Source organism: Anarhichas minor, unplaced genomic scaffold, assembly GCF_050575085.1.
Source record: "Anarhichas minor isolate MPS153535 unplaced genomic scaffold, ASM5057508v1 ptg000080l, whole genome shotgun sequence".
In the NCBI taxonomy this organism is placed as follows: Eukaryota; Metazoa; Chordata; class Actinopteri; order Perciformes; family Anarhichadidae; genus Anarhichas; species Anarhichas minor.
This window is the reverse complement of record NW_027466526.1, coordinates 5704-115163: the sequence shown is the minus strand read 5'-3', so window position 1 is coordinate 115163 and position 109460 is coordinate 5704. Positions and strand designations below refer to the sequence as shown.

The following is a 109460-nucleotide window of genomic DNA, read 5'->3' as shown; positions in this document are numbered from 1 at the left end:
GGAGTTTGCATTGTCTTCCACACTCTGGGTTTCCTCCCACTATTCAAAGATATGCAGCTCAGGGAAACTCTGAACTGCGGTTATGAATGACTGCAAATTAAATGTTTTAAATTTTGTTTCCCTCTGACTCTGTATAATTTGCTACATAAAAAATCCAACCACACAAGACTAGAAGGATTAGGAGGAAGAAGCATTTTGTTTATACAAAGATTGTGATCAGACAAAGGCTTCCTGTAGATAACAAAGGTGATCGAGACAAATCTGGCAACATCCAAAGTGTTACCTAACCCATGTCAGGTAACAGAAGAGATTATCTGTCAGAGAGAGACAGGAAGAGAGAGAGCAGGCCCAGCACTCCCTTTTCCACTTAAATAAAACTATGCTATCTCTGACTGGATCTGTTTGGAGAGATTTGGCTCTTTAGCCTTGAGGCTACACTCTGAAGGTTCATCTGAAGTTAGGGGGTTATTATCTTTCCATCGGGATGCACCTACAACAATCCCAGGACCTTTAGTTGTTTCCTTGCAGCTATTAGAATCACTAAGCTGGAGGCGACTTGCTGCCGCAGTAATAAGGACTATTGTGGAGCACAACAAACAGGCAATTATCTCGAAATCCATGTATTTACCTTATTTATTGTAAAAGCTTCTTAAATTCATGACGAAATTACCTCCAAAGCATCAATTTCAAAACTTTTTGTTGTTGTTTGTGTATAAACTCTTTGATTTTGTATCTGGAACTTGACCTAAATGGGAAGCAGTTAGTGGGACAGAGAGAGAGAGAGAGAGAGAGGCAGGGAGGAAAGATATAGCTTGGGACCACTGTTGTTATATTATGTACAACAGTACCCTCTGCTGACTATATAGAGAACTAATACCAATACACGTTCCGGCAAACCTGTGGCATTAAGGGATGTACGATGTTACATTATGGTCTATGTGCACTGTGTAGTCTAAGTCTAGCCCAAGGGTATTAAATAAATATTCAACGAGGTCCAGTTAGAGAGAATTTCCTCATGCAAAGGTTCAGAACAGCACAATAATGTCTAACTTGCACATGATTTAGTCCTATATGTCTGACTGTCAAATCAAATAAAGAAATATCTTAACAATATTCATCGTCAGTTTTCAAATTGAACTGAATGAATTATAAATAATATAATTAATAAATGTTCTCTCATTTCAATTACAATAAGGGCTGGAATTAAAAATGACTTTGCATTGCATGACAGAAAGCTTTTGATTTTGAAAAACGTCTTAAAACAAAGTACTTCATTTCAGAAAAATGAATTGAACTGAATTGTCCTGCAGCATTCAATTCAGTTCATTCAGGTGTTAAGTGATGTCACCCAGAAAATCCTTGATATTATATTCTTCTCATCTCCTAAAAAGAGGAATGTGTGTGCAGGGACTTCATCTGTTGTTATTGAAACCACTTGTTTCAGCCTGATTCCCTGTTATCATCACTGTTGGACAGTTGTCACAGCCAGGCTCAGAGACTGAGACAAAACAGGGAGACAAATGCGCAAAGGAATTCTGATCATATTGGGCTCTTAGGTTGATTTTTATGTGTCTTCATTTCAGATGTGAGTGGGTACGTTTGCTCAAAAGTGTTGTGCTTTGTCTCATAGTGTGGCTTCACATTGCCAATTTTAATAATCGTGACGGTCTCTGAATGTATGAGACACTGGTTTTAAACTGCCCGTAGGAAGAATGGCTCACGTACTATTCCGACTGTTCGGCCTCTCGTCCAGTCTCTGCCGTCTGTGTGTATCTCACTCAAGCCGCGATGCTTATCGGCATACACACATTTGATTGGCTGCGTAGCATCACGTGATATGATTTACAACACATGTAATTGGTCGGTGTGTTTCCTGGACAGCTGAACGAGTGCCTTAAAAGGTTAAAAAAGCGGCGCCGGTTAAAATAGAAGCGCTCCGTCAAATCTTTTAATTCCCAATTATCTATCGGTTATAGGTCCAGATACAACGGCGTCTGGGTCTGGACCAGGACCGTGGTCCGCCGATTTAGTAACCACAGATGTGAATTCATTCTGTTCCTCATGAGGACGATGTGAATGCTTTGAGATACTTTCTGTCCATTGATGTGAACCAAATGTTGTCGGTAGATTTTGTGGTCAAGAGAGCTGAGATGATTTTCACCGAGAGTTACTTTAATTTTGATGAGTCCTTTTTTCAAATGGATTGTATTTAACACAATGACCACTGTGGTCAGTACATCACAGCTTGGGGCTGATCTGTAATGATATTTGTCTTGAGTTCAGTGGTGAGTTAGAAAAGCTGGAATAATTTAAAATGTATTTGAACAGTTTGACTCCAACTCTCCCTTTTGACATACATTTCAAATAAATTTTTAGATGTTAAATTAATACAAAATGGTGAAAAAACTACCAACAAGTATTCCCACTAAACCCACTGACAGGAACACTCTGATGACTGCAAGCAGTTTTAATCCAAGACCACTGAAAGAAAGTCTTCCATCAAGACAACTACAGATTGTGAAGAACTGCAAGAGACTTTGATATAAAATCAGTGGATCTTAAAAACAAAAACAAGTTCCAAACAAACGAGTTTCCTCCTCGACAGACTGATTGTTCTTACAAGACCAGAGAAAGATTCAGAATCTTTACTGAAACCAGCCAGAAAAAAAAGGTGACAAGTTAATGCAGGTGATACATGTGATGCCTTGATTAACAGTGATGAGATTATCCCATAGGACGCTTTGTTATAAGGCTTTATAGGTATATTATAATTATGATTATGGTTATGATTGTGCTTACAAAGCATTGAAGACATGACTTTCATAAGATATGATGATTTATTATTTTACAGTGATAAACGTAAGCATTTTTAACCAATTAATAATTTGTATCAACTCATTTATCAGAAAGTAAAAAGTAAGTAAATATATTTGCTGGTAAACTGAAGTAAAAAACATAAAAAACTGACTATGATCTCTAATATGAACGTGTCTGTTTTATGTTAACTCTTGTGGACACAAACGACTGATCTGATGACTGCAGAGAATGATGGACATTTATTGAGCAACAGTGAAAAGGTTTACACGTGCACAGTAACAGAGCGAGCTAAATGGCCGTCTCTGCATCCTTCAGACTTCCACTAATCTGGCGGTGGTGGAATTGAGACAGGGAGGGGCGCTCTCAGTTTGGGAGAGGAGCAGCAGGAGTCGGTGGCGAATGTGCAGGATGTGCAGGATGTGGAAGAGGATGGAGCATCTCTGGTACACAGCTCTGGTAGAAGGGATCGTCCTCATCGGTCCCTGCTGTTCCTCTATGGTCTTCACATGGCGATAGGAGAGGAGGCAGCGGTGCAGGTTGATGGGGGAGGCTTCAGGTGGAGCTAGAGTCATCAGGTGGAGGCCGAGGTTGATGGCTGCAGGTGAAGGTTCAGATGGCGGGTGTCTGCGAGGATCTGCAGGTGGAGGCAGCGGTAATGGTTGTTGGTAGAGCCTGTAGGTGGATATTAAGATGGCAGCTGTCAGGTGGAGGTTGCACCTGCAGCTGCAGCTGCACCTGCAGGTTGCTGGCAGAGGCCGTAGGTGGAGGCTTGACCTAAGCTGTCTGCCAGAATACGTAGGTGGAGGCGGCACCTGCAGGTTGCTGGCAGAAGTTGCAGGCAGAGGCTGTAGGTAGAGGTTTGACCTAAACTGTCTGCCAGTAACCTGCAGGTGCCACCTCCACCTGCAGGTTACTGAGAGAGGCTGTAGGTGGAGGCGTGACCTAAGCTGTCTGCCAGTAACCTGCAGGTGCCGCCTCCACCTGCAGGTTGCTGGCAGAGGCTGTAGGTGGAGGCTTGACCTAAGCTGTGTGCCAGAATCTGCAGGTGGAGGCAGCACCTGCATGTTGCTGGCAGAGGCTGTAGGTGGAGGCATGACTTAAGCTGTCTGCCAGTAACCTGCAGGTGGAGGCGGCACCTGCAGGTTACTGAGAGAGGCTGTAGGTGGAGGCGTGACCTAAACTGTCTGCCAGAATCTGCAGGTGGAGGCGGCACCTGCAGGTTGCCGGCAGAGGCGATAGGTGGAGGCGTGACCTAAGCTGTCTGCCAGAATCTGCAGGTGGAGGCGGCACCTGCAGGTTACTGAGAGAGGCTGTAAGTGGAGGCGTGACTTAAGCTGTCTGCCAGAATCTGCAGGTGGAGGCGGCACCTGCAGGTTGCTGGCAGAGGCTGTAGGTGGAGGCGTGATCTAAACTGTCTGCCAGAATCTGCAGGTGGAGGCAGCACCTGCATGTTGCTGGCAGAGGCTGTAGGTGGAGGCATGACTTAAGCTGTCTGCCAGTAACCTGCAGGTGGAGGAGGCACCTGCAGGTTACTGAGAGAGGCTGTAGGTGGAGGCGTGACCTAAACTGTCTGCCAGAATCTGCAGGTGGAGGCGGCACCTGCAGGTTGCCGGCAGAGGCGATAGGTGGAGGCGTGACCTAAGCTGTCTGCCAGAATCTGCAGGTGGAGGCGGCACCTGCAGGTTACTGAGAGAGGCTGTAGGTGGAGGCGTGACTTAAGCTGTCTGCCAGAATCTGCAGGTGGAGGCGGCACCTGCAGGTTGCTGGCAGAGGCTGTAGGTGGAGGCGTGATCTAAACTGTCTGCCAGAATCTGCAGGTGGAGGTGGTACCTGCAGGTTGCTGGCAGAGGCTGTAGGTGGATGCATGACTTAAGCTGTCTGCCAGTAACCTGCAGGTGGAGGCGGCACCTGCAGGTTGCCGGCAGAGGCTGTAGGTGGAGGCTTGACCTAAGCTGTCTGCCAGTAACCTGCAGGTGGAGGCGGCACCTACAGGTTACTGAGAGAGGCTGTAGGTGGAGGCGTGACTTAAGCTGTCTGCCAGAATCTGCAGGTGGAGGCAGCACCTGCATGTTGCTGGCAGAGGCTGTAGGTGGAGGCATGACTTAAGCTGTCTGCCAGTAAGCTGCAGGTGGAGGCGGCACCTACAGGTTACTGAGAGAGGCTGTAGGTGGAGGCGTGACTTAAGCTGTCTGCCAGAATCTGCAGGTGGAGGCGGCACCTGCAGGTTGCTGGCAGAGGCTGTAGGTGGAGGTGGGTTAGTTGTTTCAGAGGCAGCAGGTTAAGATGGATGGTTTGTTTTTAGGCTGATGGTGGAGGTTGTAGGTTGAGGGTGGAGGAAGGTGCTTTAGCTGGTTGTCAGAGGCTGTTTGTTTTCTAGAAGATGATTTCAGGAACTGTTGAGGCTGAAGCTGAATAAAAAGATTGTGGACAAAGACTGCATTTACCGACTCAAACAAAAAGAGGATTCTTCAGCTGTGAAGAAGATTACTTAAACTTAACATAACATAACATAACATAACATAACTAAACTTAACCTAAACTTAACCTAAACTATTATATTTAAACATTTACTACAATAATATTTACAGGTCTGATCATATTTGATCATTATTTTAGCTCATGGGTTCTTCCGAAGTGTCCAGAAAATAAAGAGGAGGATAAACCCCGACCCCGTATGAGACGTCCACATGCACCTGTCCGTCCTTGTCAGCTGTCTCTGTCAACGTGGGACGGTCCAGTCTCTCCCAGAGCTTCTGCTTGATGAGACGTCCCAGTTGTAAGCTGTGCGGATGCAGATGGCCGTTCTTGAACCTGTGACGAGAGGAAGACACAGAGATTAAATCATAACGAGACAAGAGATTCAAAATTTGATACATGGAATAAATTGAGTGAAAAAGTAAAGTGATCGGAAAATGTGATAATCATCAGATCGATTTTTGACACAACACACCTCAGCATATCGTCCACAACTTGGTGGTAGAGTAGCTGGTACTCTTCCTCAGAGCGCTTGTGGATCAGAGGGCCGTCGTCGTGCAGTGGAGTCGAGGAGGGCCGGGGGCCGGGGGCCACACTGGAGGCAACCGGCAGGTCTGCAGGCCGGATGGAGTCCCGAGGCTTTGGAAGAAAACACACAGAGACAGGAGAGTCAAGAGCTGTGGTGCAGGGAGAGGGGACCCGGTTCAACACCTCTGGAGTCTTAGCAGGTTGAGAAGGACGGGCCACGGAGCTTCTCCTCCTCTTCTGGGGTCGGTCTCCAGTAGCAGCAGAGCGCTGGCGCTTGCGGGTCAAAGGCATCACCTGGTGAGCAGCACATGAGAGGATGTCAAACTAAAACCTGTCTAATACTCTCTGGAGGGTTCACACTGAACTATTTGAATATGAGGATCTAAATGTGTCACCTGGTCGTCCCTGCAGCATGGACACTGTCTGCGTGCGGAGACTCTCCTTCCTCTCTGGTTGTCCTGCAGGTGGACGGGAACATCACACTGCAACGACACACATGTTAGAATGAGGCTTCACTAGTACAGTCAAAGAAACATCTGGCATTAAATAAAGTGAATAATAACATTTATTGTCACAAACATAACGAGCCTATCAGTCCATTCAACCCTTGAAAGAGTTCATGGAGGCCACATTAAGTTAGCAGGAGGCCCCAGGGCTACAATGAGCTGCTCCCCCTATTGACCCCTGATCCTCACACTCTGACACAGTGTGGACGGGTTTTCTGTGCTTTATTTTAGCTGGTTTCAGATTTGCGGGTAGCCTCATTAAAAACATGATTACAGGAATATGCAGCATGTTCTCATAAGAACTGGAAGAGTGAAGGAGTTAAAGCCTCCTCAAGGTCAGATAACAAAGCAGGACCCTCCTTATATATAACCTTATACATATAGTATTTCCATACTGTAGGAAAATATAATTATCAGATAATATTTACATTATAAAATATAAAAGTTCAAGTACTTTATAGTTGAGAGCCTACTTTTAAATGGCTATATTTACACATCCAACATCAATGTGTTAGCTTGGAGCTGGTTGATATGAATTTGTGAAAAGAATTATTTGATAAAAGACATATAATAATATGATAAAATATTATAGTAAGTCAGTGATTTTAATGTATTTATAATGACTAGTTAGATGAACTGAGTCGAACTGAGGCTAATGGATCAGGTAGACTACAGTACTGTAGTCTACCTGATCCATTAGCCAAACAGTGTACCTCATTACAGTAAAAACCAGCATCTCCTACAATGTTTATAATGATAATATGAATCATATTAATGATAATGTACATTTCAATTTTTTTGTTTCAGTGGGGGAGAGTTCATGGCAGAGCCGACTGAAGTTTAGCTAGCTTAAAACGTTAGCTTGGCTAACGTTTAGCTAGCTTAAAAGTTATCTTTTAAGCTAGTTTAGCTAGCTAGCTAGCTTAAAACGTTAGCTTAGCTAAACGTCTCGACGCTAAAACACATAAAAACCTCTGAAAGTGTTTAAATCTCACATTTTCCATGATGGAAGTCAGACGTATCTCTTCCGTCAGTCTCTCTGAGTCTAGTTCTTGTCAGGATGTACCAAGTTGTCAGTAGAAGCGACACTTTGCAACAGATCGTTGGGTGAAAGTTGAGAAGACACTTTTCTTGACCGTTTGAGGCTTTGTGTATGTTTATATGATGATGGTATATTAATGAAGCGCTGAGACGTAACCTAGCAACTATGGAATCCTTCACGTCCATTTTGTTTTCACAGTCACGTCTATACATAATTGTTGTATATTTACATATTATGTATGCATATTATTTAAAGTTTCATTACAGTATATTATTATTGCTTTTCTCTCAGTTATCATATCGAGAACCTCTTCATGCAAAGAGCCAAACTGATGACTTTTAAACACAAAGTGGTGATCTGAAATGTAACTCTGAAGCAGTTTATGAAGTTTTGATAATTATTAATAACTTCATCACCACTGTCATACATCTTAAATATCGGGGAACACAATATGGTTAAAAATAAAAGGCGTATTCGTAGGTTTTTGTGTAAATGACTTCACCAACAGATTATTTTCATCACCCTGTTTTTAAATGTTACTCTTTTTAGAGACAGTAGGCCTTGTGGAGTCACACATGAGGAAGCTGGTGAACGCTTTGCCCTCCTACATACAAGACACCACTGACACGCTGCTAAAGAGCAGTGTGTGTCATCACCACCTTGTAAATTTGGATCACAGAACAATATAATATGCAACATGTGTTTCAACATAATAAGTATACCGTCTACAAAACATAATAATTACCTCTACAATTTGTTAATAATTGTATTTAGACATTTTGATTATATAATTATAAATATAATATGATGATGTCTGGTCTTAGTACAAACTATGAAATCTAGTGTAGTTAAAATAAGATGTGGACAGAATCCCAAATAGCCACAGAGTTAGCTGATCAATTTCATGATGTTTGACAGTATTGCTGGTTTAATTTGTTCACCCAGGATAATTTATTTCTGAAGAACATGATTTATCAAACTGAAAGCTCTACTGGTCTTGAGTGATAGAAATGACAGTTTTGATATTTTGTTAACAATTACCACACATATTTGATTCTGTGCGCCTCTTTCAGATGACTCCAAAATCCAAGAGGAAGAGCATCCACAGCAGAATGCTTCGGCCAGTGTCTCGTGCCTTTGGTAAGCAGTTTGTTATATATGTTTTGTTTATATGGCATGATATTTAGCTGTATTAGAATCAAATAGTACATTATCTTTCTGCTTGATAGTATAAAAAGCAGATGGATCAGGTTGGCTGGTTTATATCATTCTGTATTTGGTCTTTCAAATAATTCCTCAATCTTGATGCTACCTGATGACACGTGGAAGGAAGTACTCTTGAATATTCAATGTGTATCTACAATGAACCTTCTAATGACCATCTAATCCACAGAGATGGAGTTTGACCTGGAAGACGTCCCTATCCATGTGGAGGACGCATCAACTCCATCTCAGGTCCTGCCATAACTGGAGCACCGACCGCCAGGAGGGATGGTGGAGCTGCCGTCCGAGGAGGAAAAAAAGCTGCAGCACTTTACCAAACTGCAAACACGACGGAACAAGAAAAAGCATTCCATAAAATCACACATGTGACTGTGTGTTGGACTTTTTTTTTTGCCATGTCCTGATGAAAGGAAATCATATGGGCACCTCCTCTCTCTGTTTTTGTTTTCTGTTTCGTATTTCAGAAGCAGCTGGCTGTGTTTCTGTCAAGTTGTGTGGAAGACTGTTGGTGCACGGAGTGGAGAAAGTGAAGATAACCAGTAACACTGAGTCTTGACTCCTGAGTCTACATGTGTGAGACTGCATGATGTGGCTGTGAGTTGTACTGTATGTATATATGTGCTTTCATACATGTAGGAGTGTACGTGTGTAGATATGAATGTGTAATATACGCACATGTAATATACACACTGTGACACATACACACGCCTATGTGAACTCAGCAAAACGTTGTTTTGGTACTAAGTACACTACTATACTAGGGGTTTGTTTTTAACTTATTTGGAATAAAAAACAGTGGCCGGTGATGTCTTGATCCTTTGTTGTTTTTCTTCTTGTACATTGTGTTCATAAATGTAGAAATTAATTCTTTGTATGTATTAATTTGTTATTACATGTAATCAATTCAATGCTACTTTCATCATTATTCAAAAAAAGGAAATTATGCAAAACAATGGAACATTTTCCCTGAGCTGGAAAAATAAAACACACAAACAAATGACATGTTTGCTCATTGTCAGTGTTGATAGGTTATTTGTTCCATTTTGTCATGGATCAATAAGATCCACTAAGTCATTCTGCTGGTGTTGGACATTTATTTGTGCAAATATTAATATTGATTAAAATAATTTGACAGGCTTTAAAATCTCTGTATTGTCTTTCTTTGCAACTTTTGACTTGCACTGCAACAATACAGCCACCAGATTGCAAATACAATGCTACAGTACAGTCTCTCTCTTCCTCTCTCTCACACACACACACACACACACACACACACACACACACAGAGGAGGAGTGGTTTTTACGAAGTCAGAAGGAAGAAGTCTAAGTTACAAACAACTTTTTATACATTTCCAAAAACATGTTCACACATAACAAGGCATCCTATAATATAATCACATCACTGGTGATCAAACCATGTATCACCTGCTTGTCACCTGTGTGTGCTTTAAATATGATGGCACCATCTTGTGATTGAAATAAGAAATACAACAAGTTGTATCCAAACTAAATAGTAAAAGTTGAACTTAACATATGAGGATTTATCTCAAGTCTCAAATCTTTGTGGACTCACACATGAAGAAACTTCACTGAAACCAGCCAGAAAAAAAGGTGACACGTTAATGCAGGTGATACATGTGATGCCTTGATTACCAGTGATGAGATGATCCTATAGTACGCCTTGTTATAAGGCTTTATGTTACCCGGCAACAAGAGAGCCGATGACATTGCTGCTCTTCTCATCCGATTTCTGGAGGACCACGATTGTCTGGACAAATAGAACAGCGTTTGGTAAGTGAAACTGCTTTTGTTTTCTTTACATCTGCAGTGTGTTAATTTTGCCTATCGTGTCGTTTATGGATAGTGTTCCCTGATGTAAATAATATTTGAATGGCCCTTGCTCTTTAGTGTGAGCGTTGCTGGATTGTTTTGTCACGTTTTGTTGTAAATATATGTGACTGGTTCTTGTGAGTTCGCTCTTGTCATTGTGGTAATTACATAGATTTTGACCATATGCATTGTCCGTTAATTACGAAGCATACCGTCCTGCGTGGGTTTAGGGTCCGGACAATTGAATCTGTTTGGGCTGTTTTCTTTTACAAACAAGAATGATGGTCTGGAGAAATGGGGATTGTGTGGCGATTGCTTAGCCCTGTTTGAATCAGTTGGGAACAGCTGCCTAAACGCTGCGGGGAGAATGTGGCGTGAGTTTGTGCGTGTTGTTTTCCTTACTAAGCTAGTTTAGCATAGCCTCGCAGAACATACGTGCCTCAGCTGTGTTTTGTTTTGCTTCCGGGGTCAGGCGCTGACCCGGAAACTAAACAGACAGACAGACCGGTGTCTCCACCGAAATCTTTATATTTACTTCTGCATTTTCCAAATGCACTAGTATTATTGTTCGGTTTATAAGCCTCGTACCGAACGGTTTAATACGAATACGTGATGTTACACACCTAGAAACAAATAACCGTAGCTGTGGCGCCATCCTGAGGTTATTAGGTGGTAAGACGGCACATACATTATAATGTGTTATGATTGTGCTTATAAAGCATTAAAGACATGAATTTCATATATGAAAGACATTTATTATTTTACAGTGATAAACGTAAGCATTTTTAACCAATAAATAATTTGTATCAACTCATTTATCAGAAAGTAAAAATAAAGTAAAAATATCTGCTGGTAAACTGAAGTAAAAACATAAAAAAAACTGACTATGATCTCTAATATGAACGTGTCTGTTTATGTTAACTCTTGTGGACACAAACGACTGATCTGATGACTGCAGAGAATGATGGACATTTATTGAGCAACAGTGAAAAGGTTTACACGTGCACAGTAACAGAGCGAGCTAACTGGCCGTCTCTGCATCTTTCAGACTTCCACTAATCTGGCGGTGGTGGAACTGAGACAGGGAGGGGCGCTCTCAGTTTGGGAGAGGAGCAGCAGGAGTCGGTGGCGAATGTGCAGGATGTGGAGGAGGACAAAGCATCTCTGGTACACAGCTCTGGTAGAAGGGATCGTCCTCATCGGCTCTCTATCAGCTCCTTGTGGATCTGGATGTGAAGTCCAACAGGGTCTGGAGGAAACCACAAAGAACATGTGTTGTATTGAAATAACACGCATCACCAACCCTCCATTAAAAAAAATCAGATGAGCTGAAGAAGCACAGCTGCACACTGAGACACTACCAAATATCTCACACTGCTGAACATCTGGCTGATCAACTCTACCTTGAGTTGAGGAGGAAGAAGAGCGCTCTCTGGTCCATGAAGTTCAGCATCACAGTCAGTCAATGTGTGGAAATAGCTGTGAGGAGAAGAAGGATGTAAACAGAAAGGCAGCTTTACTTCTTCAGCCCAGACATGTTATTATGACACAGCTATGTTTCTGTTTGTTATCTGAGAGGTGATATTTACGAGTGTGTCTCTGGTCCTTGCTGTTCCTCTATGGTCTTCACATGGCAATAGGAGAGGAGGCAGCAGTGCAGGTTGATGGAGGAGGCTTCAGGTGGAGCTAGAGTCATCTGGTAGCGTCTTCAGGTGGAGGCCGAGGTTGATGGCTGCAGGTGAAGGTTCAGGCGGCAGGTGTCTGCGAGGATCTGCAGGTGGAGGCAGCAGCAGTGATGGTTGTTGGTAGAGCCTGTAATTGGAGAAAACAGATGGATATTCAATTCAATTCAATTAATTGTTGTATAGCCCAAAATCACAAATTACAAATTTGCCTCAGAGGGCTTTACAATATGTACACATTTGACATCCTCTTGTCCCGGAACCCTCACATCGGAACAGGAAAAACTCTCCCAAAAAAAACCTTTAACGGGGTAAAAAAAGGAAGAGGCCTGTGGGAGAGCAACAGAGGAGGGATCCCTCTCCCATGATGGACATAAGTGCAATAGATGTCATAACAGAATTACAACACATTCAATGAAATTACAACACATTGATTATATCAGATAATAGGCAGACAGCTAAAGGAAAAGCCTAAATTCGGCAAATTCAAAAGTAATGTCGCAAAGCCACACAGCTCTCAGAGTACAAGTCCAAAGAGCTCCCAGTGTTACAGATGTGGTGGTATGCCCCACCCTGAAAACGAGTGCCCTGCTAAGGATGCAGAGTGCCGTTCCTGTGGGAATAAAAGGTCACTACCAGCGTGTGTGCCTTGCTGGTAAAGCCGTGCTTGGTCTTGAGGAAGAGGAGGAGAGTTTCTTTCTCAGCTCTGTGACATCTGATGCTGATCCATGGACTGTTGATATAGACGTTAAGGACAAAACTTTCACTTTCAAACTTGACACCGGAGCGGATGTCACTGTTTTAAAACAGTCTGTTTTAAGAGCATTCTTTCCAATGCACAGCAGACTGTGCTCCAGAAGGCAGAGAAGCCTTTACTTGGTCCAGGACGGATTCCTCTAGATGTGTTGGGGTTCACTAGACTGCTGCTGAGGATAGGAGCCAAGCAAACCATGGCAAAGGTCTATGTGGTCAAAAACCTGCGCATGCCATTGTTGCCAGCCATAGTGGCCCTTACTCATTCGTGTTGACAGCATAGACATGGCGACCCTAAAGTCAAGCTACCCCAGGCTATGCAGTGGCCTAGGGGAGGTACAACGTTATGAGATAGAAAGTCGAAATTATCAGATAGAAAGTCAAAGTTATGAGACAGAAAGTTATGAGATAAAAAGTTAAAGATGGATAGAAAGTCTCGAACTTGAAGGATAACAGAATCTATAACTGTAGGATGGTCTTAAAATGCTAAACATTATTAGCCTTGCAGTTCTCTCCTGAACGCTTGGTCACTTGAAAAGAAGGATTTCACATCCTGCTTCGCTCTTCACGTCGTGCTAGCTTTCTCTGGAGTACAGTGTCTTCTAGTGGCTTTAGTGGCAACATCATTGTTCCCACTAGGTCAGTCACTTATAAAACTATTGCTGGAATAAACAAGTGTGCTCACTTTATAACATATTGGCTGTGCATGAAAACAAAATGCATAACAATGTGACAACACATTGGTGGGCATCACACTCACAACATGTTATCTTTGTGCTAATCATCATATGGGCCTTGACAGGTTGCACACTCCAGTCTGACCCATTAAAGTGCTCACTATTCCCACTCCAACGACAGCGATGCCAACAAACAATCCTGCTTTCAGTATACCTTTGGCACAGCGAAACCACTGTGTGGTCCGAGTCTCAGCAGCTGGAGCCGGCAAGAGGCTCTCTTCAGACTTGACATCATTGTCATGCTTAGACCACTTTAGCTCCTGCTCAAGGTTATTAATTTGGGCCGACTTAACATCATTGTCATCCTTAGCTCCCTGCTTAGCTCACTTTAGCTCCTGCTCAAGGTTATTAATTTGGGCCGACTTAACATCATTGTCATCCTTAGCTCCCTGCTGAGCTCTCTTTAGCTGCTGCTCAAGGTCATTGATTTTGGCCGACTTGACATCATTGTCATCAGCTTCCTGCCTAGCTGTATTTAGCTGCTGCGAAAGGCCATAGATTTGGGCCGACTTGACACTATTGTCATGCCTACCCACCTTTAGCTCCTGCTCAAGGACATTGATTTTGGCCGACTTGACATCATTGTCACGCTTAGACCACTTTAGCTCCTGTTCAAGGTCATTGATTTGGGCCGACTTGACATCATTGTCATCCTTAGCTCCCTTTAGCTCCGGTTCAAGGCCATTGATTTGGGCCGACTTGACATCATTGTCATGTTTAGACCACTTTAGAAACTGCCCACGTTTATTCATTTGGGCCGACTTGACATTATTGTCAAGCCTAGCTCCCTGCTGAGCTCTCTTTAGCTGCTGCACAAGCTCATTGATTTGGGCCGACTTGACATCATTGTCAACCTTAGCTCTCTTTAGCTGCTGCACAAGCTCATTGATTTGGGCCGACTTGACATCATTGTCATCCTCAGCTCCCTGCTTAGCTGTCTTTAGCTGCTGCACAAGGCCATTGATTTTGACCGACTCGACATCATTGTCAACCTTAGCTCTCTTTAGCTGCTGCTCAAGGCCATTGATTTTGGCCGACTTGACATCATTGTCAACCTTAGCTCTCTTTAGCTGCTGCTCAAGGTCATTGATTTTGGCCGACTTGACATCATTGTCATCCTTAGCTCCCTGCTTAGCCCTCTTTAGCTGCTGCACAAGGCCATTGATTTTGACCGACTTGACATCATTGTCAACCTTAGCTCCCTGCTTAGCTCTCTTTAGCTGCTGCTGAAGGTCATTGATTTTGGCCGACTTGACATAATTGTCATCCTTAGCTCCCTGCTTAGCTCTCTTTAGCTGCTGCTCAAGGTCATTGATTTTGGCCGACTTGACATCATTGTCATCCTTAGCTCCCTGCTTAGCTCTCTTTAGCTGCTGCTCAAGGTCATTGATTTTGGCCGACTTGACATGATTGTCATCCTTAGCTCCCTGCTTAGCTCTTTTTAGCTGCTGCGCAAGGTCATTGATTTGGGCCGACTTAACATCATTGTCATCCTTAGCTACCTTTAGCTGCTGCGCAAGGTCATTGATTTGGGCCGACTTAACATCATTGTCATCCTTAGCTACCTTTAGCTGCTGCGCAAGGTCATTGATTTGGGCCGACTTAACATCATTGTCATCCTTAGCTACCTTTAGCTGCTGCTCAAGGTTATTAATTCGGACCTGCTGATTCAACATTTGACGCTCCCTAAATTGATTAATTTGTGCCGGATTCATATTTATTTATTCAAATAAGGAAGGAATAAATAGCTGTACTGTGTGTCTTGAAAGTTCTCAATAACTGTGGACAAAGTCTGGGGTAGGTAGGCTTTATAGTTTCTTTGCCTTTGATCTGGACAAATGATTGTGCCTTTCATCTCTTTGTGACGTCATGCCGTTCTAGAGTCTGTTTTGCCTTTCATCTTGAGAATCTTGAGTCATTCTATGCGCCAGCTGTGGCCATTCGGAGACCGGGCGGCCGCTGGCAGACCCGCTGCGGGATGTTTTCCATGCTAAATCCCTTGTGTAGACTAAATTACTATCGCCGGTGATGAGTGATTTATTTATTCATGCTGTGCGTCAGATCGCATTCCTGTAAATTGTGCGATGATATCGTTAGCCAACATGCGTCTTCTGCAACGTCCTTATTCTCTGATTATAGCTTATCCTCTTCACTTGATTCTAGCCGAGGTTTCTAGACCGTCTGGTCCATACATTAGAGCAGAGGTAGCCAACACGGTGCCCGCGGGCACCCTGTCGCCCGCAGGGACCAAGTGAGTCGCCCGCAAGACATGTTCTAAAAATAGCACTAGTCATTATGGAGCTCCGTCTAAAATTGTAGTTGTTGTTCTTTTTTTAATCAAAAACGCTTGCAGAGAGTTAAGAGTTGGGTACCCGGAGGCGCACGGCGGACAGCCGGGACGAGGCTGGCGGACCACACTAGGTTTTCAGGTTCTGAATGGCGGGCGCATCCCGTTGGTGCCAGACGCGAGCTGCGAGCGCACCCCGTCGTCAGGTCCGTAAATCCTCGGAACAGGCCGCGGGGCAACAACTCAGGGGTGGCGGGGGTAGAGGCGAGGCAACACAATCCGACCGAAAAGGCCCAGACTAGAGGTTTGAACGCGGGTAGCCCTTCGTACTACTCAGTACTACTCAGTACCCTTGAAGTAGCTCTCAGTTTCAAAAAGGTTGGTGACCCCTGCATTAGAGGGAGAAGGAGGCGAACTGTTGCTGCGCCTGCACGACTTCATTCGTACACTCACTCTTTCTGTTGTATTGAGGACAAACCGATAAGCCAGAGATGGACTTGCTGCTGCAGGACTAGGGGAAAAACGTCTTGCATTCCGAGGTAAGTCAGGCATCATGATGGACAGACGTATTTTTCTTGAATCAAGTTACCTTTCAAAAACATTAAACGTTATTATATTTCAAGTTAGATCGATTGTTTGTATTATTATCTTCTATTTTCAGGTAGTCGTACTGATCCAGATGACTTTAGAGAATTTATTTTAGAGGCATATCCAAAACTCAGACAAGGGGGAGGATTTGAGTTGCTCAAAATCTCTGGAACAACACGAAGTCGCCAAATGGTGTGTTACATCATTTATTCCAATAAATTGTTGCTCTCTACATATCAACTCATCCAGTATTAATTGGAATAATTTAAAAACTATTTTTAGATTGGAAAATTCTTTCAAATCCCAGTGAAGCAGCAAAGAGATTCAAAGAAGACATTTTAAGCCAGCATGCAACTAGAAAATCATTATATCTTACCATGGATCTTGGAGACAGTGCAGAGGACAGTCCTTTCTTTTTATAAGATGGCTAATGTTGAGTGGGCTTGCCCCTTGACATGCACACTCGAGGGTAAATTGGTTACACACGCAAAACTAAAGGTAAAAAATGATCATCTATTCATTTAACTGATGTCTGTACTGTGTATTTTGCTTTTTCAGGAGATCCAGCAATTGGTGATGACGTGACTCGCCATTTCTTTGCAAGCATCATGTCCAAACTTCAGTATGGTTTTGAGATGACTTTTAAGTGAATATTCACTTTGGCTGACGGCTGGTTGTCAGCTATCAGGCTCTGTGTTTGGTTTGTAGAAAATACCTAAAACCTTAAAAAAACAAACAAATGTGACGCAGCTGCTGTGGCCCTGTAGGTTTCTACAGGATCACCCAAAGTATTCAGTGGCTGATTGATATTTCCTTACTAATTCTGTATGAAAGTTTGAATGTCTATGTCCTTTACATTCTGCACTATCAATGTTCTTTCACTTTTCTCTTTTAATTGAAGTACCAGGAGGAACTCTTCTTTTTGAGGGGGAACAAGATCATCTGATTCCCTCCACTTGGCATTACCTTTTGGAGAGTGACTTCTTTGTTGCTGCTGGCCGAATGCTTGGTCATTCATTCCTCCATAATGGGCCATGCCTTGGAGGACTCAGCCCAGCTATCCTGCATGTGCTCTTTGGTGGATCCCCAGAAGAAGCCATAATAGATATTAAGGACTGTGCTGACCTTGACATCCGTGAAACAATCAAAGTGGTAAAATACATTTTTCCAGTAAGATTTGAATGATAAAAATTCGGGGCAAGGACAATAAAAGTAATACCTGATGTCAGCAATTTTTCTCAGATATTTATAATGCCACAATCACATAATTTACTAATTTAAACCAGCAGGGGGTGCTGAAGCAATATTAAAACCATAAACGTAAGTCCATTTCTTTAAAACATGTGATTATAGTGACGGATGTCATCATGTGAAATGTGTTTTTAGAGCAAACACAGTTTTAACAGGTTCCCAACATGCTGTTTAAAAGGGATACAAAATGACATTATTTGGGATGTGGTTTGAGACCAGTGGGTGTCAACCACGTGAGATTCTGGAGGCTCTTTCCACTTCACAACTTACTCTGGTAAGATTAAAGTCAACAAAGCTCTCAACTGGCTCATTGATTCATTAACAATGGCTGATAACTTGCCCTCTAAATTGCTGTAACATATGTAAATCTCTCTGAAACTCATTTATATCTGTTTTTTATCCTCCATTTCTGTCAATTCCTCACATTCCATCTTACCTCTCCTTATCTCTCCGTTACCATTCTTGCCAATTATATCCACATCTTCACCTCTGCTCCCGGTTTCCTCTCCTCCTACCAGGCAGACCACCTGGTGCGGCGAGGTCGCCCCTTGGTGCAGCAGGAGTCTGTGGATCTGGACGTCCCGGAGGAAAAGATTCCTAAAAGAGCATCGACCGAGATACTGGAGGCTGAGAGGCTGGAGGATCTAGAGACATGCATGGTAGGCGTGGGTGGAACCGTGTGTTTTAACTGTCCGTGATTTATTTCATGTATTATTATCTAGGCACCTCGTGTTTTTCATGCGACTCAAATTACATTTATTAATTAAATGTTCGATTTAGTTGTATGACGCAAACTACAACCTAATACCACCCTCTACTGGAAAAAAATAGACCTTGGCTACTCTACATTTGCCAAAGACAATTGAGGATAGAATTTACTATTAATTTAAAGAATTGTCTCGATGTTCAGTAAATATCAGAACAGAACTTTTTGCAAAATGCTAAAAACCTGTTTTGCTTTTATAGTTGGCATTTCAGGTTGGTTCATTTGTACTCTATGAGGGCAGATATGTGTGTGTGTGGAGACGTACCTGAGTCTTATTGTTTCCTCATCACCTACCACTCTTTCAAATGTAGTCAACCCTTGGAACGGTTGCTTTTCACCACGTTTGTTTTGTTGATTTTTGTGTTGATGTAATAATGTGTGTGAGTTGGGATGTACAGTAAATGCAGGCTGCAGTCAACAGGAAGCTGCATGTTCTTCGGTCTCTGGTCCTGTCTGTTTCTCTGGTGTCTTGCCCCTCTTTTCATCTTATATCCCTCTCTGTCCTATTCACCTCTACTTTTACAAGAACACCAGCTATCTTTCTTTTGTCTTCACTAGGCTTTACTATGTGTTGTCTTTCTTCCTCTTCAATCTTCTTTTCCTCTGTTCTTCCTTCTCTTTCCACCTTTGCTCCATGGAGATTTTGTGCTGCACCAGTGTAAGTAATTCTCGACTGTCCCTCTAAACTCTCTTTTCAATTCACTTTCTGCTCACGCTGCTCTTTTCCTTTTCTGTCTGTCGTTGCTGCGCCGGCTTGCTTCACATTTCTCTGTGCTACAACACAAAGAGCCTCACGTATTTTAATATTTAATCCTGGTGATGTATTTTAAAGATGGTGTAGAAAAGCTACACTACGAGTATCGTAGGACGCATTTATCTATTACTTCCTCACTCACTCTCCAAATTATTTAACATAGTTGAATACTGATATTTGAAAATTAACTTTTTTGTTATGCATCCAGCCACATTGCACTGCTTCTCTCCACTCAATGCACTATGTGCGTCATCACCACCTTGTAAATGTGGATCACAGCACAATATAATATGCAACATCATAATAAGTACCGTCTAAAAAAACATAATAAGTAACTCTATAATTTGTTAATAATTACATGATGATGTCTGGTCTTAGTACAAACTATGAAATCTAGTGTAGTTAAAATAAGATGTGGACAGAATCCCAAATAGCCACAGAGTTAGCTGATCAATTTCATGATGTTTGACAGTACTAAAAGCTCTACTGGTCTTGAGTGATAGAAATGACTTGGACAATTTGTTAACAATTACCAGAAATTTTATTTGATTCTGTGCGCCTCTTTCAGATGACTCCAAAATCCAAGAGGAAGAGCATCCACAGCAGAATGCTTCGGCCAGTGTCTCGTGCCTTTGGTAAGCAGTATATTATATTTTTTTTATTTATATGTCGTGACATTTAGCTGTATTAGAATCAAATAGTACATTATCTTTCTGCTTGATAATATAAAAAGCGGATGGATCAGGGTGGCTGGTTTTAATCATTCTGCCTTTGGTCTTTCAAATAATTCCTCAATCTTGTGCTACCTGATGACACGTGGAAGGAAGTACTCTTGAATATTCAATGTGTATCTACAATGAACCTTCTAATGACCGTCTAATCCACAGAGATGGCGTTTGACCTGGACAAGGCCCTGGAAGACGTCCCTATCCATGTGGACGAAGCATCAACTTCATCTCAAACTCCACCTACTCCATCTCAGGTCCTGCCAAAACTGGAGCACCGACCGCCAGGAGGGATGGTGGAGCTGCCGTCCGAGGAGGAAAAAAAGCTGCAGCACTTCACCAAACTGCGACCACGAAGGAACAAGAAAAAGCACTCCAGCAAAATACCTGTGAGTAAAGCTCAGCTGCTTTGTATGGATTTTTAAAGTTCATTTCCAGACATGGTACCAGATCCTTCAACTTCCTCTTTCAGCAAATCAACAGTGCTCCATCTCAGGATGGGGAGCAGAACGGCCTAATGGGAAGGGTGGACGAGGGTGTGGACGAGTTCTTCTCCACAAAAGTCACCAGGATGGACTCCAAGTGAGGATCATGCTTCATTTAGAGTTTTGTCATGAAGGACTGTCTGAATATGTATTCCAGTATAGATGTATTCAACTATACTTGCTTCTAATATTTATATTTTACTATTATGTATTAATTATTTAATACTTTTTTGTCTCTCGTTCTGTCTCCTCTCAGACGTTCCAAGAGTTCAGAATCTCATGATGGAGAGAAGAAGAAGAGTAAAGGAGGATTCCTCAACCTCATCAAACGTTCCACCAAATCCGAAAAAGCAGATAAATTGGACAAATCAGAAAAAAATCAGACGACCCCCCCCCCCCCCCCCCCCCCCCCCAGTTTCGGGTAAGTCAGAGAAAAACCAGGCGACCAATCCAGCTTCAGGTACATCCTCAGCCACTGTAGCCTCGACGGCGGCTTCCATCCCTGAGGAGCCCTCTTCACCAAAGGCCAGCACCTGAGCCAAAGTCCAGGTACAGATGAATATTTTCTTGTTATAGAACAACAGATTTCACAGTACCTCTGAATGTACCAGTCGGCCCCTGATACCCTAATAATTCCTGTCCCTCCTGCAGAGACGCCTCCAGCCGCTCCCAGCACACAGACTACAGCAGCAGCTCAGACCGCTCGGAGGAGCTGAGGACGCCAGACTCCATGGACGAGCCCTGGGAGTGTTCGGACGGCAGGGGCAGCCCTCAGGGAGGCCGGCGGTACCAAGGGTTGCAAATGATGGGCAGCGGCCTCCTCGCAGAGATGAAGGCCAAGCAGGAGAGGAGAGCACACAAGGTGAGGCGGTGTGATTTCAAAAAGCAAAAGATACAAGAATAAGGGAAAAGTAAGGTACTGATGGGAGACGCCACCATGTGGCAAATGTCTTGTGCCTGATTTTAATTTCATAGGACAAGATGAATATGCCCCCCATAATCAAACACAGAATATCCTTATCCTGCAACATCTGTTTTGGGTCGTAACTTGCAAGGCAGTTACAAAGTGAGGTTGTAGTTGCAAAATGTAGTTGATAAAAAAACTCAACTCAAGGTTGAATTACCTGCTTCTTTTGGAGCTGTCTTCAACATGGAAGAGATGATAGTGGTGCTCTTCCTTTCACTTTTGCAAACCATCGCAAAAACAAACACGGCACAAAAGAAAGTCAACAAGAAAGAGAGTGACACTAATAAACTGCAATAAAAAGGAGAAACCCTACTGTAATATGATCAAATTAAGTTAATGAAAGAATTCAAGCTCAGTTTTGCAAGAGATTCAAAAGTGATTATCTTTGAACTCAAGTTAAGCCTTCCACCTGTAGAAAAAAAGGGATGTTTTAGTAATGCTCCATTTATTTATTTAATAATAAAAAAATGAAATAGTCTATTTTAAGCCAATTCTGTAAAATGAATGTCAAAATAACATGACAGTAAAAGATAAACTTCAAAAGTAAAGTGGTATGGCAGTGAGATATAGAGGGATGCTTCTTTAAATATTTTAGTTTTGGGGACAAAGTGCTCTAAGTGTTCAGTGCTGAAGACAAGCGAGAAAAGTGTGTGTGTGTGTGTGTGTGTGTGTGTGTGTGTGTGTGTGTGTGTGTGTGTGTGTGTGTGTGTGTGTGTGTGTGTGTGTGTGTGTGTGTGTGTGTGTGTGTGTGTGTGTGTGTGTGTGTGTGTGTGTGTGTGTGTGTATACAGGTGTAATGGAGAGACCTATTCAGGAGACTACTTAATACAGAGCTTGGGTGTGTGGGCATTTTCTAACACAAAGGCGCCACCTCCTGTTTGAATGTTGCTTTGCTTTACACGTACAGTCAACAATAAAAGCTTGAAACTCCAAATATACTGTATATAAAACTGACTGCAAAGTGTAAAATATACCAGACTCAAAAAGATGGTCACTACTGGGACTGAAATTCAGCCCAGGACTTTGAGAAGGAGAGGGCTTTTTTTAATGCAAGGGATTTTTTGGGGGGGGGGGGCATTATTGCAGAGTAAAGATAATCTGATGATACTAAAGACCTTCAAGAGACTTTAAGATGTCTTGCTGACACTTGCCTGTTCAGTTTGTATAATCACTTCACCACTGCACTGAATCAAAACAAGAACGTTCTACACTCGTGAATATCGTAATACAATATTTTGTCCTTGTGTCTCCTCTAGTCTTCCAGCCCCGACAGACCTGACAGCAATGCAACAGGTGAGAGTTTTTTTCTGTTGAGATAAACATAGGAAGAAAACAAAACTTTTAACTCAACAGTTAGTGACTCAAGCAGACCTGCAGCTGGTTTTAGTGGATTATTAGTGGATCACGTTCCTGTTTTAGTGTCTGGTTTCATACCCATATGGTACATGAAAATCATTGTGTGCATGATTTTAATTTATTTTTATGCATGTGCCAGCAGCCAAGCCCCAGCCCATCGTCTCAGAAAGCCGCTCTCCCAGTGGCTCAATTAATAAATCAGATCCTCCGACTGGTTCTCCAGAGAAGACCCCTCCTCGTGGCGAGACGAAGCCTGACAAGGCACCTCCTCGTGGCGAGACGAAGCCTGACAAGGCCTCTCGTCTCAGGGCTACGTCCTCCTCGAGTTCTCCTGGGGGGCCAGTAAGTCCCAAACCACCGGTGCCACAGGGAGCGAAGCCTGCCCTGGCTGCCCGACCCTCCATCCCACATAAGCCAAGGACCAGCAGCACCAGCAGGAGCATAGGTACAAGCATTGGATCTGATTACCACACTGTTTATGTCCACATTACTGAGAGGATTGTTGCTGCAGTGGTTCAGTTGTTAATCTTCCTGTCAGATTGTTTGACGGATGAGACCATATTTGTTATAAGCTGATAATATGTTTTTCCTGACAGATGAGAGCTCAGATTCCCCAAACAGTGGTGGCGTGTCTCCTAAAGCCACAGTTCTTCCTCCAACGCTGAAGAGGACGGTGTCAGAGAAAGACAAAGAGGGCCAGAACAGTCTGCAGTCAGGAGGCTCTACGAACAAAACCACTCAGGATGGTGGGTCACAAAATCTGTCTGTCAAAATCTCTGAGTATCTTTTTTTTTTCTCCTTCACCTGAAACCTGTCCTTTGGCCAGAGCAGATTTCCCCTTGAATCTAGAGGAATTATCTAGGGCCTAGACAGACTGATAGATGTTTGATGTCACTGTCAGGTTGTGACAGCAGTATTATGTAACAGGCAGCCCGGCAACTTGGTGATTTATGACTGTCTATGCTCCTTTCCCTCTGATGTTTTTATACATTATGTCCTCTCCTTTGGTCTCCCTTTCTTCTCTCTGCTCTTCCTCCCTTCATTTTCTTTACTCAACGTTATCAGTGACGCCCTCTGGGCCCTGTCAGAGGCACACACATCTGATTCATGTTGATGAGCTTAATTCCTGCTCTTAAGCAAAGGACAACTTCTTTTGAAAGCACTGGCTGCTTAGTTTTTTGTTTTTTTTGTATCATCAATAGAACTTTAATAAAATCAGCGTTTTAACCATATGCATATTGAATAATTCCAGAGACTTAAAAGCTAGAGGATGTAGTTTCTGTTTGCTCAGTGCAGAAAGTGCAATGTCAAAACATCTGCGCCATCAGATGGATTCTTGGACAACAACACATTTTTTAACCAGAAAAAAACCTTTGCTCCTACTTATTAGAGATTTAATGATGCTGGAACAATAAATGTAGGACATGAAAGCATTCAGGGCTTTATAAGAAACGTTTAAAAAAAAAAAGACTTGCACATTGTCCTCCCTTGTCTGAAAGCACTGTACATATATGACCATATGCGTCAGATGCAGATCATTACAGAGTCAATCGAGAGCCATTAGGTGGCGGTATACACAAGGGAATGTTTAGTTCCTTTTGCATGTTGAAGAAGACGATCAAGAATAGTGAAGTGGCAGTGTGGAGCAGAATCCCTTTTAAGTACTCTATCCCAGCATGCTTTGGGCAGAGAGTAGGGAAATATTCTTAAACGATTATCAGTCAATCGAAGGGATAACAATCTGTATATCCTTAATAAAGGTTTACAACTTGTGCTGTATATCTAAGAATCCATTGTTTCTGCTACAGTTGTAATCGTGCACTCCTTTGCACATTTACTAAGACGTTTTTGGCAGCAGATTGCTCGCAAAGATAAGGGTGAATTGTTGCGCTTTACATCACTTATTGCTGTAAAGCCTCGGTTATCCTCCAAAACGGACACTAAGAGCTGCGTATGCGTAGTTGTTCTGTCTGTGCTCGATGCCTGCGTTCTACACATGCACAGAAGACTGCTCCACTACCTCTTGTAACGTACAACAACGTACGATGCGGTCGTCACCCTCTGATGAAGAAACTGTAGCAGTATACGTAATATCAGATATATTTAAACAAAATGTGTAGTTTCAACAATTTCCCTCTCTTCCTCACCTTTCTTTTCTCTTCCCCTATCTTCCCCTTATTCTAAGCATTGTCAACACTTGCTGTCATTTTCATCTTCTCCCTCTCTTGTTTTTTAGTGAGGGCGGGGTTTGTGTCGGACTCTGTTCAGCGACCCAGCCGTCTCCGTACCAACTCTGAGGATCATGGCTCCTTCAAGACCAAGGACCAATCTCCAAACCCAGACAAGGACAAGGCAGCGGGCAAAAAGTCCTCAGACTCTGGGGAGGAGGCAGACAAAGACTTTATTTTAATATGAGTAAGAGAAATTCACAGCAAAAACCTGTTGACAAGTCTCACATGTTTTCCTTTTAGAAAAGCAACTAAAGGAGGACTATAATCAATAATCATTAATTGATATGTTTTCATTTATATTAGCGGTTGTACCTGTAGGTTTTGTCTGACCGCAAAGTACAAATCCTCTTTGGTTTGCAGGAAGACCTGCTGTAGTGTCATGCAATACACCGTTTCAAATTCAAGTTTGGTTGTCTATGACAAGATAAAACTAATGATATTAACACTTGGGGTAATATCCTCTGTAATCTTTTTTTAGTCACAACTTGTCACCTAGTAAACCAAACTGTGCTAAGTCTCCTAAGAGCTTCCTCCTCACAGACGGCCTTTTCTCCTTTTTTCATTCCTACTCTCTGCCGTCAGGTGAAAATCTCATGTCTCTCAAAAAATAACCTTTTCAGGGTTTGAGGAAACGGTTCCTGAAGTTTTCAAGCATCTTCAGCCAATGACTACTGAATCTTGAATGACGTTTGTAAACCACAAAAAAAAAAGATGCTTCCAGGAACCAGCAGACTTTTTGTGCAAAAGACAGAGAGAGAGAGAGAGACTGTGAAAATATGAGTGGACATTAAAAAAAAATTCTCTTTCCTTGTCTAATAGCTCTTCTCCCAGGGACCAAACACATGTAACAATAATATCAGGATCACTGTACTGTACTTGATCTCAAACATACAACCAGACCAGGACCCAATGGCATTCGTTTCCTTCTATATATTTGTATAGATTTTTCTATATGCTATTATCAGTATGTGCAAGTTACTTTTCTCCGGACTTCAGAGGTGACTGAATCCATTATGCAATTCATCTTTTTTTTTTTCAGGAAAATACAGGTTCAGCTGAGAATCTCAGCCCACCATAAATCAGAAATACACATTTGATGTAGCTTATCTAACAGCAAAACCACAAGTCCCTTAGAGGAGACTACATCAAACATCCCGTCTGAACTCTTGTTTGTCTCTGTGTGGGAGAGTTGGAGTAACCATATGAAGTGTTGCTTTGAGAGGACTGTGGTGCACTATAACATCACTGATCACCAATCCATACGGCTTCAGCACTGTTAACTAACACTGTTCTGTGTTTAGACACTGTGAGAAAAAAAAAAAAAAACATTTACTGTATCATGATACCTTTAAACTGCGGATGTCTTTTTTCTGCTGTTTGTGGGGGAAAGGAGTATGTGTCTGTCATTAAAGAGCAATACAGAGGCCCATCATAAACATGTCTGTGGTGCTTTATGGTAAAGAAAAAGAAAACAGCATTATGTCTAGCTGGAACTTGTCAAAACAAATGAGAATATAGATCATTGCTAAACTCTGTCACACATACTCTGAATTGCTCTTAAAGACAGATTAATTCCTCACTTCTGGTAGCACTACCTGGTGTGCCGATGGTCCAATGAAAGCTTACTCAAAAACAGGATGTTATAATGTTATGTATGTAATGTTGTGTATAATAATCTGCTTGAAGGTAACATGGAAACCACTGACATTTGCTTTCAATTTCAGAAGCTATTTTGTCTTATCTTTGTGTGAAAGCGGCACACTGAGGGAACTCCAGCCTTCAAACACTTCAGACTTGACCTTCAGGGATTTCAAATTCAGTTCACTTTCAATTTATTCTGTCCAAAGACAAGTTTTGAACTTTAAATGATAAGGAGTTGGCATTTGTTAGAAAACGATTGAGAAAACAGTGCCTGAAGGAAAAGTGCACAGAGGGTAGCTGGATTTTGACCACAGGGACCTGTAGGCTAGTCTGTATGTAGCGTTTTCAGGACCTGAACGCTACACAACAACAACGACGACGACGACACACATTGGTCTCAGGCCTCATCTTTGTCTTTTAACAGCGAGAAATGCCCTTTTCACACTGCTACACAGTCAGCATACAGATTCTAAAATCATGTTCAAAATCATTCATCTGATTAATTGGTTACGGTTAAAAAAATTCAGATTGTGTGTCAACTAATACCTCTACAGATTGTACCCTTAGCGTTGGATTTTTTGCTTTGAATTATAAACATGCAGTTTCACTAATATTAGAAAAAGCGGTTGGGACAGACATTTAGCCTTTGCATTAAATTATACTGCATTCATCTCATATTGGGGTTACTATAATTACCAGTTAACTTACAAATACCATCGACATCCAAGTTGTAATAATAACTCTGAAAAATTGTTCTGAAAGTTTTCCTTAAAAAACAAACAAACATGGACGCCTCACGTCAGTCAAGGGAAATAACCCAAATTGAAAGGATAGAATGCTATATTGTCAAAGCATATTGTTTAAACCCTTATCCAATCAACTTTGCAGTCATACAAAGGGATGACAGAAACACTTGTCGCACGTCATAAACATGATAATCTGTCTCATTTCTGTTGAATAAATACCTGAATGTGAGATCCAACTAATGCTTCATTATATCAATGATATATATCATTATATCTAGTTGTTGTGTGCCAAACTGTGCTCCAACATTAAACATTAAATGTACACCAGACCTCACTCTTTATGCCCAGTGTGAAAAGGGCACAACTTGTATTTTGTTGTACCATGCAAGAGTTATTTTAGTCACAGCCAAAAGTCTTACTGGTGCACCTTTTCCTGTGACGTCTATGGATGTCTCTTTGAAGGATTATGATGAGATTTTGGTTTTTTTGTCACTAATCATGGCTCGGAAATAACACTGTTCCTTCTGTATGTAGTTAATCTAGTGTCTGATGTCAACAACTGCTTTGATTTACAGTCAAAGTCCCAAAACTGAAACATTACTTTTAGTTTGAAATATGCCATATCCTGATGGAAGGAAATCATATGGACACCTCCTCTCTCTGTTTTTGTTTTCTGTTTCGTATTTCAGAAGCAGCTGGCTGTGTTTCTGTCAAGTTGTGTGAAAGACTGTTGGTGCACGGAGTGGAGAAAGTGAAGATAACCAGTAACACTGAGTCTTGACTCCTGAGTCTACATGTGTGAGACTGCATGATGTGGCTGTGAGTTGTACTGTATGTATATATGTGCTTTCATACATGTAGGAGTGTACGTGTGTAGATATGAATGTGTAATATACGCACATGTAATATACACACTGTGACACATACACACGCCTATGTGAACTCAGCAAAACCTACGTTGTTTTGGTACTAAGTACACTACTATACTAGGGGTTTGTTTTTAACTTATTTGGAATAAAAAACAGTGGCCGGTGATGTCTTGATCCTTTGTTGTTTTTCTTCTTGTACATTGTGTTCATAAATGTAGAAATTAATTCTTTGTATGTATTAATTTGTTATTACATGTAATCAATTCAATGCTACTTTCATCATTATTCAAAAAAAGGAAATTATGCAAAACAATGGAACATTTTCCCTGAGCTGGAAAAATAAAACACACAAACAAATGACATGTTTGCTCATTGTCAGTGTTGATAGGTTATTTGTTCCATTTTGTCATGGATCAATAAGATCCACTAAGTCATTCTGCTGGTGTTGGACATTTATTTGTGCAAATATTAATATTGATTAAAATAATTTGACAGGCTTTAAAATCTCTGTATTGTCTTTCTTTGCAACTTTTGACTTGCACTGCAACAATACAGCCACCAGATTGCAAATACAATGCTACAGTACAGTCTCTCTCTTCCTCTCTCTCACACACACACACACACACACACACACACACACACACACAGAGGAGGAGTGGTTTTTACGAAGTCAGAAGGAAGAAGTCTAAGTTACAAACAACTTTTTATACATTTCCAAAAACATGTTCACACATAACAAGGCATCCTATAATATAATCACATCACTGGTGATCAAACCATGTATCACCTGCTTGTCACCTGTGTGTGCTTTAAATATGATGGCACCATCTTGTGATTGAAATAAGAAATACAACAAGTTGTATCCAAACTAAATAGTAAAAGTTGAACTTAACATATGAGGATTTATCTCAAGTCTCAAATCTTTGTGGACTCACACATGAAGAAACTTCACTGAAACCAGCCAGAAAAAAAGGTGACACGTTAATGCAGGTGATACATGTGATGCCTTGATTACCAGTGATGAGATGATCCTATAGTACGCCTTGTTATAAGGCTTTATGTTACCCGGCAACAAGAGAGCCGATGACATTGCTGCTCTTCTCATCCGATTTCTGGAGGACCACGATTGTCTGGACAAATAGAACAGCGTTTGGTAAGTGAAACTGCTTTTGTTTTCTTTACATCTGCAGTGTGTTAATTTTGCCTATCGTGTCGTTTATGGATAGTGTTCCCTGATGTAAATAATATTTGAATGGCCCTTGCTCTTTAGTGTGAGCGTTGCTGGATTGTTTTGTCACGTTTTGTTGTAAATATATGTGACTGGTTCTTGTGAGTTCGCTCTTGTCATTGTGGTAATTACATAGATTTTGACCATATGCATTGTCCGTTAATTACGAAGCATACCGTCCTGCGTGGGTTTAGGGTCCGGACAATTGAATCTGTTTGGGCTGTTTTCTTTTACAAACAAGAATGATGGTCTGGAGAAATGGGGATTGTGTGGCGATTGCTTAGCCCTGTTTGAATCAGTTGGGAACAGCTGCCTAAACGCTGCGGGGAGAATGTGGCGTGAGTTTGTGCGTGTTGTTTTCCTTACTAAGCTAGTTTAGCATAGCCTCGCAGAACATACGTGCCTCAGCTGTGTTTTGTTTTGCTTCCGGGGTCAGGCGCTGACCCGGAAACTAAACAGACAGACAGACCGGTGTCTCCACCGAAATCTTTATATTTACTTCTGCATTTTCCAAATGCACTAGTATTATTGTTCGGTTTATAAGCCTCGTACCGAACGGTTTAATACGAATACGTGATGTTACACACCTAGAAACAAATAACCGTAGCTGTGGCGCCATCCTGAGGTTATTAGGTGGTAAGACGGCACATACATTATAATGTGTTATGATTGTGCTTATAAAGCATTAAAGACATGAATTTCATATATGAAAGACATTTATTATTTTACAGTGATAAACGTAAGCATTTTTAACCAATAAATAATTTGTATCAACTCATTTATCAGAAAGTAAAAATAAAGTAAAAATATCTGCTGGTAAACTGAAGTAAAAACATAAAAAAAACTGACTATGATCTCTAATATGAACGTGTCTGTTTATGTTAACTCTTGTGGACACAAACGACTGATCTGATGACTGCAGAGAATGATGGACATTTATTGAGCAACAGTGAAAAGGTTTACACGTGCACAGTAACAGAGCGAGCTAACTGGCCGTCTCTGCATCTTTCAGACTTCCACTAATCTGGCGGTGGTGGAACTGAGACAGGGAGGGGCGCTCTCAGTTTGGGAGAGGAGCAGCAGGAGTCGGTGGCGAATGTGCAGGATGTGGAGGAGGACAAAGCATCTCTGGTACACAGCTCTGGTAGAAGGGATCGTCCTCGTCGGCTCTCTATCAGCTCCTTGTGGATCTGGATGTGAAGTCCAACAGGGTCTGGAGGAAACCACAAAGAACATGTGTTGTATTGAAATAACACGCATCACCAACCCTCCATTAAAAAAAATCAGATGAGCTGAAGAAGCACAGCTGCACACTGAGACACTACCAAATATCTCACACTGCTGAACATCTGGCTGATCAACTCTACCTTGAGTTGAGGAGGAAGAAGAGCGCTCTCTGGTCCATGAAGTTCAGCATCACAGTCAGTCAATGTGTGGAAATAGCTGTGAGGAGAAGAAGGATGTAAACAGAAAGGCAGCTTTACTTCTTCAGCCCAGACATGTTATTATGACACAGCTATGTTCCTGTTTGTTATCTGAGAGGTGATATTTACGAGTGTGTCTCTGGTCCTTGCTGTTCCTCTATGGTCTTCACATGGCAATAGGAGAGGAGGCAGCAGTGCAGGTTGATGGAGGAGGCTTCAGGTGGAGCTAGAGTCATCTGGTAGCGTCTTCAGGTGGAGGCCGAGGTTGATGGCTGCAGGTGAAGGTTCAGGCGGCAGGTGTCTGCGAGGATCTGCAGGTGGAGGCAGCAGCAGTGATGGTTGTTGGTAGAGCCTGTAATTGGAGAAAACAGATGGATATTCAATTCAATTCAATTAATTGTTGTATAGCCCAAAATCACAAATTACAAATTTGCCTCAGAGGGCTTTACAATATGTACACATTTGACATCCTCTTGTCCCGGAACCCTCACATCGGAACAGGAAAAACTCTCCCAAAAAAAACCTTTAACGGGGTAAAAAAAGGAAGAGGCCTGTGGGAGAGCAACAGAGGAGGGATCCCTCTCCCATGATGGACATAAGTGCAATAGATGTCATAACAGAATTACAACACATTCAATGAAATTACAACACATTGATTATATCAGATAATAGGCAGACAGCTAAAGGAAAAGCCTAAATTCGGCAAATTCAAAAGTAATGTCGCAAAGCCACACAGCTCTCAGAGTACAAGTCCAAAGAGCTCCCAGTGTTACAGATGTGGTGGTATGCCCCACCCTGAAAACGAGTGCCCTGCTAAGGATGCAGAGTGCCGTTCCTGTGGGAATAAAAGGTCACTACCAGCGTGTGTGCCTTGCTGGTAAAGCCGTGCTTGGTCTTGAGGAAGAGGAGGAGAGTTTCTTTCTCAGCTCTGTGACATCTGATGCTGATCCATGGACTGTTGATATAGACGTTAAGGACAAAACTTTCACTTTCAAACTTGACACCGGAGCGGATGTCACTGTTTTAAAACAGTCTGTTTTAAGAGCATTCTTTCCAATGCACAGCAGACTGTGCTCCAGAAGGCAGAGAAGCCTTTACTTGGTCCAGGACGGATTCCTCTAGATGTGTTGGGGTTCACTAGACTGCTGCTGAGGATAGGAGCCAAGCAAACCATGGCAAAGGTCTATGTGGTCAAAAACCTGCGCATGCCATTGTTGCCAGCCATAGTGGCCCTTACTCATTCGTGTTGACAGCATAGACATGGCGACCCTAAAGTCAAGCTACCCCAGGCTATGCAGTGGCCTAGGGGAGGTACAACGTTATGAGATAGAAAGTCGAAATTATCAGATAGAAAGTCAAAGTTATGAGACAGAAAGTTATGAGATAAAAAGTTAAAGATGGATAGAAAGTCTCGAACTTGAAGGATAACAGAATCTATAACTGTAGGATGGTCTTAAAATGCTAAACATTATTAGCCTTGCAGTTCTCTCCTGAACGCTTGGTCACTTGAAAAGAAGGATTTCACATCCTGCTTCGCTCTTCACGTCGTGCTAGCTTTCTCTGGAGTACAGTGTCTTCTAGTGGCTTTAGTGGCAACATCATTGTTCCCACTAGGTCAGTCACTTATAAAACTATTGCTGGAATAAACAAGTGTGCTCACTTTATAACATATTGGCTGTGCATGAAAACAAAATGCATAACAATGTGACAACACATTGGTGGGCATCACACTCACAACATGTTATCTTTGTGCTAATCATCATATGGGCCTTGACAGGTTGCACACTCCAGTCTGACCCATTAAAGTGCTCACTATTCCCACTCCAACGACAGCGATGCCAACAAACAATCCTGCTTTCAGTATACCTTTGGCACAGCGAAACCACTGTGTGGTCCGAGTCTCAGCAGCTGGAGCCGGCAAGAGGCTCTCTTCAGACTTGACATCATTGTCATGCTTAGACCACTTTAGCTCCTGCTCAAGGTTATTAATTTGGGCCGACTTAACATCATTGTCATCCTTAGCTCCCTGCTTAGCTCACTTTAGCTCCTGCTCAAGGTTATTAATTTGGGCCGACTTAACATCATTGTCATCCTTAGCTCCCTGCTGAGCTCTCTTTAGCTGCTGCACAAGGTCATTGATTTGGGCCGACTTGACATCATTGTCATTCTTAGCTCCCTGCTTAGCTCACTTTAGCTCCTGCTCAAGGTTATTAATTTGGGCCGACTTAACATCATTGTCATCCTTAGCTCCCTGCTTAGCTCTCTTTAGCTGCTGCTCAAGGTCATTGATTTTGGCCGACTTGACATCATTGTCATCAGCTTCCTGCCTAGCTGTATTTAGCTGCTGCGAAAGGCCATAGATTTGGGCCGACTTGACACTATTGTCATGCCTACCCACCTTTAGCTCCTGCTCAAGGACATTGATTTTGGCCGACTTGACATCATTGTCACGCTTAGACCACTTTAGCTCCTGTTCAAGGTCATTGATTTGGGCCGACTTGACATCATTGTCATCCTTAGCTCCCTTTAGCTCCGGTTCAAGGCCATTGATTTGGGCCGACTTGACATCATTGTCATGTTTAGACCACTTTAGAAACTGCCCACGTTTATTCATTTGGGCCGACTTGACATTATTGTCAAGCCTAGCTCCCTGCTGAGCTCTCTTTAGCTGCTGCACAAGCTCATTGATTTGGGCCGACTTGACATCATTGTCAACCTTAGCTCTCTTTAGCTGCTGCACAAGCTCATTGATTTGGGCCGACTTGACATCATTGTCATCCTCAGCTCCCTGCTTAGCTGTCTTTAGCTGCTGCACAAGGCCATTGATTTTGACCGACTCGACATCATTGTCAACCTTAGCTCTCTTTAGCTGCTGCTCAAGGCCATTGATTTTGGCCGACTTGACATCATTGTCAACCTTAGCTCTCTTTAGCTGCTGCTCAAGGTCATTGATTTTGGCCGACTTGACATCATTGTCATCCTTAGCTCCCTGCTTAGCCCTCTTTAGCTGCTGCACAAGGCCATTGATTTTGACCGACTTGACATCATTGTCAACCTTAGCTCCCTGCTTAGCTCTCTTTAGCTGCTGCTGAAGGTCATTGATTTTGGCCGACTTGACATAATTGTCATCCTTAGCTCCCTGCTTAGCTCTCTTTAGCTGCTGCTCAAGGTCATTGATTTTGGCCGACTTGACATCATTGTCATCCTTAGCTCCCTGCTTAGCTCTCTTTAGCTGCTGCTCAAGGTCATTGATTTTGGCCGACTTGACATTATTGTCATCCTTAGCTCCCTGCTTAGCTCTTTTTAGCTGCTGCGCAAGGTCATTGATTTGGGCCGACTTAACATCATTGTCATCCTTAGCTACCTTTAGCTGCTGCGCAAGGTCATTGATTTGGGCCGACTTAACATCATTGTCATCCTTAGCTACCTTTAGCTCCTGCTCAAGGTCATTGATTTGGGCCGACTTAACATCATTGTCATCCTTAGCTACCTTTAGCTGCTGCTCAAGGTTATTAATTCGGACCTGCTGATTCAACATTTGACGCTCCCTAAATTGATTAATTTGTGCCGGATTCATATTTATTTATTCAAATAAGGAAGGAATAAATAGCTGTACTGTGTGTCTTGAAAGTTCTCAATAACTGTGGACAAAGTCTGGGGTAGGTAGGCTTTATAGTTTCTTTGCCTTTGATCTGGACAAATGATTGTGCCTTTCATCTCTTTGTGACGTCATGCCGTTCTAGAGTCTGTTTTGCCTTTCATCTTGAGAATCTTGAGTCATTCTATGCGCCAGCTGTGGCCATTCGGAGACCGGGCGGCCGCTGGCAGACCCGCTGCGGGATGTTTTCCATGCTAAATCCCTTGTGTAGACTAAATTACTATCGCCGGTGATGAGTGATTTATTTATTCATGCTGTGCGTCAGATCGCATTCCTGTAAATTGTGCGATGATATCGTTAGCCAACATGCGTCTTCTGCAACGTCCTTATTCTCTGATTATAGCTTATCCTCTTCACTTGATTCTAGCCGAGGTTTCTAGACCGTCTGGTCCATACATTAGAGCAGAGGTAGCCAACACGGTGCCCGCGGGCACCCTGTCGCCCGCAGGGACCAAGTGAGTCGCCCGCAAGACATGTTCTAAAAATAGCACTAGTCATTATGGAGCTCCGTCTAAAATTGTAGTTGTTGTTCTTTTTTTAATCAAAAACGCTTGCAGAGAGTTAAGAGTTGGGTACCCGGAGGCGCACGGCGGACAGCCGGGACGAGGCTGGCGGACCACACTAGGTTTTCAGGTTCTGAATGGCGGGCGCATCCCGTTGGTGCCAGACGCGAGCTGCGAGCGCACCCCGTCGTCAGGTCCGTAAATCCTCGGAACAGGCCGCGGGGCAACAACTCAGGGGTGGCGGGGGTAGAGGCGAGGCAACACAATCCGACCGAAAAGGCCCAGACTAGAGGTTTGAACGCGGGTAGCCCTTCGTACTACTCAGTACTACTCAGTACCCTTGAAGTAGCTCTCAGTTTCAAAAAGGTTGGTGACCCCTGCATTAGAGGGAGAAGGAGGCGAACTGTTGCTGCGCCTGCACGACTTCATTCGTACACTCACTCTTTCTGTTGTATTGAGGACAAACCGATAAGCCAGAGATGGACTTGCTGCTGCAGGACTAGGGGAAAAACGTCTTGCATTCCGAGGTAAGTCAGGCATCATGATGGACAGACGTATTTTTCTTGAATCAAGTTACCTTTCAAAAACATTAAACGTTATTATATTTCAAGTTAGATCGATTGTTTGTATTATTATCTTCTATTTTCAGGTAGTCGTACTGATCCAGATGACTTTAGAGAATTTATTTTAGAGGCATATCCAAAACTCAGACAAGGGGGAGGATTTGAGTTGCTCAAAATCTCTGGAACAACACGAAGTCGCCAAATGGTGTGTTACATCATTTATTCCAATAAATTGTTGCTCTCTACATATCAACTCATCCAGTATTAATTGGAATAATTTAAAAACTATTTTTAGATTGGAAAATTCTTTCAAATCCCAGTGAAGCAGCAAAGAGATTCAAAGAAGACATTTTAAGCCAGCATGCAACTAGAAAATCATTATATCTTACCATGGATCTTGGAGACAGTGCAGAGGACAGTCCTTTCTTTTTATAAGATGGCTAATGTTGAGTGGGCTTGCCCCTTGACATGCACACTCGAGGGTAAATTGGTTACACACGCAAAACTAAAGGTAAAAAATGATCATCTATTCATTTAACTGATGTCTGTACTGTGTATTTTGCTTTTTCAGGAGATCCAGCAATTGGTGATGACGTGACTCGCCATTTCTTTGCAAGCATCATGTCCAAACTTCAGTATGGTTTTGAGATGACTTTTAAGTGAATATTCACTTTGGCTGACGGCTGGTTGTCAGCTATCAGGCTCTGTGTTTGGTTTGTAGAAAATACCTAAAACCTTAAAAAAACAAACAAATGTGACGCAGCTGCTGTGGCCCTGTAGGTTTCTACAGGATCACCCAAAGTATTCAGTGGCTGATTGATATTTCCTTACTAATTCTGTATGAAAGTTTGAATGTCTATGTCCTTTACATTCTGCACTATCAATGTTCTTTCACTTTTCTCTTTTAATTGAAGTACCAGGAGGAACTCTTCTTTTTGAGGGGGAACAAGATCATCTGATTCCCTCCACTTGGCATTACCTTTTGGAGAGTGACTTCTTTGTTGCTGCTGGCCGAATGCTTGGTCATTCATTCCTCCATAATGGGCCATGCCTTGGAGGACTCAGCCCAGCTATCCTGCATGTGCTCTTTGGTGGATCCCCAGAAGAAGCCATAATAGATATTAAGGACTGTGCTGACCTTGACATCCGTGAAACAATCAAAGTGGTAAAATACATTTTTCCAGTAAGATTTGAATGATAAAAATTCGGGGCAAGGACAATAAAAGTAATACCTGATGTCAGCAATTTTTCTCAGATATTTATAATGCCACAATCACATAATTTACTAATTTAAACCAGCAGGGGGTGCTGAAGCAATATTAAAACCATAAACGTAAGTCCATTTCTTTAAAACATGTGATTATAGTGACGGATGTCATCATGTGAAATGTGTTTTTAGAGCAAACACAGTTTTAACAGGTTCCCAACATGCTGTTTAAAAGGGATACAAAATGACATTATTTGGGATGTGGTTTGAGACCAGTGGGTGTCAACCACGTGAGATTCTGGAGGCTCTTTCCACTTCACAACTTACTCTGGTAAGATTAAAGTCAACAAAGCTCTCAACTGGCTCATTGATTCATTAACAATGGCTGATAACTTGCCCTCTAAATTGCTGTAACATATGTAAATCTCTCTGAAACTCATTTATATCTGTTTTTTATCCTCCATTTCTGTCAATTCCTCACATTCCATCTTACCTCTCCTTATCTCTCCGTTACCATTCTTGCCAATTATATCCACATCTTCACCTCTGCTCCCGGTTTCCTCTCCTCCTACCAGGCAGACCACCTGGTGCGGCGAGGTCGCCCCTTGGTGCAGCAGGAGTCTGTGGATCTGGACGTCCCGGAGGAAAAGATTCCTAAAAGAGCATCGACCGAGATACTGGAGGCTGAGAGGCTGGAGGATCTAGAGACATGCATGGTAGGCGTGGGTGGAACCGTGTGTTTTAACTGTCCGTGATTTATTTCATGTATTATTATCTAGGCACCTCGTGTTTTTCATGCGACTCAAATTACATTTATTAATTAAATGTTCGATTTAGTTGTATGACGCAAACTACAACCTAATACCACCCTCTACTGGAAAAAAATAGACCTTGGCTACTCTACATTTGCCAAAGACAATTGAGGATAGAATTTACTATTAATTTAAAGAATTGTCTCGATGTTCAGTAAATATCAGAACAGAACTTTTTGCAAAATGCTAAAAACCTGTTTTGCTTTTATAGTTGGCATTTCAGGTTGGTTCATTTGTACTCTATGAGGGCAGATATGTGTGTGTGTGGAGACGTACCTGAGTCTTATTGTTTCCTCATCACCTACCACTCTTTCAAATGTAGTCAACCCTTGGAACGGTTGCTTTTCACCACGTTTGTTTTGTTGATTTTTGTGTTGATGTAATAATGTGTGTGAGTTGGGATGTACAGTAAATGCAGGCTGCAGTCAACAGGAAGCTGCATGTTCTTCGGTCTCTGGTCCTGTCTGTTTCTCTGGTGTCTTGCCCCTCTTTTCATCTTATATCCCTCTCTGTCCTATTCACCTCTACTTTTACAAGAACACCAGCTATCTTTCTTTTGTCTTCACTAGGCTTTACTATGTGTTGTCTTTCTTCCTCTTCAATCTTCTTTTCCTCTGTTCTTCCTTCTCTTTCCACCTTTGCTCCATGGAGATTTTGTGCTGCACCAGTGTAAGTAATTCTCGACTGTCCCTCTAAACTCTCTTTTCAATTCACTTTCTGCTCACGCTGCTCTTTTCCTTTTCTGTCTGTCGTTGCTGCGCCGGCTTGCTTCACATTTCTCTGTGCTACAACACAAAGAGCCTCACGTATTTTAATATTTAATCCTGGTGATGTATTTTAAAGATGGTGTAGAAAAGCTACACTACGAGTATCGTAGGACGCATTTATCTATTACTTCCTCACTCACTCTCCAAATTATTTAACATAGTTGAATACTGATATTTGAAAATTAACTTTTTTGTTATGCATCCAGCCACATTGCACTGTTTCTCTCCACTCAATGCACTATGTGCGTCATCACCACCTTGTAAATGTGGATCACAGCACAATATAATATGCAACATCATAATAAGTACCGTCTAAAAAAACATAATAAGTAACTCTATAATTTGTTAATAATTACATGATGATGTCTGGTCTTAGTACAAACTATGAAATCTAGTGTAGTTAAAATAAGATGTGGACAGAATCCCAAATAGCCACAGAGTTAGCTGATCAATTTCATGATGTTTGACAGTACTAAAAGCTCTACTGGTCTTGAGTGATAGAAATGACTTGGACAATTTGTTAACAATTACCAGAAATTTTATTTGATTCTGTGCGCCTCTTTCAGATGACTCCAAAATCCAAGAGGAAGAGCATCCACAGCAGAATGCTTCGGCCAGTGTCTCGTGCCTTTGGTAAGCAGTATATTATATTTTTTTTATTTATATGTCGTGACATTTAGCTGTATTAGAATCAAATAGTACATTATCTTTCTGCTTGATAATATAAAAAGCGGATGGATCAGGGTGGCTGGTTTTAATCATTCTGCCTTTGGTCTTTCAAATAATTCCTCAATCTTGTGCTACCTGATGACACGTGGAAGGAAGTACTCTTGAATATTCAATGTGTATCTACAATGAACCTTCTAATGACCGTCTAATCCACAGAGATGGCGTTTGACCTGGACAAGGCCCTGGAAGACGTCCCTATCCATGTGGACGAAGCATCAACTTCATCTCAAACTCCACCTACTCCATCTCAGGTCCTGCCAAAACTGGAGCACCGACCGCCAGGAGGGATGGTGGAGCTGCCGTCCGAGGAGGAAAAAAAGCTGCAGCACTTCACCAAACTGCGACCACGAAGGAACAAGAAAAAGCACTCCAGCAAAATACCTGTGAGTAAAGCTCAGCTGCTTTGTATGGATTTTTAAAGTTCATTTCCAGACATGGTACCAGATCCTTCAACTTCCTCTTTCAGCAAATCAACAGTGCTCCATCTCAGGATGGGGAGCAGAACGGCCTAATGGGAAGGGTGGACGAGGGTGTGGACGAGTTCTTCTCCACAAAAGTCACCAGGATGGACTCCAAGTGAGGATCATGCTTCATTTAGAGTTTTGTCATGAAGGACTGTCTGAATATGTATTCCAGTATAGATGTATTCAACTATACTTGCTTCTAATATTTATATTTTACTATTATGTATTAATTATTTAATACTTTTTTGTCTCTCGTTCTGTCTCCTCTCAGACGTTCCAAGAGTTCAGAATCTCATGATGGAGAGAAGAAGAAGAGTAAAGGAGGATTCCTCAACCTCATCAAACGTTCCACCAAATCCGAAAAAGCAGATAAATTGGACAAATCAGAAAAAAATCAGACGACCCCCCCCCCCCCCCCCCCCAGTTTCGGGTAAGTCAGAGAAAAACCAGGCGACCAATCCAGCTTCAGGTACATCCTCAGCCACTGTAGCCTCGACGGCGGCTTCCATCCCTGAGGAGCCCTCTTCACCAAAGGCCAGCACCTGAGCCAAAGTCCAGGTACAGATGAATATTTTCTTGTTATAGAACAACAGATTTCACAGTACCTCTGAATGTACCAGTCGGCCCCTGATACCCTAATAATTCCTGTCCCTCCTGCAGAGACGCCTCCAGCCGCTCCCAGCACACAGACTACAGCAGCAGCTCAGACCGCTCGGAGGAGCTGAGGACGCCAGACTCCATGGACGAGCCCTGGGAGTGTTCGGACGGCAGGGGCAGCCCTCAGGGAGGCCGGCGGTACCAAGGGTTGCAAATGATGGGCAGCGGCCTCCTCGCAGAGATGAAGGCCAAGCAGGAGAGGAGAGCACACAAGGTGAGGCGGTGTGATTTCAAAAAGCAAAAGATACAAGAATAAGGGAAAAGTAAGGTACTGATGGGAGACGCCACCATGTGGCAAATGTCTTGTGCCTGATTTTAATTTCATAGGACAAGATGAATATGCCCCCCATAATCAAACACAGAATATCCTTATCCTGCAACATCTGTTTTGGGTCGTAACTTGCAAGGCAGTTACAAAGTGAGGTTGTAGTTGCAAAATGTAGTTGATAAAAAAACTCAACTCAAGGTTGAATTACCTGCTTCTTTTGGAGCTGTCTTCAACATGGAAGAGATGATAGTGGTGCTCTTCCTTTCACTTTTGCAAACCATCGCAAAAACAAACACGGCACAAAAGAAAGTCAACAAGAAAGAGAGTGACACTAATAAACTGCAATAAAAAGGAGAAACCCTACTGTAATATGATCAAATTAAGTTAATGAAAGAATTCAAGCTCAGTTTTGCAAGAGATTCAAAAGTGATTATCTTTGAACTCAAGTTAAGCCTTCCACCTGTAGAAAAAAAGGGGTGTTTTAGTAATGCTCCATTTATTTATTTAATAATAAAAAAATGAAATAGTCTATTTTAAGCCAATTCTGTAAAATGAATGTCAAAATAACATGACAGTAAAAGATAAACTTCAAAAGTAAAGTGGTATGGCAGTGAGATATAGAGGGATGCTTCTTTAAATATTTTAGTTTTGGGGACAAAGTGCTCTAAGTGTTCAGTGCTGAAGACAAGCGAGAAGTGTGTGTGTGTGTGTGTGTGTGTGTGTGTGTGTGTGTGTGTGTGTGTGTGTGTGTGTGTGTGTGTGTGTGTGTGTGTGTGTGTGTGTGTGTGTGTGTGTGTGTGTGTGTGTGTGTGTGTGTGTGTGTGTGTGTGTGTGTGTGTGTGTGTGTGTGTGTGTGTGTGTGTGTGTGTGTGTGTGTGTGTGTGTGTGTGTGTATACAGGTGTAATGGAGAGACCTATTCAGGAGACTACTTAATACAGAGCTTGGGTGTGTGGGCATTTTCTAACACAAAGGCGCCACCTCCTGTTTGAATGTTGCTTTGCTTTACACGTACAGTCAACAATAAAAGCTTGAAACTCCAAATATACTGTATATAAAACTGACTGCAAAGTGTAAAATATACCAGACTCAAAAAGATGGTCACTACTGGGACTGAAATTCAGCCCAGGACTTTGAGAAGGAGAGGGCTTTTTTTAATGCAAGGGATTTTTTGGGGGGGGGGGGCATTATTGCAGAGTAAAGATAATCTGATGATACTAAAGACCTTCAAGAGACTTTAAGATGTCTTGCTGACACTTGCCTGTTCAGTTTGTATAATCACTTCACCACTGCACTGAATCAAAACAAGAACGTTCTACACTCGTGAATATCGTAATACAATATTTTGTCCTTGTGTCTCCTCTAGTCTTCCAGCCCCGACAGACCTGACAGCAATGCAACAGGTGAGAGTTTTTTTCTGTTGAGATAAACATAGGAAGAAAACAAAACTTTTAACTCAACAGTTAGTGACTCAAGCAGACCTGCAGCTGGTTTTAGTGGATTATTAGTGGATCACGTTCCTGTTTTAGTGTCTGGTTTCATACCCATATGGTACATGAAAATCATTGTGTGCATGATTTTAATTTATTTTTATGCATGTGCCAGCAGCCAAGCCCCAGCCCATCGTCTCAGAAAGCCGCTCTCCCAGTGGCTCAATTAATAAATCAGATCCTCCGACTGGTTCTCCAGAGAAGACCCCTCCTCGTGGCGAGACGAAGCCTGACAAGGCACCTCCTCGTGGCGAGACGAAGCCTGACAAGGCCTCTCGTCTCAGGGCTACGTCCTCCTCGAGTTCTCCTGGGGGGCCAGTAAGTCCCAAACCACCGGTGCCACAGGGAGCGAAGCCTGCCCTGGCTGCCCGACCCTCCATCCCACATAAGCCAAGGACCAGCAGCACCAGCAGGAGCATAGGTACAAGCATTGGATCTGATTACCACACTGTTTATGTCCACATTACTGAGAGGATTGTTGCTGCAGTGGTTCAGTTGTTAATCTTCCTGTCAGATTGTTTGACGGATGAGACCATATTTGTTATAAGCTGATAATATGTTTTTCCTGACAGATGAGAGCTCAGATTCCCCAAACAGTGGTGGCGTGTCTCCTAAAGCCACAGTTCTTCCTCCAACGCTGAAGAGGACGGTGTCAGAGAAAGACAAAGAGGGCCAGAACAGTCTGCAGTCAGGAGGCTCTACGAACAAAACCACTCAGGATGGTGGGTCACAAAATCTGTCTGTCAAAATCTCTGAGTATCTTTTTTTTTTCTCCTTCACCTGAAACCTGTCCTTTGGCCAGAGCAGATTTCCCCTTGAATCTAGAGGAATTATCTAGGGCCTAGACAGACTGATAGATGTTTGATGTCACTGTCAGGTTGTGACAGCAGTATTATGTAACAGGCAGCCCGGCAACTTGGTGATTTATGACTGTCTATGCTCCTTTCCCTCTGATGTTTTTATACATTATGTCCTCTCCTTTGGTCTCCCTTTCTTCTCTCTGCTCTTCCTCCCTTCATTTTCTTTACTCAACGTTATCAGTGACGCCCTCTGGGCCCTGTCAGAGGCACACACATCTGATTCATGTTGATGAGCTTAATTCCTGCTCTTAAGCAAAGGACAACTTCTTTTGAAAGCACTGGCTGCTTAGTTTTTTGTTTTTTTTGTATCATCAATAGAACTTTAATAAAATCAGCGTTTTAACCATATGCATATTGAATAATTCCAGAGACTTAAAAGCTAGAGGATGTAGTTTCTGTTTGCTCAGTGCAGAAAGTGCAATGTCAAAACATCTGCGCCATCAGATGGATTCTTGGACAACAACACATTTTTTAACCAGAAAAAAACCTTTGCTCCTACTTATTAGAGATTTAATGATGCTGGAACAATAAATGTAGGACATGAAAGCATTCAGGGCTTTATAAGAAACGTTTAAAAAAAAAAAGACTTGCACATTGTCCTCCCTTGTCTGAAAGCACTGTACATATATGACCATATGCGTCAGATGCAGATCATTACAGAGTCAATCGAGAGCCATTAGGTGGCGGTATACACAAGGGAATGTTTAGTTCCTTTTGCATGTTGAAGAAGACGATCAAGAATAGTGAAGTGGCAGTGTGGAGCAGAATCCCTTTTAAGTACTCTATCCCAGCATGCTTTGGGCAGAGAGTAGGGAAATATTCTTAAACGATTATCAGTCAATCGAAGGGATAACAATCTGTATATCCTTAATAAAGGTTTACAACTTGTGCTGTATATCTAAGAATCCATTGTTTCTGCTACAGTTGTAATCGTGCACTCCTTTGCACATTTACTAAGACGTTTTTGGCAGCAGATTGCTCGCAAAGATAAGGGTGAATTGTTGCGCTTTACATCACTTATTGCTGTAAAGCCTCGGTTATCCTCCAAAACGGACACTAAGAGCTGCGTATGCGTAGTTGTTCTGTCTGTGCTCGATGCCTGCGTTCTACACATGCACAGAAGACTGCTCCACTACCTCTTGTAACGTACAACAACGTACGATGCGGTCGTCACCCTCTGATGAAGAAACTGTAGCAGTATACGTAATATCAGATATATTTAAACAAAATGTGTAGTTTCAACAATTTCCCTCTCTTCCTCACCTTTCTTTTCTCTTCCCCTATCTTCCCCTTATTCTAAGCATTGTCAACACTTGCTGTCATTTTCATCTTCTCCCTCTCTTGTTTTTTAGTGAGGGCGGGGTTTGTGTCGGACTCTGTTCAGCGACCCAGCCGTCTCCGTACCAACTCTGAGGATCATGGCTCCTTCAAGACCAAGGACCAATCTCCAAACCCAGACAAGGACAAGGCAGCGGGCAAAAAGTCCTCAGACTCTGGGGAGGAGGCAGACAAAGACTTTATTTTAATATGAGTAAGAGAAATTCACAGCAAAAACCTGTTGACAAGTCTCACATGTTTTCCTTTTAGAAAAGCAACTAAAGGAGGACTATAATCAATAATCATTAATTGATATGTTTTCATTTATATTAGCGGTTGTACCTGTAGGTTTTGTCTGACCGCAAAGTACAAATCCTCTTTGGTTTGCAGGAAGACCTGCTGTAGTGTCATGCAATACACCGTTTCAAATTCAAGTTTGGTTGTCTATGACAAGATAAAACTAATGATATTAACACTTGGGGTAATATCCTCTGTAATCTTTTTTTAGTCACAACTTGTCACCTAGTAAACCAAACTGCTAAGTCTCCTAAGAGCTTCCTCCTCACAGACGGCCTTTTCTCCTTTTTTCATTCCTACTCTCTGCCGTCAGGTGAAAATCTCATGTCTCTCAAAAAATAACCTTTTCAGGGTTTGAGGAAACGGTTCCTGAAGTTTTCAAGCATCTTCAGCCAATGACTACTGAATCTTGAATGACGTTTGTAAACCACAAAAAAAAAAGATGCTTCCAGGAACCAGCAGACTTTTTGTGCAAAAGACAGAGAGAGAGAGAGAGACTGTGAAAATATGAGTGGACATTAAAAAAAAATTCTCTTTCCTTGTCTAATAGCTCTTCTCCCAGGGACCAAACACATGTAACAATAATATCAGGATCACTGTACTGTACTTGATCTCAAACATACAACCAGACCAGGACCCAATGGCATTCGTTTCCTTCTATATATTTGTATAGATTTTTCTATATGCTATTATCAGTATGTGCAAGTTACTTTTCTCCGGACTTCAGAGGTGACTGAATCCATTATGCAATTCATCTTTTTTTTTTTCAGGAAAATACAGGTTCAGCTGAGAATCTCAGCCCACCATAAATCAGAAATACACATTTGATGTAGCTTATCTAACAGCAAAACCACAAGTCCCTTAGAGGAGACTACATCAAACATCCCGTCTGAACTCTTGTTTGTCTCTGTGTGGGAGAGTTGGAGTAACCATATGAAGTGTTGCTTTGAGAGGACTGTGGTGCACTATAACATCACTGATCACCAATCCATACGGCTTCAGCACTGTTAACTAACACTGTTCTGTGTTTAGACACTGTGAGAAAAAAAAAAAAAAACATTTACTGTATCATGATACCTTTAAACTGCGGATGTCTTTTTTCTGCTGTTTGTGGGGGAAAGGAGTATGTGTCTGTCATTAAAGAGCAATACAGAGGCCCATCATAAACATGTCTGTGGTGCTTTATGGTAAAGAAAAAGAAAACAGCATTATGTCTAGCTGGAACTTGTCAAAACAAATGAGAATATAGATCATTGCTAAACTCTGTCACACATACTCTGAATTGCTCTTAAAGACAGATTAATTCCTCACTTCTGGTAGCACTACCTGGTGTGCCGATGGTCCAATGAAAGCTTACTCAAAAACAGGATGTTATAATGTTATGTATGTAATGTTGTGTATAATAATCTGCTTGAAGGTAACATGGAAACCACTGACATTTGCTTTCAATTTCAGAAGCTATTTTGTCTTATCTTTGTGTGAAAGCGGCACACTGAGGGAACTCCAGCCTTCAAACACTTCAGACTTGACCTTCAGGGATTTCAAATTCAGTTCACTTTCAATTTATTCTGTCCAAAGACAAGTTTTGAACTTTAAATGATAAGGAGTTGGCATTTGTTAGAAAACGATTGAGAAAACAGTGCCTGAAGGAAAAGTGCACAGAGGGTAGCTGGATTTTGACCACAGGGACCTGTAGGCTAGTCTGTATGTAGCGTTTTCAGGACCTGAACGCTACACAACAACAACGACGACGACGACACACATTGGTCTCAGGCCTCATCTTTGTCTTTTAACAGCGAGAAATGCCCTTTTCACACTGCTACACAGTCAGCATACAGATTCTAAAATCATGTTCAAAATCATTCATCTGATTAATTGGTTACGGTTAAAAAAATTCAGATTGTGTGTCAACTAATACCTCTACAGATTGTACCCTTAGCGTTGGATTTTTTGCTTTGAATTATAAACATGCAGTTTCACTAATATTAGAAAAAGCGGTTGGGACAGACATTTAGCCTTTGCATTAAATTATACTGCATTCATCTCATATTGGGGTTACTATAATTACCAGTTAACTTACAAATACCATCGACATCCAAGTTGTAATAATAACTCTGAAAAATTGTTCTGAAAGTTTTCCTTAAAAAACAAACAAACATGGACGCCTCACGTCAGTCAAGGGAAATAACCCAAATTGAAAGGATAGAATGCTATATTGTCAAAGCATATTGTTTAAACCCTTATCCAATCAACTTTGCAGTCATACAAAGGGATGACAGAAACACTTGTCGCACGTCATAAACATGATAATCTGTCTCATTTCTGTTGAATAAATACCTGAATGTGAGATCCAACTAATGCTTCATTATATCAATGATATATATCATTATATCTAGTTGTTGTGTGCCAAACTGTGCTCCAACATTAAACATTAAATGTACACCAGACCTCACTCTTTATGCCCAGTGTGAAAAGGGCACAACTTGTATTTTGTTGTACCATGCAAGAGTTATTTTAGTCACAGCCAAAAGTCTTACTGGTGCACCTTTTCCTGTGACGTCTATGGATGTCTCTTTGAAGGATTATGATGAGATTTTGGTTTTTTTGTCACTAATCATGGCTCGGAAATAACACTGTTCCTTCTGTATGTAGTTAATCTAGTGTCTGATGTCAACAACTGCTTTGATTTACAGTCAAAGTCCCAAAACTGAAACATTACTTTTAGTTTGAAATATGCCATATCCTGATGGAAGGAAATCATATGGACACCTCCTCTCTCTGTTTTTGTTTTCTGTTTCGTATTTCAGAAGCAGCTGGCTGTGTTTCTGTCAAGTTGTGTGAAAGACTGTTGGTGCACGGAGTGGAGAAAGTGAAGATAACCAGTAACACTGAGTCTTGACTCCTGAGTCTACATGTGTGAGACTGCATGATGTGGCTGTGAGTTGTACTGTATGTATATATGTGCTTTCATACATGTAGGAGTGTACGTGTGTAGATATGAATGTGTAATATACGCACATGTAATATACACACTGTGACACATACACACGCCTATGTGAACTCAGCAAAACCTACGTTGTTTTGGTACTAAGTACACTACTATACTAGGGGTTTGTTTTTAACTTATTTGGAATAAAAAACAGTGGCCGGTGATGTCTTGATCCTTTGTTGTTTTTCTTCTTGTACATTGTGTTCATAAATGTAGAAATTAATTCTTTGTATGTATTAATTTGTTATTACATGTAATCAATTCAATGCTACTTTCATCATTATTCAAAAAAAGGAAATTATGCAAAACAATGGAACATTTTCCCTGAGCTGGAAAAATAAAACACACAAACAAATGACATGTTTGCTCATTGTCAGTGTTGATAGGTTATTTGTTCCATTTTGTCATGGATCAATAAGATCCACTAAGTCATTCTGCTGGTGTTGGACATTTATTTGTGCAAATATTAATATTGATTAAAATAATTTGACAGGCTTTAAAATCTCTGTATTGTCTTTCTTTGCAACTTTTGACTTGCACTGCAACAATACAGCCACCAGATTGCAAATACAATGCTACAGTACAGTCTCTCTCTTCCTCTCTCTCACACACACACACACACACACACACACACACACACACAGAGGAGGAGTGGTTTTTACGAAGTCAGAAGGAAGAAGTCTAAGTTACAAACAACTTTTTATACATTTCCAAAAACATGTTCACACATAACAAGGCATCCTATAATATAATCACATCACTGGTGATCAAACCATGTATCACCTGCTTGTCACCTGTGTGTGCTTTAAATATGATGGCACCATCTTGTGATTGAAATAAGAAATACAACAAGTTGTATCCAAACTAAATAGTAAAAGTTGAACTTAACATATGAGGATTTATCTCAAGTCTCAAATCTTTGTGGACTCACACATGAAGAAACTTCACTGAAACCAGCCAGAAAAAAAGGTGACACGTTAATGCAGGTGATACATGTGATGCCTTGATTACCAGTGATGAGATGATCCTATAGTACGCCTTGTTATAAGGCTTTATGTTACCCGGCAACAAGAGAGCCGATGACATTGCTGCTCTTCTCATCCGATTTCTGGAGGACCACGATTGTCTGGACAAATAGAACAGCGTTTGGTAAGTGAAACTGCTTTTGTTTTCTTTACATCTGCAGTGTGTTAATTTTGCCTATCGTGTCGTTTATGGATAGTGTTCCCTGATGTAAATAATATTTGAATGGCCCTTGCTCTTTAGTGTGAGCGTTGCTGGATTGTTTTGTCACGTTTTGTTGTAAATATATGTGACTGGTTCTTGTGAGTTCGCTCTTGTCATTGTGGTAATTACATAGATTTTGACCATATGCATTGTCCGTTAATTACGAAGCATACCGTCCTGCGTGGGTTTAGGGTCCGGACAATTGAATCTGTTTGGGCTGTTTTCTTTTACAAACAAGAATGATGGTCTGGAGAAATGGGGATTGTGTGGCGATTGCTTAGCCCTGTTTGAATCCGTTGGGAACAGCTGCCTAAACGCTGCGGGGAGAATGTGGCGTGAGTTTGTGCGTGTTGTTTTCCTTACTAAGCTAGTTTAGCATAGCCTCGCAGAACATACGTGCCTCAGCTGTGTTTTGTTTTGCTTCCGGGGTCAGGCGCTGACCCGGAAACTAAACAGACAGACAGACCGGTGTCTCCACCGAAATCTTTATATTTACTTCTGCATTTTCCAAATGCACTAGTATTATTGTTCGGTTTATAAGCCTCGTACCGAACGGTTTAATACGAATACGTGATGTTACACACCTAGAAACAAATAACCGTAGCTGTGGCGCCATCCTGAGGTTATTAGGTGGTAAGACGGCACATACATTATAATGTGTTATGATTGTGCTTATAAAGCATTAAAGACATGAATTTCATATATGAAAGACATTTATTATTTTACAGTGATAAACGTAAGCATTTTTAACCAATAAATAATTTGTATCAACTCATTTATCAGAAAGTAAAAATAAAGTAAAAATATCTGCTGGTAAACTGAAGTAAAAACATAAAAAAAACTGACTATGATCTCTAATATGAACGTGTCTGTTTATGTTAACTCTTGTGGACACAAACGACTGATCTGATGACTGCAGAGAATGATGGACATTTATTGAGCAACAGTGAAAAGGTTTACACGTGCACAGTAACAGAGCGAGCTAACTGGCCGTCTCTGCATCTTTCAGACTTCCACTAATCTGGCGGTGGTGGAACTGAGACAGGGAGGGGCGCTCTCAGTTTGGGAGAGGAGCAGCAGGAGTCGGTGGCGAATGTGCAGGATGTGGAGGAGGACAAAGCATCTCTGGTACACAGCTCTGGTAGAAGGGATCGTCCTCATCGGCTCTCTATCAGCTCCTTGTGGATCTGGATGTGAAGTCCAACAGGGTCTGGAGGAAACCACAAAGAACATGTGTTGTATTGAAATAACACGCATCACCAACCCTCCATTAAAAAAAATCAGATGAGCTGAAGAAGCACAGCTGCACACTGAGACACTACCAAATATCTCACACTGCTGAACATCTGGCTGATCAACTCTACCTTGAGTTGAGGAGGAAGAAGAGCGCTCTCTGGTCCATGAAGTTCAGCATCACAGTCAGTCAATGTGTGGAAATAGCTGTGAGGAGAAGAAGGATGTAAACAGAAAGGCAGCTTTACTTCTTCAGCCCAGACATGTTATTATGACACAGCTATGTTTCTGTTTATCTGAGAGGTGATATTTACGAGTGTGTCTCTGGTCCTTGCTGTTCCTCTATGGTCTTCACATGGCAATAGGAGAGGAGGCAGCAGTGCAGGTTGATGGAGGAGGCTTCAGGTGGAGCTAGAGTCATCTGGTAGCGTCTTCAGGTGGAGGCCGAGGTTGATGGCTGCAGGTGAAGGTTCAGGCGGCAGGTGTCTGCGAGGATCTGCAGGTGGAGGCAGCAGCAGTGATGGTTGTTGGTAGAGCCTGTAATTGGAGAAAACAGATGGATATTCAATTCAATTCAATTAATTGTTGTATAGCCCAAAATCACAAATTACAAATTTGCCTCAGAGGGCTTTACAATATGTACACATTTGACATCCTCTTGTCCCGGAACCCTCACATCGGAACAGGAAAAACTCTCCCAAAAAAAACCTTTAACGGGGTAAAAAAAGGAAGAGGCCTGTGGGAGAGCAACAGAGGAGGGATCCCTCTCCCATGATGGACATAAGTGCAATAGATGTCATAACAGAATTACAACACATTCAATGAAATTACAACACATTGATTATATCAGATAATAGGCAGACAGCTAAAGGAAAAGCCTAAATTCGGCAAATTCAAAAGTAATGTCGCAAAGCCACACAGCTCTCAGAGTACAAGTCCAAAGAGCTCCCAGTGTTACAGATGTGGTGGTATGCCCCACCCTGAAAACGAGTGCCCTGCTAAGGATGCAGAGTGCCGTTCCTGTGGGAATAAAAGGTCACTACCAGCGTGTGTGCCTTGCTGGTAAAGCCGTGCTTGGTCTTGAGGAAGAGGAGGAGAGTTTCTTTCTCAGCTCTGTGACATCTGATGCTGATCCATGGACTGTTGATATAGACGTTAAGGACAAAACTTTCACTTTCAAACTTGACACCGGAGCGGATGTCACTGTTTTAAAACAGTCTGTTTTAAGAGCATTCTTTCCAATGCACAGCAGACTGTGCTCCAGAAGGCAGAGAAGCCTTTACTTGGTCCAGGACGGATTCCTCTAGATGTGTTGGGGTTCACTAGACTGCTGCTGAGGATAGGAGCCAAGCAAACCATGGCAAAGGTCTATGTGGTCAAAAACCTGCGCATGCCATTGTTGCCAGCCATAGTGGCCCTTACTCATTCGTGTTGACAGCATAGACATGGCGACCCTAAAGTCAAGCTACCCCAGGCTATGCAGTGGCCTAGGGGAGGTACAACGTTATGAGATAGAAAGTCGAAATTATCAGATAGAAAGTCAAAGTTATGAGACAGAAAGTTATGAGATAAAAAGTTAAAGATGGATAGAAAGTCTCGAACTTGAAGGATAACAGAATCTATAACTGTAGGATGGTCTTAAAATGCTAAACATTATTAGCCTTGCAGTTCTCTCCTGAACGCTTGGTCACTTGAAAAGAAGGATTTCACATCCTGCTTCGCTCTTCACGTCGTGCTAGCTTTCTCTGGAGTACAGTGTCTTCTAGTGGCTTTAGTGGCAACATCATTGTTCCCACTAGGTCAGTCACTTATAAAACTATTGCTGGAATAAACAAGTGTGCTCACTTTATAACATATTGGCTGTGCATGAAAACAAAATGCATAACAATGTGACAACACATTGGTGGGCATCACACTCACAACATGTTATCTTTGTGCTAATCATCATATGGGCCTTGACAGGTTGCACACTCCAGTCTGACCCATTAAAGTGCTCACTATTCCCACTCCAACGACAGCGATGCCAACAAACAATCCTGCTTTCAGTATACCTTTGGCACAGCGAAACCACTGTGTGGTCCGAGTCTCAGCAGCTGGAGCCGGCAAGAGGCTCTCTTCAGACTTGACATCATTGTCATGCTTAGACCACTTTAGCTCCTGCTCAAGGTTATTAATTTGGGCCGACTTAACATCATTGTCATCCTTAGCTCCCTGCTTAGCTCACTTTAGCTCCTGCTCAAGGTTATTAATTTGGGCCGACTTAACATCATTGTCATCCTTAGCTCCCTGCTTAGCTCTCTTTAGCTGCTGCTCAAGGTCATTGATTTTGGCCGACTTGACATCATTGTCATCAGCTTCCTGCCTAGCTGTATTTAGCTGCTGCGAAAGGCCATAGATTTGGGCCGACTTGACACTATTGTCATGCCTACCCACCTTTAGCTCCTGCTCAAGGACATTGATTTTGGCCGACTTGACATCATTGTCACACTTAGACCACTTTAGCTCCTGTTCAAGGTCATTGATTTGGGCCGACTTGACATCATTGTCATCCTTAGCTCCCTTTAGCTCCGGTTCAAGGCCATTGATTTGGGCCGACTTGACATCATTGTCATGTTTAGACCACTTTAGAAACTGCCCACGTTTATTCATTTGGGCCGACTTGACATTATTGTCAAGCCTAGCTCCCTGCTGAGCTCTCTTTAGCTGCTGCACAAGCTCATTGATTTGGGCCGACTTGACATCATTGTCAACCTTAGCTCTCTTTAGCTGCTGCACAAGCTCATTGATTTGGGCCGACTTGACATCATTGTCATCCTCAGCTCCCTGCTTAGCTGTCTTTAGCTGCTGCACAAGGCCATTGATTTTGACCGACTCGACATCATTGTCAACCTTAGCTCTCTTTAGCTGCTGCTCAAGGCCATTGATTTTGGCCGACTTGACATCATTGTCAACCTTAGCTCTCTTTAGCTGCTGCTCAAGGTCATTGATTTTGGCCGACTTGACATCATTGTCATCCTTAGCTCCCTGCTTAGCCCTCTTTAGCTGCTGCACAAGGCCATTGATTTTGACCGACTTGACATCATTGTCAACCTTAGCTCCCTGCTTAGCTCTCTTTAGCTGCTGCTGAAGGTCATTGATTTTGGCCGACTTGACATAATTGTCATCCTTAGCTCCCTGCTTAGCTCTCTTTAGCTGCTGCTCAAGGTCATTGATTTTGGCCGACTTGACATCATTGTCATCCTTAGCTCCCTGCTTAGCTCTCTTTAGCTGCTGCTCAAGGTCATTGATTTTGGCCGACTTGACATTATTGTCATCCTTAGCTCCCTGCTTAGCTCTTTTTAGCTGCTGCGCAAGGTCATTGATTTGGGCCGACTTAACATCATTGTCATCCTTAGCTACCTTTAGCTGCTGCTCAAGGTTATTAATTCGGACCTGCTGATTCAACATTTGACGCTCCCTAAATTGATTAATTTGTGCCGGATTCATATTTATTTATTCAAATAAGGAAGGAATAAATAGCTGTACTGTGTGTCTTGAAAGTTCTCAATAACTGTGGACAAAGTCTGGGGTAGGTAGGCTTTATAGTTTCTTTGCCTTTGATCTGGACAAATGATTGTGCCTTTCATCTCTTTGTGACGTCATGCCGTTCTAGAGTCTGTTTTGCCTTTCATCTTGAGAATCTTGAGTCATTCTATGCGCCAGCTGTGGCCATTCGGAGACCGGGCGGCCGCTGGCAGACCCGCTGCGGGATGTTTTCCATGCTAAATCCCTTGTGTAGACTAAATTACTATCGCCGGTGATGAGTGATTTATTTATTCATGCTGTGCGTCAGATCGCATTCCTGTAAATTGTGCGATGATATCGTTAGCCAACATGCGTCTTCTGCAACGTCCTTATTCTCTGATTATAGCTTATCCTCTTCACTTGATTCTAGCCGAGGTTTCTAGACCGTCTGGTCCATACATTAGAGCAGAGGTAGCCAACACGGTGCCCGCGGGCACCCTGTCGCCCGCAGGGACCAAGTGAGTCGCCCGCAAGACATGTTCTAAAAATAGCACTAGTCATTATGGAGCTCCGTCTAAAATTGTAGTTGTTGTTCTTTTTTTAATCAAAAACGCTTGCAGAGAGTTAAGAGTTGGGTACCCGGAGGCGCACGGCGGACAGCCGGGACGAGGCTGGCGGACCACACTAGGTTTTCAGGTTCTGAATGGCGGGCGCATCCCGTTGGTGCCAGACGCGAGCTGCGAGCGCACCCCGTCGTCAGGTCCGTAAATCCTCGGAACAGGCCGCGGGGCAACAACTCAGGGGTGGCGGGGGTAGAGGCGAGGCAACACAATCCGACCGAAAAGGCCCAGACTAGAGGTTTGAACGCGGGTAGCCCTTCGTACTACTCAGTACTACTCAGTACCCTTGAAGTAGCTCTCAGTTTCAAAAAGGTTGGTGACCCCTGCATTAGAGGGAGAAGGAGGCGAACTGTTGCTGCGCCTGCACGACTTCATTCGTACACTCACTCTTTCTGTTGTATTGAGGACAAACCGATAAGCCAGAGATGGACTTGCTGCTGCAGGACTAGGGGAAAAACGTCTTGCATTCCGAGGTAAGTCAGGCATCATGATGGACAGACGTATTTTTCTTGAATCAAGTTACCTTTCAAAAACATTAAACGTTATTATATTTCAAGTTAGATCGATTGTTTGTATTATTATCTTCTATTTTCAGGTAGTCGTACTGATCCAGATGACTTTAGAGAATTTATTTTAGAGGCATATCCAAAACTCAGACAAGGGGGAGGATTTGAGTTGCTCAAAATCTCTGGAACAACACGAAGTCGCCAAATGGTGTGTTACATCATTTATTCCAATAAATTGTTGCTCTCTACATATCAACTCATCCAGTATTAATTGGAATAATTTAAAAACTATTTTTAGATTGGAAAATTCTTTCAAATCCCAGTGAAGCAGCAAAGAGATTCAAAGAAGACATTTTAAGCCAGCATGCAACTAGAAAATCATTATATCTTACCATGGATCTTGGAGACAGTGCAGAGGACAGTCCTTTCTTTTTATAAGATGGCTAATGTTGAGTGGGCTTGCCCCTTGACATGCACACTCGAGGGTAAATTGGTTACACACGCAAAACTAAAGGTAAAAAATGATCATCTATTCATTTAACTGATGTCTGTACTGTGTATTTTGCTTTTTCAGGAGATCCAGCAATTGGTGATGACGTGACTCGCCATTTCTTTGCAAGCATCATGTCCAAACTTCAGTATGGTTTTGAGATGACTTTTAAGTGAATATTCACTTTGGCTGACGGCTGGTTGTCAGCTATCAGGCTCTGTGTTTGGTTTGTAGAAAATACCTAAAACCTTAAAAAAACAAACAAATGTGACGCAGCTGCTGTGGCCCTGTAGGTTTCTACAGGATCACCCAAAGTATTCAGTGGCTGATTGATATTTCCTTACTAATTCTGTATGAAAGTTTGAATGTCTATGTCCTTTACATTCTGCACTATCAATGTTCTTTCACTTTTCTCTTTTAATTGAAGTACCAGGAGGAACTCTTCTTTTTGAGGGGGAACAAGATCATCTGATTCCCTCCACTTGGCATTACCTTTTGGAGAGTGACTTCTTTGTTGCTGCTGGCCGAATGCTTGGTCATTCATTCCTCCATAATGGGCCATGCCTTGGAGGACTCAGCCCAGCTATCCTGCATGTGCTCTTTGGTGGATCCCCAGAAGAAGCCATAATAGATATTAAGGACTGTGCTGACCTTGACATCCGTGAAACAATCAAAGTGGTAAAATACATTTTTCCAGTAAGATTTGAATGATAAAAATTCGGGGCAAGGACAATAAAAGTAATACCTGATGTCAGCAATTTTTCTCAGATATTTATAATGCCACAATCACATAATTTACTAATTTAAACCAGCAGGGGGTGCTGAAGCAATATTAAAACCATAAACGTAAGTCCATTTCTTTAAAACATGTGATTATAGTGACGGATGTCATCATGTGAAATGTGTTTTTAGAGCAAACACAGTTTTAACAGGTTCCCAACATGCTGTTTAAAAGGGATACAAAATGACATTATTTGGGATGTGGTTTGAGACCAGTGGGTGTCAACCACGTGAGATTCTGGAGGCTCTTTCCACTTCACAACTTACTCTGGTAAGATTAAAGTCAACAAAGCTCTCAACTGGCTCATTGATTCATTAACAATGGCTGATAACTTGCCCTCTAAATTGCTGTAACATATGTAAATCTCTCTGAAACTCATTTATATCTGTTTTTTATCCTCCATTTCTGTCAATTCCTCACATTCCATCTTACCTCTCCTTATCTCTCCGTTACCATTCTTGCCAATTATATCCACATCTTCACCTCTGCTCCCGGTTTCCTCTCCTCCTACCAGGCAGACCACCTGGTGCGGCGAGGTCGCCCCTTGGTGCAGCAGGAGTCTGTGGATCTGGACGTCCCGGAGGAAAAGATTCCTAAAAGAGCATCGACCGAGATACTGGAGGCTGAGAGGCTGGAGGATCTAGAGACATGCATGGTAGGCGTGGGTGGAACCGTGTGTTTTAACTGTCCGTGATTTATTTCATGTATTATTATCTAGGCACCTCGTGTTTTTCATGCGACTCAAATTACATTTATTAATTAAATGTTCGATTTAGTTGTATGACGCAAACTACAACCTAATACCACCCTCTACTGGAAAAAAATAGACCTTGGCTACTCTACATTTGCCAAAGACAATTGAGGATAGAATTTACTATTAATTTAAAGAATTGTCTCGATGTTCAGTAAATATCAGAACAGAACTTTTTGCAAAATGCTAAAAACCTGTTTTGCTTTTATAGTTGGCATTTCAGGTTGGTTCATTTGTACTCTATGAGGGCAGATATGTGTGTGTGTGGAGACGTACCTGAGTCTTATTGTTTCCTCATCACCTACCACTCTTTCAAATGTAGTCAACCCTTGGAACGGTTGCTTTTCACCACGTTTGTTTTGTTGATTTTTGTGTTGATGTAATAATGTGTGTGAGTTGGGATGTACAGTAAATGCAGGCTGCAGTCAACAGGAAGCTGCATGTTCTTCGGTCTCTGGTCCTGTCTGTTTCTCTGGTGTCTTGCCCCTCTTTTCATCTTATATCCCTCTCTGTCCTATTCACCTCTACTTTTACAAGAACACCAGCTATCTTTCTTTTGTCTTCACTAGGCTTTACTATGTGTTGTCTTTCTTCCTCTTCAATCTTCTTTTCCTCTGTTCTTCCTTCTCTTTCCACCTTTGCTCCATGGAGATTTTGTGCTGCACCAGTGTAAGTAATTCTCGACTGTCCCTCTAAACTCTCTTTTCAATTCACTTTCTGCTCACGCTGCTCTTTTCCTTTTCTGTCTGTCGTTGCTGCGCCGGCTTGCTTCACATTTCTCTGTGCTACAACACAAAGAGCCTCACGTATTTTAATATTTAATCCTGGTGATGTATTTTAAAGATGGTGTAGAAAAGCTACACTACGAGTATCGTAGGACGCATTTATCTATTACTTCCTCACTCACTCTCCAAATTATTTAACATAGTTGAATACTGATATTTGAAAATTAACTTTTTTGTTATGCATCCAGCCACATTGCACTGTTTCTCTCCACTCAATGCACTATGTGCGTCATCACCACCTTGTAAATGTGGATCACAGCACAATATAATATGCAACATCATAATAAGTACCGTCTAAAAAAACATAATAAGTAACTCTATAATTTGTTAATAATTACATGATGATGTCTGGTCTTAGTACAAACTATGAAATCTAGTGTAGTTAAAATAAGATGTGGACAGAATCCCAAATAGCCACAGAGTTAGCTGATCAATTTCATGATGTTTGACAGTACTAAAAGCTCTACTGGTCTTGAGTGATAGAAATGACTTGGACAATTTGTTAACAATTACCAGAAATTTTATTTGATTCTGTGCGCCTCTTTCAGATGACTCCAAAATCCAAGAGGAAGAGCATCCACAGCAGAATGCTTCGGCCAGTGTCTCGTGCCTTTGGTAAGCAGTATATTATATTTTTTTTATTTATATGTCGTGACATTTAGCTGTATTAGAATCAAATAGTACATTATCTTTCTGCTTGATAATATAAAAAGCGGATGGATCAGGGTGGCTGGTTTTAATCATTCTGCCTTTGGTCTTTCAAATAATTCCTCAATCTTGTGCTACCTGATGACACGTGGAAGGAAGTACTCTTGAATATTCAATGTGTATCTACAATGAACCTTCTAATGACCGTCTAATCCACAGAGATGGCGTTTGACCTGGACAAGGCCCTGGAAGACGTCCCTATCCATGTGGACGAAGCATCAACTTCATCTCAAACTCCACCTACTCCATCTCAGGTCCTGCCAAAACTGGAGCACCGACCGCCAGGAGGGATGGTGGAGCTGCCGTCCGAGGAGGAAAAAAAGCTGCAGCACTTCACCAAACTGCGACCACGAAGGAACAAGAAAAAGCACTCCAGCAAAATACCTGTGAGTAAAGCTCAGCTGCTTTGTATGGATTTTTAAAGTTCATTTCCAGACATGGTACCAGATCCTTCAACTTCCTCTTTCAGCAAATCAACAGTGCTCCATCTCAGGATGGGGAGCAGAACGGCCTAATGGGAAGGGTGGACGAGGGTGTGGACGAGTTCTTCTCCACAAAAGTCACCAGGATGGACTCCAAGTGAGGATCATGCTTCATTTAGAGTTTTGTCATGAAGGACTGTCTGAATATGTATTCCAGTATAGATGTATTCAACTATACTTGCTTCTAATATTTATATTTTACTATTATGTATTAATTATTTAATACTTTTTTGTCTCTCGTTCTGTCTCCTCTCAGACGTTCCAAGAGTTCAGAATCTCATGATGGAGAGAAGAAGAAGAGTAAAGGAGGATTCCTCAACCTCATCAAACGTTCCACCAAATCCGAAAAAGCAGATAAATTGGACAAATCAGAAAAAAATCAGACGACCCCCCCCCCCCCCCCCCCCAGTTTCGGGTAAGTCAGAGAAAAACCAGGCGACCAATCCAGCTTCAGGTACATCCTCAGCCACTGTAGCCTCGACGGCGGCTTCCATCCCTGAGGAGCCCTCTTCACCAAAGGCCAGCACCTGAGCCAAAGTCCAGGTACAGATGAATATTTTCTTGTTATAGAACAACAGATTTCACAGTACCTCTGAATGTACCAGTCGGCCCCTGATACCCTAATAATTCCTGTCCCTCCTGCAGAGACGCCTCCAGCCGCTCCCAGCACACAGACTACAGCAGCAGCTCAGACCGCTCGGAGGAGCTGAGGACGCCAGACTCCATGGACGAGCCCTGGGAGTGTTCGGACGGCAGGGGCAGCCCTCAGGGAGGCCGGCGGTACCAAGGGTTGCAAATGATGGGCAGCGGCCTCCTCGCAGAGATGAAGGCCAAGCAGGAGAGGAGAGCACACAAGGTGAGGCGGTGTGATTTCAAAAAGCAAAAGATACAAGAATAAGGGAAAAGTAAGGTACTGATGGGAGACGCCACCATGTGGCAAATGTCTTGTGCCTGATTTTAATTTCATAGGACAAGATGAATATGCCCCCCATAATCAAACACAGAATATCCTTATCCTGCAACATCTGTTTTGGGTCGTAACTTGCAAGGCAGTTACAAAGTGAGGTTGTAGTTGCAAAATGTAGTTGATAAAAAAACTCAACTCAAGGTTGAATTACCTGCTTCTTTTGGAGCTGTCTTCAACATGGAAGAGATGATAGTGGTGCTCTTCCTTTCACTTTTGCAAACCATCGCAAAAACAAACACGGCACAAAAGAAAGTCAACAAGAAAGAGAGTGACACTAATAAACTGCAATAAAAAGGAGAAACCCTACTGTAATATGATCAAATTAAGTTAATGAAAGAATTCAAGCTCAGTTTTGCAAGAGATTCAAAAGTGATTATCTTTGAACTCAAGTTAAGCCTTCCACCTGTAGAAAAAAAGGGGTGTTTTAGTAATGCTCCATTTATTTATTTAATAATAAAAAAATGAAATAGTCTATTTTAAGCCAATTCTGTAAAATGAATGTCAAAATAACATGACAGTAAAAGATAAACTTCAAAAGTAAAGTGGTATGGCAGTGAGATATAGAGGGATGCTTCTTTAAATATTTTAGTTTTGGGGACAAAGTGCTCTAAGTGTTCAGTGCTGAAGACAAGCGAGAAGTGTGTGTGTGTGTGTGTGTGTGTGTGTGTGTGTGTGTGTGTGTGTGTGTGTGTGTGTGTGTGTGTGTGTGTGTGTGTGTGTGTGTGTGTGTGTGTGTGTGTGTGTGTGTGTGTGTGTGTGTGTGTGTGTGTGTATACAGGTGTAATGGAGAGACCTATTCAGGAGACTACTTAATACAGAGCTTGGGTGTGTGGGCATTTTCTAACACAAAGGCGCCACCTCCTGTTTGAATGTTGCTTTGCTTTACACGTACAGTCAACAATAAAAGCTTGAAACTCCAAATATACTGTATATAAAACTGACTGCAAAGTGTAAAATATACCAGACTCAAAAAGATGGTCACTACTGGGACTGAAATTCAGCCCAGGACTTTGAGAAGGAGAGGGCTTTTTTTAATGCAAGGGATTTTTTGGGGGGGGGGGGCATTATTGCAGAGTAAAGATAATCTGATGATACTAAAGACCTTCAAGAGACTTTAAGATGTCTTGCTGACACTTGCCTGTTCAGTTTGTATAATCACTTCACCACTGCACTGAATCAAAACAAGAACGTTCTACACTCGTGAATATCGTAATACAATATTTTGTCCTTGTGTCTCCTCTAGTCTTCCAGCCCCGACAGACCTGACAGCAATGCAACAGGTGAGAGTTTTTTTCTGTTGAGATAAACATAGGAAGAAAACAAAACTTTTAACTCAACAGTTAGTGACTCAAGCAGACCTGCAGCTGGTTTTAGTGGATTATTAGTGGATCACGTTCCTGTTTTAGTGTCTGGTTTCATACCCATATGGTACATGAAAATCATTGTGTGCATGATTTTAATTTATTTTTATGCATGTGCCAGCAGCCAAGCCCCAGCCCATCGTCTCAGAAAGCCGCTCTCCCAGTGGCTCAATTAATAAATCAGATCCTCCGACTGGTTCTCCAGAGAAGACCCCTCCTCGTGGCGAGACGAAGCCTGACAAGGCACCTCCTCGTGGCGAGACGAAGCCTGACAAGGCCTCTCGTCTCAGGGCTACGTCCTCCTCGAGTTCTCCTGGGGGGCCAGTAAGTCCCAAACCACCGGTGCCACAGGGAGCGAAGCCTGCCCTGGCTGCCCGACCCTCCATCCCACATAAGCCAAGGACCAGCAGCACCAGCAGGAGCATAGGTACAAGCATTGGATCTGATTACCACACTGTTTATGTCCACATTACTGAGAGGATTGTTGCTGCAGTGGTTCAGTTGTTAATCTTCCTGTCAGATTGTTTGACGGATGAGACCATATTTGTTATAAGCTGATAATATGTTTTTCCTGACAGATGAGAGCTCAGATTCCCCAAACAGTGGTGGCGTGTCTCCTAAAGCCACAGTTCTTCCTCCAACGCTGAAGAGGACGGTGTCAGAGAAAGACAAAGAGGGCCAGAACAGTCTGCAGTCAGGAGGCTCTACGAACAAAACCACTCAGGATGGTGGGTCACAAAATCTGTCTGTCAAAATCTCTGAGTATCTTTTTTTTTTCTCCTTCACCTGAAACCTGTCCTTTGGCCAGAGCAGATTTCCCCTTGAATCTAGAGGAATTATCTAGGGCCTAGACAGACTGATAGATGTTTGATGTCACTGTCAGGTTGTGACAGCAGTATTATGTAACAGGCAGCCCGGCAACTTGGTGATTTATGACTGTCTATGCTCCTTTCCCTCTGATGTTTTTATACATTATGTCCTCTCCTTTGGTCTCCCTTTCTTCTCTCTGCTCTTCCTCCCTTCATTTTCTTTACTCAACGTTATCAGTGACGCCCTCTGGGCCCTGTCAGAGGCACACACATCTGATTCATGTTGATGAGCTTAATTCCTGCTCTTAAGCAAAGGACAACTTCTTTTGAAAGCACTGGCTGCTTAGTTTTTTGTTTTTTTTGTATCATCAATAGAACTTTAATAAAATCAGCGTTTTAACCATATGCATATTGAATAATTCCAGAGACTTAAAAGCTAGAGGATGTAGTTTCTGTTTGCTCAGTGCAGAAAGTGCAATGTCAAAACATCTGCGCCATCAGATGGATTCTTGGACAACAACACATTTTTTAACCAGAAAAAAACCTTTGCTCCTACTTATTAGAGATTTAATGATGCTGGAACAATAAATGTAGGACATGAAAGCATTCAGGGCTTTATAAGAAACGTTTAAAAAAAAAAAGACTTGCACATTGTCCTCCCTTGTCTGAAAGCACTGTACATATATGACCATATGCGTCAGATGCAGATCATTACAGAGTCAATCGAGAGCCATTAGGTGGCGGTATACACAAGGGAATGTTTAGTTCCTTTTGCATGTTGAAGAAGACGATCAAGAATAGTGAAGTGGCAGTGTGGAGCAGAATCCCTTTTAAGTACTCTATCCCAGCATGCTTTGGGCAGAGAGTAGGGAAATATTCTTAAACGATTATCAGTCAATCGAAGGGATAACAATCTGTATATCCTTAATAAAGGTTTACAACTTGTGCTGTATATCTAAGAATCCATTGTTTCTGCTACAGTTGTAATCGTGCACTCCTTTGCACATTTACTAAGACGTTTTTGGCAGCAGATTGCTCGCAAAGATAAGGGTGAATTGTTGCGCTTTACATCACTTATTGCTGTAAAGCCTCGGTTATCCTCCAAAACGGACACTAAGAGCTGCGTATGCGTAGTTGTTCTGTCTGTGCTCGATGCCTGCGTTCTACACATGCACAGAAGACTGCTCCACTACCTCTTGTAACGTACAACAACGTACGATGCGGTCGTCACCCTCTGATGAAGAAACTGTAGCAGTATACGTAATATCAGATATATTTAAACAAAATGTGTAGTTTCAACAATTTCCCTCTCTTCCTCACCTTTCTTTTCTCTTCCCCTATCTTCCCCTTATTCTAAGCATTGTCAACACTTGCTGTCATTTTCATCTTCTCCCTCTCTTGTTTTTTAGTGAGGGCGGGGTTTGTGTCGGACTCTGTTCAGCGACCCAGCCGTCTCCGTACCAACTCTGAGGATCATGGCTCCTTCAAGACCAAGGACCAATCTCCAAACCCAGACAAGGACAAGGCAGCGGGCAAAAAGTCCTCAGACTCTGGGGAGGAGGCAGACAAAGACTTTATTTTAATATGAGTAAGAGAAATTCACAGCAAAAACCTGTTGACAAGTCTCACATGTTTTCCTTTTAGAAAAGCAACTAAAGGAGGACTATAATCAATAATCATTAATTGATATGTTTTCATTTATATTAGCGGTTGTACCTGTAGGTTTTGTCTGACCGCAAAGTACAAATCCTCTTTGGTTTGCAGGAAGACCTGCTGTAGTGTCATGCAATACACCGTTTCAAATTCAAGTTTGGTTGTCTATGACAAGATAAAACTAATGATATTAACACTTGGGGTAATATCCTCTGTAATCTTTTTTTAGTCACAACTTGTCACCTAGTAAACCAAACTGTGCTAAGTCTCCTAAGAGCTTCCTCCTCACAGACGGCCTTTTCTCCTTTTTTCATTCCTACTCTCTGCCGTCAGGTGAAAATCTCATGTCTCTCAAAAAATAACCTTTTCAGGGTTTGAGGAAACGGTTCCTGAAGTTTTCAAGCATCTTCAGCCAATGACTACTGAATCTTGAATGACGTTTGTAAACCACAAAAAAAAAAGATGCTTCCAGGAACCAGCAGACTTTTTGTGCAAAAGACAGAGAGAGAGAGAGAGACTGTGAAAATATGAGTGGACATTAAAAAAAAATTCTCTTTCCTTGTCTAATAGCTCTTCTCCCAGGGACCAAACACATGTAACAATAATATCAGGATCACTGTACTGTACTTGATCTCAAACATACAACCAGACCAGGACCCAATGGCATTCGTTTCCTTCTATATATTTGTATAGATTTTTCTATATGCTATTATCAGTATGTGCAAGTTACTTTTCTCCGGACTTCAGAGGTGACTGAATCCATTATGCAATTCATCTTTTTTTTTTTCAGGAAAATACAGGTTCAGCTGAGAATCTCAGCCCACCATAAATCAGAAATACACATTTGATGTAGCTTATCTAACAGCAAAACCACAAGTCCCTTAGAGGAGACTACATCAAACATCCCGTCTGAACTCTTGTTTGTCTCTGTGTGGGAGAGTTGGAGTAACCATATGAAGTGTTGCTTTGAGAGGACTGTGGTGCACTATAACATCACTGATCACCAATCCATACGGCTTCAGCACTGTTAACTAACACTGTTCTGTGTTTAGACACTGTGAGAAAAAAAAAAAAAAACATTTACTGTATCATGATACCTTTAAACTGCGGATGTCTTTTTTCTGCTGTTTGTGGGGGAAAGGAGTATGTGTCTGTCATTAAAGAGCAATACAGAGGCCCATCATAAACATGTCTGTGGTGCTTTATGGTAAAGAAAAAGAAAACAGCATTATGTCTAGCTGGAACTTGTCAAAACAAATGAGAATATAGATCATTGCTAAACTCTGTCACACATACTCTGAATTGCTCTTAAAGACAGATTAATTCCTCACTTCTGGTAGCACTACCTGGTGTGCCGATGGTCCAATGAAAGCTTACTCAAAAACAGGATGTTATAATGTTATGTATGTAATGTTGTGTATAATAATCTGCTTGAAGGTAACATGGAAACCACTGACATTTGCTTTCAATTTCAGAAGCTATTTTGTCTTATCTTTGTGTGAAAGCGGCACACTGAGGGAACTCCAGCCTTCAAACACTTCAGACTTGACCTTCAGGGATTTCAAATTCAGTTCACTTTCAATTTATTCTGTCCAAAGACAAGTTTTGAACTTTAAATGATAAGGAGTTGGCATTTGTTAGAAAACGATTGAGAAAACAGTGCCTGAAGGAAAAGTGCACAGAGGGTAGCTGGATTTTGACCACAGGGACCTGTAGGCTAGTCTGTATGTAGCGTTTTCAGGACCTGAACGCTACACAACAACAACGACGACGACGACACACATTGGTCTCAGGCCTCATCTTTGTCTTTTAACAGCGAGAAATGCCCTTTTCACACTGCTACACAGTCAGCATACAGATTCTAAAATCATGTTCAAAATCATTCATCTGATTAATTGGTTACGGTTAAAAAAATTCAGATTGTGTGTCAACTAATACCTCTACAGATTGTACCCTTAGCGTTGGATTTTTTGCTTTGAATTATAAACATGCAGTTTCACTAATATTAGAAAAAGCGGTTGGGACAGACATTTAGCCTTTGCATTAAATTATACTGCATTCATCTCATATTGGGGTTACTATAATTACCAGTTAACTTACAAATACCATCGACATCCAAGTTGTAATAATAACTCTGAAAAATTGTTCTGAAAGTTTTCCTTAAAAAACAAACAAACATGGACGCCTCACGTCAGTCAAGGGAAATAACCCAAATTGAAAGGATAGAATGCTATATTGTCAAAGCATATTGTTTAAACCCTTATCCAATCAACTTTGCAGTCATACAAAGGGATGACAGAAACACTTGTCGCACGTCATAAACATGATAATCTGTCTCATTTCTGTTGAATAAATACCTGAATGTGAGATCCAACTAATGCTTCATTATATCAATGATATATATCATTATATCTAGTTGTTGTGTGCCAAACTGTGCTCCAACATTAAACATTAAATGTACACCAGACCTCACTCTTTATGCCCAGTGTGAAAAGGGCACAACTTGTATTTTGTTGTACCATGCAAGAGTTATTTTAGTCACAGCCAAAAGTCTTACTGGTGCACCTTTTCCTGTGACGTCTATGGATGTCTCTTTGAAGGATTATGATGAGATTTTGGTTTTTTTGTCACTAATCATGGCTCGGAAATAACACTGTTCCTTCTGTATGTAGTTAATCTAGTGTCTGATGTCAACAACTGCTTTGATTTACAGTCAAAGTCCCAAAACTGAAACATTACTTTTAGTTTGAAATATGCCATATCCTGATGGAAGGAAATCATATGGACACCTCCTCTCTCTGTTTTTGTTTTCTGTTTCGTATTTCAGAAGCAGCTGGCTGTGTTTCTGTCAAGTTGTGTGAAAGACTGTTGGTGCACGGAGTGGAGAAAGTGAAGATAACCAGTAACACTGAGTCTTGACTCCTGAGTCTACATGTGTGAGACTGCATGATGTGGCTGTGAGTTGTACTGTATGTATATATGTGCTTTCATACATGTAGGAGTGTACGTGTGTAGATATGAATGTGTAATATACGCACATGTAATATACACACTGTGACACATACACACGCCTATGTGAACTCAGCAAAACCTACGTTGTTTTGGTACTAAGTACACTACTATACTAGGGGTTTGTTTTTAACTTATTTGGAATAAAAAACAGTGGCCGGTGATGTCTTGATCCTTTGTTGTTTTTCTTCTTGTACATTGTGTTCATAAATGTAGAAATTAATTCTTTGTATGTATTAATTTGTTATTACATGTAATCAATTCAATGCTACTTTCATCATTATTCAAAAAAAGGAAATTATGCAAAACAATGGAACATTTTCCCTGAGCTGGAAAAATAAAACACACAAACAAATGACATGTTTGCTCATTGTCAGTGTTGATAGGTTATTTGTTCCATTTTGTCATGGATCAATAAGATCCACTAAGTCATTCTGCTGGTGTTGGACATTTATTTGTGCAAATATTAATATTGATTAAAATAATTTGACAGGCTTTAAAATCTCTGTATTGTCTTTCTTTGCAACTTTTGACTTGCACTGCAACAATACAGCCACCAGATTGCAAATACAATGCTACAGTACAGTCTCTCTCTTCCTCTCTCTCACACACACACACACACACACACACACACACACACACAGAGGAGGAGTGGTTTTTACGAAGTCAGAAGGAAGAAGTCTAAGTTACAAACAACTTTTTATACATTTCCAAAAACATGTTCACACATAACAAGGCATCCTATAATATAATCACATCACTGGTGATCAAACCATGTATCACCTGCTTGTCACCTGTGTGTGCTTTAAATATGATGGCACCATCTTGTGATTGAAATAAGAAATACAACAAGTTGTATCCAAACTAAATAGTAAAAGTTGAACTTAACATATGAGGATTTATCTCAAGTCTCAAATCTTTGTGGACTCACACATGAAGAAACTTCACTGAAACCAGCCAGAAAAAAAGGTGACACGTTAATGCAGGTGATACATGTGATGCCTTGATTACCAGTGATGAGATGATCCTATAGTACGCCTTGTTATAAGGCTTTATGTTACCCGGCAACAAGAGAGCCGATGACATTGCTGCTCTTCTCATCCGATTTCTGGAGGACCACGATTGTCTGGACAAATAGAACAGCGTTTGGTAAGTGAAACTGCTTTTGTTTTCTTTACATCTGCAGTGTGTTAATTTTGCCTATCGTGTCGTTTATGGATAGTGTTCCCTGATGTAAATAATATTTGAATGGCCCTTGCTCTTTAGTGTGAGCGTTGCTGGATTGTTTTGTCACGTTTTGTTGTAAATATATGTGACTGGTTCTTGTGAGTTCGCTCTTGTCATTGTGGTAATTACATAGATTTTGACCATATGCATTGTCCGTTAATTACGAAGCATACCGTCCTGCGTGGGTTTAGGGTCCGGACAATTGAATCTGTTTGGGCTGTTTTCTTTTACAAACAAGAATGATGGTCTGGAGAAATGGGGATTGTGTGGCGATTGCTTAGCCCTGTTTGAATCAGTTGGGAACAGCTGCCTAAACGCTGCGGGGAGAATGTGGCGTGAGTTTGTGCGTGTTGTTTTCCTTACTAAGCTAGTTTAGCATAGCCTCGCAGAACATACGTGCCTCAGCTGTGTTTTGTTTTGCTTCCGGGGTCAGGCGCTGACCCGGAAACTAAACAGACAGACAGACCGGTGTCTCCACCGAAATCTTTATATTTACTTCTGCATTTTCCAAATGCACTAGTATTATTGTTCGGTTTATAAGCCTCGTACCGAACGGTTTAATACGAATACGTGATGTTACACACCTAGAAACAAATAACCGTAGCTGTGGCGCCATCCTGAGGTTATTAGGTGGTAAGACGGCACATACATTATAATGTGTTATGATTGTGCTTATAAAGCATTAAAGACATGAATTTCATATATGAAAGACATTTATTATTTTACAGTGATAAACGTAAGCATTTTTAACCAATAAATAATTTGTATCAACTCATTTATCAGAAAGTAAAAATAAAGTAAAAATATCTGCTGGTAAACTGAAGTAAAAACATAAAAAAAACTGACTATGATCTCTAATATGAACGTGTCTGTTTATGTTAACTCTTGTGGACACAAACGACTGATCTGATGACTGCAGAGAATGATGGACATTTATTGAGCAACAGTGAAAAGGTTTACACGTGCACAGTAACAGAGCGAGCTAACTGGCCGTCTCTGCATCTTTCAGACTTCCACTAATCTGGCGGTGGTGGAACTGAGACAGGGAGGGGCGCTCTCAGTTTGGGAGAGGAGCAGCAGGAGTCGGTGGCGAATGTGCAGGATGTGGAGGAGGACAAAGCATCTCTGGTACACAGCTCTGGTAGAAGGGATCGTCCTCATCGGCTCTCTATCAGCTCCTTGTGGATCTGGATGTGAAGTCCAACAGGGTCTGGAGGAAACCACAAAGAACATGTGTTGTATTGAAATAACACGCATCACCAACCCTCCATTAAAAAAAATCAGATGAGCTGAAGAAGCACAGCTGCACACTGAGACACTACCAAATATCTCACACTGCTGAACATCTGGCTGATCAACTCTACCTTGAGTTGAGGAGGAAGAAGAGCGCTCTCTGGTCCATGAAGTTCAGCATCACAGTCAGTCAATGTGTGGAAATAGCTGTGAGGAGAAGAAGGATGTAAACAGAAAGGCAGCTTTACTTCTTCAGCCCAGACATGTTATTATGACACAGCTATGTTTCTGTTTGTTATCTGAGAGGTGATATTTACGAGTGTGTCTCTGGTCCTTGCTGTTCCTCTATGGTCTTCACATGGCAATAGGAGAGGAGGCAGCAGTGCAGGTTGATGGAGGAGGCTTCAGGTGGAGCTAGAGTCATCTGGTAGCGTCTTCAGGTGGAGGCCGAGGTTGATGGCTGCAGGTGAAGGTTCAGGCGGCAGGTGTCTGCGAGGATCTGCAGGTGGAGGCAGCAGCAGTGATGGTTGTTGGTAGAGCCTGTAATTGGAGAAAACAGATGGATATTCAATTCAATTCAATTAATTGTTGTATAGCCCAAAATCACAAATTACAAATTTGCCTCAGAGGGCTTTACAATATGTACACATTTGACATCCTCTTGTCCCGGAACCCTCACATCGGAACAGGAAAAACTCTCCCAAAAAAAACCTTTAACGGGGTAAAAAAAGGAAGAGGCCTGTGGGAGAGCAACAGAGGAGGGATCCCTCTCCCATGATGGACATAAGTGCAATAGATGTCATAACAGAATTACAACACATTCAATGAAATTACAACACATTGATTATATCAGATAATAGGCAGACAGCTAAAGGAAAAGCCTAAATTCGGCAAATTCAAAAGTAATGTCGCAAAGCCACACAGCTCTCAGAGTACAAGTCCAAAGAGCTCCCAGTGTTACAGATGTGGTGGTATGCCCCACCCTGAAAACGAGTGCCCTGCTAAGGATGCAGAGTGCCGTTCCTGTGGGAATAAAAGGTCACTACCAGCGTGTGTGCCTTGCTGGTAAAGCCGTGCTTGGTCTTGAGGAAGAGGAGGAGAGTTTCTTTCTCAGCTCTGTGACATCTGATGCTGATCCATGGACTGTTGATATAGACGTTAAGGACAAAACTTTCACTTTCAAACTTGACACCGGAGCGGATGTCACTGTTTTAAAACAGTCTGTTTTAAGAGCATTCTTTCCAATGCACAGCAGACTGTGCTCCAGAAGGCAGAGAAGCCTTTACTTGGTCCAGGACGGATTCCTCTAGATGTGTTGGGGTTCACTAGACTGCTGCTGAGGATAGGAGCCAAGCAAACCATGGCAAAGGTCTATGTGGTCAAAAACCTGCGCATGCCATTGTTGCCAGCCATAGTGGCCCTTACTCATTCGTGTTGACAGCATAGACATGGCGACCCTAAAGTCAAGCTACCCCAGGCTATGCAGTGGCCTAGGGGAGGTACAACGTTATGAGATAGAAAGTCGAAATTATCAGATAGAAAGTCAAAGTTATGAGACAGAAAGTTATGAGATAAAAAGTTAAAGATGGATAGAAAGTCTCGAACTTGAAGGATAACAGAATCTATAACTGTAGGATGGTCTTAAAATGCTAAACATTATTAGCCTTGCAGTTCTCTCCTGAACGCTTGGTCACTTGAAAAGAAGGATTTCACATCCTGCTTCGCTCTTCACGTCGTGCTAGCTTTCTCTGGAGTACAGTGTCTTCTAGTGGCTTTAGTGGCAACATCATTGTTCCCACTAGGTCAGTCACTTATAAAACTATTGCTGGAATAAACAAGTGTGCTCACTTTATAACATATTGGCTGTGCATGAAAACAAAATGCATAACAATGTGACAACACATTGGTGGGCATCACACTCACAACATGTTATCTTTGTGCTAATCATCATATGGGCCTTGACAGGTTGCACACTCCAGTCTGACCCATTAAAGTGCTCACTATTCCCACTCCAACGACAGCGATGCCAACAAACAATCCTGCTTTCAGTATACCTTTGGCACAGCGAAACCACTGTGTGGTCCGAGTCTCAGCAGCTGGAGCCGGCAAGAGGCTCTCTTCAGACTTGACATCATTGTCATGCTTAGACCACTTTAGCTCCTGCTCAAGGTTATTAATTTGGGCCGACTTAACATCATTGTCATCCTTAGCTCCCTGCTTAGCTCACTTTAGCTCCTGCTCAAGGTTATTAATTTGGGCCGACTTAACATCATTGTCATCCTTAGCTCCCTGCTGAGCTCTCTTTAGCTGCTGCACAAGGTCATTGATTTGGGCCGACTTGACATCATTGTCATTCTTAGCTCCCTGCTTAGCTCACTTTAGCTCCTGCTCAAGGTTATTAATTTGGGCCGACTTAACATCATTGTCATCCTTAGCTCCCTGCTTAGCTCACTTTAGCTCCTGCTCAAGGTTATTAATTTGGGCCGACTTAACATCATTGTCATCCTTAGCTCCCTGCTTAGCTCTCTTTAGCTGCTGCTCAAGGTCATTGATTTTGGCCGACTTGACATCATTGTCATCAGCTTCCTGCCTAGCTGTATTTAGCTGCTGCGAAAGGCCATAGATTTGGGCCGACTTGACACTATTGTCATGCCTACCCACCTTTAGCTCCTGCTCAAGGACATTGATTTTGGCCGACTTGACATCATTGTCACACTTAGACCACTTTAGCTCCTGTTCAAGGTCATTGATTTGGGCCGACTTGACATCATTGTCATCCTTAGCTCCCTTTAGCTCCGGTTCAAGGCCATTGATTTGGGCCGACTTGACATCATTGTCATGTTTAGACCACTTTAGAAACTGCCCACGTTTATTCATTTGGGCCGACTTGACATTATTGTCAAGCCTAGCTCCCTGCTGAGCTCTCTTTAGCTGCTGCACAAGCTCATTGATTTGGGCCGACTTGACATCATTGTCAACCTTAGCTCTCTTTAGCTGCTGCACAAGCTCATTGATTTGGGCCGACTTGACATCATTGTCATCCTCAGCTCCCTGCTTAGCTGTCTTTAGCTGCTGCACAAGGCCATTGATTTTGACCGACTCGACATCATTGTCAACCTTAGCTCTCTTTAGCTGCTGCTCAAGGCCATTGATTTTGGCCGACTTGACATCATTGTCAACCTTAGCTCTCTTTAGCTGCTGCTCAAGGTCATTGATTTTGGCCGACTTGACATCATTGTCATCCTTAGCTCCCTGCTTAGCCCTCTTTAGCTGCTGCACAAGGCCATTGATTTTGACCGACTTGACATCATTGTCAACCTTAGCTCCCTGCTTAGCTCTCTTTAGCTGCTGCTGAAGGTCATTGATTTTGGCCGACTTGACATAATTGTCATCCTTAGCTCCCTGCTTAGCTCTCTTTAGCTGCTGCTCAAGGTCATTGATTTTGGCCGACTTGACATCATTGTCATCCTTAGCTCCCTGCTTAGCTCTCTTTAGCTGCTGCTCAAGGTCATTGATTTTGGCCGACTTGACATTATTGTCATCCTTAGCTCCCTGCTTAGCTCTTTTTAGCTGCTGCGCAAGGTCATTGATTTGGGCCGACTTAACATCATTGTCATCCTTAGCTACCTTTAGCTGCTGCGCAAGGTCATTGATTTGGGCCGACTTAACATCATTGTCATCCTTAGCTACCTTTAGCTGCTGCTCAAGGTTATTAATTCGGACCTGCTGATTCAACATTTGACGCTCCCTAAATTGATTAATTTGTGCCGGATTCATATTTATTTATTCAAATAAGGAAGGAATAAATAGCTGTACTGTGTGTCTTGAAAGTTCTCAATAACTGTGGACAAAGTCTGGGGTAGGTAGGCTTTATAGTTTCTTTGCCTTTGATCTGGACAAATGATTGTGCCTTTCATCTCTTTGTGACGTCATGCCGTTCTAGAGTCTGTTTTGCCTTTCATCTTGAGAATCTTGAGTCATTCTATGCGCCAGCTGTGGCCATTCGGAGACCGGGCGGCCGCTGGCAGACCCGCTGCGGGATGTTTTCCATGCTAAATCCCTTGTGTAGACTAAATTACTATCGCCGGTGATGAGTGATTTATTTATTCATGCTGTGCGTCAGATCGCATTCCTGTAAATTGTGCGATGATATCGTTAGCCAACATGCGTCTTCTGCAACGTCCTTATTCTCTGATTATAGCTTATCCTCTTCACTTGATTCTAGCCGAGGTTTCTAGACCGTCTGGTCCATACATTAGAGCAGAGGTAGCCAACACGGTGCCCGCGGGCACCCTGTCGCCCGCAGGGACCAAGTGAGTCGCCCGCAAGACATGTTCTAAAAATAGCACTAGTCATTATGGAGCTCCGTCTAAAATTGTAGTTGTTGTTCTTTTTTTAATCAAAAACGCTTGCAGAGAGTTAAGAGTTGGGTACCCGGAGGCGCACGGCGGACAGCCGGGACGAGGCTGGCGGACCACACTAGGTTTTCAGGTTCTGAATGGCGGGCGCATCCCGTTGGTGCCAGACGCGAGCTGCGAGCGCACCCCGTCGTCAGGTCCGTAAATCCTCGGAACAGGCCGCGGGGCAACAACTCAGGGGTGGCGGGGGTAGAGGCGAGGCAACACAATCCGACCGAAAAGGCCCAGACTAGAGGTTTGAACGCGGGTAGCCCTTCGTACTACTCAGTACTACTCAGTACCCTTGAAGTAGCTCTCAGTTTCAAAAAGGTTGGTGACCCCTGCATTAGAGGGAGAAGGAGGCGAACTGTTGCTGCGCCTGCACGACTTCATTCGTACACTCACTCTTTCTGTTGTATTGAGGACAAACCGATAAGCCAGAGATGGACTTGCTGCTGCAGGACTAGGGGAAAAACGTCTTGCATTCCGAGGTAAGTCAGGCATCATGATGGACAGACGTATTTTTCTTGAATCAAGTTACCTTTCAAAAACATTAAACGTTATTATATTTCAAGTTAGATCGATTGTTTGTATTATTATCTTCTATTTTCAGGTAGTCGTACTGATCCAGATGACTTTAGAGAATTTATTTTAGAGGCATATCCAAAACTCAGACAAGGGGGAGGATTTGAGTTGCTCAAAATCTCTGGAACAACACGAAGTCGCCAAATGGTGTGTTACATCATTTATTCCAATAAATTGTTGCTCTCTACATATCAACTCATCCAGTATTAATTGGAATAATTTAAAAACTATTTTTAGATTGGAAAATTCTTTCAAATCCCAGTGAAGCAGCAAAGAGATTCAAAGAAGACATTTTAAGCCAGCATGCAACTAGAAAATCATTATATCTTACCATGGATCTTGGAGACAGTGCAGAGGACAGTCCTTTCTTTTTATAAGATGGCTAATGTTGAGTGGGCTTGCCCCTTGACATGCACACTCGAGGGTAAATTGGTTACACACGCAAAACTAAAGGTAAAAAATTATCATCTATTCATTTAACTGATGTCTGTACTGTGTATTTTGCTTTTTCAGGAGATCCAGCAATTGGTGATGACGTGACTCGCCATTTCTTTGCAAGCATCATGTCCAAACTTCAGTATGGTTTTGAGATGACTTTTAAGTGAATATTCACTTTGGCTGACGGCTGGTTGTCAGCTATCAGGCTCTGTGTTTGGTTTGTAGAAAATACCTAAAACCTTAAAAAAACAAACAAATGTGACGCAGCTGCTGTGGCCCTGTAGGTTTCTACAGGATCACCCAAAGTATTCAGTGGCTGATTGATATTTCCTTACTAATTCTGTATGAAAGTTTGAATGTCTATGTCCTTTACATTCTGCACTATCAATGTTCTTTCACTTTTCTCTTTTAATTGAAGTACCAGGAGGAACTCTTCTTTTTGAGGGGGAACAAGATCATCTGATTCCCTCCACTTGGCATTACCTTTTGGAGAGTGACTTCTTTGTTGCTGCTGGCCGAATGCTTGGTCATTCATTCCTCCATAATGGGCCATGCCTTGGAGGACTCAGCCCAGCTATCCTGCATGTGCTCTTTGGTGGATCCCCAGAAGAAGCCATAATAGATATTAAGGACTGTGCTGACCTTGACATCCGTGAAACAATCAAAGTGGTAAAATACATTTTTCCAGTAAGATTTGAATGATAAAAATTCGGGGCAAGGACAATAAAAGTAATACCTGATGTCAGCAATTTTTCTCAGATATTTATAATGCCACAATCACATAATTTACTAATTTAAACCAGCAGGGGGTGCTGAAGCAATATTAAAACCATAAACGTAAGTCCATTTCTTTAAAACATGTGATTATAGTGACGGATGTCATCATGTGAAATGTGTTTTTAGAGCAAACACAGTTTTAACAGGTTCCCAACATGCTGTTTAAAAGGGATACAAAATGACATTATTTGGGATGTGGTTTGAGACCAGTGGGTGTCAACCACGTGAGATTCTGGAGGCTCTTTCCACTTCACAACTTACTCTGGTAAGATTAAAGTCAACAAAGCTCTCAACTGGCTCATTGATTCATTAACAATGGCTGATAACTTGCCCTCTAAATTGCTGTAACATATGTAAATCTCTCTGAAACTCATTTATATCTGTTTTTTATCCTCCATTTCTGTCAATTCCTCACATTCCATCTTACCTCTCCTTATCTCTCCGTTACCATTCTTGCCAATTATATCCACATCTTCACCTCTGCTCCCGGTTTCCTCTCCTCCTACCAGGCAGACCACCTGGTGCGGCGAGGTCGCCCCTTGGTGCAGCAGGAGTCTGTGGATCTGGACGTCCCGGAGGAAAAGATTCCTAAAAGAGCATCGACCGAGATACTGGAGGCTGAGAGGCTGGAGGATCTAGAGACATGCATGGTAGGCGTGGGTGGAACCGTGTGTTTTAACTGTCCGTGATTTATTTCATGTATTATTATCTAGGCACCTCGTGTTTTTCATGCGACTCAAATTACATTTATTAATTAAATGTTCGATTTAGTTGTATGACGCAAACTACAACCTAATACCACCCTCTACTGGAAAAAAATAGACCTTGGCTACTCTACATTTGCCAAAGACAATTGAGGATAGAATTTACTATTAATTTAAAGAATTGTCTCGATGTTCAGTAAATATCAGAACAGAACTTTTTGCAAAATGCTAAAAACCTGTTTTGCTTTTATAGTTGGCATTTCAGGTTGGTTCATTTGTACTCTATGAGGGCAGATATGTGTGTGTGTGGAGACGTACCTGAGTCTTATTGTTTCCTCATCACCTACCACTCTTTCAAATGTAGTCAACCCTTGGAACGGTTGCTTTTCACCACGTTTGTTTTGTTGATTTTTGTGTTGATGTAATAATGTGTGTGAGTTGGGATGTACAGTAAATGCAGGCTGCAGTCAACAGGAAGCTGCATGTTCTTCGGTCTCTGGTCCTGTCTGTTTCTCTGGTGTCTTGCCCCTCTTTTCATCTTATATCCCTCTCTGTCCTATTCACCTCTACTTTTACAAGAACACCAGCTATCTTTCTTTTGTCTTCACTAGGCTTTACTATGTGTTGTCTTTCTTCCTCTTCAATCTTCTTTTCCTCTGTTCTTCCTTCTCTTTCCACCTTTGCTCCATGGAGATTTTGTGCTGCACCAGTGTAAGTAATTCTCGACTGTCCCTCTAAACTCTCTTTTCAATTCACTTTCTGCTCACGCTGCTCTTTTCCTTTTCTGTCTGTCGTTGCTGCGCCGGCTTGCTTCACATTTCTCTGTGCTACAACACAAAGAGCCTCACGTATTTTAATATTTAATCCTGGTGATGTATTTTAAAGATGGTGTAGAAAAGCTACACTACGAGTATCGTAGGACGCATTTATCTATTACTTCCTCACTCACTCTCCAAATTATTTAACATAGTTGAATACTGATATTTGAAAATTAACTTTTTTGTTATGCATCCAGCCACATTGCACTGTTTCTCTCCACTCAATGCACTATGTGCGTCATCACCACCTTGTAAATGTGGATCACAGCACAATATAATATGCAACATCATAATAAGTACCGTCTAAAAAAACATAATAAGTAACTCTATAATTTGTTAATAATTACATGATGATGTCTGGTCTTAGTACAAACTATGAAATCTAGTGTAGTTAAAATAAGATGTGGACAGAATCCCAAATAGCCACAGAGTTAGCTGATCAATTTCATGATGTTTGACAGTACTAAAAGCTCTACTGGTCTTGAGTGATAGAAATGACTTGGACAATTTGTTAACAATTACCAGAAATTTTATTTGATTCTGTGCGCCTCTTTCAGATGACTCCAAAATCCAAGAGGAAGAGCATCCACAGCAGAATGCTTCGGCCAGTGTCTCGTGCCTTTGGTAAGCAGTATATTATATTTTTTTTATTTATATGTCGTGACATTTAGCTGTATTAGAATCAAATAGTACATTATCTTTCTGCTTGATAATATAAAAAGCGGATGGATCAGGGTGGCTGGTTTTAATCATTCTGCCTTTGGTCTTTCAAATAATTCCTCAATCTTGTGCTACCTGATGACACGTGGAAGGAAGTACTCTTGAATATTCAATGTGTATCTACAATGAACCTTCTAATGACCGTCTAATCCACAGAGATGGCGTTTGACCTGGACAAGGCCCTGGAAGACGTCCCTATCCATGTGGACGAAGCATCAACTTCATCTCAAACTCCACCTACTCCATCTCAGGTCCTGCCAAAACTGGAGCACCGACCGCCAGGAGGGATGGTGGAGCTGCCGTCCGAGGAGGAAAAAAAGCTGCAGCACTTCACCAAACTGCGACCACGAAGGAACAAGAAAAAGCACTCCAGCAAAATACCTGTGAGTAAAGCTCAGCTGCTTTGTATGGATTTTTAAAGTTCATTTCCAGACATGGTACCAGATCCTTCAACTTCCTCTTTCAGCAAATCAACAGTGCTCCATCTCAGGATGGGGAGCAGAACGGCCTAATGGGAAGGGTGGACGAGGGTGTGGACGAGTTCTTCTCCACAAAAGTCACCAGGATGGACTCCAAGTGAGGATCATGCTTCATTTAGAGTTTTGTCATGAAGGACTGTCTGAATATGTATTCCAGTATAGATGTATTCAACTATACTTGCTTCTAATATTTATATTTTACTATTATGTATTAATTATTTAATACTTTTTTGTCTCTCGTTCTGTCTCCTCTCAGACGTTCCAAGAGTTCAGAATCTCATGATGGAGAGAAGAAGAAGAGTAAAGGAGGATTCCTCAACCTCATCAAACGTTCCACCAAATCCGAAAAAGCAGATAAATTGGACAAATCAGAAAAAAATCAGACGACCCCCCCCCCCCCCCCCCCAGTTTCGGGTAAGTCAGAGAAAAACCAGGCGACCAATCCAGCTTCAGGTACATCCTCAGCCACTGTAGCCTCGACGGCGGCTTCCATCCCTGAGGAGCCCTCTTCACCAAAGGCCAGCACCTGAGCCAAAGTCCAGGTACAGATGAATATTTTCTTGTTATAGAACAACAGATTTCACAGTACCTCTGAATGTACCAGTCGGCCCCTGATACCCTAATAATTCCTGTCCCTCCTGCAGAGACGCCTCCAGCCGCTCCCAGCACACAGACTACAGCAGCAGCTCAGACCGCTCGGAGGAGCTGAGGACGCCAGACTCCATGGACGAGCCCTGGGAGTGTTCGGACGGCAGGGGCAGCCCTCAGGGAGGCCGGCGGTACCAAGGGTTGCAAATGATGGGCAGCGGCCTCCTCGCAGAGATGAAGGCCAAGCAGGAGAGGAGAGCACACAAGGTGAGGCGGTGTGATTTCAAAAAGCAAAAGATACAAGAATAAGGGAAAAGTAAGGTACTGATGGGAGACGCCACCATGTGGCAAATGTCTTGTGCCTGATTTTAATTTCATAGGACAAGATGAATATGCCCCCCATAATCAAACACAGAATATCCTTATCCTGCAACATCTGTTTTGGGTCGTAACTTGCAAGGCAGTTACAAAGTGAGGTTGTAGTTGCAAAATGTAGTTGATAAAAAAACTCAACTCAAGGTTGAATTACCTGCTTCTTTTGGAGCTGTCTTCAACATGGAAGAGATGATAGTGGTGCTCTTCCTTTCACTTTTGCAAACCATCGCAAAAACAAACACGGCACAAAAGAAAGTCAACAAGAAAGAGAGTGACACTAATAAACTGCAATAAAAAGGAGAAACCCTACTGTAATATGATCAAATTAAGTTAATGAAAGAATTCAAGCTCAGTTTTGCAAGAGATTCAAAAGTGATTATCTTTGAACTCAAGTTAAGCCTTCCACCTGTAGAAAAAAAGGGGTGTTTTAGTAATGCTCCATTTATTTATTTAATAATAAAAAAATGAAATAGTCTATTTTAAGCCAATTCTGTAAAATGAATGTCAAAATAACATGACAGTAAAAGATAAACTTCAAAAGTAAAGTGGTATGGCAGTGAGATATAGAGGGATGCTTCTTTAAATATTTTAGTTTTGGGGACAAAGTGCTCTAAGTGTTCAGTGCTGAAGACAAGCGAGAAAAGTGTGTGTGTGTGTGTGTGTGTGTGTGTGTGTGTGTGTGTGTGTGTGTGTGTGTGTGTGTGTGTGTGTGTGTGTGTGTGTGTGTGTGTGTGTGTGTGTGTGTGTGTGTGTGTGTGTGTGTGTGTGTGTGTGTGTGTGTGTGTGTGTGTGTGTGTGTGTGTGTGTACAGGTGTAATGGAGAGACCTATTCAGGAGACTACTTAATACAGAGCTTGGGTGTGTGGGCATTTTCTAACACAAAGGCGCCACCTCCTGTTTGAATGTTGCTTTGCTTTACACGTACAGTCAACAATAAAAGCTTGAAACTCCAAATATACTGTATATAAAACTGACTGCAAAGTGTAAAATATACCAGACTCAAAAAGATGGTCACTACTGGGACTGAAATTCAGCCCAGGACTTTGAGAAGAAGAGGGCTTTTTTTAATGCAAGGGATTTTTTGGGGGGGGGGGGCATTATTGCAGAGTAAAGATAATCTGATGATACTAAAGACCTTCAAGAGACTTTAAGATGTCTTGCTGACACTTGCCTGTTCAGTTTGTATAATCACTTCACCACTGCACTGAATCAAAACAAGAACGTTCTACACTCGTGCATATCGTAATACAATATTTTGTCCTTGTGTCTCCTCTAGTCTTCCAGCCCCGACAGACCTGACAGCAATGCAACAGGTGAGAGTTTTTTTCTGTTGAGATAAACATAGGAAGAAAACAAAACTTTTAACTCAACAGTTAGTGACTCAAGCAGACCTGCAGCTGGTTTTAGTGGATTATTAGTGGATCACGTTCCTGTTTTAGTGTCTGGTTTCATACCCATATGGTACATGAAAATCATTGTGTGCATGATTTTAATTTATTTTTATGCATGTGCCAGCAGCCAAGCCCCAGCCCATCGTCTCAGAAAGCCGCTCTCCCAGTGGCTCAATTAATAAATCAGATCCTCCGACTGGTTCTCCAGAGAAGACCCCTCCTCGTGGCGAGACGAAGCCTGACAAGGCCTCTCGTCTCAGGGCTACGTCCTCCTCGAGTTCTCCTGGGGGGCCAGTAAGTCCCAAACCACCGGTGCCACAGGGAGCGAAGCCTGCCCTGGCTGCCCGACCCTCCATCCCACATAAGCCAAGGACCAGCAGCACCAGCAGGAGCATAGGTACAAGCATTGGATCTGATTACCACACTGTTTATGTCCACATTACTGAGAGGATTGTTGCTGCAGTGGTTCAGTTGTTAATCTTCCTGTCAGATTGTTTGACGGATGAGACCATATTTGTTATAAGCTGATAATATGTTTTTCCTGACAGATGAGAGCTCAGATTCCCCAAACAGTGGTGGCGTGTCTCCTAAAGCCACAGTTCTTCCTCCAACGCTGAAGAGGACGGTGTCAGAGAAAGACAAAGAGGGCCAGAACAGTCTGCAGTCAGGAGGCTCTACGAACAAAACCACTCAGGATGGTGGGTCACAAAATCTGTCTGTCAAAATCTCTGAGTATCTTTTTTTTTTCTCCTTCACCTGAAACCTGTCCTTTGGCCAGAGCAGATTTCCCCTTGAATCTAGAGGAATTATCTAGGGCCTAGACAGACTGATAGATGTTTGATGTCACTGTCAGGTTGTGACAGCAGTATTATGTAACAGGCAGCCCGGCAACTTGGTGATTTATGACTGTCTATGCTCCTTTCCCTCTGATGTTTTTATACATTATGTCCTCTCCTTTGGTCTCCCTTTCTTCTCTCTGCTCTTCCTCCCTTCATTTTCTTTACTCAACGTTATCAGTGACGCCCTCTGGGCCCTGTCAGAGGCACACACATCTGATTCATGTTGATGAGCTTAATTCCTGCTCTTAAGCAAAGGACAACTTCTTTTGAAAGCACTGGCTGCTTAGTTTTTTGTTTTTTTTGTATCATCAATAGAACTTTAATAAAATCAGCGTTTTAACCATATGCATATTGAATAATTCCAGAGACTTAAAAGCTAGAGGATGTAGTTTCTGTTTGCTCAGTGCAGAAAGTGCAATGTCAAAACATCTGCGCCATCAGATGGATTCTTGGACAACAACACATTTTTTAACCAGAAAAAAACCTTTGCTCCTACTTATTAGAGATTTAATGATGCTGGAACAATAAATGTAGGACATGAAAGCATTCAGGGCTTTATAAGAAACGTTTAAAAAAAAAAAGACTTGCACATTGTCCTCCCTTGTCTGAAAGCACTGTACATATATGACCATATGCGTCAGATGCAGATCATTACAGAGTCAATCGAGAGCCATTAGGTGGCGGTATACACAAGGGAATGTTTAGTTCCTTTTGCATGTTGAAGAAGACGATCAAGAATAGTGAAGTGGCAGTGTGGAGCAGAATCCCTTTTAAGTACTCTATCCCAGCATGCTTTGGGCAGAGAGTAGGGAAATATTCTTAAACGATTATCAGTCAATCGAAGGGATAACAATCTGTATATCCTTAATAAAGGTTTACAACTTGTGCTGTATATCTAAGAATCCATTGTTTCTGCTACAGTTGTAATCGTGCACTCCTTTGCACATTTACTAAGACGTTTTTGGCAGCAGATTGCTCGCAAAGATAAGGGTGAATTGTTGCGCTTTACATCACTTATTGCTGTAAAGCCTCGGTTATCCTCCAAAACGGACACTAAGAGCTGCGTATGCGTAGTTGTTCTGTCTGTGCTCGATGCCTGCGTTCTACACATGCACAGAAGACTGCTCCACTACCTCTTGTAACGTACAACAACGTACGATGCGGTCGTCACCCTCTGATGAAGAAACTGTAGCAGTATACGTAATATCAGATATATTTAAACAAAATGTGTAGTTTCAACAATTTCCCTCTCTTCCTCACCTTTCTTTTCTCTTCCCCTATCTTCCCCTTATTCTAAGCATTGTCAACACTTGCTGTCATTTTCATCTTCTCCCTCTCTTGTTTTTTAGTGAGGGCGGGGTTTGTGTCGGACTCTGTTCAGCGACCCAGCCGTCTCCGTACCAACTCTGAGGATCATGGCTCCTTCAAGACCAAGGACCAATCTCCAAACCCAGACAAGGACAAGGCAGCGGGCAAAAAGTCCTCAGACTCTGGGGAGGAGGCAGACAAAGACTTTATTTTAATATGAGTAAGAGAAATTCACAGCAAAAACCTGTTGACAAGTCTCACATGTTTTCCTTTTAGAAAAGCAACTAAAGGAGGACTATAATCAATAATCATTAATTGATATGTTTTCATTTATATTAGCGGTTGTACCTGTAGGTTTTGTCTGACCGCAAAGTACAAATCCTCTTTGGTTTGCAGGAAGACCTGCTGTAGTGTCATGCAATACACCGTTTCAAATTCAAGTTTGGTTGTCTATGACAAGATAAAACTAATGATATTAACACTTGGGGTAATATCCTCTGTAATCTTTTTTTAGTCACAACTTGTCACCTAGTAAACCAAACTGTGCTAAGTCTCCTAAGAGCTTCCTCCTCACAGACGGCCTTTTCTCCTTTTTTCATTCCTACTCTCTGCCGTCAGGTGAAAATCTCATGTCTCTCAAAAAATAACCTTTTCAGGGTTTGAGGAAACGGTTCCTGAAGTTTTCAAGCATCTTCAGCCAATGACTACTGAATCTTGAATGACGTTTGTAAACCACAAAAAAAAAAGATGCTTCCAGGAACCAGCAGACTTTTTGTGCAAAAGACAGAGAGAGAGAGAGAGACTGTGAAAATATGAGTGGACATTAAAAAAAAATTCTCTTTCCTTGTCTAATAGCTCTTCTCCCAGGGACCAAACACATGTAACAATAATATCAGGATCACTGTACTGTACTTGATCTCAAACATACAACCAGACCAGGACCCAATGGCATTCGTTTCCTTCTATATATTTGTATAGATTTTTCTATATGCTATTATCAGTATGTGCAAGTTACTTTTCTCCGGACTTCAGAGGTGACTGAATCCATTATGCAATTCATCTTTTTTTTTTTCAGGAAAATACAGGTTCAGCTGAGAATCTCAGCCCACCATAAATCAGAAATACACATTTGATGTAGCTTATCTAACAGCAAAACCACAAGTCCCTTAGAGGAGACTACATCAAACATCCCGTCTGAACTCTTGTTTGTCTCTGTGTGGGAGAGTTGGAGTAACCATATGAAGTGTTGCTTTGAGAGGACTGTGGTGCACTATAACATCACTGATCACCAATCCATACGGCTTCAGCACTGTTAACTAACACTGTTCTGTGTTTAGACACTGTGAGAAAAAAAAAAAAAAACATTTACTGTATCATGATACCTTTAAACTGCGGATGTCTTTTTTCTGCTGTTTGTGGGGGAAAGGAGTATGTGTCTGTCATTAAAGAGCAATACAGAGGCCCATCATAAACATGTCTGTGGTGCTTTATGGTAAAGAAAAAGAAAACAGCATTATGTCTAGCTGGAACTTGTCAAAACAAATGAGAATATAGATCATTGCTAAACTCTGTCACACATACTCTGAATTGCTCTTAAAGACAGATTAATTCCTCACTTCTGGTAGCACTACCTGGTGTGCCGATGGTCCAATGAAAGCTTACTCAAAAACAGGATGTTATAATGTTATGTATGTAATGTTGTGTATAATAATCTGCTTGAAGGTAACATGGAAACCACTGACATTTGCTTTCAATTTCAGAAGCTATTTTGTCTTATCTTTGTGTGAAAGCGGCACACTGAGGGAACTCCAGCCTTCAAACACTTCAGACTTGACCTTCAGGGATTTCAAATTCAGTTCACTTTCAATTTATTCTGTCCAAAGACAAGTTTTGAACTTTAAATGATAAGGAGTTGGCATTTGTTAGAAAACGATTGAGAAAACAGTGCCTGAAGGAAAAGTGCACAGAGGGTAGCTGGATTTTGACCACAGGGACCTGTAGGCTAGTCTGTATGTAGCGTTTTCAGGACCTGAACGCTACACAACAACAACGACGACGACGACACACATTGGTCTCAGGCCTCATCTTTGTCTTTTAACAGCGAGAAATGCCCTTTTCACACTGCTACACAGTCAGCATACAGATTCTAAAATCATGTTCAAAATCATTCATCTGATTAATTGGTTACGGTTAAAAAAATTCAGATTGTGTGTCAACTAATACCTCTACAGATTGTACCCTTAGCGTTGGATTTTTTGCTTTGAATTATAAACATGCAGTTTCACTAATATTAGAAAAAGCGGTTGGGACAGACATTTAGCCTTTGCATTAAATTATACTGCATTCATCTCATATTGGGGTTACTATAATTACCAGTTAACTTACAAATACCATCGACATCCAAGTTGTAATAATAACTCTGAAAAATTGTTCTGAAAGTTTTCCTTAAAAAACAAACAAACATGGACGCCTCACGTCAGTCAAGGGAAATAACCCAAATTGAAAGGATAGAATGCTATATTGTCAAAGCATATTGTTTAAACCCTTATCCAATCAACTTTGCAGTCATACAAAGGGATGACAGAAACACTTGTCGCACGTCATAAACATGATAATCTGTCTCATTTCTGTTGAATAAATACCTGAATGTGAGATCCAACTAATGCTTCATTATATCAATGATATATATCATTATATCTAGTTGTTGTGTGCCAAACTGTGCTCCAACATTAAACATTAAATGTACACCAGACCTCACTCTTTATGCCCAGTGTGAAAAGGGCACAACTTGTATTTTGTTGTACCATGCAAGAGTTATTTTAGTCACAGCCAAAAGTCTTACTGGTGCACCTTTTCCTGTGACGTCTATGGATGTCTCTTTGAAGGATTATGATGAGATTTTGGTTTTTTTGTCACTAATCATGGCTCGGAAATAACACTGTTCCTTCTGTATGTAGTTAATCTAGTGTCTGATGTCAACAACTGCTTTGATTTACAGTCAAAGTCCCAAAACTGAAACATTACTTTTAGTTTGAAATATGCCATATCCTGATGGAAGGAAATCATATGGACACCTCCTCTCTCTGTTTTTGTTTTCTGTTTCGTATTTCAGAAGCAGCTGGCTGTGTTTCTGTCAAGTTGTGTGAAAGACTGTTGGTGCACGGAGTGGAGAAAGTGAAGATAACCAGTAACACTGAGTCTTGACTCCTGAGTCTACATGTGTGAGACTGCATGATGTGGCTGTGAGTTGTACTGTATGTATATATGTGCTTTCATACATGTAGGAGTGTACGTGTGTAGATATGAATGTGTAATATACGCACATGTAATATACACACTGTGACACATACACACGCCTATGTGAACTCAGCAAAACCTACGTTGTTTTGGTACTAAGTACACTACTATACTAGGGGTTTGTTTTTAACTTATTTGGAATAAAAAACAGTGGCCGGTGATGTCTTGATCCTTTGTTGTTTTTCTTCTTGTACATTGTGTTCATAAATGTAGAAATTAATTCTTTGTATGTATTAATTTGTTATTACATGTAATCAATTCAATGCTACTTTCATCATTATTCAAAAAAAGGAAATTATGCAAAACAATGGAACATTTTCCCTGAGCTGGAAAAATAAAACACACAAACAAATGACATGTTTGCTCATTGTCAGTGTTGATAGGTTATTTGTTCCATTTTGTCATGGATCAATAAGATCCACTAAGTCATTCTGCTGGTGTTGGACATTTATTTGTGCAAATATTAATATTGATTAAAATAATTTGACAGGCTTTAAAATCTCTGTATTGTCTTTCTTTGCAACTTTTGACTTGCACTGCAACAATACAGCCACCAGATTGCAAATACAATGCTACAGTACAGTCTCTCTCTTCCTCTCTCTCACACACACACACACACACACACACACACACACACACAGAGGAGGAGTGGTTTTTACGAAGTCAGAAGGAAGAAGTCTAAGTTACAAACAACTTTTTATACATTTCCAAAAACATGTTCACACATAACAAGGCATCCTATAATATAATCACATCACTGGTGATCAAACCATGTATCACCTGCTTGTCACCTGTGTGTGCTTTAAATATGATGGCACCATCTTGTGATTGAAATAAGAAATACAACAAGTTGTATCCAAACTAAATAGTAAAAGTTGAACTTAACATATGAGGATTTATCTCAAGTCTCAAATCTTTGTGGACTCACACATGAAGAAACTTCACTGAAACCAGCCAGAAAAAAAGGTGACACGTTAATGCAGGTGATACATGTGATGCCTTGATTACCAGTGATGAGATGATCCTATAGTACGCCTTGTTATAAGGCTTTATGTTACCCGGCAACAAGAGAGCCGATGACATTGCTGCTCTTCTCATCCGATTTCTGGAGGACCACGATTGTCTGGACAAATAGAACAGCGTTTGGTAAGTGAAACTGCTTTTGTTTTCTTTACATCTGCAGTGTGTTAATTTTGCCTATCGTGTCGTTTATGGATAGTGTTCCCTGATGTAAATAATATTTGAATGGCCCTTGCTCTTTAGTGTGAGCGTTGCTGGATTGTTTTGTCACGTTTTGTTGTAAATATATGTGACTGGTTCTTGTGAGTTCGCTCTTGTCATTGTGGTAATTACATAGATTTTGACCATATGCATTGTCCGTTAATTACGAAGCATACCGTCCTGCGTGGGTTTAGGGTCCGGACAATTGAATCTGTTTGGGCTGTTTTCTTTTACAAACAAGAATGATGGTCTGGAGAAATGGGGATTGTGTGGCGATTGCTTAGCCCTGTTTGAATCAGTTGGGAACAGCTGCCTAAACGCTGCGGGGAGAATGTGGCGTGAGTTTGTGCGTGTTGTTTTCCTTACTAAGCTAGTTTAGCATAGCCTCGCAGAACATACGTGCCTCAGCTGTGTTTTGTTTTGCTTCCGGGGTCAGGCGCTGACCCGGAAACTAAACAGACAGACAGACCGGTGTCTCCACCGAAATCTTTATATTTACTTCTGCATTTTCCAAATGCACTAGTATTATTGTTCGGTTTATAAGCCTCGTACCGAACGGTTTAATACGAATACGTGATGTTACACACCTAGAAACAAATAACCGTAGCTGTGGCGCCATCCTGAGGTTATTAGGTGGTAAGACGGCACATACATTATAATGTGTTATGATTGTGCTTATAAAGCATTAAAGACATGAATTTCATATATGAAAGACATTTATTATTTTACAGTGATAAACGTAAGCATTTTTAACCAATAAATAATTTGTATCAACTCATTTATCAGAAAGTAAAAATAAAGTAAAAATATCTGCTGGTAAACTGAAGTAAAAACATAAAAAAAACTGACTATGATCTCTAATATGAACGTGTCTGTTTATGTTAACTCTTGTGGACACAAACGACTGATCTGATGACTGCAGAGAATGATGGACATTTATTGAGCAACAGTGAAAAGGTTTACACGTGCACAGTAACAGAGCGAGCTAACTGGCCGTCTCTGCATCTTTCAGACTTCCACTAATCTGGCGGTGGTGGAACTGAGACAGGGAGGGGCGCTCTCAGTTTGGGAGAGGAGCAGCAGGAGTCGGTGGCGAATGTGCAGGATGTGGAGGAGGACAAAGCATCTCTGGTACACAGCTCTGGTAGAAGGGATCGTCCTCATCGGCTCTCTATCAGCTCCTTGTGGATCTGGATGTGAAGTCCAACAGGGTCTGGAGGAAACCACAAAGAACATGTGTTGTATTGAAATAACACGCATCACCAACCCTCCATTAAAAAAAATCAGATGAGCTGAAGAAGCACAGCTGCACACTGAGACACTACCAAATATCTCACACTGCTGAACATCTGGCTGATCAACTCTACCTTGAGTTGAGGAGGAAGAAGAGCGCTCTCTGGTCCATGAAGTTCAGCATCACAGTCAGTCAATGTGTGGAAATAGCTGTGAGGAGAAGAAGGATGTAAACAGAAAGGCAGCTTTACTTCTTCAGCCCAGACATGTTATTATGACACAGCTATGTTTCTGTTTGTTATCTGAGAGGTGATATTTACGAGTGTGTCTCTGGTCCTTGCTGTTCCTCTATGGTCTTCACATGGCAATAGGAGAGGAGGCAGCAGTGCAGGTTGATGGAGGAGGCTTCAGGTGGAGCTAGAGTCATCTGGTAGCGTCTTCAGGTGGAGGCCGAGGTTGATGGCTGCAGGTGAAGGTTCAGGCGGCAGGTGTCTGCGAGGATCTGCAGGTGGAGGCAGCAGCAGTGATGGTTGTTGGTAGAGCCTGTAATTGGAGAAAACAGATGGATATTCAATTCAATTCAATTAATTGTTGTATAGCCCAAAATCACAAATTACAAATTTGCCTCAGAGGGCTTTACAATATGTACACATTTGACATCCTCTTGTCCCGGAACCCTCACATCGGAACAGGAAAAACTCTCCCAAAAAAAACCTTTAACGGGGTAAAAAAAGGAAGAGGCCTGTGGGAGAGCAACAGAGGAGGGATCCCTCTCCCATGATGGACATAAGTGCAATAGATGTCATAACAGAATTACAACACATTCAATGAAATTACAACACATTGATTATATCAGATAATAGGCAGACAGCTAAAGGAAAAGCCTAAATTCGGCAAATTCAAAAGTAATGTCGCAAAGCCACACAGCTCTCAGAGTACAAGTCCAAAGAGCTCCCAGTGTTACAGATGTGGTGGTATGCCCCACCCTGAAAACGAGTGCCCTGCTAAGGATGCAGAGTGCCGTTCCTGTGGGAATAAAAGGTCACTACCAGCGTGTGTGCCTTGCTGGTAAAGCCGTGCTTGGTCTTGAGGAAGAGGAGGAGAGTTTCTTTCTCAGCTCTGTGACATCTGATGCTGATCCATGGACTGTTGATATAGACGTTAAGGACAAAACTTTCACTTTCAAACTTGACACCGGAGCGGATGTCACTGTTTTAAAACAGTCTGTTTTAAGAGCATTCTTTCCAATGCACAGCAGACTGTGCTCCAGAAGGCAGAGAAGCCTTTACTTGGTCCAGGACGGATTCCTCTAGATGTGTTGGGGTTCACTAGACTGCTGCTGAGGATAGGAGCCAAGCAAACCATGGCAAAGGTCTATGTGGTCAAAAACCTGCGCATGCCATTGTTGCCAGCCATAGTGGCCCTTACTCATTCGTGTTGACAGCATAGACATGGCGACCCTAAAGTCAAGCTACCCCAGGCTATGCAGTGGCCTAGGGGAGGTACAACGTTATGAGATAGAAAGTCGAAATTATCAGATAGAAAGTCAAAGTTATGAGACAGAAAGTTATGAGATAAAAAGTTAAAGATGGATAGAAAGTCTCGAACTTGAAGGATAACAGAATCTATAACTGTAGGATGGTCTTAAAATGCTAAACATTATTAGCCTTGCAGTTCTCTCCTGAACGCTTGGTCACTTGAAAAGAAGGATTTCACATCCTGCTTCGCTCTTCACGTCGTGCTAGCTTTCTCTGGAGTACAGTGTCTTCTAGTGGCTTTAGTGGCAACATCATTGTTCCCACTAGGTCAGTCACTTATAAAACTATTGCTGGAATAAACAAGTGTGCTCACTTTATAACATATTGGCTGTGCATGAAAACAAAATGCATAACAATGTGACAACACATTGGTGGGCATCACACTCACAACATGTTATCTTTGTGCTAATCATCATATGGGCCTTGACAGGTTGCACACTCCAGTCTGACCCATTAAAGTGCTCACTATTCCCACTCCAACGACAGCGATGCCAACAAACAATCCTGCTTTCAGTATACCTTTGGCACAGCGAAACCACTGTGTGGTCCGAGTCTCAGCAGCTGGAGCCGGCAAGAGGCTCTCTTCAGACTTGACATCATTGTCATGCTTAGACCACTTTAGCTCCTGCTCAAGGTTATTAATTTGGGCCGACTTAACATCATTGTCATCCTTAGCTCCCTGCTTAGCTCACTTTAGCTCCTGCTCAAGGTTATTAATTTGGGCCGACTTAACATCATTGTCATCCTTAGCTCCCTGCTGAGCTCTCTTTAGCTGCTGCACAAGGTCATTGATTTGGGCCGACTTGACATCATTGTCATTCTTAGCTCCCTGCTTAGCTCACTTTAGCTCCTGCTCAAGGTTATTAATTTGGGCCGACTTAACATCATTGTCATCCTTAGCTCCCTGCTTAGCTCTCTTTAGCTGCTGCTCAAGGTCATTGATTTTGGCCGACTTGACATCATTGTCATCAGCTTCCTGCCTAGCTGTATTTAGCTGCTGCGAAAGGCCATAGATTTGGGCCGACTTGACACTATTGTCATGCCTACCCACCTTTAGCTCCTGCTCAAGGACATTGATTTTGGCCGACTTGACATCATTGTCACGCTTAGACCACTTTAGCTCCTGTTCAAGGTCATTGATTTGGGCCGACTTGACATCATTGTCATCCTTAGCTCCCTTTAGCTCCGGTTCAAGGCCATTGATTTGGGCCGACTTGACATCATTGTCATGTTTAGACCACTTTAGAAACTGCCCACGTTTATTCATTTGGGCCGACTTGACATTATTGTCAAGCCTAGCTCCCTGCTGAGCTCTCTTTAGCTGCTGCACAAGCTCATTGATTTGGGCCGACTTGACATCATTGTCAACCTTAGCTCTCTTTAGCTGCTGCACAAGCTCATTGATTTTGACCGACTTGACATCATTGTCATCCTCAGCTCCCTGCTTAGCTGTCTTTAGCTGCTGCACAAGGCCATTGATTTTGACCGACTCGACATCATTGTCAACCTTAGCTCTCTTTAGCTGCTGCTCAAGGCCATTGATTTTGGCCGACTTGACATCATTGTCAACCTTAGCTCTCTTTAGCTGCTGCTCAAGGTCATTGATTTTGGCCGACTTGACATCATTGTCATCCTTAGCTCCCTGCTTAGCCCTCTTTAGCTGCTGCACAAGGCCATTGATTTTGACCGACTTGACATCATTGTCAACCTTAGCTCCCTGCTTAGCTCTCTTTAGCTGCTGCTGAAGGTCATTGATTTTGGCCGACTTGACATAATTGTCATCCTTAGCTCCCTGCTTAGCTCTCTTTAGCTGCTGCTCAAGGTCATTGATTTTGGCCGACTTGACATCATTGTCATCCTTAGCTCCCTGCTTAGCTCTCTTTAGCTGCTGCTCAAGGTCATTGATTTTGGCCGACTTGACATTATTGTCATCCTTAGCTCCCTGCTTAGCTCTTTTTAGCTGCTGCGCAAGGTCATTGATTTGGGCCGACTTAACATCATTGTCATCCTTAGCTACCTTTAGCTGCTGCGCAAGGTCATTGATTTGGGCCGACTTAACATCATTGTCATCCTCAGCTACCTTTAGCTGCTGCTCAAGGTTATTAATTCGGACCTGCTGATTCAACATTTGACGCTCCCTAAATTGATTAATTTGTGCCGGATTCATATTTATTTATTCAAATAAGGAAGGAATAAATAGCTGTACTGTGTGTCTTGAAAGTTCTCAATAACTGTGGACAAAGTCTGGGGTAGGTAGGCTTTATAGTTTCTTTGCCTTTGATCTGGACAAATGATTGTGCCTTTCATCTCTTTGTGACGTCATGCCGTTCTAGAGTCTGTTTTGCCTTTCATCTTGAGAATCTTGAGTCATTCTATGCGCCAGCTGTGGCCATTCGGAGACCGGGCGGCCGCTGGCAGACCCGCTGCGGGATGTTTTCCATGCTAAATCCCTTGTGTAGACTAAATTACTATCGCCGGTGATGAGTGATTTATTTATTCATGCTGTGCGTCAGATCGCATTCCTGTAAATTGTGCGATGATATCGTTAGCCAACATGCGTCTTCTGCAACGTCCTTATTCTCTGATTATAGCTTATCCTCTTCACTTGATTCTAGCCGAGGTTTCTAGACCGTCTGGTCCATACATTAGAGCAGAGGTAGCCAACACGGTGCCCGCGGGCACCCTGTCGCCCGCAGGGACCAAGTGAGTCGCCCGCAAGACATGTTCTAAAAATAGCACTAGTCATTATGGAGCTCCGTCTAAAATTGTAGTTGTTGTTCTTTTTTTAATCAAAAACGCTTGCAGAGAGTTAAGAGTTGGGTACCCGGAGGCGCACGGCGGACAGCCGGGACGAGGCTGGCGGACCACACTAGGTTTTCAGGTTCTGAATGGCGGGCGCATCCCGTTGGTGCCAGACGCGAGCTGCGAGCGCACCCCGTCGTCAGGTCCGTAAATCCTCGGAACAGGCCGCGGGGCAACAACTCAGGGGTGGCGGGGGTAGAGGCGAGGCAACACAATCCGACCGAAAAGGCCCAGACTAGAGGTTTGAACGCGGGTAGCCCTTCGTACTACTCAGTACTACTCAGTACCCTTGAAGTAGCTCTCAGTTTCAAAAAGGTTGGTGACCCCTGCATTAGAGGGAGAAGGAGGCGAACTGTTGCTGCGCCTGCACGACTTCATTCGTACACTCACTCTTTCTGTTGTATTGAGGACAAACCGATAAGCCAGAGATGGACTTGCTGCTGCAGGACTAGGGGAAAAACGTCTTGCATTCCGAGGTAAGTCAGGCATCATGATGGACAGACGTATTTTTCTTGAATCAAGTTACCTTTCAAAAACATTAAACGTTATTATATTTCAAGTTAGATCGATTGTTTGTATTATTATCTTCTATTTTCAGGTAGTCGTACTGATCCAGATGACTTTAGAGAATTTATTTTAGAGGCATATCCAAAACTCAGACAAGGGGGAGGATTTGAGTTGCTCAAAATCTCTGGAACAACACGAAGTCGCCAAATGGTGTGTTACATCATTTATTCCAATAAATTGTTGCTCTCTACATATCAACTCATCCAGTATTAATTGGAATAATTTAAAAACTATTTTTAGATTGGAAAATTCTTTCAAATCCCAGTGAAGCAGCAAAGAGATTCAAAGAAGACATTTTAAGCCAGCATGCAACTAGAAAATCATTATATCTTACCATGGATCTTGGAGACAGTGCAGAGGACAGTCCTTTCTTTTTATAAGATGGCTAATGTTGAGTGGGCTTGCCCCTTGACATGCACACTCGAGGGTAAATTGGTTACACACGCAAAACTAAAGGTAAAAAATTATCATCTATTCATTTAACTGATGTCTGTACTGTGTATTTTGCTTTTTCAGGAGATCCAGCAATTGGTGATGACGTGACTCGCCATTTCTTTGCAAGCAGTGAATATTCACTTTGGCTGACGGCTGGTTGTCAGCTATCAGGCTCTGTGTTTGGTTTGTAGAAAATACCTAAAACCTTAAAAAAACAAACAAATGTGACGCAGCTGCTGTGGCCCTGTAGGTTTCTACAGGATCACCCAAAGTATTCAGTGGCTGATTGATATTTCCTTACTAATTCTGTATGAAAGTTTGAATGTCTATGTCCTTTACATTCTGCACTATCAATGTTCTTTCACTTTTCTCTTTTAATTGAAGTACCAGGAGGAACTCTTCTTTTTGAGGGGGAACAAGATCATCTGATTCCCTCCACTTGGCATTACCTTTTGGAGAGTGACTTCTTTGTTGCTGCTGGCCGAATGCTTGGTCATTCATTCCTCCATAATGGGCCATGCCTTGGAGGACTCAGCCCAGCTATCCTGCATGTGCTCTTTGGTGGATCCCCAGAAGAAGCCATAATAGATATTAAGGACTGTGCTGACCTTGACATCCGTGAAACAATCAAAGTGGTAAAATACATTTTTCCAGTAAGATTTGAATGATAAAAATTCGGGGCAAGGACAATAAAAGTAATACCTGATGTCAGCAATTTTTCTCAGATATTTATAATGCCACAATCACATAATTTACTAATTTAAACCAGCAGGGGGTGCTGAAGCAATATTAAAACCATAAACGTAAGTCCATTTCTTTAAAACATGTGATTATAGTGACGGATGTCATCATGTGAAATGTGTTTTTAGAGCAAACACAGTTTTAACAGGTTCCCAACATGCTGTTTAAAAGGGATACAAAATGACATTATTTGGGATGTGGTTTGAGACCAGTGGGTGTCAACCACGTGAGATTCTGGAGGCTCTTTCCACTTCACAACTTACTCTGGTAAGATTAAAGTCAACAAAGCTCTCAACTGGCTCATTGATTCATTAACAATGGCTGATAACTTGCCCTCTAAATTGCTGTAACATATGTAAATCTCTCTGAAACTCATTTATATCTGTTTTTTATCCTCCATTTCTGTCAATTCCTCACATTCCATCTTACCTCTCCTTATCTCTCCGTTACCATTCTTGCCAATTATATCCACATCTTCACCTCTGCTCCCGGTTTCCTCTCCTCCTACCAGGCAGACCACCTGGTGCGGCGAGGTCGCCCCTTGGTGCAGCAGGAGTCTGTGGATCTGGACGTCCCGGAGGAAAAGATTCCTAAAAGAGCATCGACCGAGATACTGGAGGCTGAGAGGCTGGAGGATCTAGAGACATGCATGGTAGGCGTGGGTGGAACCGTGTGTTTTAACTGTCCGTGATTTATTTCATGTATTATTATCTAGGCACCTCGTGTTTTTCATGCGACTCAAATTACATTTATTAATTAAATGTTCGATTTAGTTGTATGACGCAAACTACAACCTAATACCACCCTCTACTGGAAAAAAATAGACCTTGGCTACTCTACATTTGCCAAAGACAATTGAGGATAGAATTTACTATTAATTTAAAGAATTGTCTCGATGTTCAGTAAATATCAGAACAGAACTTTTTGCAAAATGCTAAAAACCTGTTTTGCTTTTATAGTTGGCATTTCAGGTTGGTTCATTTGTACTCTATGAGGGCAGATATGTGTGTGTGTGGAGACGTACCTGAGTCTTATTGTTTCCTCATCACCTACCACTCTTTCAAATGTAGTCAACCCTTGGAACGGTTGCTTTTCACCACGTTTGTTTTGTTGATTTTTGTGTTGATGTAATAATGTGTGTGAGTTGGGATGTACAGTAAATGCAGGCTGCAGTCAACAGGAAGCTGCATGTTCTTCGGTCTCTGGTCCTGTCTGTTTCTCTGGTGTCTTGCCCCTCTTTTCATCTTATATCCCTCTCTGTCCTATTCACCTCTACTTTTACAAGAACACCAGCTATCTTTCTTTTGTCTTCACTAGGCTTTACTATGTGTTGTCTTTCTTCCTCTTCAATCTTCTTTTCCTCTGTTCTTCCTTCTCTTTCCACCTTTGCTCCATGGAGATTTTGTGCTGCACCAGTGTAAGTAATTCTCGACTGTCCCTCTAAACTCTCTTTTCAATTCACTTTCTGCTCACGCTGCTCTTTTCCTTTTCTGTCTGTCGTTGCTGCGCCGGCTTGCTTCACATTTCTCTGTGCTACAACACAAAGAGCCTCACGTATTTTAATATTTAATCCTGGTGATGTATTTTAAAGATGGTGTAGAAAAGCTACACTACGAGTATCGTAGGACGCATTTATCTATTACTTCCTCACTCACTCTCCAAATTATTTAACATAGTTGAATACTGATATTTGAAAATTAACTTTTTTGTTATGCATCCAGCCACATTGCACTGTTTCTCTCCACTCAATGCACTATGTGCGTCATCACCACCTTGTAAATGTGGATCACAGCACAATATAATATGCAACATCATAATAAGTACCGTCTAAAAAAACATAATAAGTAACTCTATAATTTGTTAATAATTACATGATGATGTCTGGTCTTAGTACAAACTATGAAATCTAGTGTAGTTAAAATAAGATGTGGACAGAATCCCAAATAGCCACAGAGTTAGCTGATCAATTTCATGATGTTTGACAGTACTAAAAGCTCTACTGGTCTTGAGTGATAGAAATGACTTGGACAATTTGTTAACAATTACCAGAAATTTTATTTGATTCTGTGCGCCTCTTTCAGATGACTCCAAAATCCAAGAGGAAGAGCATCCACAGCAGAATGCTTCGGCCAGTGTCTCGTGCCTTTGGTAAGCAGTATATTATATTTTTTTTATTTATATGTCGTGACATTTAGCTGTATTAGAATCAAATAGTACATTATCTTTCTGCTTGATAATATAAAAAGCGGATGGATCAGGGTGGCTGGTTTTAATCATTCTGCCTTTGGTCTTTCAAATAATTCCTCAATCTTGTGCTACCTGATGACACGTGGAAGGAAGTACTCTTGAATATTCAATGTGTATCTACAATGAACCTTCTAATGACCGTCTAATCCACAGAGATGGCGTTTGACCTGGACAAGGCCCTGGAAGACGTCCCTATCCATGTGGACGAAGCATCAACTTCATCTCAAACTCCACCTACTCCATCTCAGGTCCTGCCAAAACTGGAGCACCGACCGCCAGGAGGGATGGTGGAGCTGCCGTCCGAGGAGGAAAAAAAGCTGCAGCACTTCACCAAACTGCGACCACGAAGGAACAAGAAAAAGCACTCCAGCAAAATACCTGTGAGTAAAGCTCAGCTGCTTTGTATGGATTTTTAAAGTTCATTTCCAGACATGGTACCAGATCCTTCAACTTCCTCTTTCAGCAAATCAACAGTGCTCCATCTCAGGATGGGGAGCAGAACGGCCTAATGGGAAGGGTGGACGAGGGTGTGGACGAGTTCTTCTCCACAAAAGTCACCAGGATGGACTCCAAGTGAGGATCATGCTTCATTTAGAGTTTTGTCATGAAGGACTGTCTGAATATGTATTCCAGTATAGATGTATTCAACTATACTTGCTTCTAATATTTATATTTTACTATTATGTATTAATTATTTAATACTTTTTTGTCTCTCGTTCTGTCTCCTCTCAGACGTTCCAAGAGTTCAGAATCTCATGATGGAGAGAAGAAGAAGAGTAAAGGAGGATTCCTCAACCTCATCAAACGTTCCACCAAATCCGAAAAAGCAGATAAATTGGACAAATCAGAAAAAAATCAGACGACCCCCCCCCCCCCCCCCCCCAGTTTCGGGTAAGTCAGAGAAAAACCAGGCGACCAATCCAGCTTCAGGTACATCCTCAGCCACTGTAGCCTCGACGGCGGCTTCCATCCCTGAGGAGCCCTCTTCACCAAAGGCCAGCACCTGAGCCAAAGTCCAGGTACAGATGAATATTTTCTTGTTATAGAACAACAGATTTCACAGTACCTCTGAATGTACCAGTCGGCCCCTGATACCCTAATAATTCCTGTCCCTCCTGCAGAGACGCCTCCAGCCGCTCCCAGCACACAGACTACAGCAGCAGCTCAGACCGCTCGGAGGAGCTGAGGACGCCAGACTCCATGGACGAGCCCTGGGAGTGTTCGGACGGCAGGGGCAGCCCTCAGGGAGGCCGGCGGTACCAAGGGTTGCAAATGATGGGCAGCGGCCTCCTCGCAGAGATGAAGGCCAAGCAGGAGAGGAGAGCACACAAGGTGAGGCGGTGTGATTTCAAAAAGCAAAAGATACAAGAATAAGGGAAAAGTAAGGTACTGATGGGAGACGCCACCATGTGGCAAATGTCTTGTGCCTGATTTTAATTTCATAGGACAAGATGAATATGCCCCCCATAATCAAACACAGAATATCCTTATCCTGCAACATCTGTTTTGGGTCGTAACTTGCAAGGCAGTTACAAAGTGAGGTTGTAGTTGCAAAATGTAGTTGATAAAAAAACTCAACTCAAGGTTGAATTACCTGCTTCTTTTGGAGCTGTCTTCAACATGGAAGAGATGATAGTGGTGCTCTTCCTTTCACTTTTGCAAACCATCGCAAAAACAAACACGGCACAAAAGAAAGTCAACAAGAAAGAGAGTGACACTAATAAACTGCAATAAAAAGGAGAAACCCTACTGTAATATGATCAAATTAAGTTAATGAAAGAATTCAAGCTCAGTTTTGCAAGAGATTCAAAAGTGATTATCTTTGAACTCAAGTTAAGCCTTCCACCTGTAGAAAAAAAGGGGTGTTTTAGTAATGCTCCATTTATTTATTTAATAATAAAAAAATGAAATAGTCTATTTTAAGCCAATTCTGTAAAATGAATGTCAAAATAACATGACAGTAAAAGATAAACTTCAAAAGTAAAGTGGTATGGCAGTGAGATATAGAGGGATGCTTCTTTAAATATTTTAGTTTTGGGGACAAAGTGCTCTAAGTGTTCAGTGCTGAAGACAAGCGAGAAAAGTGTGTGTGTGTGTGTGTGTGTGTGTGTGTGTGTGTGTGTGTGTGTGTGTGTGTGTGTGTGTGTGTGTGTGTGTGTGTGTGTGTGTGTGTGTGTGTGTGTGTGTGTGTGTGTGTGTGTGTGTGTGTGTGTGTGTGTGTGTGTGTGTGTGTGTGTGTGTGTGTGTGTGTGTGTGTGTGTGTATACAGGTGTAATGGAGAGACCTATTCAGGAGACTACTTAATACAGAGCTTGGGTGTGTGGGCATTTTCTAACACAAAGGCGCCACCTCCTGTTTGAATGTTGCTTTGCTTTACACGTACAGTCAACAATAAAAGCTTGAAACTCCAAATATACTGTATATAAAACTGACTGCAAAGTGTAAAATATACCAGACTCAAAAAGATGGTCACTACTGGGACTGAAATTCAGCCCAGGACTTTGAGAAGGAGAGGGCTTTTTTTAATGCAAGGGATTTTTTGGGGGGGGGGGGCATTATTGCAGAGTAAAGATAATCTGATGATACTAAAGACCTTCAAGAGACTTTAAGATGTCTTGCTGACACTTGCCTGTTCAGTTTGTATAATCACTTCACCACTGCACTGAATCAAAACAAGAACGTTCTACACTCGTGCATATCGTAATACAATATTTTGTCCTTGTGTCTCCTCTAGTCTTCCAGCCCCGACAGACCTGACAGCAATGCAACAGGTGAGAGTTTTTTTCTGTTGAGATAAACATAGGAAGAAAACAAAACTTTTAACTCAACAGTTAGTGACTCAAGCAGACCTGCAGCTGGTTTTAGTGGATTATTAGTGGATCACGTTCCTGTTTTAGTGTCTGGTTTCATACCCATATGGTACATGAAAATCATTGTGTGCATGATTTTAATTTATTTTTATGCATGTGCCAGCAGCCAAGCCCCAGCCCATCGTCTCAGAAAGCCGCTCTCCCAGTGGCTCAATTAATAAATCAGATCCTCCGACTGGTTCTCCAGAGAAGACCCCTCCTCGTGGCGAGACGAAGCCTGACAAGGCACCTCCTCGTGGCGAGACGAAGCCTGACAAGGCCTCTCGTCTCAGGGCTACGTCCTCCTCGAGTTCTCCTGGGGGGCCAGTAAGTCCCAAACCACCGGTGCCACAGGGAGCGAAGCCTGCCCTGGCTGCCCGACCCTCCATCCCACATAAGCCAAGGACCAGCAGCACCAGCAGGAGCATAGGTACAAGCATTGGATCTGATTACCACACTGTTTATGTCCACATTACTGAGAGGATTGTTGCTGCAGTGGTTCAGTTGTTAATCTTCCTGTCAGATTGTTTGACGGATGAGACCATATTTGTTATAAGCTGATAATATGTTTTTCCTGACAGATGAGAGCTCAGATTCCCCAAACAGTGGTGGCGTGTCTCCTAAAGCCACAGTTCTTCCTCCAACGCTGAAGAGGACGGTGTCAGAGAAAGACAAAGAGGGCCAGAACAGTCTGCAGTCAGGAGGCTCTACGAACAAAACCACTCAGGATGGTGGGTCACAAAATCTGTCTGTCAAAATCTCTGAGTATCTTTTTTTTTTCTCCTTCACCTGAAACCTGTCCTTTGGCCAGAGCAGATTTCCCCTTGAATCTAGAGGAATTATCTAGGGCCTAGACAGACTGATAGATGTTTGATGTCACTGTCAGGTTGTGACAGCAGTATTATGTAACAGGCAGCCCGGCAACTTGGTGATTTATGACTGTCTATGCTCCTTTCCCTCTGATGTTTTTATACATTATGTCCTCTCCTTTGGTCTCCCTTTCTTCTCTCTGCTCTTCCTCCCTTCATTTTCTTTACTCAACGTTATCAGTGACGCCCTCTGGGCCCTGTCAGAGGCACACACATCTGATTCATGTTGATGAGCTTAATTCCTGCTCTTAAGCAAAGGACAACTTCTTTTGAAAGCACTGGCTGCTTAGTTTTTTGTTTTTTTTGTATCATCAATAGAACTTTAATAAAATCAGCGTTTTAACCATATGCATATTGAATAATTCCAGAGACTTAAAAGCTAGAGGATGTAGTTTCTGTTTGCTCAGTGCAGAAAGTGCAATGTCAAAACATCTGCGCCATCAGATGGATTCTTGGACAACAACACATTTTTTAACCAGAAAAAAACCTTTGCTCCTACTTATTAGAGATTTAATGATGCTGGAACAATAAATGTAGGACATGAAAGCATTCAGGGCTTTATAAGAAACGTTTAAAAAAAAAAAGACTTGCACATTGTCCTCCCTTGTCTGAAAGCACTGTACATATATGACCATATGCGTCAGATGCAGATCATTACAGAGTCAATCGAGAGCCATTAGGTGGCGGTATACACAAGGGAATGTTTAGTTCCTTTTGCATGTTGAAGAAGACGATCAAGAATAGTGAAGTGGCAGTGTGGAGCAGAATCCCTTTTAAGTACTCTATCCCAGCATGCTTTGGGCAGAGAGTAGGGAAATATTCTTAAACGATTATCAGTCAATCGAAGGGATAACAATCTGTATATCCTTAATAAAGGTTTACAACTTGTGCTGTATATCTAAGAATCCATTGTTTCTGCTACAGTTGTAATCGTGCACTCCTTTGCACATTTACTAAGACGTTTTTGGCAGCAGATTGCTCGCAAAGATAAGGGTGAATTGTTGCGCTTTACATCACTTATTGCTGTAAAGCCTCGGTTATCCTCCAAAACGGACACTAAGAGCTGCGTATGCGTAGTTGTTCTGTCTGTGCTCGATGCCTGCGTTCTACACATGCACAGAAGACTGCTCCACTACCTCTTGTAACGTACAACAACGTACGATGCGGTCGTCACCCTCTGATGAAGAAACTGTAGCAGTATACGTAATATCAGATATATTTAAACAAAATGTGTAGTTTCAACAATTTCCCTCTCTTCCTCACCTTTCTTTTCTCTTCCCCTATCTTCCCCTTATTCTAAGCATTGTCAACACTTGCTGTCATTTTCATCTTCTCCCTCTCTTGTTTTTTAGTGAGGGCGGGGTTTGTGTCGGACTCTGTTCAGCGACCCAGCCGTCTCCGTACCAACTCTGAGGATCATGGCTCCTTCAAGACCAAGGACCAATCTCCAAACCCAGACAAGGACAAGGCAGCGGGCAAAAAGTCCTCAGACTCTGGGGAGGAGGCAGACAAAGACTTTATTTTAATATGAGTAAGAGAAATTCACAGCAAAAACCTGTTGACAAGTCTCACATGTTTTCCTTTTAGAAAAGCAACTAAAGGAGGACTATAATCAATAATCATTAATTGATATGTTTTCATTTATATTAGCGGTTGTACCTGTAGGTTTTGTCTGACCGCAAAGTACAAATCCTCTTTGGTTTGCAGGAAGACCTGCTGTAGTGTCATGCAATACACCGTTTCAAATTCAAGTTTGGTTGTCTATGACAAGATAAAACTAATGATATTAACACTTGGGGTAATATCCTCTGTAATCTTTTTTTAGTCACAACTTGTCACCTAGTAAACCAAACTGTGCTAAGTCTCCTAAGAGCTTCCTCCTCACAGACGGCCTTTTCTCCTTTTTTCATTCCTACTCTCTGCCGTCAGGTGAAAATCTCATGTCTCTCAAAAAATAACCTTTTCAGGGTTTGAGGAAACGGTTCCTGAAGTTTTCAAGCATCTTCAGCCAATGACTACTGAATCTTGAATGACGTTTGTAAACCACAAAAAAAAAAGATGCTTCCAGGAACCAGCAGACTTTTTGTGCAAAAGACAGAGAGAGAGAGAGAGACTGTGAAAATATGAGTGGACATTAAAAAAAAATTCTCTTTCCTTGTCTAATAGCTCTTCTCCCAGGGACCAAACACATGTAACAATAATATCAGGATCACTGTACTGTACTTGATCTCAAACATACAACCAGACCAGGACCCAATGGCATTCGTTTCCTTCTATATATTTGTATAGATTTTTCTATATGCTATTATCAGTATGTGCAAGTTACTTTTCTCCGGACTTCAGAGGTGACTGAATCCATTATGCAATTCATCTTTTTTTTTTTCAGGAAAATACAGGTTCAGCTGAGAATCTCAGCCCACCATAAATCAGAAATACACATTTGATGTAGCTTATCTAACAGCAAAACCACAAGTCCCTTAGAGGAGACTACATCAAACATCCCGTCTGAACTCTTGTTTGTCTCTGTGTGGGAGAGTTGGAGTAACCATATGAAGTGTTGCTTTGAGAGGACTGTGGTGCACTATAACATCACTGATCACCAATCCATACGGCTTCAGCACTGTTAACTAACACTGTTCTGTGTTTAGACACTGTGAGAAAAAAAAAAAAAAACATTTACTGTATCATGATACCTTTAAACTGCGGATGTCTTTTTTCTGCTGTTTGTGGGGGAAAGGAGTATGTGTCTGTCATTAAAGAGCAATACAGAGGCCCATCATAAACATGTCTGTGGTGCTTTATGGTAAAGAAAAAGAAAACAGCATTATGTCTAGCTGGAACTTGTCAAAACAAATGAGAATATAGATCATTGCTAAACTCTGTCACACATACTCTGAATTGCTCTTAAAGACAGATTAATTCCTCACTTCTGGTAGCACTACCTGGTGTGCCGATGGTCCAATGAAAGCTTACTCAAAAACAGGATGTTATAATGTTATGTATGTAATGTTGTGTATAATAATCTGCTTGAAGGTAACATGGAAACCACTGACATTTGCTTTCAATTTCAGAAGCTATTTTGTCTTATCTTTGTGTGAAAGCGGCACACTGAGGGAACTCCAGCCTTCAAACACTTCAGACTTGACCTTCAGGGATTTCAAATTCAGTTCACTTTCAATTTATTCTGTCCAAAGACAAGTTTTGAACTTTAAATGATAAGGAGTTGGCATTTGTTAGAAAACGATTGAGAAAACAGTGCCTGAAGGAAAAGTGCACAGAGGGTAGCTGGATTTTGACCACAGGGACCTGTAGGCTAGTCTGTATGTAGCGTTTTCAGGACCTGAACGCTACACAACAACAACGACGACGACGACACACATTGGTCTCAGGCCTCATCTTTGTCTTTTAACAGCGAGAAATGCCCTTTTCACACTGCTACACAGTCAGCATACAGATTCTAAAATCATGTTCAAAATCATTCATCTGATTAATTGGTTACGGTTAAAAAAATTCAGATTGTGTGTCAACTAATACCTCTACAGATTGTACCCTTAGCGTTGGATTTTTTGCTTTGAATTATAAACATGCAGTTTCACTAATATTAGAAAAAGCGGTTGGGACAGACATTTAGCCTTTGCATTAAATTATACTGCATTCATCTCATATTGGGGTTACTATAATTACCAGTTAACTTACAAATACCATCGACATCCAAGTTGTAATAATAACTCTGAAAAATTGTTCTGAAAGTTTTCCTTAAAAAACAAACAAACATGGACGCCTCACGTCAGTCAAGGGAAATAACCCAAATTGAAAGGATAGAATGCTATATTGTCAAAGCATATTGTTTAAACCCTTATCCAATCAACTTTGCAGTCATACAAAGGGATGACAGAAACACTTGTCGCACGTCATAAACATGATAATCTGTCTCATTTCTGTTGAATAAATACCTGAATGTGAGATCCAACTAATGCTTCATTATATCAATGATATATATCATTATATCTAGTTGTTGTGTGCCAAACTGTGCTCCAACATTAAACATTAAATGTACACCAGACCTCACTCTTTATGCCCAGTGTGAAAAGGGCACAACTTGTATTTTGTTGTACCATGCAAGAGTTATTTTAGTCACAGCCAAAAGTCTTACTGGTGCACCTTTTCCTGTGACGTCTATGGATGTCTCTTTGAAGGATTATGATGAGATTTTGGTTTTTTTGTCACTAATCATGGCTCGGAAATAACACTGTTCCTTCTGTATGTAGTTAATCTAGTGTCTGATGTCAACAACTGCTTTGATTTACAGTCAAAGTCCCAAAACTGAAACATTACTTTTAGTTTGAAATATGCCATATCCTGATGGAAGGAAATCATATGGACACCTCCTCTCTCTGTTTTTGTTTTCTGTTTCGTATTTCAGAAGCAGCTGGCTGTGTTTCTGTCAAGTTGTGTGAAAGACTGTTGGTGCACGGAGTGGAGAAAGTGAAGATAACCAGTAACACTGAGTCTTGACTCCTGAGTCTACATGTGTGAGACTGCATGATGTGGCTGTGAGTTGTACTGTATGTATATATGTGCTTTCATACATGTAGGAGTGTACGTGTGTAGATATGAATGTGTAATATACGCACATGTAATATACACACTGTGACACATACACACGCCTATGTGAACTCAGCAAAACCTACGTTGTTTTGGTACTAAGTACACTACTATACTAGGGGTTTGTTTTTAACTTATTTGGAATAAAAAACAGTGGCCGGTGATGTCTTGATCCTTTGTTGTTTTTCTTCTTGTACATTGTGTTCATAAATGTAGAAATTAATTCTTTGTATGTATTAATTTGTTATTACATGTAATCAATTCAATGCTACTTTCATCATTATTCAAAAAAAGGAAATTATGCAAAACAATGGAACATTTTCCCTGAGCTGGAAAAATAAAACACACAAACAAATGACATGTTTGCTCATTGTCAGTGTTGATAGGTTATTTGTTCCATTTTGTCATGGATCAATAAGATCCACTAAGTCATTCTGCTGGTGTTGGACATTTATTTGTGCAAATATTAATATTGATTAAAATAATTTGACAGGCTTTAAAATCTCTGTATTGTCTTTCTTTGCAACTTTTGACTTGCACTGCAACAATACAGCCACCAGATTGCAAATACAATGCTACAGTACAGTCTCTCTCTTCCTCTCTCTCACACACACACACACACACACACACACACACACACACAGAGGAGGAGTGGTTTTTACGAAGTCAGAAGGAAGAAGTCTAAGTTACAAACAACTTTTTATACATTTCCAAAAACATGTTCACACATAACAAGGCATCCTATAATATAATCACATCACTGGTGATCAAACCATGTATCACCTGCTTGTCACCTGTGTGTGCTTTAAATATGATGGCACCATCTTGTGATTGAAATAAGAAATACAACAAGTTGTATCCAAACTAAATAGTAAAAGTTGAACTTAACATATGAGGATTTATCTCAAGTCTCAAATCTTTGTGGACTCACACATGAAGAAACTTCACTGAAACCAGCCAGAAAAAAAGGTGACACGTTAATGCAGGTGATACATGTGATGCCTTGATTACCAGTGATGAGATGATCCTATAGTACGCCTTGTTATAAGGCTTTATGTTACCCGGCAACAAGAGAGCCGATGACATTGCTGCTCTTCTCATCCGATTTCTGGAGGACCACGATTGTCTGGACAAATAGAACAGCGTTTGGTAAGTGAAACTGCTTTTGTTTTCTTTACATCTGCAGTGTGTTAATTTTGCCTATCGTGTCGTTTATGGATAGTGTTCCCTGATGTAAATAATATTTGAATGGCCCTTGCTCTTTAGTGTGAGCGTTGCTGGATTGTTTTGTCACGTTTTGTTGTAAATATATGTGACTGGTTCTTGTGAGTTCGCTCTTGTCATTGTGGTAATTACATAGATTTTGACCATATGCATTGTCCGTTAATTACGAAGCATACCGTCCTGCGTGGGTTTAGGGTCCGGACAATTGAATCTGTTTGGGCTGTTTTCTTTTACAAACAAGAATGATGGTCTGGAGAAATGGGGATTGTGTGGCGATTGCTTAGCCCTGTTTGAATCAGTTGGGAACAGCTGCCTAAACGCTGCGGGGAGAATGTGGCGTGAGTTTGTGCGTGTTGTTTTCCTTACTAAGCTAGTTTAGCATAGCCTCGCAGAACATACGTGCCTCAGCTGTGTTTTGTTTTGCTTCCGGGGTCAGGCGCTGACCCGGAAACTAAACAGACAGACAGACCGGTGTCTCCACCGAAATCTTTATATTTACTTCTGCATTTTCCAAATGCACTAGTATTATTGTTCGGTTTATAAGCCTCGTACCGAACGGTTTAATACGAATACGTGATGTTACACACCTAGAAACAAATAACCGTAGCTGTGGCGCCATCCTGAGGTTATTAGGTGGTAAGACGGCACATACATTATAATGTGTTATGATTGTGCTTATAAAGCATTAAAGACATGAATTTCATATATGAAAGACATTTATTATTTTACAGTGATAAACGTAAGCATTTTTAACCAATAAATAATTTGTATCAACTCATTTATCAGAAAGTAAAAATAAAGTAAAAATATCTGCTGGTAAACTGAAGTAAAAACATAAAAAAAACTGACTATGATCTCTAATATGAACGTGTCTGTTTATGTTAACTCTTGTGGACACAAACGACTGATCTGATGACTGCAGAGAATGATGGACATTTATTGAGCAACAGTGAAAAGGTTTACACGTGCACAGTAACAGAGCGAGCTAACTGGCCGTCTCTGCATCTTTCAGACTTCCACTAATCTGGCGGTGGTGGAACTGAGACAGGGAGGGGCGCTCTCAGTTTGGGAGAGGAGCAGCAGGAGTCGGTGGCGAATGTGCAGGATGTGGAGGAGGACAAAGCATCTCTGGTACACAGCTCTGGTAGAAGGGATCGTCCTCATCGGCTCTCTATCAGCTCCTTGTGGATCTGGATGTGAAGTCCAACAGGGTCTGGAGGAAACCACAAAGAACATGTGTTGTATTGAAATAACACGCATCACCAACCCTCCATTAAAAAAAATCAGATGAGCTGAAGAAGCACAGCTGCACACTGAGACACTACCAAATATCTCACACTGCTGAACATCTGGCTGATCAACTCTACCTTGAGTTGAGGAGGAAGAAGAGCGCTCTCTGGTCCATGAAGTTCAGCATCACAGTCAGTCAATGTGTGGAAATAGCTGTGAGGAGAAGAAGGATGTAAACAGAAAGGCAGCTTTACTTCTTCAGCCCAGACATGTTATTATGACACAGCTATGTTTCTGTTTGTTATCTGAGAGGTGATATTTACGAGTGTGTCTCTGGTCCTTGCTGTTCCTCTATGGTCTTCACATGGCAATAGGAGAGGAGGCAGCAGTGCAGGTTGATGGAGGAGGCTTCAGGTGGAGCTAGAGTCATCTGGTAGCGTCTTCAGGTGGAGGCCGAGGTTGATGGCTGCAGGTGAAGGTTCAGGCGGCAGGTGTCTGCGAGGATCTGCAGGTGGAGGCAGCAGCAGTGATGGTTGTTGGTAGAGCCTGTAATTGGAGAAAACAGATGGATATTCAATTCAATTCAATTAATTGTTGTATAGCCCAAAATCACAAATTACAAATTTGCCTCAGAGGGCTTTACAATATGTACACATTTGACATCCTCTTGTCCCGGAACCCTCACATCGGAACAGGAAAAACTCTCCCAAAAAAAACCTTTAACGGGGTAAAAAAAGGAAGAGGCCTGTGGGAGAGCAACAGAGGAGGGATCCCTCTCCCATGATGGACATAAGTGCAATAGATGTCATAACAGAATTACAACACATTCAATGAAATTACAACACATTGATTATATCAGATAATAGGCAGACAGCTAAAGGAAAAGCCTAAATTCGGCAAATTCAAAAGTAATGTCGCAAAGCCACACAGCTCTCAGAGTACAAGTCCAAAGAGCTCCCAGTGTTACAGATGTGGTGGTATGCCCCACCCTGAAAACGAGTGCCCTGCTAAGGATGCAGAGTGCCGTTCCTGTGGGAATAAAAGGTCACTACCAGCGTGTGTGCCTTGCTGGTAAAGCCGTGCTTGGTCTTGAGGAAGAGGAGGAGAGTTTCTTTCTCAGCTCTGTGACATCTGATGCTGATCCATGGACTGTTGATATAGACGTTAAGGACAAAACTTTCACTTTCAAACTTGACACCGGAGCGGATGTCACTGTTTTAAAACAGTCTGTTTTAAGAGCATTCTTTCCAATGCACAGCAGACTGTGCTCCAGAAGGCAGAGAAGCCTTTACTTGGTCCAGGACGGATTCCTCTAGATGTGTTGGGGTTCACTAGACTGCTGCTGAGGATAGGAGCCAAGCAAACCATGGCAAAGGTCTATGTGGTCAAAAACCTGCGCATGCCATTGTTGCCAGCCATAGTGGCCCTTACTCATTCGTGTTGACAGCATAGACATGGCGACCCTAAAGTCAAGCTACCCCAGGCTATGCAGTGGCCTAGGGGAGGTACAACGTTATGAGATAGAAAGTCGAAATTATCAGATAGAAAGTCAAAGTTATGAGACAGAAAGTTATGAGATAAAAAGTTAAAGATGGATAGAAAGTCTCGAACTTGAAGGATAACAGAATCTATAACTGTAGGATGGTCTTAAAATGCTAAACATTATTAGCCTTGCAGTTCTCTCCTGAACGCTTGGTCACTTGAAAAGAAGGATTTCACATCCTGCTTCGCTCTTCACGTCGTGCTAGCTTTCTCTGGAGTACAGTGTCTTCTAGTGGCTTTAGTGGCAACATCATTGTTCCCACTAGGTCAGTCACTTATAAAACTATTGCTGGAATAAACAAGTGTGCTCACTTTATAACATATTGGCTGTGCATGAAAACAAAATGCATAACAATGTGACAACACATTGGTGGGCATCACACTCACAACATGTTATCTTTGTGCTAATCATCATATGGGCCTTGACAGGTTGCACACTCCAGTCTGACCCATTAAAGTGCTCACTATTCCCACTCCAACGACAGCGATGCCAACAAACAATCCTGCTTTCAGTATACCTTTGGCACAGCGAAACCACTGTGTGGTCCGAGTCTCAGCAGCTGGAGCCGGCAAGAGGCTCTCTTCAGACTTGACATCATTGTCATGCTTAGACCACTTTAGCTCCTGCTCAAGGTTATTAATTTGGGCCGACTTAACATCATTGTCATCCTTAGCTCCCTGCTTAGCTCACTTTAGCTCCTGCTCAAGGTTATTAATTTGGGCCGACTTAACATCATTGTCATCCTTAGCTCCCTGCTGAGCTCTCTTTAGCTGCTGCACAAGGTCATTGATTTGGGCCGACTTG

At 41.9% G+C, this 109460-nt stretch overlaps 5 protein-coding genes and 2 long non-coding RNA genes across 61 annotated transcripts in view; 6 read left to right on the top strand and 1 right to left on the bottom strand.

The window, feature by feature from the left end:
• Positions 1-5850: 5850 nt before the first annotated feature.
• On the bottom strand, positions 5851-10878 carry LOC142938115 (uncharacterized). Its single transcript, XR_012949531.1, has 3 exons — positions 8737-10878; positions 6216-6302; positions 5851-6114 (listed from the first exon to the last, which is right to left on the bottom strand). It is a non-coding gene; the product is annotated as an uncharacterized LOC142938115 (long non-coding RNA).
• Positions 10169-27626, top strand: LOC142938109 (F-actin-uncapping protein LRRC16A-like). 10 transcript variants are annotated; one of them, XR_012949497.1, is made up of 8 exons: positions 10169-10383; positions 17371-17621; positions 18239-18379; positions 19809-19875; positions 20128-20354; positions 20438-20547; positions 20707-20999; positions 21102-21240. XR_012949497.1 is itself a non-coding variant. In XM_076081332.1 (6 exons), exons 2-6 carry the CDS (start codon positions 21181-21183, stop codon positions 25185-25187), a joined length of 801 nt encoding a protein of 266 aa, XP_075937447.1. In that variant the 5' UTR covers positions 20858-20999; positions 21102-21180; the 3' UTR covers positions 25188-27626. The 10 variants fall into 10 exon arrangements, 2 of the variants coding, with proteins under 2 accessions (XP_075937447.1, XP_075937446.1); XR_012949503.1 differs by lacking the exon at positions 10169-10383 and adding an exon at positions 14999-17091; XR_012949502.1 differs by lacking the exon at positions 10169-10383 and adding an exon at positions 15000-16420 and having other exon boundaries at positions 17028-17621.
• Positions 27627-29197: 1571 nt separating this feature from the next.
• On the top strand, positions 29198-46855 carry LOC142938112 (F-actin-uncapping protein LRRC16A-like). Of its 11 annotated transcripts, none has more exons than XR_012949522.1 (9): positions 29574-30123; positions 30500-36270; positions 36550-36800; positions 37418-37558; positions 38988-39054; positions 39307-39533; positions 39617-39726; positions 39886-40172; positions 40275-40413. XR_012949522.1 is itself a non-coding variant. In XM_076081337.1 (6 exons), the coding sequence occupies exons 2-6, from the start codon at positions 40354-40356 to the stop codon at positions 44416-44418; spliced, it is 801 nt and encodes a 266-aa protein (XP_075937452.1). In that variant the 5' UTR covers positions 40031-40172; positions 40275-40353; the 3' UTR covers positions 44419-46855. The 11 variants fall into 11 exon arrangements, 2 of the variants coding, with proteins under 2 accessions (XP_075937452.1, XP_075937451.1); XR_012949521.1 differs by having other exon boundaries at positions 29575-30123; positions 30500-35599; positions 36207-36800; XR_012949517.1 differs by having other exon boundaries at positions 29575-30123; positions 30500-35599; positions 35722-36800.
• Positions 46856-48423: 1568 nt separating this feature from the next.
• On the top strand, positions 48424-65741 carry LOC142938111 (F-actin-uncapping protein LRRC16A-like). 12 transcript variants are annotated; one of them, XR_012949513.1, is made up of 9 exons: positions 49089-49350; positions 49727-55218; positions 55498-55748; positions 56366-56506; positions 57936-58002; positions 58255-58481; positions 58565-58674; positions 58834-59120; positions 59223-59361. XR_012949513.1 is itself a non-coding variant. In XM_076081335.1 (6 exons), the coding sequence occupies exons 2-6, from the start codon at positions 59302-59304 to the stop codon at positions 63300-63302; spliced, it is 801 nt and encodes a 266-aa protein (XP_075937450.1). In that variant the 5' UTR covers positions 58979-59120; positions 59223-59301; the 3' UTR covers positions 63303-65741. The 12 variants fall into 12 exon arrangements, 2 of the variants coding, with proteins under 2 accessions (XP_075937450.1, XP_075937449.1); XR_012949512.1 differs by having other exon boundaries at positions 49090-49350; positions 49727-54547; positions 55155-55748; XR_012949508.1 differs by having other exon boundaries at positions 49090-49350; positions 49727-54547; positions 54670-55748.
• Positions 65742-67312: 1571 nt separating this feature from the next.
• LOC142938108 (F-actin-uncapping protein LRRC16A-like) lies at positions 67313-84914 on the top strand. 10 transcript variants are annotated; one of them, XM_076081321.1, is made up of 10 exons: positions 67757-68236; positions 68613-73724; positions 73847-74242; positions 74332-74925; positions 75543-75683; positions 77113-77179; positions 77432-77658; positions 77742-77851; positions 78011-78296; positions 78399-78537. In XM_076081321.1, exons 4-9 carry the CDS (start codon positions 74644-74646, stop codon positions 78282-78284), a joined length of 1101 nt encoding a protein of 366 aa, XP_075937436.1. In that variant the 5' UTR covers positions 67757-68236; positions 68613-73724; positions 73847-74242; positions 74332-74643; the 3' UTR covers positions 78285-78296; positions 78399-78537. The 10 variants fall into 10 exon arrangements, with proteins under 10 accessions (XP_075937434.1, XP_075937435.1, XP_075937442.1 ...); XM_076081324.1 differs by having other exon boundaries at positions 68613-73965; positions 74056-74242; XM_076081320.1 differs by lacking the exon at positions 67757-68236 and adding an exon at positions 67372-67525 and having other exon boundaries at positions 68613-74242.
• A 1568-nt stretch (positions 84915-86482) lies between these two features.
• LOC142938106 (F-actin-uncapping protein LRRC16A-like) lies at positions 86483-104024 on the top strand. Of its 10 annotated transcripts, none has more exons than XR_012949490.1 (11): positions 86819-87409; positions 87786-92822; positions 92945-93340; positions 93430-93531; positions 93733-93983; positions 94601-94741; positions 96171-96237; positions 96490-96716; positions 96800-96909; positions 97069-97355; positions 97458-97596. XR_012949490.1 is itself a non-coding variant. In XM_076081318.1 (6 exons), the coding sequence occupies exons 2-6, from the start codon at positions 97537-97539 to the stop codon at positions 101583-101585; spliced, it is 801 nt and encodes a 266-aa protein (XP_075937433.1). In that variant the 5' UTR covers positions 97214-97355; positions 97458-97536; the 3' UTR covers positions 101586-104024. The 10 variants fall into 10 exon arrangements, 2 of the variants coding, with proteins under 2 accessions (XP_075937433.1, XP_075937432.1); XR_012949491.1 differs by having other exon boundaries at positions 87786-93063; positions 93154-93340; XR_012949489.1 differs by lacking the exon at positions 86819-87409 and adding an exon at positions 86511-86698 and having other exon boundaries at positions 87786-93340.
• A 1507-nt stretch (positions 104025-105531) lies between these two features.
• LOC142938114 (uncharacterized) overlaps positions 105532-109460 on the top strand; it is an 8339-nt gene continuing 4410 nt past the window's right edge. For 4 of the 7 annotated variants that reach the window (XR_012949526.1, XR_012949529.1, XR_012949524.1 and 1 more), the window contains exons 1-2: positions 105859-106519; positions 106896-109460. The exon at positions 106896-109460 is cut by the window's right edge. This is a non-coding gene — a long non-coding RNA (uncharacterized LOC142938114). Of the gene's footprint in view, positions 105809-105857; positions 106520-106895 lie in introns of those variants that run through there. The other 3 variants (XR_012949528.1, XR_012949530.1, XR_012949525.1) reach the window with 2 other exon arrangements.

What these genes read in the sequence shown, in the direction of transcription:
- LOC142938109 (XM_076081331.1), top strand. Translation starts at nt 21,181, where the DNA reads ATGGACGAGCCCTGGGAGTGTTCGGACGGCAGGGGCAGCCCTCAGGGA. An exon ending in CAGCACCAGCAGGAGCATAG is followed by an intron (nt 23,218 to 23,368) that starts GTACAAGCATTG and finishes TTTTCCTGACAG; the next exon opens with ATGAGAGCTCAGATTCCCCA. An exon ending in GAACAAAACCACTCAGGATG is followed by an intron (nt 23,519 to 25,008) that starts GTGGGTCACAAA and finishes CTTGTTTTTTAG; the next exon opens with TGAGGGCGGGGTTTGTGTCG.
- LOC142938112 (XM_076081336.1), top strand. Translation starts at nt 40,354, where the DNA reads ATGGACGAGCCCTGGGAGTGTTCGGACGGCAGGGGCAGCCCTCAGGGA. An exon ending in AGGAGAGGAGAGCACACAAG is followed by an intron (nt 40,486 to 41,903) that starts GTGAGGCGGTGT and finishes TGTCTCCTCTAG; the next exon opens with TCTTCCAGCCCCGACAGACC. An exon ending in GAACAAAACCACTCAGGATG is followed by an intron (nt 42,750 to 44,239) that starts GTGGGTCACAAA and finishes CTTGTTTTTTAG; the next exon opens with TGAGGGCGGGGTTTGTGTCG.
- LOC142938111 (XM_076081334.1), top strand. Translation starts at nt 59,302, where the DNA reads ATGGACGAGCCCTGGGAGTGTTCGGACGGCAGGGGCAGCCCTCAGGGA. An exon ending in CAGCACCAGCAGGAGCATAG is followed by an intron (nt 61,333 to 61,483) that starts GTACAAGCATTG and finishes TTTTCCTGACAG; the next exon opens with ATGAGAGCTCAGATTCCCCA. An exon ending in GAACAAAACCACTCAGGATG is followed by an intron (nt 61,634 to 63,123) that starts GTGGGTCACAAA and finishes CTTGTTTTTTAG; the next exon opens with TGAGGGCGGGGTTTGTGTCG.
- LOC142938108 (XM_076081319.1), top strand. Translation starts at nt 67,456, where the DNA reads ATGACATTGCTGCTCTTCTCATCCGATTTCTGGAGGACCACGATTGTC. An exon ending in TCCGTGAAACAATCAAAGTG is followed by an intron (nt 74,926 to 75,542) that starts GTAAAATACATT and finishes TCCTCCTACCAG; the next exon opens with GCAGACCACCTGGTGCGGCG. An exon ending in GTCACCAGGATGGACTCCAA is followed by an intron (nt 77,852 to 78,010) that starts GTGAGGATCATG and finishes GTCTCCTCTCAG; the next exon opens with ACGTTCCAAGAGTTCAGAAT.
- LOC142938106 (XM_076081317.1), top strand. Translation starts at nt 97,537, where the DNA reads ATGGACGAGCCCTGGGAGTGTTCGGACGGCAGGGGCAGCCCTCAGGGA. An exon ending in AGGAGAGGAGAGCACACAAG is followed by an intron (nt 97,669 to 99,070) that starts GTGAGGCGGTGT and finishes TGTCTCCTCTAG; the next exon opens with TCTTCCAGCCCCGACAGACC. An exon ending in ACCTGACAGCAATGCAACAG is followed by an intron (nt 99,108 to 99,309) that starts GTGAGAGTTTTT and finishes TGCATGTGCCAG; the next exon opens with CAGCCAAGCCCCAGCCCATC.